The 144179-nt window shown below is 45.2% G+C and overlaps 7 protein-coding genes across 14 annotated transcripts; all 7 read left to right on the forward strand.

Moving 5' to 3' along the window:
* Positions 1-14369: 14369 nt before the first annotated feature.
* On the forward strand, positions 14370-18930 carry LOC543441 (fructan 1-exohydrolase w2-like). The gene is made up of 7 exons (NM_001427988.1): positions 14370-14804; positions 16413-16421; positions 16513-17369; positions 17476-17634; positions 17852-18093; positions 18185-18278; positions 18370-18930. Exons 1-7 carry the CDS (start codon positions 14582-14584, stop codon positions 18574-18576), a joined length of 1791 nt encoding a protein of 596 aa, NP_001414917.1. The 5' UTR covers positions 14370-14581; the 3' UTR covers positions 18577-18930.
* Positions 18931-49378: 30448 nt separating this feature from the next.
* LOC123143324 (fructan 1-exohydrolase) lies at positions 49379-54057 on the forward strand. Of its 3 annotated transcripts, XM_044562198.1 has the most exons (9): positions 49379-49718; positions 49874-49950; positions 50033-50067; positions 51643-51651; positions 51738-52615; positions 52727-52885; positions 53108-53349; positions 53442-53535; positions 53623-54057. In XM_044562198.1, exons 5-9 carry the CDS (start codon positions 51743-51745, stop codon positions 53827-53829), a joined length of 1575 nt encoding a protein of 524 aa, XP_044418133.1. In that variant the 5' UTR covers positions 49379-49718; positions 49874-49950; positions 50033-50067; positions 51643-51651; positions 51738-51742; the 3' UTR covers positions 53830-54057. The 3 variants fall into 3 exon arrangements, with proteins under 3 accessions (XP_044418133.1, XP_044418134.1, XP_044418132.1); XM_044562199.1 differs by having other exon boundaries at positions 49874-50067; XM_044562197.1 differs by lacking the exons at positions 49379-49718; positions 49874-49950; positions 50033-50067 and adding an exon at positions 50101-50946.
* Positions 54058-57950: 3893 nt separating this feature from the next.
* Positions 57951-62782, forward strand: LOC123143325 (fructan 1-exohydrolase). Of its 6 annotated transcripts, none has more exons than XM_044562202.1 (8): positions 57951-58269; positions 58590-59699; positions 60408-60416; positions 60501-61363; positions 61475-61633; positions 61856-62097; positions 62189-62282; positions 62370-62782. In XM_044562202.1, the coding sequence occupies exons 2-8, from the start codon at positions 59441-59443 to the stop codon at positions 62574-62576; spliced, it is 1833 nt and encodes a 610-aa protein (XP_044418137.1). In that variant the 5' UTR covers positions 57951-58269; positions 58590-59440; the 3' UTR covers positions 62577-62782. The 6 variants fall into 6 exon arrangements, with proteins under 6 accessions (XP_044418137.1, XP_044418138.1, XP_044418139.1 ...); XM_044562203.1 differs by having other exon boundaries at positions 58590-58814; XM_044562204.1 differs by having other exon boundaries at positions 58749-58814.
* Positions 62783-70194: 7412 nt separating this feature from the next.
* On the forward strand, positions 70195-71795 carry LOC123143326 (beta-fructofuranosidase, insoluble isoenzyme 4-like). Its single transcript, XM_044562206.1, has 4 exons — positions 70195-70342; positions 70424-70476; positions 71174-71182; positions 71269-71795. The coding sequence occupies exons 1-4, from the start codon at positions 70245-70247 to the stop codon at positions 71700-71702; spliced, it is 594 nt and encodes a 197-aa protein (XP_044418141.1). The 5' UTR covers positions 70195-70244; the 3' UTR covers positions 71703-71795.
* Positions 71796-72790: 995 nt separating this feature from the next.
* On the forward strand, positions 72791-74306 carry LOC123142391 (fructan 1-exohydrolase-like; the record flags this gene model as incomplete). The annotated part of the gene is made up of 4 exons (XM_044561325.1): positions 72791-72918; positions 73092-73530; positions 73641-73799; positions 74016-74306. Coding segments are annotated over 4 exons (1017 nt in total), but the record flags the coding sequence as incomplete, so codon positions are not given.
* A 12132-nt stretch (positions 74307-86438) lies between these two features.
* Positions 86439-86827, forward strand: LOC123143327 (fructan 1-exohydrolase-like). The gene is made up of 2 exons (XM_044562207.1): positions 86439-86528; positions 86620-86827. Exons 1-2 carry the CDS (start codon positions 86442-86444, stop codon positions 86812-86814), a joined length of 282 nt encoding a protein of 93 aa, XP_044418142.1. The 5' UTR covers positions 86439-86441; the 3' UTR covers positions 86815-86827.
* Positions 86828-108362: 21535 nt separating this feature from the next.
* LOC123142392 (uncharacterized) lies at positions 108363-117448 on the forward strand. Its single transcript, XM_044561326.1, has 5 exons — positions 108363-108486; positions 109570-109805; positions 110755-111319; positions 111788-111870; positions 116936-117448. The coding sequence occupies exons 1-5, from the start codon at positions 108363-108365 to the stop codon at positions 117446-117448; spliced, it is 1521 nt and encodes a 506-aa protein (XP_044417261.1).
* Positions 117449-144179: the final 26731 nt, after the last annotated feature.

A 144179-nucleotide genomic window follows, 5' to 3' on the forward strand; every position in this document is an offset into this window, starting at 1 on the left:
GTGCCATCCTCTTATGCTCGTGTAATCAAAGTGATGCATCGTGGTTGCTGCTGTGGCGGCGCGGGTGGTTGTGCCTAGACGGGAACTTGGATGGCAGGGCGGATGTAGATGGATGGTGTGCGGTGCCCGTGCAACCCATTGCATCCAAAGATCCAACCACCACCATCGCTCGTCTTCCACTACACCGACGTACGCCCACGGGATCTTCTACTTTGTTTTCTGTGCAAGCCGTGCCATAGTGCTTAATTCTCTAGAGCTGAATAGACACGCATGATATATAAATCTCAGTTGTAAAATATATATTACTGTGGTTGTTGCCATGCTTATGGTATCATGCAAAATTTGGACCTATTCCCACGGGAAATGGCGCATTCATCTTTTCTTCACATGAAGTGATAGACATATATATAAATTGTAAAAAAATTAAGTGATCCACGTGTCCCCCGGCCAACCCTTTGTTTCGTGGAATTTCCTAAACATCCCACTTCAATCATTAACTAATACTCCAAGTGGGGAATTTCAAATTTCGTTTCATGTCTATGTGGGGATATATCTACGCCCTACATTCCTATCACTCTGGAAAAAACAGATGGACGAGGTTCCGACAACACTCGTTCCTGCCCAAATAACTCTGCTCGTCTTATACTTTTGCCCTTTGACCGTTTGATCGTCACATTGAAAAAATCATAACAAATTCATACTAACTCAAAAAAATGTGAATAAGATATCAAAATGTTCAAAAAAAATCACCTATATGTGCATGTCATTTGCATTCATGACAAAGGTGTTGGAAGGTCCTCATCTCAGTTTGAGCTCATCTGATCTTAGCATGAATAATAAAATCTGAAAAAAGATGAAAAAATTCTAAACTTTTTTGGTGGCAAACATTGACCAATATTTTGAATTCTTGCCAAGTTCATAAGGGAATGACATTCGTGGAAGCCATTCCAAAAAAAAAAACCACCATTTACGGGCACATTACTGACAACTCTGCAATGATGTGCAAGTTGGTGAACCTCCTTTTGCAGGGGAGCAACATTCCATGTTGGAATTGGCTTCATGCTTCATATGATCATCCTTTCAACCCTGCTAAGCATAGAATGGATACTGCTACTTGGAGGACTCTCGAGTCGGTGATTCCGCTGGTCATGGATACACGTTGTGCACCAGGTGACGGCTCTAACATACTCCCATAGTTTCATTAGTTATCTCTGATTTAGTACAAAGTTATACTAAATTAGCGATAACTAATATGAAACGGAGGAAGTATCATTCTGGCTCGACCGTTGGTGTTCTGCTCAGCGCCTGAAGGATGTTTCTCCGGTGCTCTTCTCATTCGCCATGCATAAATAGTGCCCAGCGAAGGCTCATTTTGCTGAGAACTCCTGCTCCATTAAGCTTAGGCCAGTGCTTTTGGCAACTGCTGCAACAATGGCGTTAGCGCTGCTGCTCTTGATTCTGGACAATCATCGGCGAAGCCTAGGCTTGGACTCTAGATAGGCGTGGTGTTTGGACGCTGCACAAGCGCAAAGCTTTGGATGTGCAGGTCAAAGAAAGATTCTGAGAAGGTCGCGCTGCTTGCTTGGGCACAAAAGATTAGGACCGAACAGCGCCCATTCTATTACTTTCTGTTTGTTTTTTCTATTGAAGCTTTGTTTCTCGCCAAATCTTTATCACCTTTCAGCCTCCTTTGCTGTCAGCTCGTAGGCAAATTTATCCTAAAGGTAATTTATCCCTAATGAATATTCTGTCCGTGTAATCCTCATTGGTCATGACTAAGCTTCGTCTTCCGGTATTGCTATCCTCCTTTCGATTTGGTTATGATGATCAGAACTAATGTTGCCCATCTTGCTCTGAGGGGCCACAGAGAAGACATAACAGGCTACCTGAGATTGAAAATGGCCCTTCGCAATTTCTTTGATCCTATTGTATTGATGGATCTGCATGTGCTCTTCACACTGTCGATAGTAGCTATAAATTGGTGGTTTTGATCGCTCTTGAGTTTATCTTGATCAAGCTCTAGTTGTGAGTATTTTCGACCAATTCATTATCTGAATTTTTGGCCTGGTAGGGAACAATGGAAGTCTGAAACTTGGACCAGGTCTGCCATAAGCCTACTCATGCTATTGTTCCGGTTCAAAATTTCTCTCATGCTCGCGTGACCAGAGCCATGGCGGTTACGGCGGCGGCGGCGACGACCATATGGTGCCATCCTCTTCAGATCGCGTAATCGGAGTGATGCATCGCGGTTCCTGGTCTGGCGGCGTGGGTGGCGGGGGCACGGTGCCTAGATGGCAACTGGCCTGGCAGAGCTGACTCAGATGGATGGCGTGCCACGCATTGCATCCAAGATCCAACCACCACCATCGCTCGTCTTCCACTACACCAACGCCCCCATGGGATCTTCTACTTTGTTTTCTGTGTGTACATCATGCAAACCGTGTCATGGTGTTTCTACAGCTGAATTGATTGAATTGTTATGTTCATGAATGGACATCCTATATTAGTTGTTGCCATGCTTATGGTATCATGCAAAATTTGGACATGTTCCCTTGGGAAATGGTGCATTCATTTTTGCATCTTTCCTCACATGTCGTGATAGGGATAATAATGTGTAAACAATTTGAAGTGATTTTTTTTCGAAAGAAACAATTTGAAGTGATACACCCCGGCTCATGGCTACCCTTCTGTTTTGTATATTTTTACTAAATTTCTCATTGCAATCATTAACCAATACTCCAAGTGGGGAATTTACTCGTATTAGTCTACTGAGGGAGTAAAATCTTATCCAGTGACTTTTTTTAAAAGGGGAATATATTAATATCAAGCAGATGCCAATTACACTCAGCCTCTGCAACAACAAGATGTATAAAAACATCCAGGATGCACATAGCCAAAAAATAAAGTAAAAAGAGGAAAAGGAGAAAAAAGACCCTGCGACGGTGATCAATCACCCGTAGTAGTAGCACTCTAACCACCACCAAAGACAACACCCGGACTATAAATAAAGGTTCTTCAAAAGCAACGTCTCTAAGAAGGAAACAATGCACAAGCGTTGTCGTTGCCCGATAAAAAATCGTAGGTTTTCACCCTGGAGAAAGACCGTGTTCACGAAAACAATGCCTCAATAAGGCCACTGCCAGGCACGGCCGATTTTTGTTTTTTGACCCTTTTGCAAGAGTTTAGCCAGATCTGACCTTTATTCAAAAATATTTTAGGATTTGACCCTTTTCCTACCGCCATAGTCTGTGGCGGTAGGGTTTAACTACCTACCGCCAGGGTCAATAGCGGTAGAAATTGGTCAACGTTTGGACGGCGTTTATACATAGCAGAAGCCTACCGCCAAAGATGACGGCGGTAGCCTTCAGTACCTTCCCGCCATAGCATCTGGCGGTAGCTACTTTCCACTACACACGGCCGGCCGCTGCGCTAATGCATGTGCTAATCACCCCAGCATATGGATCAGCATGTGCACTAGCTAGCATGCTATTGAAGACTAGTACTCTGATCCTGCACTCGACTGACAACAATCCTGCACTAGCACACTATGCGATAAAATGGTAGTACATGCAATGCATTAGTCAAATACATGCACGTACGTAAAGCTAATCAAAGGACCAACTGTTTCCCTCCCTATATATCATGCACTTAAGAAAAAGTCTTCTACAATAAAAATTAATTCTATAGGTTAGTCATGATATGAAAGAAAGAAATTAAGTTATTGTGCACTTTGCACTTGAGAGTGACAAGTTAAGTACATTTCATATTTTCTTGGCTTGAAAGCTATCATATTTCAAAATATTTTAAGATATTCTATATGGCTAATGTCATATATTGTTTGATTTTAATATGATGGTTGCTAGAAACAAAATATTAAGAATTTTAATATGATGGGTTAGTCATGATTTTAATATAAGAGTTTTAATATGATGGTTGCTAGAAACAAAATATTAAAATTTGGATTTAAATTGGCTCCAGCTGCGGCGAGTGGCATTTGCAGCGTGGTGGAGTCTCCCACAACTTTAGCTCATGGTTGCGCAAGATGATCCCGGCCGTCTGGTAGCCGGCGCCGTGGCGCCCCCCACGTCGCTGCTATGGCTGGTCCTCCTCGTCACTGGAGGAGATTACTATGTCCTCCTTGTGGGAGGAGCCCGCCGCCGTGGATGCGGATGATCCAGGTGAGCGAGGGCGGTGACGCCATGATCCGCCTGACGACGAACTGCCACCGTGGCCGCCGGACGGCACGGAGAACTAGGACTTCGTCATCGTCACTCGGAGAGGAGGAGGAAGGGCTCGACAAGGGGGAGGAGGACAATGTGGTTCTGGATGGTGCACACTCTTCTTCTTCTTCCTTTGGCCGCCTTCAAGCCCAGGTCGAACCGCCTGCATCCGCCGCCAGTGGCCGCCTCACCGCCCTGCCCTCCCTCGACCTCCTCCCACCGCCGAGCTTGCCCCCGCCCTCGGCCATCCCTCTAAAGCCGGCGAACTACCCAACTTCTTCGGTGAACTTGCACCCTCGGGCACCCCTAAGATAGACCCAGAGGTTTCAGCTCCCCGGCGAGCACCTGCACCCGCGGCATCCCTAAGATAGACCTAGAGACTGCTGGTTCCTGGCAAGCCGACGGCTGCTGCACCTCTGCGTGCCTATTTCTTCCCAAACAGAAATCAACTCACCCTTATATATTCAGGCGACTGACGTGCAGCTAAACTGTAAACTAACACCGGGCCGCGTCGTGTTGGTCTCCAACTAAATTACGTGTTGAACACAGCAAGTCCATGTTCCCCTATATATACTAGAAAAAAAATATCAATAAAAACATGCAAGTTGCACCCGTCGTAAAAAAATTCATCTGTTCTATTTTGTTTGCTAAGTTACGAGAGTGCTGGAGAGAGGGAGAGCTCTTCCGTTCCGTGAAGATAGAATCGATCAAGGTTCACATAGGTATCGTACTCTACGCGGCTACACATACGTATACGTACTTGGTCCATTAAAATCAATCAAGCACTTTGCTTGCTTGCTTAGCTTTCACATACGCATGATGCTTTCGGAGGATTCAAGTTCAAATCCAACATGGTCGACCGTAATACCGTTTCCTATAGCTGCGTAGCACATGCATTAGTACATGACTGTGGGTGATTAACACATGCATTAGCGCCAGCGGCCGGCCGTGTGTAATGGAAAAGGAGTTACCGCCGGATGCCATGGCGGGATGGTATTGAAGACTACCGCCATCGTCTTTGGCGGTAGGCTTCTGCCACGTATAAACGCCGTCTGAATGTTAGACCAATTTCTACCGCTATTGACCCTGGCGATAGATAGTTAAACCCTACCGCCACAGACAATGGCGGTAGAAAAAAGGGTCATATCCCGAAATATTTTCAACTGGGATCAGATCCGGTTAAACTTTAGGAAAATGGTCAAAACACGAAAATCGACCGCCAGGCACAATCAATAAAGGCCAGACTTTGGGTTTTCATCCAGTTACATATGTATGCACTTCCTCCTATCCATATCAGTAGTCGTTGTTTTAGTACAATTTTAAATACACGTAATATGAATCAAAGGGAGTAGTATATTCATATCGATATATCATCACTCTAGAGAAACAGATGGACGAGGTTCCGAGAACATGCGGGCCGACGTCGGTTTCAGTGCGCGCCTAACCTTTGTCGGATGCTACTGGAATGACCTGGCTCACGCGGGTGGACATGCTCGACACGCCACTTGCTTGCTTGGCTCCGTGGGGCCGGCAGCAGCACGTGCTTGTTGCGTTGCTCACTCTTTCTGTTCAGGCAGTTGCGTTAGTTTATGCAAACGGCTGTACGAGTGTATATATACACTTGCAGCGGAAAGTTAGAAATCGTCATGCTGGAAACGGAAAGCCCTTGGATGAAGTAGCAGTTTAATTTCAATGCGAGAATGAGCCACCGAAGAGTAGCAGTAGTGCCCTTTCAGAAAACTGGAACGACAACTCGGAAAAAAAGAAGCTGGAACGATAATCACGTACGTGAACCTGCTATCGATCAAACAAAGGAGCGAAGACAAGATAAAAAAGATTCCGTGACCGAGGGAAAAGGACAGCGGAGGAATAGGGAAATGCGGCTCGATCGCGAGGCCCACGACTAGACTAGAAACGGGAAGCTCCGACCTTGTTGGATCTACCGCGGCTCGCGAGGCCCACGGCGATGATTGGTCGCCCGCCAATTAGCCTCTGCGTTAGTACAGCACAATCTGTCAAAGTGAGCATTTTTGCTCTCTGACAAGCACAGTTTCGCTTGCAGGTCGGCACACGGCGCGGTCGAAACGTACAAAGCGCAGGCGAGATTCTGGCTCAAGCAGTAACTAGACTCCGAGGAGAGGAGTGGCCAAGCCACTTGCTGAAGAACGGCAAACAGTACAGTACCACCTTGTGCTGGTGGGCATGTGCAGCTGCATGCTTTGTTCCCGGGACCGGCCCCATATAGACCCACGTAATCCGCAACGGCCACATGAACCAATGGTTGTCACAATTCCACGGAATGTCATGCCGTCGTTGCAATCAATCACCGGGCTGATCGAGCCCAAATTGCCAAGTTGATGTGGTCTTTTTCTTGTTGAGGTGCCACGTTGATGTGAGCTTCCGTATACGTAACCTTTTTCTCTGTGCCATGATGGTTGATGGCCTTTATCTGCTTCGGAAGCTTTGGTGACCCCAGCATCTACCCTTTTTTTCTCATCCGCAGTTTAATTAGAACCCACTGGATTTTGGTCAATTATAGACCGGGCGTCAATAAAACGTGACTCTTGTCTAAAGAAATAAAGACATAGGAAAAGTGTACTTTTCAAGTGATACAAATATGTAATATGCATTGGATGTCATATGCTACAAAGGAAAGGCAGCAATAAAAGGTGTCTTTTGTCTAAAGAAATAGGAAGGCATATGAAAGTTTAATTCAAAAATCAGACTATATTTTTCTTCAGTTTTTTATATTCAAAAATCAAAATTGTATTCAGTGATACACCATAATAGTCTCCAATATTTGTGTATATTCCTATCGTTTGGTATAAAATTGGATGGACGCGGCAACCCACCCCATGGTGGTCTAGTAGTACATGCTAGAATCATACAGAGTAGTATCGCTTTTCGGACGCGTGTTATCTATGTCGGGTTCTGTTTGGAATCGCCTGGCTCACGGGTGGACAGACCCAACACACAACTCTTTTCTTAGGAAAAACATTCTACTTTGTACTAAAGTTATACTAAAGTATGACAATTTATCTGAATCGGAGAGAGTATTAATTATTCAAAGATTAGGATCTCGTCTGCTATTACATGCAAAACAGAATCCGATGGCGATGGCGTCATTCCTGACATATTTCATCTCCTACTACAAGCTTAGCTAAAATATGAGCAACTCGATTTGCTGAGCGTCTCTTCTCGCTGATTTTGCAATATTGTCAAGCAAGCGTCAATCCCTTAATATCTTCCATGATTGGCCCTGCAGCAGAGAGGTTTTTTACTTGGGTCCTTAAGCATACACACCACCACCCTGCAGTCAAATTCGACGTGGAGTTTTTGAACCCCAAGGTCGCCGGTGACCAGCAACTCGACGATCGCTGGCTTCATGATTTGCTTATGATTTCCCAACTCGAACAAGGTTGGCGACATTCTTATGAATCATGCAAAATTTGGACCTATTCCATTTGGGAATGGCACACTGTTTTTGATTTTCCTGGCATGACGTGGTTGACATATACAATTTGTAAAAAAAAAATGAAGCGAATCACGTGGCTCCCCGCCACCCTTTGTTTTGTATAGAATTTATACTAAATATCCCACTTCAATCATTCACCAATACTCCAAGTGGGGAATCGACACGGATAAGGAGTAAAATTTCATTTTCATGTCCATTCGGTGATGCATTTACGTAACATTCCTACTACTGTAGAAGAATAGACGGATGAGGTTCCGACAACTTGCGGGTCCACGTCGGTTCCAGTATGCACGTATTCTTTCCCGGATTCCATCAGAATGACCTGTCACGCGTAGACATGCTCAACATGCCACTTGCTTTGTTCCGTGGGGCAGCGGCGTTCGTGAAAACAGAAGCTGGCAAGGGAAGTGTTTTTTTCTTCTTGTTCAGGCAGTTGAGTTAGTTTATGAAAATGGTTGTATGCACACTCGCAGCGGTAAGGCCATGTTCGAAACGGAAAGCTATTTAATTCGAGATGAAAATCACATGAGCCACCAAAGAGTGGCAGCGCCCTTTCAAAAGATTGGAACGACGACTGGAAAAAAAAACTTGGAACAAAAACCACGTGAACCTACTATCAAATCTAATCAAACGAAGTAAAAAGGATTCCGTGACAGAGGGGAAAGACACGCCGTAATAATAAACCTGATGAGCCGCGAGACGCAAAAGCGATGCTGCGACATCGGAGAAAGGGAAAGGCGGCTCGCGAGGGCCACGGTTAGAAATAGGAAACTCCGACCTTGTTGGATCCATGGGTTGGTTTACCACAATCTGTCAAAATGAGCACAGTTTTGCTTGCGTGGAGGCACGCAGACGCAGGTCGGCAAACGGCGCGGTCGAAACAAACAGTAACTAAACTTCAAACTAGAGTATCATACAGTACCCTTTCCTAAAAAAATATAAGATCATTTGGATCACTAAAGAACGATCTTATATTTCTTTACGGAGGAAGTATCTACTAGCGAAGCTGACTTGCTGAAGAACAGCAAACGGCATCACCGGCTGAAGAACGGCAAATGGTCGCCACAATTCGCACAGCATGTCACGTTATCGTTGCGCCGGTCAGGAACCAACGGGGCGGCGGTGGCCACTTGCATCCTGAGTTCCTGACCGGTGCTGATCAGTCCCAAATCGTCAAGTTTGAAGTCGGGTGGACGACGACACCACACACGCGGGATTGTGATGCAGCCTAGGCCAGTTGTGATCCGAGCTAAGCTCTGTTGTGCCTTTCTCTCTCCCTCCGTGCCCATGATGGCCTTTACCTGTTTTGAGTGTGCCCCGTCAGCCAGTGACCCCATCACTTGTTCTTTTCCGTTTTGAACTCGCCGCACTTTGGTCTGTTGTAGACCGGGCATCAATAAAAGGTTTACTTCATCAGTGCAAAAAGAAAGAGAAGGTTTTGCTTTGTCTCAAACAAAGCAAGACAAACGGAAAGTGTAATTCAGATTCGGACTCCATTTTAAATAACGTTTTTGCTAAAGCATATCTATAAGTCTGTTCTTTTACTTGCTCTAAATGTTGCACATTAACTCTTATGTAGTTGATTTACGCGGAGATTCATGCAAACATTTTCTTTGTCTTTTTCTTTTACTTTCTAGTTAGATTGAGTCACTTAGATGTGCAGTAATTAAGACATATCTAGACAGACCCTTAGGCCTCTCCCAATGCCCCACCTTGTGTACAGGTGCTAAGGTTGCCAACTAAGCAAAAAAATCTAATATGACATGTTAATTAAGAAGAGAGAGAGAGTAATATGATGACCTCAGGAGGAAACAATACTAAGCGCGTGTACCTAGATGGAAACACAAATCTGAGTCTATACCTAATTAAATGAAGGGAGCTTAGCAACAAAAACTAAGCACCTATGCGCTGGAAGGTTTAGTTGCTAAGCCCTCTAATACACTTAGCACCTTATCTAAGCATCATGCATTGGAAGAGGTCTTATAAAATAATGAAGAGAAACAAATCCATCGGTGGACAAATCAAGGTGGTCAGTGTTGTCAAAGTTAATTAGCATTTAGTATTGTACTCCCTTTGGTCATTTTTACTATGCATATTAGATTTCTCAGAAGTCAAATTTCGTAAACTTTAACCGAATTCATATTAAAAATTATCAACATTTACTATGCCAAATAAATATAATATGAAAATATATACTATGACGGATCTAATTATATTGATTTTGTATTATGAATGTTAATAATTTCTTGTATAAACATGGTCAAACTCCAAGGACCTTGACTTCAGACAAATCTAATAGGCAGATTAAAAAGAACCAGAGGGAGTACTTTTTTTTTGCCATATACTCTCTCCGTCCCGAATTACTTGTCGCGAAAATGGATAGAAATTGATGTATCTAGAACAAAAGATACGCCTAGATATATTCATTTCCGCGACAAGTAATTTGGGACAGAGGGGGTAGTATATAGCAGATATGGTTGCTTTGCTCTTCTTTTTCGGTCACATTTAGCATGGTGCTAAAACATTAGATTTTTTGCTGGTATTGATCCAGATTTGGATGCTCATGTGGAATTTGGAATATTCTAAAAAGTGGGAGATCCAACTACAAGGAAACAAGTAGTCTGATACACATTGTTATTTAAAAATAATAATTTAGATCTATTATCAAAGTTCTCTGAAAGTACAAAGCACCTCAAACATAATAAAAATTACATCGAGATACCGAAATCAATGAACGATCACTACTGCCGCCAGAGCCGCTCCCCTATAGGAGCCGGCTTGACCTTGTAGATGACAGCCAGGAGGTCTTCGTGCACGTTGAAAGGACATGCGATGCCCCCATGTGTGGTTTTGGTAATTGATGACATTCTCTATGGACTAATGGTTGCATTGAGTTATATTTGAAGGATTTGTCCATAGGCATTTCTTGAAGTACATGTGTTGGTTTCAAGGAGTTTATGAGTTGACCAAGGTGGTATGAAGGAATTATCCAAGGATTGGTCATAGAGTTGGAAAGAGTCAAGGTTGATCAAGACTAAGTACAGAGAGTGATTCAAGTTTATCATCACGCAAAGCGTAGAAGATACACCGAGTGGGATCAAGTGATCTCATGGTATGGTAAGCATTGTCCATTGTGCTTTGTGTACTAACCCATGGTCTATGTGAGAGTTCTATGTGGGGTTAGGTACGTGTTCATGGGCTTGCGTCAAGAGGAAGATATCACTCAACCAATGGAGAGGATGACATCAAGTGGTGATCGTCATCAAGAATTCCGTGCGCAAGTTCAAGTGGAGCATCACGAAGAGATCAAGTGCTTGATGTTTGCCGTCCATTGTGGTGTCAATGGACTTGTGAAGATGTGCCGAAGAGTGGCTCACCCATAGTGGAGTATGGGGGAGCAATCATCTAGTCTTCATCGACCCAACGCAATCAAGAAAGGTGGTCCAACTTGAGGGAGTCAAGATCGTCATCATCTAGCTCAAGTGGACTTCATGCAAGGCAAAGGTTTGCCCTTGATAGGTTTTATATTTTACCGGTCTCATGGTGATAGTTTGGAGACCGGGTTATAGGATCGATAGCCGTACTATCAAGGGGGGCTCTCAAGTGAGTAGCGTGATTGTATCGTTTGTCGAGAGCTCAAACCATTGCATCCTTGCATCATCTTTATTGATTCTTATTTGTATTTTATTTTGAGGTTTTAGAGCTTGTGGTTATCTTCGTGACAAGCTCTATTTCATCGAAAACGGATTTCATATGCTTCTTCTATCGCGTTTTCGGTGTCGGAGGTTTTACCGGTCTTTTTCGAGGAAGGGTTCTCACCATTTTCTCTTGGGCCTTTTCTAATTTCCTTCTTATTGTTAGTTCTATCAAGATTGTGCTAGCCCTTGTCGCTAGCTTTCCAACAAACTTGGTTTCGTTGAATTCGGAGTCCGTTTGCAGAAGTTGTGACAGTTTTGGTGTTCTGAAAAGGCTGCAGCGGTACTACCGCGAACAGGAGCGTATGTAATTTTTTACTACCGCTCCAGAGCGGTACTACCGCGGCTACTACAGCGGTAGTACCGCTCCGGACCAAAAACTCGTCACAAGTTCAGCGGTGGTAGGCACGAATGTATTTTTTTAGTACCGCTCGCAAACAGTAGTACCGCTACCCTTTGAGGAATTACCGCTACTCCTTGCGGTAGTACCGTGAGGTCGAGCGGTAGTACCGCTCTGTGCGGGCTGTGAGCATAACGGTTGGATTTTTTCCCCCACCTATAAAAGGGGGTCTTCTTCCCCAATGAACTTTATCTCTTGAGCTCGTGTTCTTCCCCCATTGTTGACCTTCTTCGAGCTTGCTAACTCTCAATCCCTCCATGGATTCTTGCTAGTTTTTGAGGAAAAAGAAAGAGGAGATCTAGATCCACATTTCCACCAATCACTTTCTCCTCTATGTGAGGGGAACCCCTTGGATCTAGTTCTTGGAGTTCTTGGTGTTCTCCTTCTTGTTCTTCCTCTCATTTTCCACCCTAGCATTAGTTGCTTCGGTAGGATTTGAGAGAGAAGGACTTGGGCACTCTGTGTGCCCTTGCCATTGCATTTGGTGCATCGGTTTGAGTTCTCCACGGTGATACGTGGAAGTTACAAGTTGAGAAGCTTATTACTCTTGGGTGCTTGGTACCCTTGAGCTTGTTCCTCTTGGGTGCTTGGGCGCCCTAGACGGTTGGTGGTGTTCGGAGCTCAATCATTGTGGTGTAAAGTTTCGGGAAAGCGTCGGGGTCTCCAATTAGGTTGTGGAGATCGCCCCGGGCAATTTGACGGGTTTCGGTGACCGTCCCCAAGGGTTGCCAAAGTGTACGGGTTCGGTGACCGCCCCCAAGGGTTGCCATTTGTACGGGTTCGGTGACCGCCCTCAAGGGTCCCTTAGTAGAATCACGGCATCTTGCATTGTGCGAGGGCGTGAGGAGATTACGGTGGCCCTAGTGGCTTCTTGGGGAGCATTTTGCCACCACACCGCTCCAAACGGAGATTAGCATCCGCAAGGGTGTGAACTTCTTGGGGAGCTCTTTACTTATGCACTTTACTTTGTGATAGCCATATTGTTTCTTGTCATATATCTTGCTATCACCTAGTAGTAGGTTTTGTGCTTGACAAATTAACCGCTAGGTTTATTCCGCATTTGTTCAAGCCTAAACCGTAATTATTTTAAAGCGCCTATTCACCCCCCCTCTAGGCGACATCCATGATCTTTCACACGTGCCCCAAAGGACTAGCGCCCTGGAGCCACAGTCGTCGTCGTTGAACCCTTGAATAGATCTGAACACCTGACACCAAATCTCACCACACGGCGAGAAACCCTAACATCACCAACCAAGGAGACGGCAGGAATCTATGCCAGACCTCTGTCGACTACGTCCGGATGGACAAACTCAAGGAGGATCGGAGCCTGGAAGACAAACTTGAGATGGAAGGCGGGAATCTATGCCACTTTGATACACATTGTTATGTTTCACCTCTCTTTTTTTGACACGGGAAACATCTCACATCCTTTCATTAACTCTTTTTATTTCTTTATATTATCCCAAGTGATCATGGGGGTGAGAGAGGCTAGTGGCACTTGTACCCCACATGATGATTGCAAATCTTTTTTTCTTTTCCGATGATGTTTGCAAATCTGAGCATTGACAAACATAATAAAGACTACAAAATGGATATTGTATTTGTTTTTAGTATGATGTATATGCTTTTTATTACTACATCTTCAATGATACTACATCCAGGCTAATGGACCCTACAACATTAATAGAGTAAATATGACTTCAGCTCGTGTTGGCCCTAGCTCATAGTTAAAGAGTGGCACAACTTCTTCCTCCTTTTACTTCACATATTAGCATTGTCTTAACTCAAACTTCAAGAAGTTTGACCAACTTTATACCCAAAACTATTGATCTATATACTACCAAATAAATATAATATGCAAATATATTCAATGCTAGATATAATGATATTTATTCAATATCGTAAATGTTAATATTGGTTTTTCTATAAACTTGAAAAGTTTGACTTAAGATAACCCTAATATACGATGTTAATAACAACGAAGGGAGGATGTTTATCTTAATTTCCAGAAAAAAGAGAGGTAAATGACACCAAAATGTACTTAATTTCATTTATTAGGTGTCGAGACCGTTGATGAATCAATCACGAAACAAGTATGCACCAATTCACCGGCTAAAGAAAAATACTATGCATTTCTTAAGATTTCAAACTGTACTACTAAATTTTAAGCTCTCATATTTATTTCCTGGAACTTAAATTAGAAACTTCCTGTATGTAAACAAAAAAATTTAAGTTTACCATTAATTCACAGATCATGATATTGCCACAGAGCAAAAGGATCAGAGTGTAAAATGGAGACCAAGTGGGCACAAAAACCCATCCCAATCTAACCAGAATATATCTGCGAGAGGGACTCTTGAGCAACCTTTGTCATGCCATGCCCACCGCTGTCACCTAATTAAACAATGGAGTTTAATAAATTTAATAAGGCCTCCGCATCTCACCACAGATCCCCATACATCCATCGCAGAAAAATGGCAATCCCCACTATACATCCAATCCCTCCTTCCTTCTGTCCCCAAGGCCCAAAGCTCGGGCCGTCTTCCTCCTCCTCCTCCTCATCTTCTTCTACAGGAGCGGCGGATCTACAGTCTCCAGAGCTCCCGGGAAGGAAAATATCCGTGAAAGAAAGAGACTGATGAGCCAAAGCGTGACGACTGCACGCCTCCGCTCACCTAACCAAACCCCTCCTTAAACAAAGCCTCTTCGTCTCTCACATCACCCCCTCTCCCTTCTTATCGCCTCCTACCTCACTCCCTCTCCTCTCCTCTCTCCCCCCACATCTGCCGCCATGGCCCAAGCTTGGGCCTTCCTCCTCCCGGTCCTCGTCCTCGGCTCCTACGTAACCAGCCTCTTCTTCCCCAGCTATATATCCAACCCCCTCTGCGGCGGCGATGGGGGCAGATCCTTGTTCCTCTGCGCGCAGGCTCCCAAGGACCAGGACCCGTCTCCTGCTGTCAGCACCATGTACAAGACCGCCTTCCACTTCCAGCCCGCCAAGAACTGGATGAACGGTATACTAATTTCCTCTCTGATTTCCTTTTTGAGCTTCCTCTGTAATTTGTTTTCCTTTTTAAGCTTCTTCTCTGCTTTGGGCCATCTGTTGTTGACTCTTGCCCGTGGCAAGGGCCAATCAGAGAGCCCCTCTGATCTGGTGCGCTTCGCTTCTTCGTGGTCCAAGGAAAAGCAGGCGATCTGATTGGTTCAGCATAGTAACCGATCTCGATTTCGCCTGCCAATAACAAATACGTACTACCACTATGCTCCACGTGTTAAAATATGTACTTGGTACTACATGCTGTTTTTGGCAGTAGTGCTGTCATTACAGAACTGTTTTCTTTTTGTGTGTGTCAAAAATGGGTTTTGGTTGGTGGCTAGCTCACTGTTGCCAAGAGGAAGTGACCAAGTATCCATTGCAGAAATGGTGAATGAACTGATGCCAAGAGAAAGTATTATGTACCTTCTCACCAAACCAAAGTGTATCCCATTTCCATGACAGTGTTGTCTGAGAATGCCCGTATTTGCTTCACTGTTAGTGTCTTTACTTTTGGTCAGAAATCATTCAGTTAGGCAACACACAAGCATCCATTGCAAAAGATGGTGAATTAGTGTCAGAAGAGAAAGTGCTATGCACCTCCTCACCAAGGTGTATGGCATCTCCATCGCAGCCTTGTCTGAAGATGTTCATGTTTGCTCCACTGTCAGCGTTACTTTTGGTCAGAAAACATTCACTTAGGCAAATTAGACAAATTACACAGATCTGTTGTACCCATAGGAAAGTAGTAGTGCAGTACTGATCGTTTGACTCCTTGTTTGTGGGCAGGCCAATCAGAGAGTCCCTCTGGTTTGGTCTGCTTTTCTTCTTCTTGCTCCAAGAAAGAGGAAGTGGTCTGTCTGATTGGTCAGTGTTTTCCCCAGCTGGAGAAGCTAAGTCAGATCTAGTAGCTGATGTTAATTTTGCGTGCTAATTTTAAATAGTGTACCCCACGTGTTAATAATATATACATAATGTTTTTTGGCAGTAGTACCAGTGCAAAACTGTTTTTGTGTCAAAATAATTGTAGGGAAGGAAAAGGTTGGTAGCCAGCTCATTGCTGGTGCAGGTCTGTTGCTGAATGCTGCACAAGTAGGTGCTCAGCGTAACGCGATGCAGTTAGATCTGCCATAATACGATGATAGCCATATTCTTTAGATGCTTGCATAAAACAGGATTATTCATTGCAGAAATAGTGAATTAATTCCATAGAAAGTGTTGTGTGCCTTCTCACCAAGGTGCATGCCACTTCCATAGTTGTGTTCCCTGAATATGTCCATATTCGCTCCACTGTTAAAGTGTTATTTTTGGTCAGAAAGCATTCAGTTGGGCAAAGCATGGCGCTTTTATCTTCCATAGAAGGCCTAATTACAACACCATGTGTGATGTGTCGGTCAAAAAATTGGCATATCTGTTATACCAGTACAAAAGTAATGAAGTACTGGCCTGTTTCGAAACAATGAATATCTTTGGTCCTGTTTTACCAATTATCACATCCTATTAATTGTGCATCTGTTGCAAGTCACTGACATTCTCTTGCTTTTTTCAAACATCTGATGGATTGGCGAAATCTACGACAACACAAAAGATCCATCTGGTATGAATATCTCAGGCACAAAAACTTCCAAATGAAAAGGAGAAGAAATCAAAGCATTCTACAACTCATACTGCCTTTGTAAAACTTTCAGGACCAATGTACTTCAATGGCATCTACCATGAATTCTACCAGTATAATCTCAACGGTCCCATTTTTGGTGACATAGTTTGGGGCCATTCGGTTTCAACAGACCTTGTCAACTGGATCGGGCTTGAACCCGCGTTAGTACGGGATACCCCAAGTGACATAGACGGTTGCTGGACCGGCTCAGTCACCATTCTGCCTGGTGGTAAACCGATCATCATATACACTGGTGGCGACATAGATCAACATCAGGCACAAAACATCGCGTTTCCCAAAAACCGGTCTGACCCGTACCTGAGGGAATGGATCAAAGCACCCAATAACCCGGTGCTCCGACCGGACGAACCAGGGATGAACTCCATCGAGTTCAGGGATCCGACAACCGGTTGGATCGGACCGGACGGACTGTGGAGGATGGCAGTTGGTGGTGAGCTGAACGGCTACAGTGCTGCGCTTTTGTACAAGAGTGAAGACTTTCTGAATTGGACAAAAGTTGATCACCCACTGTATTCACATAATGGATCCAATATGTGGGAGTGTCCGGATTTCTTTGCGGTATTGCCGGGCAATAACGCTGGACTGGATCTGTCCGCAGCGATCCCACAAGGCGCCAAGCATGCCCTCAAAATGAGCGTGGATTCAGTTGACAAGTACATGATCGGGGTGTATGATCTCCAACGTGATGCCTTTGTGCCAGATAATGTCGTAGATGACCGTCGGTTGTGGCTGAGAATAGATTATGGCACTTTCTATGCTTCAAAATCATTCTTTGACTCGAACAAGAACAGGAGGATCATATGGGGTTGGTCTAGGGAGACAGATAGTCCTTCAGATGACCTTGAAAAAGGTTGGGCAGGACTCCATGTAAGAAAATCTCCCCCTAATTGGCCGTGCTTCATATGGAAATAATGATTTAACTGATTTAGTAAATGAGTGTAGCATTTTTAACCTCAGTTTTTATTACATTTAGACAATCCCCAGGACCATTTGGTTAGCCGGCGATGGCAAGCAGTTGTTACAATGGCCAGTTGAGGAGATTGAGTCCCTTCGAACAAATGAAATCAGCCATCAAGGAATAGAGCTCAACAAGGGAGATCTATTTGAGATCAAGGAAGTTGACGCTTTTCAGGTAGTTTCCTTTTCACAGACATGCTTGCTTAGTCTTCCGAATAACCCTTTTTACTTCAAAAAAGTGTAATGCCAGTAAAAGCTGTACGGTCTTCTGATAATAACTAAATATGGATATTGGATAGTACTACCTCTGTAACTAAATATAAGAAGCTTTGGTGTGTTTTGTATTTTTTAGAGAAGCTGTAGCTAATTAGGCACACATTTTCTTGAAACAGGCTGATGTAGAGATAGATTTTGAGCTGGCGTCCATCGATGACGCCGATCCTTTTGATCCTTCCTGGCTTTTGGACCCCGAGAAGCATTGTGGAGAAGCGGGTGCATCAGTTCCTGGTGGTATAGGTCCATTTGGACTTGTCATTCTGGCCTCCGACAACATGGACGAGCACACTGAGGTGTATTTCAGAGTCTACAAGTCACAGGAAAAGTACATGGTACTCATGTGCTCTGATCTAAGAAGGTCAGTGATTATGTTGTTTGCCTTAATTTTGATTAGTCTTCTCCATAAACGTCTGAAAACTAAATTGAAATAACTTCTTTTGTTTGCACAGGTCTTCCCTGAGACCAGATCTGGAGAAACCAGCCTATGGAGGCTTCTTTGAATTTGATCTTGAAAAGGAAAGGAAGATATCACTCAGAACTCTGGTAAGCTGAGCTGGGAGGCTCTGCCATTTCCCCTGTTATTCATTTCCTACATGTCAGAACTGAAAATGGATGGACGGATGCTGCCTTGCAGATTGACCGGTCGGCAGTGGAGAGCTTCGGTGGCGGTGGCAGGGTTTGCATCACATCCAGAGTTTATCCGGCGGTGCTCGCCGACGTCGGCAGGGCCCACATTTACGCATTCAACAATGGAAGTGCCACGGTCAGGGTGCCACAGCTCAGCGCATGGACCATGAGGAAGGCACAAGTGAATGTGGAGAAGGGTTGGAGTGCTATTTAAAAGAGAGGATCAAATTGATTTTCTCGATTCTTTTACTGTCATTCATGAGCATTGCCTGGCAGAAATAAGGACATTCAGCTGGAAAAAATAGCCTATCATTTCTTTGGTCTCTAGTATTCATATATTGTAGTTACTACTTAGTATGCCCTTCCCATCTCAGTTACTTGTATCAATTTTTATAGAAACGCACACTAGTCATGAAATTCACGGGATGAGTACTTCAGTCACACATAAGAATCTCTTGAAATGTTTTAAAGTGGTTACAAGACTCAGTGAACAAACATGTCATATGCTCCTTCACGGTGTTGAGATGTCCTGCTGACTTGTCTTTCTTGTTGCAAAAAGTACACTGGCTCTATTTATGGTGGGAAGTTCAATGGAAAAAAATGCCTGGCTCTCGCATCGTCCCCACGCGGGCGATTCGAGGGTGACTAGGTTACCCCCCCCCCCCCTCCCTTCCCCTATTTTCCTCACCACCGTTGGAGGCAGCCACTGAGATTGCCTGTGCGGCCGCTGATGAGGGTGGTGGTGATGTCTCTGCTACGCCCTTGCTCGGGTGGAGGGACATTGGGTGCCGAGGTGGCGGCCTCGGGTGGAGAGGCGACATTGTTTGAGCGGCAAGGGTGTCTATTGATGCGGGCCGACGAGGCGACGCCGAGTGGTGGATGGTTCATGGGTTGTGGCGGTGGTCTCTGGCATCAGATTTAATGGTCGGTGCCTCACCTTCCCTCTGGCTCACTTCTCGGCAAATCTAGTCGCTGGTCACCGGTTGGGTTGTATGACGGACTATGTGGTATCAGTATCGGGGCCAAGAGAGGCTCCCTGCTTGGCTTGCTGACCACGATGGTCGCAACGCCCGTAAGAGTTGCGCTCCTCCTATGAGGCACCGCCGAGGTTCCCTTTCTCCTTTGATCCTAGGTGAAAGCCTGCAATCCCATTCGCATAAGGCAGTGGCGTCATGACCTCCCTAGGGGAGGGGGTGCGTCTAGCATGGGGTGCATGTGAGCGGTGCTATGTGTGAAAGGTGACAGCTTTGTTTGAGAAGCAGCTTTCGTGTCGAGACGGCGAGTTCTGATCTGGTATACTTTGTTTTAGTGCTCGGTCATGGACGTCCTCCTATTGCGTGGTGGTTCGTCACCCTCGATCCTGCATGGGATCCCTTCCTCAACATCAGCCTCGCGATGGTTCATCAAGTCCCCGAGCCTTCTTAGTGGTTGTAACACTTGCTCGGATGCTTGTCGTTTTCCTTGAGCCATATGTTCCTTTGGTTTCAGTATGTTTCCCCTGCAGCTTATCCTCTTCTGGTTTGGTCATGGGCGGGCGGCAACATTGTAGTTGTCGAGGCCTGGCCGCTGTGGCAAGGGGGTCATGTGCAGTTGTTCTGCCTTGGTGGCCTCAAGACAACACATTTCGTAGGTCTAGGGTGAACGACTCCTTTGCCCGACGGTGTGGCGTCCTTGAAGCCCAAACGAGGGGGTAGGGTCCCTCTTCGGTGAGGGAGAAAGAAGGTGGACGATCTCCATGGTCCTTAATCATGCATCAGTGGTACCGTTCTTTAGGTGGTTGGCTGCTCTTTTGTAGTGCATTTGTCTTCTGCTTCGGTGACCAGGTGCAAAGGGCTACCCCTTCTTCAAGCAACGCTTCATTACTTTTAGTTTGAGTGCTTGTCGAGTGGGTTGTGTTGTAAGCTGTTTTATTTATATCCTTGTTTCTTTCAGTTTTCGGCTTTTCTTTTTTCCTTGCTCTCTGTTGATGGCGTTCTTGTTGGTTGTAATCTTGATCAGTTGATGGATTTGTTAATTTAAAGCTGGGCTCTTGGATCTTCATTCTAAACTAGGCCCGTGTGTTGCAATGGGAGAAAAAAAAATCATCATCTCCAATGGTCATGATCACATTTTGCGGCATCACCGAGATACACTATCACTCTCAATTTCGTGAAATCATGAACATTTCATGAAACTCATGAACATATTTGAAACCGTGAATTTTTTTAAAATTCATTAACATTTTTACAAATTTTCGAACATTTTCTAAAATCCAGAACATTAAATAATTTTTGTAAACACTTTTTAAAATTGTGAACAATCTTTTAACAATTTTCTTGAATCAGCGAAAATTTCTAGAATGGACGAACATAGTTTTGGAAATTGGTGGAACAATTTTTGAAATTCATGCTCATTTTTTTTGACTTAACGAACATTTTTTAAAATGCGTGATCATTTTTTGAATCAGCGAACATTTTATGAGAGAATAAACTATTTTAAGTCACAAACAGTTGTCGAATTTTTATGATATTTTTCCATTCATGAACATTTCGTGAATTGGCAGGTTTTTTTTTCAGTTTCATTAACATTATTTAATACACGAACTTTTTAGAAAATCATGATTTTTTCATTTCCCGAACATTTGTTTTCAAAATTTTGAACATTTTTTGAATAAGCAAACATTTTTTTATAAAATCAAGAACATTTTTTTCAATCCACAAACATTTTATGATTTATTAAATATTTTTTGCAAAATTCTAATTTTTTGAAGTTTGGGATTTTTTTAAGTCCAAAATTATTTAAAGTGGAAAAAGACGAAAAATGGGAAAAACAAAAATAATTAAAAACCAAATTTAAAAGACAGGCCGCGCGGACATGCGCCGGCCCAAACTAACGCGCTGCATTTTCTCCCAACACGCAAAGCGCAGTATAAGAGGTCCCTACTGCATGGGGCAGCCCAGGCGGGTATTCCCATGTGTGAGACTTTTTTTATAGTTATAGGTGGCATTGGTGGGTGATATTTTACAATTTTTGTGATAATTTCTATGACGTACCGCAACAAGCAATAACCCCTTTATTATTACTAGCAAACATGCCCGTGCGTTGCAATGGGAGAAAAAAATCACCCCTTATACACACTGGACGATATCAGCAAATTGCTTGAAATCTTAAATCTTCACACAACAAACAACATGATAAGTGGTGTTGCGCAAAAACGTAATGATTGGATGATTTTTGAAGTGTACTCAAGGTGTTTCCAAAAATCTATATGGGCACAATTTCAAAAAAAGTTGGAGATCAACATTAAGCCACTTGTTTACATAAAAGCTCGCACAAACAGTTTAGTTTGTATCAGCGTATATTGGTTGGTTATTGACTTATTGTGCGCATGTGATGCCCGGATAATCAAGCTACAGTAAACCTCTGCTAATGATGCCACGTCACCTCGATTACTGTTGCTAATCTCGTGTTAGTTCGAAACCGGTTCGAATTCAAATTCAAAATCAAGCAAACAATAAAAGTTTTCAAATGTTAAAACTAAATGTTAATCATGTGGAAAATATTATTTTGTTAATGCTGGTGGTGAACCAACATTTTTGAAAAGTGTTTAAATGCCCTAAACTATTTAAAATAGTGGCTAAAACAATTATTTAAATGCTTGTTACTTTATAAAAATACTAAACTACTTTAGTTTGGTGCCAAGTTAATTATAGCAGTGCCCTATGTTATAATTATAGTTTAGGTGCATGCTTAGTATATTATACAACTATTTTGCTTTTGAAAATAAAAAAAAAACATAAAAGTTTTAAAAGAAAAGAAAAGACAAAAGCCCCCTCTACCTGGGCCTAAGCAGCTGGGCAGGTCCAGTCGGCCCAGCCGGCCCACTCAAACCCCTTGCCCCTCTTCACTGTTCCTCGGGCGCGTCCGACCGAGCGCCCGCACGCGCTCGTCGCCGCCCAACCCCCTCGTCGGCGTTCGCCAGGAGGATAAGGCCGCCACCGAGCCCCCCCCCCACCCGCAGATATTTCTCACGCACTCTCTCATCCTCCCTCTCCACCTCGCTCGCCCCATCAGATCTGCCTCGCCCGAGACCGCGGCCGCCGCGCTCACCGTCGTCCTAACGCAGTCGCGGCCGGTCGCCTCCCCGACGCCTAGGACTGCACCGGAGAGCTCGCCTTCTTCGTCCTCATCTTCCCAGTGCAAGATTGCTCTGGGTCGTCGCCGGCGCTCGCGATCGACTCCATCTTCATCATCGCTGGCCGCCACTGCTTCTCTTCGGTCTACATTGCTCCGGCCGTCCTCGGCTTCGCCACGGGTCCAAACTAGTTAGGTCTAATTTAATTAGCTAGATTAGTTCTAGGATTAATTCTGCTATTTAGTTAGTATCAGTTTAGTGCTAGATTAGCCTAATAGCCTATGACATGTGGCCCCATTCTAATCTAGACACTAATTTAATTTAGATGCCTATGACATGTGGGACATACCTCACCTTTTGACCAGTCAAAGTAAAATGGTTGACCAGCCCCACGGGTCCCACTGTCATACACATAGGCTAGGGTAACACTAGCTAACAAATGCACATTCTGCATTCAATTCGATTTAAACAATTCCAGGAATTCTAGAAAATATTTAAAAACTTCGAAAAATCGTAGAAAAATAATCGTAACTCGGATGAAAATACTTTGTACATGAAAGTTGCTCAGAACGACGAGACGAATCCGGATACACACCCCGTTCGTCCGCCACACATCCCTAGCATAGCAAACACGCAACTTTCCCCCTCCGGTTCATTTGTCCAAAAACGCGAAACACCGGGGATACTTTCCCGGATGGTTCCCCCTTCACCGGTATCACCTCCTACCGCGTTAGGGCACACCTAGCACCGCTCGTAGTCATGTCATGCATCGTCATGCTTATGTTTGCATTATATTTATTGTTTCTTCCCCCTCTTTTCTCCGGTAGACTACGAGACTGACGCTGCTGCTGGTACCCCAATTGACTACGGTGTTGACGACCCTCCTTCTTGCCAGGGCAACCAGGCAAGCCCCCCTGATCACCAGATATCGCCTATTCCTTCTCTCTAGTGCTTGCATTAGAGTAGTGTAGCATGTTACTATTTTCGTTTAATCGTATTCTGCTGCATAGACTGTCATTGTTGCTACAGTTGTTAGCCTTAACTACAATCCTAAATGCTTAGTATAGCATGCTAGTATTCCATCAGTGGCCCTACACTCTTGTCCGTCTGCCATGCTATACTACTGGGCCGTGATCACTTCGGGAGGTGATCACGGGCATATGCTATATACTTTATACTGTTACATTACTTATGATAATATTCGGAGATGGGGGCTGAAGGGGCAGGTGGCTCCAGCCCGGTAGAGGTGGACCTGGGTTCCCGACGGCCCCCGACTGTTACTTTGTGGCGGAGCGACAAGGCAGGTTGAGACCACCTAGGAGAGAGGTGGGCCTGGCCCTGGTCGGCGTCCGCGGTTACTTCATAATAACACGCTTAACGAGATCTTGGTATTTGATCTGAGTTGGGTCGTTGACCTTATACGCACTAACCGCCACGTGGGACAAGATATGGGCAACCGGCGTCGTGGTATCAGCCGAAGCTCTTTTTGACGTCAGCGACTGAGCGGCGCGCGCCGCATTGGACCGTAAGCTCGCACTTGTATTAAGGGGGCTAGGTCTGCTTCCGGCCGCGTTCGCAACGTGCAGGTGTGCAATGGGCGATGGGCCCAGACCCCTGCGCGCATAGGATTTAGACCGGCGTGCTGACCTCTCTGTTGAGCCTAGGTAGGGCTGCGACGTGTTGATCTCCCGAGGCCGGACTTGACCCAGGAAAGTGTGCCCGGCCAGAGGGATCGAGCGTGTCGGGTAATGTGGTGCACCCCTGCAGGGAAGTTGATCTATTCGAATAGCCGTGTCCTCGGTAACAGGCGACCCGGAGTTGTACCTTGACCTTATCACAACTAGAACCGGATACTTAATAAAACACACCATTTCAAGTGCCAAATACAAGCCGGTGATCACTCTCTCACAGGGCGACGAGGAGGGGATCGCCGGGTAGGATTATGCTATACGGTGCTACTTGGTGAACTTACCATCTACTCTCTTCTACATGCTGCAAGATGGAGGCTGCCAGAAGTGTAGTCTTCGACTGGACTAGCTACCTCCTCTTATTCTGGCATTCTGCAGTTCAGTCCACCGATATTGCCCCTTTACACAGATACCCATGCATATGTAGTGTAGATCCTTGCTTGCGAGTACTTTGGATGAGTACTCACGGTTGCTTTTCCCCCTTCCTTTCCTCTCGGTTGTCGCAACCAGATGCTGGAGCCCAGGAGCCAGACGCCACCATCAACGACGACTCCTACTACACTGGAGGTGCCTACTACTACGTGCAGGCCACTGACGACGACCAGGAGTAGTTTAGGAGGATCCCAGGCAGGAGGTCTGCGCCTCTTTCGATCTGTATCCCAGTTTGTGCTAGCCTTCTTAAGGCAAACTTGTTTAACTTATGTCTGTACTCAGATATTGTTGCTTCCGCTGACTCGTCTATGATCAAGCACTTGTATTCAAGCCCTCGAGGCCCCTGGCTTGTATTATGATGCTTGTATGACTTATTTATGTTTTTAGAGTTGTGTTGTGATATCTTCCCGTGAGTCCCTGATCTTGATCGTACACGTTTGCGTGCATGATTAGTGTACGATTGAATCGGGGGCGTCACAAGTTGGTATCTGAGCCGACTGCCTGTAGGAATCCCCCTTGCAACTCCTTGGCCGAAGTTGAGTCTAGTCATTGCTAAAACTTTTACTAACATGGCTGTGTGGCTTACGGGCCCACGTCACCATTGGATGGTAGTAGGATCTTTTATTCCTCCACCTATACTCTGGGACACTGACATCTCTTCTATTCGGGTTAAACGATTTTTACTAACTCTGACTCTAGGTTCTCGATAATATTTTCTCCCGGAGAGCCCCTTCAGTCCAGATGATCGCCAACTACACTAGAAGATTCGGAAGATACTCTCCAGTGTTCACTCGAGACCTTGTTCCCGTTGCTTTTGCAATTCCCTACAACCGTTATCCCTATGGAGGATTACATGCACCTGTCATCTTACTTTCATTCCCAGTTGCTCTTGTTATTACAAGATGCATCGAATTATTCTCCAAACTTTTTAAGAATCCTTGAGCTTACTGCCTTGCAGTTCTTTGCCACATGAATACCCCCTACGGATAATTCCTCACACTTACCGAGTATCCGTTCCTCCCTCGTTGTTCATATGATTCACAAGATACATTGAGAGGTTATCGGATCTTTTGGTAATCCTCTGCCCGCTATTGCTCTGCAATTGTGTGCTTGCATTTTGGTTGCGTTCCTTAAGACCAGCAATATTCATTTACTATCCTTTGTCACTATCATTTTGAGTCCATTGATTCAACATGTGTGTGAATGCACACAATCATAAGTTATTCCCTGAAAATTATCCTTCCGGCTCAGACGTCATTTTAAACGTGAGCTGGTTCTCAACCAATCCAATTGCCGTTGATTGTACCCTAAGCCTACTCAACGTATCCATCCTTAATCAGAGTGTTTGCCTCTGATCCCTTGATTTGGAAATTATGATTCTTTGCCTTTGAGTTTTGAATTAGCCAGTTGTTTCTATGATCTAATGCCTTTGCATTGATTCTTCCTATGGTTGTGCGCCGATGCACACATCAGCTCCGTTATGGACCATCGGGTCCTTTGTTGAATTATCATCTGACAGTGTCCTTCGTATCCAAAAATCTTGAGAAGTTCTTTCCCTGATACATAATGCCATTGATAAATCATATTATCTGTTTTGGCCAACCATACTCTGCTCTCGAGCTGGTGATGTTTACTATGAAGTTGTTGGTATATGTTCCTAAGATGCCCCGATGGGTTGAACCAACGCCTTCCCTAATCTTTGTGAACCCGAAAGATTTCATGGGTCAGACTTATCTGGTATTGCACCAGGTAAAACTTTCCACAACTAATGTCATTTTCGAAATACGAGAAGTGAATGAAAGGTTATGCATTGGAGAAGTGGGAGTCGACCTTGAACTTGGTGTTCATGCCCATGGATACGATGTAGATCTTATCATTAAAGCTTCTCTTAAATTAATTATTCCTTTGGTATAAGTTCATCTTATATCTGGGATCTGGTCTTTTGCAATCGTGGTTTCGACCATGTTCTCCTTTAAATACCATTTCTCGTGCAAGTTTAAGCACTTGTCTTCTGCAGAGCAATACCCCAGTCCAACCTCTACTTTGATCTGTCGTCGAGTATTACCCCCGGTATCTCGAGAATATCAAAGAACTGTGTTGCTCCCTATGAGTCTTCATCTAGTATTGCTTCTCACCGATTTCAGATTTCCCCCGGGTTCTGGGTTGTCATCAACCGAGAACACTGATAAGTGAATCGATTCCGCACTCCGATTCAATAAATCTAAGTAATTTTCGTTGCTTACGAGTTTAATAATCCTTCAAGTCATTCCTAGCATGATCGGCTATATCATTATCGTGCCAAATTTTAACTGTGCTACCTGGTTCTTCTTCCCGAAGCACAATTTTCGACGATGAGCTAAGCTTACGTCGATCTTTCTTGTCATATCTTTTCGCCTTGAATAACAGGCTTGATTTCAAGTTTGTGACGTACCCATGGTTCCAATAACCTTTCGCTTCATCATTCCTTTGACTTGATGTCATCGTCGATCGATTACATCTTCATGAAATCTCATGACAAATGTGTCGTGATCATCATCAACATTCTGAGCTCTTCCAGGATATCAATCAAATTCATGATGAGAAAATACCATCCTTGCCCCTTGATGGTTTGTGTTATCATCGACAACATTCTTGCCTCCCCCAACACAAACTTGTTTAGATAATGTTGTAAATACATCCTTTTTGACATGTCAATGGATTGCTGCCGGACCCATCGGCCACGTCCTCATCTTTTTCCTGATAAAATTGCATGATATGTTCTAGAAATTCCTGATGGATCCTTTGTGGTCCCAAAGTCTGATCTTCACCTGATGACCATGTCAATGCTATCTCGAAGCATGCCTATGGTACTCCGATTTTCAACAAGAACATTTGAAGCCCAATGCAAAATGTTTCTTGCTCAATTATCCAAACACCGTTGCATGGGTAATGTCATGAAATTTCTCTCGCCTTACCTAAAGAGTTTTCTACATTATGTCCTACCACGTATATCATGCTCTGCTTGTCCTTGGGAAGGATATACCCCTGAAATATGTGTTTAAACACATTTTCCTTTCCATTGTTCTGTTTAATCTAATAATCACATTTTCCTTTCCATTGTCTTGTTTAACTTTTCTTGTGATCAATATGATCTAAGCAGTAATATTTTCTGCTTATGCAAACACCTCAGTGTACAACTCTGTCAGTAAGACCCTGTTACTATTGTTGATGATATTCCGGTAACCACCGATGGACGAGAACTTTGCCTATTGGTCCACCTTGTTCAACGAGCAGGAAATTGGTTCTCTTCATCCCTCGCCCTTGGTACCGATATTGTTGCCAACATAACTGATAGTCTCTTCTCTGACATGCCTTGCTCTCATGATCGTGCAAGATGACAACGCCCTCCCTGCTTTTAACCCGCATGGTGGGCCCATAACCCACAGCTCCACAGGATCGAAACCTGACTCTCCTGGACACCCCCTGTTCCCGAAGTTATTCCTCGCGTGTGGCCTCGTATGTAATTCACGAGCCGCCGTCTAAGAGATCATCAATTCTGATATCAGACACAATACTTATTCCCATTGCTTTGAACCCCTTTCACGCGCTGTTTCAGGCATCGAACGATTGCCTGCCCGCTCGAAACTTCCCATGAATACCTCCTCACTTTGCTCTCGATATTTTCTTAAGTTTCAATTCGAGAGTACTTTTCGCCACCTTCCCCGATGTTATCGACCAGATAGTCAACCTTGCAGAGGTCCGTTCTCTCGGAATACCCACCCTCTATTCTTTCGTAAGTACGATGGAGTTCCCAAAAAAAAAGGATGTCGACTTCATCTTGATGACCTAAAATAGAGAAATGAAGACATCAATGCGAGGGATCAACTCCTTCGAGAAGAGCAACCAAAGACGGGAAGATCCGTTAGAATTTCGTAACCAGAACTTTCCCCTTACTCCCCTCTTAAATCTTGGGATGAGATTTCTTGTAGTGGAGGAGAATTGTGACGCCCGGATAATCAAGCTATAGTAAACCTCTGCTAATGATGCCACGTCACCTCGATTACTGTTGCTAATCTCGCGTTAGTTCGAAACTGGTTCGAATTCAAATTCAAAATCAAGCAAACAATAAAAGTTTTCAAATGTTAAAACTAAATGTTAATCATGTGGAAAATAGTATTTTGTTAATGCTGGTGGTGAATCAACATTTTTGAAAAGTGTTTAAATGCCCTAAACTATTTAAAATAGTGGCTAAAACAATTATTTAAATGCTTGTTACTTTATAAAAATACTAAACTACTTTAGTTTGGTGCCAAGTTAATTATAGAAGTGCCCTAAGTTATAATTATAGTTTAGGTGCATGCTTAATATTTTATACAACTATTTTGCTTTTTGAAAATAAAATAAAACATAAAAGTTTTAAAAGAAAAGAAAAGACAAAAGCCCCCTCTACCTGGGCCTAAGCAGCTGGGCAGGTCCAGTCGGCCCAGCTGGCCCACTCAAACCCCTTGCTCCTCTTCACTGTTCCTCGGGCGCGTCCGACCGAGCGCCCGCACGCGCTCATCGCCGCCCAACCCCCTCGTCGGCGTTCACCAGGAGGATAAGGCCGCCACCGAGCCCCCCCCCCCACTCGCAGATATTTCTCACGCACTCTCTCATCCCCCCTCTCCACCTCACTCGCCCCATCAGATCTACCTCGCCCGAGACCGCGGCCGCCGCGCTCACCGTTGTCCTGACGCAGTCGCGGCCGGTCGCCTCCCTGACGCCCAGGACTGCACCGGAGAGCTCGCCTTCTTCGTCCTCATCTTCCCGGTGCAAGATTGCTCTGGGTCGTCGCCAGCGCTCGCGATCGACTCCATCTTCATCATCGCTGGCCGCCACTGCTTCTCTTCGGTCTACATTGCTCCGGCCGTCCTCGGCTTCGCCACGGGCATCAGAAGACTCCGCGGTGAGCTCCTGCAGCTCCTCCCCCTCACAGTTGACTCTGGCGCGTCCCATAGACTCGATCCCCTCGAGCTCTTGCTCCGGCCACCGCTCGGCCATCGCCGTTGTCGTCGTTCCGGCCATCCCCAACAACTGTCGCTTGCGTAGTTAGGATCGGCGCATCGTGCTCGCCCGTTTGATGCTCGCGGCCGGCCATTTGGTCGCCAGAACAGCGAGTTTCGCACGCCGCCGCCATTCTGTTGGGCGCCGCTGTAGACCACCGGCGCGCACCGTCGTGCTTCCACCTGCGCTCACCACATCGTAGCGGCGCCTCTCCCCGTGCGCAGTTCGTGCCCGTCCACGCCTCTGCACGCCCGATGCCCCTGTGCCGCGCGCCGCTCACGGCTCACAGCCTGCGCCCGCGCAGCCCCGCACCCTTGTCCAGCCACCCGCTTTGCTGTACTGCTGCTGCTGCTAACTACTGTGGATGCAGCTAGCTTTACTGATATTACATTGAGTAACCCCCTGGACTGCCCCTAAACAACGACTAAACAACTACTAACAAGAGCAAAATTATTATGTAAAGGTAGTATATTTGACAAACTGCATTTTGTACCACTGGACCAAATCCATTTGATGCATGGTTTAAGTCCTATAAAATCACAAAATGCTATCTTCTGTTAACAGAAAACAGATTTAACCTCTAGCATTGTGTGTAGTGTGCTGTGTGAGTGCACGTGTGTGTGAGTGTGTGTGCGGCCGGCCCAAACTAGTTAGGTCTAATTTAATTAGCTAGATTAGTTCTAGGACTAATTCTGCTGTTTAGTTAGTATCAGTTTAGTGCTAGATTAGCCTAATAGCCTATGACATGTGGCCCCATTCTAATCTAGACACTAATTTAATTTAGATGCCTATGACATGTGGGACATACCTCACCTTTTGACCAGTCAAAGTAAAATGGTTGACCAGCCCCACGGGTCCCAGTGTCATACACATAGGCTAGGGTAACACTAGGTAACAAATGCACATTCTGCCTTAAATTCGATTTAAACAATTCCAGGAATTCTAGAAAATATTTAAAAACTTCGAAAAATCATAGAAAAATAATCGTAACTCGGATGAAAATACTTTGTACATGAAAGTTGCTCAGAACGACAAGACAAATCCTGATACGCACCCCGTTCGTCCGCCATACATCCCTAGCGTAGCAAACACGCAACTTTCCCCCTCCAGTTCATTTGTCCAAAAACGCGAAACACCGGGGATACTTTCCCGGATGTTTCCCCCTTCACCGGTATCACCTCCTACCATGTTAGGGCACACCTAGCACCGCTCGTAGTCATGTCATGCATTGTCATGCTTATGTTTGCATTATATTTATTGTTTCTTCCCCCTCTTCTCTCCGGTAGACTACGAGACTGACGCTGATGCTGGTACCCCGATCGACTACGGTGTTGACGACCCCTCCTTCTTGCCAGGGCAACCAGGCAAGCCCCCTCCTTGATCACCAGATATCGCCTATTCCTTCTCTCTACTGCTTGCATTAGAGTAGTGTAGCATGTTACTATTTTCGGTTAATCCTATTCTGCTGCATAGCCTGTCATTGTTGCTACAGTTGTTACCCTTACCTGCAATCTTAAATGCTTAATATAGGATGCTAGTATTCCATCAGTGGCCCTACACTCTTGTCCGTCTGCCATGCTATACTACTAGGCCGTGATCACTTCGGGAGGTGATCACGGGCATATGCTATATACTTTATACTGTTACATTACTTATGATACTGTTCGGAGATGGGGGCTGAAGGGGCAGGTGGCTCCATCCCGGTAGAGGTCGGCCTGGGTTCCCGACGACCCCCGACTGTTACTTTGTGGCGGAGCGACACGGAAGGTTGAGACCACCTAGGAGAGTGGTGGGCCTGGCCCTGGTCGGCGTCCGCGGTTACTTCATAATAACACGCTTAACGAGATCTTGGTATTTGATCTGAGTTGGGTCGTTGACCTTATACGCACTGACCGCCACGTGGGACAAGATATGGGCAAACTGACATCATGGTATTAGCCGAAGCTCTTTTTGACGTCAGTGACTGAGCGGCGCGCGCCGCATTGGACCGTAAGCTCGCGCTTGTATTAAGGGGGCTGCTACCTCTTGAGCACTGCATTGGTTTTTCCTTGAAGAGGAAAGGGTGATGCAGCAAAGTAGCGTAAGTATTTCCCTCAGTTTTTGAGAACCATGGTATCAATCCAGTAGGAGGCTACGCGCGAGTCCCTCGTACCTACACAAAACAAATAAATCCTTGCAACCAACGCGATAAGGGGTTGTCAATCCCTTCACGGTCACTTACGAGAGTGAGATCTGATAGATATGATAGGATAATATTTTTGGTATTTTTATGATAAGATGCAAAGTAAAATAAAAGCAAAGTAAAAAAGCAAAGGAAATAAATAAGTGTTGGGAGATTAATATGATGAAGATAGACCCGGGGGCCATAGGTTTCACTAGTGGCTTCTCTCAAGAGCATAAGTATTTTACGGTGGGTGAACGAATTACTGTTGAGCAATTGACAGAATTGAGCATAGTTATGAGAATATCTAGGTATGATCATGTATATAGGCATCACGTCCGAGCTAAGTAGACCGACTCCTGCCTGCATCTACTACTATTACTCCACTCATCGACCGCTATCCAGCATGCATCTAGAGTATTAAGTTCATGAAAACAGAGTAACGCCTTAAGCAAGATGACATGATGTAGAGGGATAAATTCATGCAATATGATAAAAAAACCCATCTTGTTATCCTCGATGGCAACAATACAATACGTGCCTTGCTGCCCCTACTGTCACTGGGAAAGGACACCGCAAGATTGAACCCAAAGCTAAGCACTTCTCCCATTGCAAGAAAGATCAATCTAGTAGGCCAAACCAAACTGATAATTCGAAGAGACTTGCAAAGATAACCAATCATACATAAAAGAATTCAGAGAAGATTCAAATATTGTTCATAGATAATCTTGATCATAAACCCACAATTCATCGGTCTCAACAAACACACCGCAAAAAGAAGATTACATCGAATAGATCTCCACGAGAGAGGGGGAGAACATTGTATTGAGATCCAAAAAGAGAGAAGAAGCCATCTAGCTACTAACTATGGACCCGAAGGTCTGAGGTAAACTACTCACACTTCATCGGAGAGGCTATGGTGTTGATGTAGAAGCCCTCCGTGATGGATGCCCCCTCCGGCGGAGCTCCGGAACAGGCCCCAAGATGGGATCTCGTGGGTACAGAAGGTTGCGGCGGTGGAATTAGGTTTTTGGCTCCTGTTCTGATCGTTTGGGGGTACGTAGGTATATATAGGAGGAAGGAGTACGTCGGTGGAGCAACAGGGGGCCCACGAGGGTGGAGGGCGCGCCCTGGGGGGTAGGCGCGCCCCCTACCTCGTGGCATCCTGGAAGCTTCTCTTACGTAGGGTCCAAGTCTCCTGGATCTTGTTCGTTCCAAAAATCACGCTCCCGAAGGTTTCATTCCGTTTGGACTCCGTTTGATATTCTTTTTCTGCGAAACTCTGAAATAGGCAAAAAAACAGCAATTCTGGGCTGGGCCTCCGGTTAATAGGTTAGTCCCAAAAATAATATAAAAGTGAATAATAAAGCCCAATAATGTCCAAAACAGAAGATAATATAGCATGGAGCAATCAAAAATTATAGATACGTTGGAGACGTATCAAGCATCCCCAAGCTTAATTCCTGCTCGTCCTCGAGTAGGTAAATGATAAAAACAGAATTTTTGATGCGGAGTGCTACTAGGCATAATTTCAATGTAATTCTTCTTAATTGTGGTATGAATATTCAGATCCGAAAGATTCAAGATAAAAGTTCATATTGACATAAAAATAATAATACTACAAGCATACTAACTAAGCAATTATGTCTTCTCAAAATAACATGGCCAAAGAAAGTTCATCCCTACAAAATCATATAGTTTAGTCATGCTCCATTTTCGTCACACAAGAATGCTCTCATCATGCACAACCCCGATGACAAGCCAAGCAATTGTTTCATACTTTAGTAATCTCAAACTTATAAACCTTCACGCAATATATGAGCGCGAGCCATGGACATAGCACTATGGGTGGAATAGAATATGATGATGGGGGTTATGTGGAGAAGACAAAAAGGAGAAAGTCTCACATCAACGAGGCTAATCAATGAGCTATGGAGATGCCCATGGACTGATGTTAATGCAAGGAGTAGGGATTTCCATGCAACGGATGCACTAGAGCTATAAATGTATGAAAGCTCAACAAAAGAAACTAAGTGGGTGTGCATCCAACTTGCTTGCGCACGAAGACCTAGGGCACTTGAGGAGGCCCATTGTTGGAATATACAAGCCAAGTTCTATAATGAAAAATTCCCACTAGTATATGAAAGTGACAAAACAAGAGACTCTCTATCATGAAGATTATGGTGCTACTTTGAAGCAAAAGTGTGGCAAAGGATAGTAACATTGTCCCTTCTCTCTTTTTCTCTCTTTTTTTTGGGCCTTCTCTTTTTTTTATGGCCTTTCTCTTTTTTTATTCCTCACTTGGGACAATGCTCTAGAAAATGATGATCATCACACTTCTATTTATTTACAACTCAATGATTACAACTTGATACTAGAACAAAGTATGACTCTATATGAATGCCTCCGGCGGTCTACCGGGATATGCAATGAACCAAGAGTGACATGTATGAAAGAATTATGAATGGTGGCTTTGCCACAAATACTATATCAACTACATGATCATGCTAAGCAATATGACAATGATGGATGTGTCATGATAAACGGAATGGTGGAAAGTTGCATGGCAACATATCTCGGAATGGCTATGGAAATGCCATAATAGGTAGGTATGGTGGCTGTTTTGAGGAAGATATAAGGAGGTTTATGTGTGAAAGAGCGTATCATATCACGGGGTTTGGATGCACCGGCGAAGTTTGCACCAACTCTCAATGTGAGAAAGGGCAATGCACGGTACCGAAGAGGCTAGCAATGATGGAAGGGTGAGAGTGCGTATAATCCATGGACTCAACATTAGTCATAAAGAACTCACATACTTATTGCAAAAATCTACAAGTCATCGAAAACCAAGCACTACACGCATGCTCCTAGGGGGATAGATTGGTAGAAAAAGACCATCGCTCGTCCCCGACCGCCACTCATAAGGAGGACAATCAAAAAACACCTCATGTTTCAAATTTGTTACATAACGTTTACCATACGTGCATGCTACGGGACTTGCAAACTTCAACACAAGCATTTCTCAAATTCACAACTACTCAACTAGCACTACTTTGATATTATTACCTCCATATCTCAAAACAATCATCAAGCATCAAACTTCCCTTAGTATTCAACACACTCATAAGAAAGTTTTTACTAAACTTGAATACCTAGCATATTAGGATTATTTAAGCAAATTACCATGCTATTTAAGACTCTCAAAATAATCTAAGTGAAGCATGAGAGATCAATAGTTTCTATAAAACAAATCCACCACCGTGCTCTAAAAGATATAAGTGAAGTACTAGAGCAAAACTATATAACTCAAAAGATATAAGTGAAGCACATAGAGTATTCTAATAATTTCCAAATCATGTATGGCTCTCTCAAAAGGTGTGTACATCAAGGATGATTGTGGTAAACTAAAAAGCAAAGACTCAAATCATACAAGACGCTCCAAGCAAAACACATATCATGTGGTGAATAAAAATATAGCTCCAAGTAAAGTTACCGATGAAAGTAGAGGAAAGAGGGGATGCCTTCCGGGGCATCCCCAAGCTTTGGCTTTTTGGTGTCCTTAGAATATCTTGGGGGTGCCATGGGAATCCCCAAGCTTAGGCTCTTTCCACTCCTTGTTCCATAATCCATCAAATCTTTCACCCAAAACTTGAAAACTTCACAACACAAAACTTAACAGAAAATCTCGTGAGCTCCGTTAGCGAAAGAAAACAAAAGACCACTTCAAGGTACTGTAATGAACTCATTCTTTATTTATATTGGTGTTAAACCTACTGTATTCCAACTTCTCTATGGTTTATAAACTATTTTACTAGCCATAGATTCATCAAAATAAGCAAACAACACACGAAAAACAGAATCTGTCAAAAACAGAACAGTCTGTAGTAATCTGTAACTAATGAAAACTTCTGGAACTCCAAAACATCAGCAAAAATAGGACGACCTAGACAATTTGTTTATTGATCAGCAGCAATTGGAATCAGTATTTTATCACGTTCTGGTGATGTTTAACAATTTTTTTCGTGAACAGAAAGTTTCTGGAAATTTCTGCAAGATCAAATAAATATCATCCAAGAAGATCCTATAGGTTTAACTTGGCACAAACACTAATTAAAACATAAAAACACATCTAATCAGAGGCTAGAACAAATATTTATTCCTAAACAGAAGCAAAAGAAAAAAAACTAAAAAATAAAATTGGGTTGCCTCCCAAAAAGCGCTATCGTTTAACGCCCCTAGCTAGGCATAAAAGCAAGGATAGATCTTAGGTATTGCCATCTTTGGTAGGCAATTCTTCAATGAGGCATCTCCCATCTTTAGGAATTTCTTTCTTTTTATTGATTATCAAACTTTTAGGCACAAGATCGAAAAATTCATTTGCAATAAATGGTTCCTTAATGATAGCAAAAAGATTGGGATGAATACTTATAGATTTGAGATCCGCAGTTTCCTTGCTAGAGGATTCACCCTTATTTTTAGGAACATACATAAGCTTGGCAATTTTAGTAGGAGGACTTGGAGTATTCTTAACGGAAGAAAAAGCGGTTCCCAAGTTGGTAATGATATCCTCAAGTTTATCGATCCTAGTGGAATCCTGATTTATTTTCTCATTAACTATGGGTTCCTTTTCTTTAATATTTTTCAAGGTGACTCCTACTTTAGATCCATATTGAGTGATTCGGTTGTGGATCTTTTTATCCAAATTTTCAATTAACTCTATGGTAGCAACCTTATTTTCAATAATTTCAAGTCTTTGCATTACATGCTCCAAAGTTAACATAGTTCCATTAACCAAAAGGGGCGGTGAGCCAAACAAATCTATCATAGCATTATAAGAATCAGAAGTATGGCTACCCAAGAAATTCCCTCCGGTAATGGTATCAAGGATATATCTATACCAATGATTAGCACCTACATAAAAATTGCGGAGAAGAACGGAAGTAGATTGCTTCCTGGTAGATCTATTTTGAGCATTGCAAATTCTATACCAAGCGTCTTTTAGATTTTCTCCCTCCCTTTGCTTAAAATTTAGAACTTCATTCTCGGGAGACAACGGAGAAGATAGAAGACTAGCCATAACGGCAAGCAAACGAGAAAAAGGCAAAAGGAAAAGAGAGGGCGAATAAAACGGCAAGGGTGAAGTGGGGGAGAGGAAAACGAGAGGCAAATGGCAAATAATGTAATGCGGGAGATAAGGGATTGTGATGGGTACTTGGTATGTTGACTTTTGCGTAGACCTCCCCGGCAACGGCGCCAGAAATCCTTCTTGCTACCTCTTGAGCACTACGTAGGTTTTCCCTTGAAGAGGAAAGGGTGATGCAGCAAAGTAGCGTAAGTATTTCCCTCAGTTTTTGAGAACCAAGGTATCAATCCAGTAGGAGGCTACACGCGAGTCCCTCGTACCTACACAAAACAAATAAATCCTCGCAACCAACGCGATAAGGGGTTGTCAGTCCCTTCACGGTCACTTACGAGAGTGAGATCTGATAGATATGATAGGATAATATTTTTGGTATTTTTATGATAAGATGCAAAGTAAAATAAAAGCAAAGGAAATAAATAAGTGTTGGGAGATTAATATGATGAAGATAGACCCGAGGGCCATAGGATTCACTAGTGGCTTCTCTCAAGAGCATAAGTATTTTATGGTGGGTGAACGAATTACTGTTGAGCAATTGACAGAATTGAGCATAGTTATGAGAATATCTAGGTATGATCATGTATATAGGCATCACGTCCGAGCCAAGTAGACCGACTCCTGCCTGCATCTACTACTATTACTCCACTCATCGACCGCTATCCAGCATGCATCTAGAGTATTAAGTTCATGAAAACAGAGTAACGCCTTAAGCAAGATGACATGATGTAGAGGGATAAATTCATGCAATATGATAAAAAACCCCATCTTGTTATCCTCGATGGCAACAATACAATACGTGCCTTGCTGCCCCTACTGTCACTGGGAAAGGACACCGCAAGATTGAACCCAAAGCTAAGCACTTCTCCCATTGCAAGAAAGATCAATCTAGTAGGCCAAACCAAACTGATAATTCGAAGAGACTTGCAAAGATAACCAATCATACATAAAAGAATTCAGAGAAGATTCAAATATTGTTCATAGATAATCTTGATCATAAACCCACAATTCATCGGTCTCAACAAACACACCGCAAAAAGAAGATTACATCGAATAGATCTCCACGAGAGAGGGGGAGAACATTGTATTGAGATCCAAAAAGAGAGAAGAAGCCATCTAGCTACTAACTATGGACCCGAAGGTCTGAGGTAAACTACTCACACTTCATCAGAGAGGCCATGGTGTTGATGTAGAAGCCCTCCGTGATGGATGCCCCCTCCGGCGGAGCTCCGGAACAGGCCCCAAGATGGGATCTCGTGGGTACAGAAGGTTGCGGCAGTGGAATTAGGTTTTTGGCTCCTGTTCTGATCGTTTGGGGGTACGTAGGTATATATAGGAGGAAGGAGTACGTCGGTGGAGCAACAGGGGGCCCACGAGGGTGGAGGGCGCGCCCTGGGGGGTAGGCGCGCCCCCTACCTCGTGGCCTCCTGGAAGCTTCTCTTACGTAGGGTCCAAGTCTCCTGGATCTTGTTCGTTCCAAAAATCACGCTCCCGAAGGTTTCATTCCGTTTGGACTCCGTTTGATATCCTTTTTCTGCAAAACTCTGAAATAGGCAAAAAACAACAATTCTGGGCTGGGCCTCCGATTAATAGGTTAGTCCCAAAAATAATATAAAAGTGAATAATAAAGCCCAATAATGTCCAAAACAGAAGATAATATAGCATGGAGCAATCAAAAATTATAGATACGTTGGAGACGTATCAGGGGCTAGGTCTGCTTCCGGCCGTGTTCGCAACATGCAGGTGTGCAATGGGCGATGGGCCCAGACCCCTGCGCGCATGGGATTTAGACCAGCGTGCTGACCTCTCTGTTGAGCCTAGGTAGGGCTGCGACGTGTTGATCTCCCGAGGCCAGACATGACCCAGGAAAGTGTGCCCGGCCAGAGGGATCGAGCGTGTCGGGTAATGTGGTGCACCCTGTTGGAAATATGCCCTAGAGGCAATAATAAAATGGTTATTATTATATTTCCTTGTTCATGATAATTGTCTATTGTTCATGCTATAATTGTATTAACTGGAAACCGTAATACATGTGTGAATACATAGACCACAACATGTCCCTAGTAAGCCTCTAGTTGACTAGCTCGTTGATCAATAGATGGTTATGGTTTCCTGACCATGGACATTGGATGTCATTGATAACTGGATCACATCATTAGGAGAATGATGTGATGGACAAGACCCAATCCTAAGCATAGCACAAGATCGTGTAGTTCGTTTGCTAAGAGCTTTTCTAATGTCAAGTATCGTTTCCTTAGACCATGAGATTGTGCAACTCCCGGATACCGTAGGAATGCTTTGGGTGTACCAAACGTCACAACGTAACTGGGTGGCTATAAAGGTGCATTACAGGTATCTCCGAAAGTGTCTGTTGGGTTGGCACGAATCGAGACTGGGATTTGTCACTCCGTATGACGGAGAGGTATCTCTGGGCCCACTCGGTAATGCATCATCATAATGAGCTCAATGTGACTAATGAGTTAGCCACGGGATCATGCATTACGGAACGAGTAAAGAGACTTGCCGGTAACGAGATTGAACGAGGTATTGGGATACCGACGGTCGAATCTCGGGCAAGTAACATACCGATGGACAAAGGGAATTGTATACGGGATTGATTGAATCCCCGACATCGTGGTTCATCCGATGAGATCATCGTGGAACATGTGGGAGCCCATATGGGTATCCAGATCCCACTATTGGTTATTGGCCGGAGAGGTGTCTCGGTCATGTCTGCATGGTTCCCGAACCCGTAGGGTCTACACACTTAAGGTTCGGTGACGCTAGAGTTGTTATGGGAAATAGTATGTGGTTACCGAAGGTTGTTCGGAGTCCCGGATGAGATCTCGGACGTCACGAGGAGTTTCGGAATGGTCCGGAGACGAAGATTTATATATGGGAAGTCCTTATTCGGTCGCGGGAAGTGTTCGGGGGTATATATCGGTATTGTACCGGGACCACCGAAAGGGTTCCGGGGGTCCACCGGGAGGGTCCACCTGCCCTGGAGGGCCCTATGGGCTGAATATAGAGGGGAACCAGCCCCTAGGTGGGCTGGGCGCCAAACCCCCCTAGGGCGCATGCGCCTAGGGTTGGGGGGGGGGGGGAAACCCTAAAGGGGGCGCCCCGTTGGCTTGGGGGGCAAGCCTCCCACCCTTGGCCGCCCCCCCTCTAGATCCATCTGGAGGGGGCCGGCGCCCCTCTCCCTTGCCCCTATAAATAGAGGGGGTGGGAGGGCAGCCGCACCCCCTGGCCTGGCGCAGCCCTCTCCTCCTCCAACTCCTCCTTCTCCTCCGTAGTGCTTAGCGAAGCTCTGCCGGAGAACCACGAGCTCCATTACCACCACGCCGTCGTGCTGCTGGAGTTCTCCCTCAACTTCACCTCTCCCCTTGCTGGATCAAGAAGGAGGAGACGTCCCCGGGCTGTACGTGTGTTGAACGCGGAGGCGTCGTCCGTTCGGCGCTAGATCGGATCTTCCGCGATTTGAATCGCCGCGAGTACGACTCCATCAATAGCGTTCTTGTAACGCTTCCGTTTAGCGATCTTCAAGGGTATGAAGATGCACTCCCTCTCTCTCATTGCTAGCATCTCCTAGATTGATCTTGGTGACACGTAGGAAAATTTTGAATTATTGCTACGTTCCCCAACAGTGGCATCATGAGCTGTGGGCGATGATTTGTTCAATTTGCTTACCGTTACTAGATTATTATCTCCAACAATTTTGAATTATTATCTCCTAGATTGGTCTATGCGTAGATTCTATGCACGAGTAGAACACAAAGTAGTTGTGGGCGATGATTTGTTCAATTTGCTTACCGTTACTAGTCTTATCTTGATTCGGCGGCATTGTGGGATGAAGCGGCCCGGACCGACCTTACACGTACTCTTACGTGAGACAGGTTCCACCGACTGACATGCACTTGATGCATAAGGTGGCTAGCGGGTGTCTGTCTCTCCCACTTTAGTCAGATCGGATTCGATGAAGAGGGTCCTTATGAAGGGTAAATAGCAATTGGCATATCACCGTTGTGGCTTTTGCGTAGGTAAGAAACGTTCTTTCTAGAAACCCATAGCAGCCACGTAAAACATGCAACAACAATTAGAGGATGTCTAACTTGTTTTTGCAGGGTATGCTATGTGATGTGATATGGCCAAAAGGATGTGATGAATTATATATATGTGATGTATGAGATTGATCATGTTCTTGTAATAGGAATCACGACTTGTATGTCAATGAGTATGACAACCGGCAGGAGCCATAGGAGTTGTCTTAATTTATTGTATGACCTGCGTGTCAATGAAAAACGCCATGTAATTACTTTACTTTATTGCTAACCGTTAGCCATAGTAGTAGAAGTAATAGTGGGCGAGACAACTTCATGAAGACACGATGATGGAGATTGTGGTGTCATGCCGGTGACGAAGGTGATCATGCCGCGCCTTGAAGATGGAGATCAAAAGGCGCAAGATGATACTGGCCATATCATGTCACTTTATGATTTGCATGTGATGTTTGTCATGTTTACATCTTATTTGCTTAGAATGACGGTAGCATAAATTAGATGATCTCTCAATAAAATTTCAAGAGATGTGTTCCCCCTAACTGTGCACCGTTGCGAAGGTTCGTTGTTTCGAAGCACCACGTGATGATCGGGTGTGATAGATTCTAACGTTCGCATACAACGGGTGTATGCCAGATTTACACATGCGAAACACTTAGGTTGACTTGACGAGCCTAGCATGTACAGACATGGCCTCGGAACACAAGAGACCGAAAGGTCGAACATGAGTCGTATAGTAGATACGATCAACATGGAGATGTTCACCGTTGATGACTAGTCCGTCTCACGTGATGATCGGACACGGTCTAGTCGATTCGGATCATGTATCACTTAGATGACTAGAGGGATGTCTATCTAAGTGAGAGTTCATTAAATAATCACATGAACTTAATTATCATGAACATAGTCAAAATGTCTTTGCAAATTATGTCATAGCTTACGCTTTAGTTCTACTGTTTAAGATATGTTCCTAGAGAAAATTTAGTTGAAAGTTGACAGTAGCAATTATGCGGACTGGGTCCGTATATTGAGGATTGTCCTCATTGCTGCACAGAAGGCTTATGTCCATAATGCACCGCTCGGTGTGCTGAACCTCGGGCGTCGTCTGTAGATGTTGCGAAACATCTGACATACACGTTTTGATGACTACGTGATAGTTCAGTGCGTAATGCTAACGGTTTAAAATTGTGGCACCAAAGACGGTTTTGAAATGTCACAGAACATATGAGATGTTCCAAAGATTGAAATTGGGATTTCAGACTAGTGCCCACGTCAAGAGGTATGAGACCTCTGACAAGTTTCTTAAGCCTGCAAACTAAGGGAGAAAAGCTCAATCGTTGAGCATGTGCTCAGATTGTTTGAGTACTACAATCGCTTGAATCGAATGGGAGTAAATCTTCCAGATGAGATAGTGATGGTTCTCCATAGTCACTGACACCAAGCTATTAGAGCTTCGTGATGAACTATAACATATCAGGGATAGACATGATGATCCTTGAGCAACTCGCGATGTTTGACACCGCGAAAGTAGAAATCAAGTAGGAGCATCAATTGTTGATGGTTAGTAAAACCACTAGTTTCAAGGCAAGGGAAAGAAGGGATACTTCATGAAACGGCAAATCAGTTGTTGCTCTAGTGAAGAAACCCAAGGTAGAACCCAAACCCGAGACTAAGTGCTTCTGTAATGAGGGGAACGGTCACTGAAGCAGAACTACCCTAGATACTTGGTAGATGAGAAGGCAGGCAAGGTCGACAGAAGTATATTGGATATACATTATATTAATGTGTACTTTACTAGTACTCCTAGTAGCACCAGGGTATTAGATACCGGTTCGGTTGCTAAGTGTTGGTAACTCGAAATAAAAGGCTACGGAATAAACGGAGACTAGCTAAAGGTGAGATGACGATATGTGTTGGAAGTGTTTCCAAGGTTGATGTGATCAAGCATCGCATGCTCCCTCTACCATCGAGATTGGTGTTAAACCTAAATAATTGTTATTTGGTGTTTGCGTTGAGCATAGACATGATTGGATTATGTTTATCGCAATACGGTTATTCATTTAAGGAGAATAATGGTTACTCTGTCTATTTGAATAATACCTTCAATGGTCTTGCACCTAAAATGAATGGTTTATTGAATCTCGATCGTAGTGATACACATGTTCATGCCAAAAGATATAAGATAGTAATGATAGTACCACATACTTGTGGCACTGCCACTTGAGTCATATTGGTATAAAACGCATGAAGAAGCTCCATGTTGATGGATCTTTGGACTCACTCGTTTTTTGAAAAGATTGAGACATGCGAACCATGTCTATTGGTATATATGCATGAAGAAACTCCATACAGATGGATCGTTTGGACTCACTTGATTTTGAATCACTTGAGACATGCAAATCATACCACATGGGCAAGATGACTGAAAGGCCTCGTTTTCAGTAAGATGGAACAAGAAAGCAACTTGTTGGAAGTAATACATTTTGATGTGTGCAGTCCAATGAGTGCTGAGGCATGCAGTGGATATCGTTATGTTCTTACTTCACAGATGATTTGAGTAGATGCTGAGTATATTTACTTGATGAAACACAAGTCTGAATTATTGAAAGGTTCAAGTAATTTCAGAGTGAAGTTGAAGATCGTCGTGACAAGAGGATAAAATGTCTGTGATATGATCATAGAGATGAATATCTGAGTTACGAGTTTGGCACACAATTAAGACATTGTGGAAATTGTTTCACAACTAATACCGCCTGGAACACCATAGTGTGATGGTGTGTCCGAACATCATAACTGCACCCTATTGGATATGGTGCATACCATGATGTCTCTTATCGAATTACCACTATCGTTTATGGGCTAGGCATTAGAGACAACCGCATTCACTTTAAATAGGGCACCACGCAATTCCGTTGAGACGACACCGTATGAACTATGGTTTAGAGAAACCTAAGCTGTCGTTTCTTAAAAGTTTGGGGCTGCGACGCTTATGTGAAAAAGTTTCAGGCTGATAAGCTCGAACCCAAAGCGGATAAATGCATCTTCATAGAATATCCAAAACAGTTGGGTATACCTCCTATTTCAGATCTGGAAGGAAAAGTGATTGTTTCTAGAAACGGGTCCTTTCTCGAGGAAAAGTTTCTCTCGAAAGAATTGAGTGGGAGGATGGTGGAGACTTGATGAGGTTATTGAACCGTCACTTCAACTAGTGTGTAGCAGGGCACAGGAAGTTGTTCCTGTGGCACCTACACCAATTAAAGTGGAAGCTTATGATAGTGATCATGAAACTTCAGATCAAGTGACTACCAAACCTCGTAGGTCGACAAGGATGCGTACTACTTCAGAGTGGTACGTAATCCTGTCTTGGAAGTCATGTTGCTAGACAACAATGAACCTACGAGCTATGGAGAAGCGATGGTGGGCCCAGATTCCGACGAATGGCTCGAGGCCATAAAATCCGAGAGAGGATCCATGTATAAAAACAAAGTATAGACTTTGGAAGAACTACTTGATGGTCGTAAGGCTATTGGGTGCAGATGGATTTTAAGAGGAAGACGGACAATGATGGTAAGTGTCACCATTAAGAAAGCTCGACTTGTCGTTAAGATGTTTTCCGACAAGTTCAAGGAGTTGACTACGATGAGACTTTCTCACTCGTAGCGATGCTAAGAGTCTGTTGGAATTATATTAGCAGTTACTGCATTATTTATGAAATCTTGCAGATGGGATGTCAAAACATTGTTTCCTCGACGATTTTCTTGAGGAAAGGTTGTATGTGATACAACCAGAAGGTTTTGTCAATCCTGAAAGATGCTAACAAGTATGCAAAGCTCCAGCAATCCTTCTAAGGACTGGAGTAAGCATCTCGGAGTTGGAATGTACGCTTTGATGAGATGATCAAAGATTTTGGGTTTATACAAAGTTTATGAGAAACTTGTATTTCCAAAGAAGTGAGTGGGAGCACTATAGAATTTTTGATGAGTATATGTTGTTAACATATTGTTGATCAGAAATGATGTAGAATTTCTGGAAAGCATACAGGGTTATTTGAAAAGTGTTTTTCAATGGAAAACCTGGATTAAGCTACTTGAACATTGAGCATCAAGATCTATAAGGATAGATCAAAAACGCTTAATAGTACTTTCAAATGAATACATACCGTGACAAGATTTTGAAGGAGTTCAAAATAGACAGCAAAGAAGGAGTTCTTGGCTGTGTTACAAGGTGTGAGTATTGAGTAAGACTCAAGACCTGACCACGGCAGAAGAGAGAGAAAGGACGAAGGTCGTCCCCTATGCTTTAGACGTAGGCTCTACAATATGCTATGCTATGTACCGCACCTGAAGTGTGCCTTGCCATGAGTTAGTCAAGGGGTACAATAGTGATCCAGGAATGGATCACATGACAGCGGTCGAACTTATCCTTAGTAACTAGTGGACTAAGGAATTTTCTCGATTATGGAGGTGATAAAAGAGTTCGTCGTAAAGGGTTACGTCGATACAAACTTTGACACTAATCCGGATGACTCTGAGTAGTAAACCGGATTCGTATAGTAGAGCAGTTATTTGGAATAGCTCCAAGTAGCGTGTGGTAGCTGCATCTACAAGATGACATAGAGATTTGTAAAGCACACACGGATCTGAAAGGTTCAGACCCGTTGACTAATAACCTCTCTCACAAGCGAGATATGAACAAACCCCATGGGTGTTGGATTCATTACAATCACATAGTGATGTGAACTAGATTATTGACTCTAGTGCAAGTGGGAGACTGTTGGAAATATGCCCTAGAGGCAATAATAAAATGGTTATTATTATATTTCCTTGTTCATGATAATTGTCTATTGTTCATGCTATAATTGTATTAACTGGAAACCGTAATACATGTGTGAATACATAGACCACAACATGTCCCTAGTAAGCCTCTAGTTGACTAGCTCGTTGATCAATAGATGGTTATGGTTTCCTGACCATGGACATTGGATGTCATTGATAACGGGATCACATCATCAGGAGAATGATGTGATGGACAAGACCCAATCCTAAGCATAGCACAAGATCGTGTAGTTCGTTTGCTAAGTGCTTTTCTAATGTCAAGTATCGTTTCCTTAGACCATGGGATTGTGCAACTCCCGGATACCGTAGGAATGCTTTGGGTGTACCAAATGTCACAACGTAACTGGGTGGCTATAAAGGTGCATTACAGGTATCTCCGAAAGTGTCTGTTGGGTTGGCACGAATCGAGATTGGGATTTGTCACTCCGTATGACGGAGAGGTATCTCTGGGCCCACTCGGTAATGCATCATCATAATGAGCTCAATGTGACTAATGAGTTAGCCACGGGATCATGCGTTACGGAACGAGTAAAGAGACTTGCCGGTAACGAGATTGAACGAGGTATTGGGATACCGACGATCGAATCTCGGGCAAGTAACATACCGATGGACAAAGGGAATTGTATACGGGATTGATTGAATCCCCGACATCGTGGTTCATCCGATGAGATCATCGTGGGACATGTGGGAGCCAATATGGCTATTGGCCGGAGAGGTGTCTCGGTCATGTCTGCATGGTTCCCGAACCCGTAGGGTCTACACACTTAAGGTTCGGTGACGCTAGAGTTGTTATGGGAAATAGTATGTGGTTACCGAAGGTTGTTCAGAGTCCCGGATGAGATCCCGGACGTCACGAGGAGTTCCGGAATGGTCCGGAGATGAAGATTTATATATGGGAAGTCCTTATTCGGTCGCCGGAAGTGTTCGGGGGTATATCGGTATTGTACCGGGACCACCGAAAGGGTTCCGGGGGTCCACCAGGAGGGTCCAGCTGCCCCGGAGGGCCCTATGGGCTGAATATAGAGGGGAACCAGCCCCTAGGTGGGCTGGGCACCAAACCCCCCTAGGGTCCATGCGCCTAGGGTTGGGGGAAACCCTAAAGGGGGCGCCCCCCTTGGCTTGGGGGGCAAGCCTCCCCCCTTGGCCGCCGCCCCCTCTAGATCCATCTGGAGGGGGCCGGCCCCCCTCTCCCTTGCCCCTATAAATAGAGGGGGGTGGGAGGGCACCGCACCCCCTGGCCTGGCGCAGCCCTCTCCTCCTCCAACTCCTCCTGCTCCTCCGTAGTGCTTAGCGAAGCTCTGCCGGAGAACCACGAGCTCCATTGCCACCACGCCGTCGTGCTGCTGGAGTTCTCCCTCAACTTCTCATCTCCCCTTGCTGGATCAAGAAGGAGGAGACGTCCCCGGGCTGTACGTGTGTTGAACGCGGAGGCGCCGTCCGTTCGGCGCTAGATCGGATCTTCCGCGATTTGAATCGCCGCGAGTACGACTCCATCAACCGCGTTCTTGTAACGCTTCCGCTTAGCGATCTTCAAGGGTATGAAGATGCACTTCCTCTCTCTCGTTGCTAGCATCTCCTAGATTGATCTTGGTGACACGTAGGAAAATTTTGAATTATTGCTACGTTCCCCAACACACCCCTGCAGGGAAGTTGATCTATTCGAATAGCCGTGTCACAGTAACAGGCGACCCGGAGTTGTACCTTGACCTTATGACAACTAGAACCGGATACTTAATAAAACACACCCTTTCAAGTGCCAGATACAACCCGGTGGTCACTCTCTCATAGGGCGACGAGGAGGGGATGCCGGGTAGGATTATGCTATACGATGCTACTTGGTGAACTTACCATCTACTCTCTTCTACATGCTGCAAGATGGAGGCTGCCAGAAGCGTAGTCTTTGACTGGACTAGGTACCCCCTCTTATTCTGGCATTCTGCAGTTCAGTCCACCGATATTGCCCCTTTACGCAGATACCCATGCATATGTAGTGTAGATCCTTGCTTGCGAGTACTTTGGATGAGTACTCACGGTTGCTTTTCCCCCTTTCTTTTCCTCTCGGTTGTCGCAACCAGATGCTGGAGCCCAGGAGCCAGACGCCACCATCGACGACGACTCCTACTACACTGGAGGTGCCTACTACTACGTGCAGGCCGCTGACGACGACCAGGAGTAGTTTAGGAGGATCCCAGGCAGGAGGTCTGCGCCTCTTTTGATCTGTATCCCAGTTTGTGCTAGCCTTCTTAAGGCAAACTTGTTTAACTTATGTTTGTACTCAGATATTGTTGCTTCCGCTGACTCGTCTATGATCAGCACTTGTATTCAAGCTCTCGAGGCCCCTGGCTTGTATTATGATGCTTGTATGACTTATTTATGTTTTTAGAGTTGTGTTGTGATATCTTCCCGTGAGTCCCTGATCTTGATCGTACACGTTTGCGTGCATGATTAGTGTACGATTAAATCGCGGGCGTCACAACGCGATAGGAAATCGAATGACTATGTACCAATTGTAAGCTTTAGCATATGGTAGCTAGTAGGAATCAACACCCCTTATAGTGCCAATACTATCTTTTGTGAGAGCATTAAACAATCATATCTACTCAAGTTAAATGGGATAGGATACATATGTAATAGGCATTTCTAAAATACCCTATATAGAGAAGTAATTAAGGTTGCATCATAAGCTTTATTCTAGAAATGAGTAACATGCAAGATAATAGCATATTCGAAATCTACATATTTTTCTGAGCGATTTTCACATACAACATGTTAGATTTGGAGTTAGGGTTAAAAAGATATAAATATTTTTAAAAGTATTTGAATTTAAATAAAGGAGAAGTGAAAAAGAAAAAGAAGAGGGGCTACGGTTGAAATCAGGTCATCTGGGTGGTGGAGTAAGGATCTGGCTAGTGGGCTGGTTGTGTTGTTGTGTTTAGTTAGGGATCACACAGTATATAAACCCAAAAAAGGTCCATGTAGCGGAGCGGATTGCTTTTCCACTTATAGGTGGCATAGTGGATAATTTGTGTCAACTTCAGAGGTAATTTTAAGACGGATGAACGGAAGTAGTAGTTTTTTATTATTAGGTGGAGATGGAATTATGTATAGATATAGATTTTTTTTTATGATGATATATTTTGCGATATGCCGGGTCAAGTGGGAATACTTTTTTTTAGGGTCAAGTGGGAATACCTTAGTGCGGCATTCCGTCGAACATCTTCAGGTCAGTCTCCCCACTCCAGGCCGCCAAAGCTCTCGACGCGCTCGCCGCCAGGCACGCAGTGCCGCTCATGGTGCTCCACCTCGGCTCCATTCTGCCGACGCGGTACGGCGTCGCGTTCAACCACGGCTACGGCGCTAAGCAACGGTGGAGCTGGGCCCAGGCAATGGCCTGATCCGTCAGAAATTTTCCCAGCCCTATATCTTTTTTTTCTTGAGTCTGCCCAGCCCTATATCTAGAAAACAGGAATTCGGCCTGGGGCGCAGCCCACTTCTAATCCTAGCTGGACCTGAGACTCAGCCCAATAATACACAGTGATCAAAAAAAGGAAAGCAGTGCGACCGTGCGGCTGCGCCTGCGCGAGTACTCTGACGAGAAAGAAAATAACCCTACCCTGCCTGGGCTACCGCCTGCCTGCCGCCACACGCTCGCCGCCGGCCGCCGTGCCCCGCCGCGGCCTACCCATTATCCGTTCGCCATGCCCAGCCGGCCAGCCCCGTGCGGCTGAGGGCAGTCCAGTCCTCCCCTTCTCCTTCCTGGAATCTTGGTTGACAGCTTCCTCTGCAGGCTGCTGCCCCGGCGAGGCGGCGATCACCCTGTTCGTCCAGTCCAGGTCTCGAGGAGAGGAGCAACCCCGGCGCCCGGCGCCCAGTCCAATTCCGCCACGGCAGCTCGCACGCAAAGCCAAGGTATCCCTGCTGCTCATCTCAATCCCGCTAGCAAATGCCACTGTTTGGTAACTTGGTTGAAATTCGATGTTGTTTCCTTCCCTTAGTCTTGTAATTCTGCAGTTTTGTAAATGTTGAAACCGATTTAGCACTTTTGTTTCTATGTAATTTTACAGGAAGGCTAAATGAGTAAGAGAAACAAGACAGTGACATTCTGTTTTTCAAGTTCAGACCTCGGGAGCCACGGGAACAGGTCCTTTAACTCAGACAATTGATAAACTTCCTCGTATTATGTCTATTGAAGATGTACTGATTTGCATTTCAAATCATTGAAGGCTTATCTTTTTCTACAATTGAAGATGTACTCATGGTAAGCTCAGATCAATATATCATTTTTTATATGTTTTACTATATGAGTTGAACCATCATTGAACAAATACTGCCATGAATATTGTGTTTCAGATCTGGTTTGTCATGCAACATAGTTTGACTTTTGTATGCCTTAAAATTGGGTTGTAGGTGTTTTTTGACCATTAGTTTCTCGCCTGGGGCGGCGGCCAATCCTGGCTCCCCCACTGGCGCTAAGTCCAGCCGACCGGGCACTTTATGCCCCCGTGTGCCGCCCACACGCACCGCACCCGTCTCGGTGTGGTCATTCTCTGCCATGGCGTTTCCTCCATCTCCTCTCTAAACCGGGGCACCGCCTCTTCCAGCATGGCGATGAATACCTTGAGCCCACGCCGGCCCCGCTGCTCTCCTCCTCCTCCTGCAGCCTCTTCCTCTGCAGCAGCAAAGAGGGAGATTCCTCCTCTGTCCAGACTGTCCACACTCTCCGGAGGCCCCCCCAGAAAAATCTATCTGAAAGAGACTCTTGAGTGTCACCTAACTAAACAGCTCCTTAAACGACGCCGCCTTCACATGTCACAACACCCCCGCATAAATCCTTGATCTCTTCTCCTCTCTCCTCACTCTCTCATTCCTTTTGTCACCATGGCGCTACCTTGGGTCTTCGTCCTCCTCCCTGCCCTCTTCTTCCTCTCCTCCTCTGTACCCAACCTCTTCTTCTCCAACAGCAGCAGCAATGGGAGTGGAGGGAGATGCTCCCTCTGTCCACAGTCTCCAGAGGTCTCCTTCTGTCCACTGTCTCCAGAGATCTCCCCCTGTCCCCAGTCTCCAGAGGTCCCCTATATTGTCAGCACGAGGTACAGGACTGCCTACCACTTCCAGCCTCCCAGGAACTGGATCAATGGTATGTTCATGTGATCATGTCTCTGGTTTGGTTTCCTCTCTATTTATTTCCTTTAGGCTTCATTCATCTCTGCTTTCTGGATCATCTGTTGGTGTATGCCACTCTGCTTTCGTGTGTTTTTTCTTGTTCTTGGTCCATGAAAAATCATGTGACCTCATTGTTTAGTGGCTTGCCCACGTGGAGAAGCCAAGTTGAACACACTACTCAATCTTAATTTTGTGTGCCAGTATTAAATAATATGCTTGTTAAAGTACATAATATTTTTGGCAGTATTATCATTACAGAACTGCCGTTTTTGTGTCAAAAATGAATGGAGACGATGGAGAAGTTTGGTGGCCAGCTCATTGCTTGTGCAAGTCTCTTGCTGAATGCTGCTGTTAGACTTTGAGTAATACTGCCATAAGATGATGATAGCCATAGATGCTTGCGCAAAATAAATAGAAGTATTCGTTGCAGAAATAGTGCTATGTACCTTCTCGCCAAGATTTATGCCACTTCCATATTGTCCATATTTGCTCCACCGTCAGTGTTACTTTTGGCCAGACCAAATTCAGTCAGGCAAAGTATGACGCTTTTCCCTTCCATAACTGGCCACATGGATCATTCTATATCTGTTGCATGAAACTGACATTCTCTCACTTTTTTCCAAATATCTGATGGATTGGCGATACTTGGAAATCTACGACGACACGGAAGATCCATGTGGTATGAGTATCTCAGGCACAAACACCTCTAAACAAAAAAGGAGTTGCAGTATTCTACAACTTATACTTCCTTTATAAATATTTCAGGACTAATGTACTACAAAGGCATCTACCATAATTTCTACCAGTATAACCCCCACTGCGCCCTCTGGTGTTGGGGTGACATAACTTGGGGCCATTCGGTTTCGACAGACCTTGTCAACTGGATCCAGCTTGAACCCGTGATAGAACCGGATAACCCCAGTGACATAGATGGCTGCTGGACCGGTTCAGCCACAATTCTGTCTGGTGGTCAACCGGTCATCTTATACACCGGTGGCAGCAGAGACAAGTGTCAGGTCCAAAACCTTGTGCATCCCAAGAACCCGTCTGACCCATACCTAAGAGAATGGACCAAAACCGGCAATAACCCAGTGATCCAACCGGTAGTACCAGGTTTGAACAGAAGCCAATTCAGGGATCCGACGACCGGTTGGATCGGACCAGATGGACTGTGGAGAATAGCAGTTGGTGCTGAGCTGAAAAGCTACACTGCTGCACTTTTGTACAAGAGTGAAGACTTTCTTAGTTGGACAAGAGTTGATCACCCACTGTATTCACAGAACTTATCCAATATTGTGGAGTGCAATATGTGGGAGTGCCTTGATTTCTTTGCGGTATTGCCAGGCAATAACACTGGACTGGACATGTCCGCAGCAATCTTAAGAGGAACCAAGCATGCCCTCAAAATGAGCGTGGGTTACTTTGATAAGTACTTGATTGGGGTGTATGATCTCAAACGTGATGCCTTTGTGCCAGATACTATCGTAGATGACTGTCGGCTGTGGTTGAAGATCGATTACGGCAATTTCTATGCTTCGAAGTCATTCTTCGACTCGAAAAAGGGCAGGAGGATCATATGGGGTTGGTCTAAGGAAGCAGATTGTCGTTCAGACGATGTTGCAAAAGGTTGGGCAGGAATCCATGTAAGCAAATCCGCCCCTAATTGGCTGTGCTTCAAATCATATTGGAATAATGATTTAATTGATTTAGCAAATCAATGTAACATATTTAAGCTCAATTTCTATTATGTTTAGACAATCCCCAGGACGATTTGGCTAGACAGCAATGGCAAGCAGTTGCTGCAATGGCCAGTTGATGAGATTGAGTCCCTTCGAACAAATGAAATCAACCATCAAGGACTTGAGCTCAACAAGGGAGATATGTTTGAGATCAATGGAGTTGACACTTTTCAGGTAGTTTCCTTTTCACAGACAGGCTTACTTGGTCTTCAGGAGAATTTATGTTATTTCGACAAGTGTCATGCCAGTAAGAACTGTAGGGCCTTCTGATAATTACTAATTATTTGTATAGTGCATTTTTCAGGAGAAGGATAGGTATATATTCTGAAGCTTTGGTGTGTCAGTGTATTTTTAAGAACAACTGTAGCTAATCAGGCACAAGTTTTCTTGAAACAGGCTGATGTGGAGATATATTTTGAGCTGACGTCCATCAATGCCGCCGAACCTTTTAATCCTTCCTGGCTTTTGGACCCTGAGAAGCATTGCTGTGAAGCCGGTGCATCGGTTCATGGTGGTATAGGGCCATTTGGACTTGTTATTCTGGCCTCCAACAACATGGATGAGCACACTGTCGTGCACTTCAGAGTCTACAAGTCACAGCAAAAGTACATGATACTCATGTGCTCTGATTTAAGAAGGTCAGTGCTTATGTTTTTTTACCTTAATTTTGCCTAGTCTTCTCCATAAAAGTCCGAAAACTGAATTGATTTTTTTTCTTTTCTTTGCACAGGTCTTCCATCAGACCATCACGGTACACACCAGCCTATGGAGGCTTCTTTGAACTTGATCTTGCAAAGGAGAGGAAGATATCTCTCAGAACTCTGGTAAGCTAAGGAGGCTCTGCTATTTCTCCTTTTATTCACTTCCTATATGTCAGAGTTGAAAATGGATGGATGGATGCTGCCTTGCAGATTGATCGGTCGGCGGTGGAGAGCTTCGGTGGTGGTGGTAGGGTTTGCATCACGTCCAGAGTTTATCCAGCGGTGCTCGCCGATGTTGGCAGGGCCCACATGTATGCCTTCAACAATGGAAGTGCCACGGTGAGGGTGCCACAGCTCAGCGCATGGACCATGAGGAAGGCACAAGTGAATGTGGAGAAGGGTTGGAGTGCTATTTAAAACAGAGCAATTTGATTTCCTCGATTCTTTTACCATCATTCATGAGCATTGCCTGGCAAAAATAAGGACATTCGGCAGGAAAAAAATAGCCTATCATTTCTTTGATCTCAGTATTCATATATTGTACGTAGTTACTACTTAGTATGCCCATCCCATCTCAGTTACTTGTATCAATTTTTATAGAAACACACACTAGTCATGAAATTCACGGGATGAGTACTTCAGTCACACATAAGAATCTCTTGAAACGTTTTAAAGTGGTTACAAGACTCGGTGAGCAAACATGTCTTATGCCCCTTCACGGTGTTGAGATGTCCCGCTGACTCGTCTTTATTGTTGCAAAAAGTACACTGCCTCTATTTATGGTGGGAAGTTCAATGGAAAAAATGTCTGGCTCTCGCATCGTCCCCACGCGGGCGATTCGAGGGTGACTAGGGTACCCGCCCTCCCTTCCTCTCTTTTCCTCGCCACTGTCGGAGGCAGCCACTGAGATTGCCTGCGCGGACGCCGATGAGGGTGATGGTGAGGTCTCTGCTCCTCCCTTGCTCGGTCGGAGGGACTTTGGGTGCCGAGGCGGCGACCTTGGGTGGAGAGGCGATATCGTTCGAGCGGCAAGGGTGTGGTGGGTGGTTCATGGGTTGTGGCTGTGGTCTCTGGCATCAGATCTAAAGGTTGGTGCCTCATCTTCTCTCTGACTCACTTCCGGGCGAATCTAGTCGTTGGTCACCGGTTGGGTTGTATGACGGGCAAGGTGGTATGAGTATGCGGGCCAAGAGAGGTCCCTATTTGGGTTGGTCGATCACGATGGTCACAACGCCCGCAAGAGTTGCGCTCCTATGAGGCACCACCGAGGTTCCATTCGGATAAGCCAGTGGCGTCATGACCTTCTTGGGGAGGGTGGTGTCTAGCATGGGGGAGGCATGTGAGTGGTGCTATGTGTGAAGGGTGCCAGCTTTGTTTGAGAGGCGGCTTTGTTGTCGAGACGACGAGTTCTGATATGCTATACTCTGTTTTAGTGCTCGCCCGTGGACGTCCTTCTATTGCACGGTGGTTCGTCACCCTCGATCCCGCATGGGATCCCTTCCCCGACATCAGCGTCGCGGTGGTTCATCAAGTCACCGAGCCTTCTTAGTGGCTATAACACTTGCTCGGGATGTTTGTCGTTTTCATTGAGCTCTTTGTTCCTTTGGTTTCAATATGTTTCCCCTACGGCTTATCCTCTTCTGGCTTGGTCATTGGCGGGCAGCAACATTGTAGTTGTCATGGTCTGCCCGCGGTGGCAAGGGGGGCATATGCAGTCGTTCTACCTACGTGGCCTCAAGACAACACATTTCGTAGGTCTAGGGTGAACAACTCCTTCGCCCGACGGCGTGGCATCCTTAAAGCCCAGACGAGGGGGTAGGGTCCCTCTTCGGGGAGGGAGATAGAAGGTGGGGATCTCCATGGTTCTTAATGATGCGTCGGTGGTAGCGTTCTTTGGGTGGCTAGCTGCTCCTTTTATGGTGTATTTGTCTTATGCTTGGGCAACCCCTTCTTCAAGCGACACTTCATTACTTTCGGTTTGAGTGCTTGTCGAGTGGGTTGGGTTGTAAGTTGTTTTAGTACATCCTTGTATATTTTGGCTTTTGGCTTTTCTTTTTTCTTGCTCTCTGATGATTGCCTTTCTTGTTGGTTGTAATCTTGATCAGTTGATGGATTTGTTAATATAAAGCCAGGCTCTTGAATCTTTGTTCTAAAAAATGTATCATGGTGTTTTTTACGATACGCCGGGTCAAGTAGGAATACCTTGGTGCAAGTGGGAATACTTTAGTGCAGCATTTCGTCGAACACTCAATCTCCCCATGCCCGGCCGCCACAGCTCTCGATGCGCTCGAACACTTAATCAGAAAATGTTCGGGAATTTCAAAAAATGTTTGTGCTTTAAAAAAATTATTCAACAATTCAAAAATATTCGAGTTTTAAAATTTTTAGGGTAAATTATTCAACAATTCATTTTTTTCTTAAAAATTATGTTTGCAGCTTCCAAAAAAATTCATTATCAATTTTTTGTTCAGGTTTCAGCAAATGTTCAGGAATTTCAAAAATTGTTTATGTCGAAAAATGTTCAAGTTTTTTATTTTTTGAAATTGGAAAATGTGTCCGAGTTGTTCAAAAAATTGTCGGATTTTCAAACATTGCTCGTCGTTAATACAAATTCACAATTTCCAAGGAATGTTTGAAGAAATTCATTTTTTTTGGATTCTGCCATGGAATTAGCTCTTATACCAGCACGCTCACCCTTTTGCACCAACGCTTGTTTGGTCTACTAGTTAGCTGCTCTCCTACATAAGATGGAGGTCTAGATTTTGAATCCTAGCAAGACTTCCCGTGCTTTTTTTAACATCGCTGCGCTACTGCAAACAGACGCGCTCGCTACAACGCCCACTATTAGGCCGGCCCAGTCAGGGGGTCCGTGCGCGTGCGTCAGGTGGCTATTTCACGCAAAATGCGTCGAATAGGAGCTCCCTCGTGTTACTGCGCTAAGCAACGATGGAGCTGGCCCCAGGCAGCCCAGCCAATGGGTGATCCTATGCGGCAGTGCGCATCCCTCGCTCCACAGCGCGCCCGTTTGGGCCGGCCCATGTCCGAGCTCTCGGTTTATTAATTTTGATTTTTTCCTTTTTTTTATTTTTTGTTTTATTTGCTGTTTTTCTTGTTTTTTCTATTTAGATAATTCGGATTACAAAAGTTCGGATTTTCTTTTGCAATTTTAATAAATAAAAATAAAGCAATAAAAAATGCTTGCGATTCATTATTTTTTTAGTGATTTCCAAAATATTCGTTAATTAAAAAAATCATGTTTTCAACAAAATGTTCAGAAATTCAAAAAATGTTCATGGTTTAAAATAATGTGCACGAATTTGTAAAAATTGTTTAAGAAATTTTAAAAATATGTACTATTTAAAAATTAGTTTTAAATTGAAAAAATGTTTACAGTTGGATAGAATGGTCACGAATTTTAATTAAATGCCCTATTTCGCAAAATTATTCATGCATTTCGAAAAATGTTCACATATTTGTAAAAAATGTGTTCATGATTTTAAAATATATATATGATTTAGACAATATTCACGAATTTAGTTTCTCAAATTTTTTAAAAAGAAAATACGAAAAGAAATAAAAAGGAAAAAAACAAAACTAAAAAATAAAAGTAAAAAAAGAAGAGAAAATATAAAAAGAAAAAAAATTGGGTCCTCGCGTAGAGATCTGCAAAAATAGATCCAATGTTGATAGGTTTTGACGAACTTTTTTTCACGAAAAAACCGGACGAAAAAACCACACCGGGAGCTCGTTTTTTCCTTTCCGAGAGGCACGACCGTGCCTCTCGTGGAAGCAAAAAAAAGAAACATTTGTTCCATTTTTGAAAAGGACGGCCGTGCCTCTCGCGGAAGGAAAAAAGATGAAAATATATTTTTTTCGTTTCCGAGAGGCATGGCCGTGGCTCTTGTGGAAGCAAATCCGTTCCTCTCGCGAAAGCAAAACTGTGCCTCTCACGGGAGAAAATAAATGCTTTTTTTTTTCATTTCCGAGAGGCACCGCCATGCCTCTCGGAAATTGAAAAAGAAACTTCTCGTGGAATAAAAAAAAGAAAACACATTTTTTTCCGTTTCCGAAAGGCACGGCCGCGCCTCTCGTGGAGAAAAAAAACATGTTTTTCTTGTATTTTTTTTGTCGAGAAGTTAAGAAAAACCGATGAAAAGCCGAAAAGCCGACCCCCTCGCCCCCCCCCCCCCTCCTCCCAAACATCTAAAAGGCCGAAAACGTGTGCGGAAAAATAAAAAAACGGAGGAAACGCCCAGAGCGCGACATTGTGGTGGCGGCCGAGTGGCGCGCTCTTAGCCCATCCCAAGTGACCCTTTGGGAGGCTTCCGAAGAAACGCTCCTCAATTTGTTGCTCTCTAGCGCGCTATATATAGGATCTGCCGGAGGCAATGGCCTGGGGCGTCAGAAAATTTCCCAGCCCTATCTAGAAAAAAGAATTGGGCCTGGGGCGTAGCCCACTTCTAATCCTAGCTAGGCCTGAGACTAAGCCCAATAATACACAGTGATAAAAAAAAAAAGAGAAGCAGTGCGACCGTGCGGCTGCGCGAGCACTCTGACGAGAAAGAAAAGAACCCTACCCTGCCTGGGCTGCCGCCTGCCTGCCGCCACACGCTCGCCGCCGGCCGACCCATTATTCGTTCGCCATGCCCAGCCGGGAGCCGGCCAGCCCTGTGCGGCAGAGGGCAGTCCAGTCCTCCCCTTCTTCTGCTCCTTGGAATCTTGGTTGACGGCTTCCTCTGCAGCCCCGGCGAGGCGGCGATCGCCCTGTTCGCCCAGTCCAGGTCTCGAGGAGAGGTGCAACCCCGGAGGCCGGCGCCCAGTTCAATTCTGCCACAGCAGCTCGCACGCAAAGCACAGGTATCCCTGCTGCTCATCTCAACCCTGTTAGCAAATGCCACTGTTTGATAACTTGATTGAAATTCAGTGTTGTTTCCTTCCCTTAGTCTTGTAAGTCTACAGTTTTGTAAAATGTTGAAATCGATTTAGTATTTTTTGTTTCTATGTAATTTTACAGGAAGGCAAAACGAATAAGAGAAAAAAGACAATGATATTTTGTTTTTGCACGGTTGTTCCTTTATCAATCGTGTTGTAGGTGTGTGTGCATGTGTTTGTATCTGGTTTTCAACCAGCTATCCCTAATTAACCGGGCAATTCTCTCTTTTTTTAATGAAATTCAGGAACCTCTTGCCCCTCTCGAGCTGTTCTTGAAAAATATTTTTTTTTCAAGTTCAAACCGCGGGATCTACGGGAACTGGTCCTTTAACTCAAACAATTGATAACTTTCCTCGTATTATATCTATTGAAGATGTACGGATTTGCATTTCAAATCATTGCAGGCTTACCTTCTTCTACAATTGAAGATGTATTCATGGGAAGCTCAGATCAATAAATCATTTGATTTGGTACCATCTTTTGTACTATTATTTCTGCTATATATCATTTTTGCTATGTTTTACTTTATGAGTTGACCATCATTGAAAAAATACTGCCATTGAATATTGTGTTTGGGATCTGGTTAGTTATGCAACATAGTTTGACTTTTGTATGCCTTAAAGTTGGGGTTTTAGGTGTTTTTTGACCATTAGTTTCTTCCCTGGGGCGTCAGCCAATCGTGGGTCCGTCACTGGCGCTAAGTCCAGCCGACCAGGCGTTGTATGCCCCCGTGCCGCCCACACACACCACAGCCGCCTCGGTGCTCATTCTCTGCCACGACATTTCCTACATCTCCTCTCTAAACCGGCACTGCCTCTTCCAGCATGGCGATGAATACCTTGAGCCCACGCCGGCGCCGCTGCCCTCCTCCTCCTGCAGCCTCTTCCCCTGCAGCAGCAAAGAGGGAGATTCCTCCTCTGTCCAGACTGTCCACACTCTCCGGAGGCCCCCCAGAAAAATCTATCTGAAAGAGACTCTTGAGTGTCACCTAACCAAACAGCTCCATAAACGACGGCGCCTTCACATGTCACAACACACCCCCATAAATCGTTGATCTCTTCTCCCCACTCCTCACTCTCTCATTCCTTCTGTCGCCATGGCGCTACCTTGGGCCTTCGTCCTTCTCCCTGCTCTCTTCTTCCTCTCCTCCTCTGTAACCAACCTCTTCTTCTCCAACAGCAGCAGCAATGGGAGTGGAGGGAGATGCTCCCTCTGTCCACAGTCTCCAGAGGTCTCCTTCTGTCCACTGTCTCCAGAGGTCTCCCCCTGTTCACAGTCTCCAGAGGTCCCCTATATTGTCAGCACGACGTATAGGACTGCCTACCACTTCCAGCCTCCCAGGAACTGGATCAATGGTATGTTCATCTGATCATGTCTCTGGTTTGGTTTCCTTTCTTTTTATTTCCTTTAGGCTTCATCTCTGCTTTCTGGATCATCTGTTGGTGTATGCCACTCTGCTTTCATGTGTGTTTTCTTGTTCTTGCCTCTTGGTCCATGAAAAATCATGTGATCTGATTGTTTAGTGGCTTGCCCACGTGGAGAAGCCAAGTTGAACACACTACTCAATCTTAATTTTGTGTGCCAGTATTAAATAATATGCTTGTTAAAATGTACATAATATTTTTGGCAGTACTATCATTACAGAACTGTCTTTTTCGTGTAAAAAAATGAATAGAGACGATGGAAAAAGTTTGGTGGCCAGCTCATTGCTTGTGCAAGTCTCTTGCTGAATGCTGTAGTTAGATTTTGAGTAATACTGCCATAAGATGATGATAGCCATAGATGCTTGCGCAAAATAAAATAGAAGTATTCATTGCAGAAATAGTGCTATGTACCTTCTCGCCAAGATTTATGCCATTTCCATATTGTCCATATTTGCTCCACCGTTAGTGTTACTTTTGGCCAGATCAAATTCAGTTAGGCAAAGTATGGCGCTTTTCCCTTCCATAACTGGCCACATGGATCATTCTACATCTGTTGCATGAAACTGACATGCATTCTCTCACTTTTTTCCAAATATCCGATGGATTGGCGATCCTTGGGAATCTATGACGACACAAAAGATCCATGTGGTATGAATATCTCAGCACAAACACCTCTAAATAAAAAGGAGTTGCAGTATTCTACAACTTATACTTCCTTTATAAATATTTCAGGACTAATGTACTACAAAGGCATCTACCATAATTTCTACCAGTATAACCCCCACTGCGCCCTCTGGTGTTGGGGTGACATAGCTTGGGGCCATTCAGTTTCGACAGACCTCGTCAACTGGATCCAGCTTGAACCCGTGATAGAACCGGATAATCCGAGTGACATAGATGGCTGCTGGACCGGTTCAGCCACAATTCTGTCTGGTGGTCAACCGGTCATCCTATACACCGGTGTCAGCAGAGACAACTGTCAGGTCCAAAACCTTTTGTTTCCCAAGAATCCGTCTGACCCGTACCTGCGAGAATGGACGAAAGCAGGCAATAACCCAGTGATCCAACCGGTAGTACCGGGTTTGAACAGAAGCTGCTTCAGGGATCCGACGACCGGTTGGATCGGACCAGATGGACTATGGAGGATAGCAGTTGGTGCTCAGCTGTACAGCTACAACGCTGCACTTTTGTACAAGAGTGAAGACTTTCTGAGTTGGACAAGAGTTGATCACCCACTGTATTCTCATAATTTGTCCAATATGTGGGAGTGCCCGGATTTCTTTGCGGTATTGCCGGGCAATAACAGTGGACTGGACATGTCCGTATCAATCCCAAGAGGCGCCAAGCATGCCCTCAAAATGAGCGTGGGTTACTTTGACAAGTACTTGATTGGGGTTTATGATCTCAAACGTGATGCCTTTGTGCCAGATACTATCGTAGATGACTGTCGGCTGTGGCTGAGGATCGATTATGGCGATTTCTATGCTTCAAAGTCATTCTTTGACTCGAAAAAGGGCAGGAGGATCATATGGGGTTGGTCTCAGGAGGCAGATTGTCGCTCAGATGATGTTGCAAAAGGTTGGGCAGGAATCCATGTAAGAAAATCCGCCCCTAATTGGCCGTGTTTCATATCATATTGGAATAACGATTTAACTGATTTAGCAAATCAATGTAGCATATTTAAGCTCAATTTTTATTATGTTTAGACAATCCCCAGGACGATTTGGTTAGATAGTGATGGCAAGCAGTTGTTGCAATGGCCAGTTGATGAGATTGAGTCCCTTCGAACAAATGAAATCAACCATCAAGGACTAGAGCTCAACAAGGGAGATATGTTTGAGATCAATGGAGTTGATACTTTTCAGGTAGTTTCCTTTTCACAGTCAGGCTTACTTGGTCTTTGGGAGAATTTATGTTATTTCAAAATGTGTCATGCCAGTAAGAACTGTAGGGCCTTCTGATAATTACTAATTATTTGTATAGTGCATTTTTCAGGAGAAGGATAGGTATATATTCTGAAGCTTTGGTGTGTCAGTGTATTTTTAAGAACAACTGTAGCTAATCAGGCACAAGTTTTCTTGAAACAGGCTGATGTGGAGATATATTTTGAGCTGACGTCCATCAATGCCGCCGAACCTTTTAATCCTTCCTGGCTTTTGGACCCTGAGAAGCATTGCTGTGAAGCCGGTGCATCGGTTCATGGTGGTATAGGGCCATTTGGACTTGTTATTCTGGCCTCCAACAACATGGATGAGCACACTGTCGTGCACTTCAGAGTCTACAAGTCACAGCAAAAGTACATGATACTCATGTGCTCTGATTTAAGAAGGTCAGTGCTTATGTTTTTTTACTTAATTTTGCCTAGTCTTCTCCATAAAAGTCCGAAAACTGAATTGATTTTTTTTCTTTTCTTTGCACAGGTCTTCCATCAGACCATCACGGTACACACCAGCCTATGGAGGCTTCTTTGAACTTGATCTTGCAAAGGAGAGGAAGATATCTCTCAGAACTCTGGTAAGCTAAGGAGGCTCTGCTATTTCTCCTTTTATTCACTTCCTATATGTCAGAGTTGAAAATGGATGGATGGATGCTGCCTTGCAGATTGATCGGTCGGCGGTGGAGAGCTTCGGTGGTGGTGGTAGGGTTTGCATCACGTCCAGAGTTTATCCAGCGGTGCTCGCCGATGTTGGCAGGGCCCACATGTATGCCTTCAACAATGGAAGTGCCACGGTGAGGGTGCCACAGCTCAGCGCATGGACCATGAGGAACGCACATGTGAATGTGGAGAATGGTAGGAGTGCTATTTAAACAGAGGAGCAATTTGATTTTCTCGATTCTTTTATCATTCATGAGCACTGCCTGGCAGAAATAAGGACAGTTAACAGGAGATAATAGGGACATGGAGTGTGTGAGCTCGAGCTCACGTGCACCCGTTGCTACAGTAAAATCGAAAAAATATGTAAAAATTTCAAAAAATTCTGTTTTTTTTTCAACAAACATTGATGTGTGTTTCACATGCATGCCAATTTTCGCGATGAAATGAGATTTGTGGAGGTCTTGGGAAAAAAAGCAAAATCCATGTGGGCGATTTGAGGGTAACTAGGGTACCTCCTCCCTTCCCCACTTCTTGCCACCGCCGGAGGCAGACACTGGGATAACCTGCGCGGCCGCTGATGATGGTGACGGTGAGGTCTCGACTGCTCCCTTGCTTGGGTGAAGGGACTGTGGGTACCAAGGCAAGAACCACGAGTGGAGAGGCGGCATTGTCTGAGCGGCAAGGGCGTCTATTGATGCGGTCCGGCGAGGCGACGCCGAGTGCGGTGCGTGGTTCGTGGGCTGCAGGGTCGCCTCTGGCATCCGATTCAAAGGTCAGTGCCACATCTTCCCCTCTACTTCCCGGCGGATCTAGCCGTTGGCACTAATGGTCGTTGGTCACCAGTTGAGTTGTATGACAGGCTAGGTGGTATGAGTATCGAGACCAAGAGAGGTCCCTGTTTGGCCTGGCCGATCACTATGGTGGCAACCCTCGCTGGTGTTGTGCTCCTTGTAGGAGGCATCACCGAGGTTTCCTCTCCCCCCTCGATCCAAGGTGAAAACCTACAATCCCATTCGGGTTCAGCGGTGGCGTTGTGACCTCCCTAGGGGCGTCGTCTAGCATGTGTGTGATTGGTGCCAACTTTGTTTGAGAGGTGGCTTTGGTGTTGAGCCGACGAGTTCTGGTCTACTATACTCTGTTTGGTGCTCGCCTGTGGGTGTCGTCCTATTGTGTGGTAGTTCGTCACCCTCGATTCTCTGTGGGATCCCCTCCCCGACATCAGCGTTGCTGCGATTCGTCAAGTCCCTGAGCCTTCCTAGTGCCTGCAACACTTGGTCTGGATGCTTGTCGTCCCCCCTAGCTTTATGTTCCTTTGCTTTCAATATGTTTCCCATGCAACTTATCCTCTTTTGGCTTGGTCATCAGCGGGCAGCAACATTGTGTTGTCGAGGTCTGCCCGCCGCGGCGAGACGGTCACATGCAATTGTTCTGCCTTGGTAACCTAAGACAACACATTTCCTAGGTCTAGGGTGAACGACTACTTCGCCCAACAGGTGCAGCGTCCTTGAATCCCTGAAAAGGGGGTAGGGTACCTCTTCACTGAGGGAGAAAGAGTGTGTGGGATCTCCGTGGTTCTTAACGCATGTGTCGGTCATAGCGTTATTTAGGCAGTCGGCTGCTCCTTTTGTGGTGTATTCGTCTTCTGCTTCAGTGACCAGGTGTCAAGGGCTACCCCTTCTTCAAGGGACGCTTCATTACTTTCGGTTTGAGTGCTTGTTGAGTGGGTTGTGTTGTAAGATGTTCTATTAACATCCTTGTATCATTCGGTTCATGGCTTTTCCTTTTCCTAGCTCTCCGGTTGTCGTTCTTGTTGGTTGCAATCTTGGTCGGTCGATGGCTTTATTAATTTAAAGCCGGGCTCTTAAGTCTTTGTTTTAAAAAAATTATCATGGTGTTTTTTGCAATATGCCGGGTCAACTAGGAATACCTTAGTGTGGCATTCCGTCGAACATTTTAAGTTTTGTCTCCCCACGCGCAGCCGCCACAGCTCTAGACGCACTTGCCGCCGGGAACGCGATGACAGTCATGCTGCTCTGCATTGGCTCCGTTCCGTCAACGCGGTGCGGCGCCGTGTTCAACCACGGTGACTGCGTTAAGCCCAGCCAACCGGGCGCCGTATGCCCCCTTGTCGCCGATGCGTAACATAGCTGCCTCGGTGCTCATTCTCTGCCATGGCATTTCCTCTATCTCCTCTCTAAAGGCACCACCTCTTCCAACACGAACACCTTGAGCCCATGCCGGCGCCGCTGCCCTCCTCCTTCTCCTCCTCCCCCTCCTCCTCCTCCTCCTGCAACCTCTTCCTCTGCAGCAGTAAAGAGGGAGATTCCTCCTTTTTTCAGACTATCCACACTTTTCGGAGGTCCCCCAGAAAAATCTATCTGAAAGAGACTCTTGAGTGTGAGCTAACTAAACAACTCCTTAATTAAATGACAATGCCTTCACATGTCACAACACACCCCCATAAATATTTGATCTCTTCACCTCACTCCCCACTCTCTCATTCCTTCTGTCGTCATGGCGCTACCATGGGCCTTCGTCCTCCTCCCTTCCCTATTCTTCCTCCCCTCATGTGTATCAAACTTCTCCTCCAGCAGCATCAACAATGGGAGTGGAGGGAGATGCTCCCTCTGTCCACAGTCTCCAGAGGTCTCCTTTTGTCCACTGCCTCCAGAGGTCTCCCGCTGTCCACAGTCTCCAGAGTGTTAGGATGATCTCCACCGTGTGGGCCCAACGGCCCTTAGATCCGCGCCCTGATCGGGGGCGCTCAACCCACTATGGTTGACGGGCCCCTGTCACCTGCACTATATATAAAGAGGTGGGGTCGGCGGCTCGCGATACGAGGTTCGTTGCAACGCCGTACACCCCACCTAATCCCCTACCGATCTAGGGTTAGTGCAGTGCTGATGGGAAGCGCCGCCACCACTTCGCCCACTACTCTTTGCCATCACCGGCCACCGTCACCATGGCCGGCACCGGTGGCTCCTCGAGCCACAAGGAGAAGGTAATGCCTACCACCACTGTTGCCGGAATCCTAGCCTACACGATCTAGAGCATCTATCAATGGTATCAGCCAGAGATTGGTTTAGGATTTTCGGTACAGAAAAGAAAAGGAAATCCCCTCCCGAGAGAAACCCTAACCCCAAAACAAAAAGAAAGAGGGGAGAAGGGCAAAGTGCGCTGCCGGAAGGCCGCGCCGTTCCTCTCGATCCGGACGCGCATCGGCAAGCCGAGGCGTCGGACGAAGAACCTACCCCGAAACGGGGCAAAGAGCACCGGACGGCCACGCGGTCACCGGCAAAGGGCGCCACCACTGAACCGCTTGACGGCGGTGCGCCCACCTACGGGTGCACGCACTCGCCGGCAAGGGGGACAGGGAGGGCGCCGCCGCATCGCCACAACGCCGTCGGGCGCGAGGGGAAGAGAAGGCCGTCGAGCTTCTCTTTTTCTCTCTGCTAGGTGGCGGTGGAAGGTGAAATAGAAAGGGAAAGGATGCGCGGGGTAGCGCGGTGCCTTTCGGCGTCGTCGCCGGCCGCCGGGGCATTGCCGTAGACGTCTACAGAAAGGGAGAACGGCGCGAGGGATGCAGAGGAGGCGCAGCTGCGTCTCCCTCTCTTTCTGCAACAGATGGGGGAAAGGAAAGAGGAGCCCAGCGCAGCGCGGTGGCGCTCAACGGCGTCGCCGGCGGCCGGCGAGGCCAGGACCCGCGGCTACGAACGGAGACGCGGGGGCGAGGAGGGGAAATGGATGAGGCTTAGGGTTTCAGGCTCAGCGGCGCTGGCATTTTTGTTCTCTCGATAGGCGCGGTCGACCGTCCGATCCCGCTGGACGGCCGCGATAAAACCCTAGCCTGTCGGCGCGGGCTTTTGGGCCGGAAAGGGAGCAGGCTCACTCTGGCCTGAGGCCGGTTGAGCTGCTGGGCCGGCAGAGCCGGCGGCCCAGGCCGGCAGCCGTGCGCGAGCCAACTGGACCCTGAGTGGCTGGGCCGTTTTCGGCCAGGGCAGGCGCACACGGCGCGGGAGCAGGCCGTGGGCCAGGAAACGGAAAGCACAGGCCGTGTTTTATTTTTTTGTCCAATTTTTGGATTAATGCATCCAGTTTTCTGTTTTATTTTCTATTCAAATTTAATCCAAAATTTTTTTTTTGTTTATAAAATAGAAAAGTAAAAGTAATGCCTCTGAAAAGAAAAAATTCATGAATTTTTAATTCATGTTTTTCCGCTACAAATAAATAAAAGTGCTCTTTAAAAAAAGTGAATAGAATTAAAGTAAAAGATTAAAATGTTGCTTCTCGAATGCATTTTTGAACCAACCAGTTAAAATTGCTTAGAGAGTAAAAGAGTACAGAATTGTTTCTGAATAGAATATTGTAAAGTTTTCGCTGCATGGTAAAAGTTTTATCCTCCAATTAAATTGGAACCAATGGGAAAATTTAATTGGAAGAACTGTTTTTAGCATTGTTTTTCCCTTGTGGGTGAAATAAGATGCAGATAGTTTCCGCTATGACAAAAGAAAGATATTTGTTTTAAAGTTAAAATATGGTATTGTTATTTTCTGACTAACGTTGATGATAACAATACTATAATTCTATGAGTCTTATGTTCAAAGCTTAAACTCTGATAAATTTTGTATCAAAGTGATCAATTTTCAGAGAACAGTTAAAGATGAAGAAATGCTCTTGAACTAGAGAAATGCATATTTCTTGTTTCCGCTGCAATGAAGTTGATGATGATGATTATTTCTTAGCAAAGTTGTTTAATAGAAATACTATCATCACATTGTTTATGAGTTATATGCATTATTTCCATTTCCGCCCAACGGTGATATGGAATTAATGTAGAAGAACGAGTTTTATTCTAATTCTACCACAACGGTGATTTAGAGTATAAAAATAAAGTTTTAAAAAGTTTAATGTGCATATTTTTTAACCAGACCAACGTAGGGTTATTTTTTATGCTCATTATTGTTGATTATTGGCTAAGTTTTCTCAGACTAAAAGTTTTCCATGCTTTCATTCGTGAAAGTGAATGGCTGGGTACTTGTTACCCGAAAGATGACCAAGAAAGGTCATAACGTGAGGGAGTATGTTCTCTCTAAAGAATGGCTTCAAAAGAAAAGAATTCTTGGATATTAATCCAAGAAAAGAAAACAAATAGATCATTGAGAGTCTTGGTTGACGAATGTCTTTATGTATTCTATATGAAGAAGATTTTTCAGTCAACACGATTTGAGATGAAACAAGCAACATGCGTGTTTAATTTGACCAACGTCGGATTAAGCATGTGTGTCAAAGAGCGTTCGGATTTATTTCTGGATTTCATGATTGCATATGCAGTCAAAAGAGCCAATTCTGGCATTTATGTTCCTTACAGGGAATTACCCGCATAGCGGGAAAAGAGGATTATGATAAAACCCGCATGGCAGGGAAAGTCTGGGAAAATACCTGCGTAACTGTGTAAAATTGACATAGTATTATGTCAAAAATCCTATACGTCAGGAGAAATTTTGGCTAAGACTTATCCTGTGTGACAGGAGAAAGATATGATGACTCATGTGCGTTTAAGGTGTCCCACTCTGGGAGAAAAGTATGGAGTAGCTATTATGCTTTCCTAGTATCGACCGTACACCTTATGTGCAACGGTCATTAAGCACTCAATAAATCCAAAGAGAATAAAAGTTACAGACGAACCTAAAGATAAGAATGATATGCAAGTGTGACTTGCAAAAGTACTAATGATAAAGAACTATTTTGAGTTTCCGAAATGGAATGAGGAATAAGGAAAAAGTACTCCCATACCGTTAACAGATAACTTCATTACATATGAAGTAATCAGATACATGAAGTAGATACTCAAAGTTTCCTCAATTCACAAGAGTTGTGAATGGTTTTTCGAAATTGTGGCAGAAAAGTTCTTGCCACATTTCGAGGGGGAGAAAGAAATATGAGATATCCATTAATGAAGAATGTGATCATCTGGGGGAGTACGACGATCATAATAATACCCCTAAAGAAAAGAAATAGATGTATTCCTGGATCTTTTACAGTTCCGAAAGCAGACTAAGGAATACTAAGACGGTGCTTAAAGTGCCATAAAGAAGAAAGTTTTAACAGAATAAACCCAAATAATAAAGTTTAAAGATACGCCATTTTTAGTAAAGATGGAGTAATCTGGGGGAGCATGGTATGAAAATACCTAAGACTCGAATAGATTGTATCTGGGGGAGCATGTTGTATGACTTATACAACACCTGTTGTTAGCTCCATAAAGGAGGAATGAGTAAACATGGATCTTGTGATACAGGTCCTGTAATACCTATTGCTTCTTGGAGATGAAAGACTATAGGATCAATTTGCCTGTTAGTGGCACATCATGATCGACATCATGATCTGAGTTACATCAGATGAAAGTAAAGAACACAAGGGATACTTCTTCAAGAAGTCTTTTGTGGACTAGAGCAAGTCTCTAGACAGTGGCATTTAAAGTTAGAAGAATCAGATGTTTTTTGGGTTAAAGAAAATGAGAAGACAATTGTATTCATGCAAAGTTATAGAACGGGAAATTTATTTCCTAATCCTGTGCATGTGCATGACGTCCTACTTGCTAATGGTGATGTCAATCTACTGCAGCAGGAGAAAAGAAGTTCTTGTTCTCAAAGTTCAAAAGAATGTTCTCAGTAGAGTGACTCTCGTTATAATTATTGAGATTCACCAAGAAAAGAAAAAAGGGGGTATTAGGAGTGTCGCATGAGCATACTTTGAAAAGTCTCTAAAGTATGCATGTGAGAAAACCTACGCCTGTTCTTATAGTAAAGGGTAATGATTTTGGGAACTTTAGTGTTCCAAGAGTCAATGTGAAATAGACCAAATGAATATGGTACCATATGCTTCAGCTGTTGGAAGCTTTATGAATGCAAAAGTGTAACATTACCGTGACATAGTTCACATATCCGGGTTGTTTTGGCAATGTCCAGTACATATTTAAATTGATGGAATGGAGTCAAAGATATCGGCCTCATGCTGAAAGAAACAAGTGCTCTCAAAAGGTTGTGAGTACAAAGATAAAAACTTGTGAAATGTACAGCGAAATCCACAATTGTCGTTGACCTTCACATTAGGAGTTTTTGTGTGGAAGAACTCTATAGAATGAATCATTTATCATCAATGTGATGCAAATATAAAGTATAGCATGATATGAGGCTGAGGGACAGGCAAAATCGTTATGGAAACCTGTACCCGGAGTTGATAATGGTTGACAGCAGCGATAACCATTTAAGTAATTCACTCCTATGACAACGAGTCAAGTGTGGTGCCAAACACATTGACACAAAGTTGTAAGTTGTTAAGGAGAAAAGTCCGGAATTATGTTGAAATGCTTGGAGCATAAAAGCAACAAACAAGTTTTTGCAGATCTGCTTATTAAAGGCTTACCGCCCAGTGTGTTTGGAGAACACACAGTCGACATGGGTTTTATGGTATAGTCTAAAATTTTCGGACGATAAAAGGGCCCAAGGTTAAAGAATTTGTTTCAAAACTGAGAGGTACGTTGTGGCTGTCTGATTCTATCGGCAATTGAGCTGTGACGATGAAACATGTTCTATGCACTGATCTGTTATGAAACGAGTAAAGTAAAAGTATAAGGTCAAAAGTAAAAGTTGAGATCAAGGGGGAGAATGTTAGGATGATCTCCACCGTGTGGGCCCAACGGCCCACCAGGCCCTTAGATCCGCGCCCTGATCGGGGGCGCTCAACCAACTATGGTTGACGGGCCCCTGTCACCTGCACTATATATAAAAAGGTGGGGTCGGCGGCTCGCGATACGAGGTTCGTCGCAACGCCGTACACCCCACCTAATCCCCTACCGATCTAGGGTTAGTGCAGTGCTGATGGGAAGCGCCGCCACCACTTCGCCCACTACTCTTTGCCATCACCGGCCACCGTCACCATGGCCGGCACCGGTGGCTCCTCGAGCCACAAGGAGAAGGTAATGCCTACCACCACTGTTGCCGGAATCCTAGCCTACACGATCTAGAGCATCTATCACAGAGGTCCCCTCCATTTTCAGCACGAGGTACAAGACTGCCTACCACTTCCGGCCTCCCAGGAACTGGATCAATGGTATGTTCATGTGATCTTGTCGATGCTTTGGTTTCATCTCTGCTTATTTCCTTTGGGCTTCATCTCTGCTTTTTGGATCATCCGTTGGTCTATGCCACTCTGCTTTCCTGTGCCTTTTCTTGTTCTTGATCCATGAAAAATCATGCGATCTGATCGTTTAGTGGCTTCCCCACGTGGAGAAGCCGAGCTGAATACACTACTCAATGTAATTTTGTGTGCCAATATTAAAAAATATATGCTTGTTAAAACGTACTACAGTACATAATATTTTTGGCAGTAGTATCATTACAGAACTGCCTTTTGTGTCATAGATAATCATCAAAGAGGGAAAAGTTTAGTGGCCAGCTCATTGCTTGTGCAAGTCTCTTGCTGAATGCCGCAATTAGATTTTGAGTAATACTGCCATAAGATGATGATAGCCACAGATTCTTGGGCAAAATAGAAGTATTCATTACAGAAATAGTGCTATGTACCTTCTCGCCAAGATTTATGCCACTTCCACATTGTCCATATTTGCGTGCATGTTACTTTTGGCCAGATCAAATTCTGTTAGGCAAAGTATGACGCTTTTCCTTCCAGAACTAGAACTGGCCACATGGATCATTCTATATCTGTTGCATGAAACTGACATTCTCTCACTTTTTTTCCAAATATCCGATGGATTGGCGATACTTGGAAATCTACGACGACACGAAAGATCCATGTGGTATGAATATCTCAGGCACAAACACCTGTAAACAAAAAAGGAGTTGCAGTATTCTACAACTTATACTTACTTTATAAATATTTCAGGACTAATGTACTACAAAGGCATCTACCATAATTTCTACCAGTATAACTCCCACTGCGCCCTCTGGTGTTGGGGTGACATAACTTGGGGCCATTCGGTTTCGACAGACCTTGTCAACTGGATCCAGCTTGAACCCGTGATAGAACCGGATAACCCTAGTGACATAGACGGCTGCTGGACCGGTTCAGCCACAATTCTATCTGGTGGTCAACCGGTCATCTTATACACCGGTGGTAGCAGAGACAAGTGTCAGGTCCCAAACCTTGTGCTTCCCAAGAACCCGTCTGACCCGTACCTGAGAGAATGGACCAAAACCGGCAATAACCCAGTGATCCAGCCGGTAGTACCGGGTTTGAACAGAAGCCAATTCAGGGATCCGACGACCGGTTGGATCGGACCAGATGGACTGTGGAGAATAGCAGTAGGTGCCTGTTAGAATTAATGGGCTAGGCCCATAGCAATTTCTGAAATCTCAAAGCCCATGTGTAAAATGGCAAGTGGTGGTGCTAAGTTTAGTCCCACCTTGGAAGTTGAAAAAGTGTTGAACCTCTTTATATAGTGGGTTCTCTCCACCACTCTAAGTGGTGTGTGAGAAGAGAAAGGGAAAACCACATGTGCGTGTGGTGGAGAGAACCCACTATATAAAGAGGCGAGCGAGCGCGCGCGTGTGGTTTCCCCCGGTTGGTAGGCTTGTTGAAAACAGGTTTGTTCTTCCCTTTGTTCTTGTTTTGTGGGTACCTCTGCACCATGTTAGCAGTAGGCTGAACCTCACCTCCTTTTTCAGTGGTGTCTTTAGCCCGAGCACATCAAGAGATGCAATCAGATTTTCAACTGATATCTCCTGTCTCTTATGCTTCAGAGTTGTGGCGAAATTCCTCCATGAAGGAGGCAACTTTGCAATCATGCACCCAGCCACGAATTTGTCGGGTAGAACACATTTAAGGAGTTCAAGTTCCTTCACAATGCACTGTATCTCATGAGCTTGTTCAACCACAGAACGGTTATTCACCATCTTGTAGTCATGAAAACTCTCCATGATGTACAGTTCACTGCCTGCATCTGTTGCACCGAATTTTGCATTCAGTGCATCCCACAGAATTTTTCCGCCGTTTATGTGCATGTACACATCACACAGACGGTTAGCAAGAACACTCAGAATGCATCCCACAAACATAGTATTGGCTTTCTGGAATTTTCTCCGATCTTCGTCGGTCATTCCCTCTGGAGCACCAACACTAGCGTGGAAAACTTTCAGAGCAGTAAGCCAGAGCGTGGTCGCGACACAATACCACCTCTGGTCCTAATATATATACAGCTACCGGCTGCGGCCAGAGACACACCAAAAAACACCTAGGGTTTTGCCTCATCTCACAACTTGCGCCGCCATCGTAGTCTACTCCATCCCAAACGCCGGCGTGCATCGGCGCGTGGGAGAGCAGGTCTCCGGAACCGTTCGTCTTTGCGATCCTGCACCGGGAGAGGACGAATTAGGTTTTTGGGAAGCGCTGTGCGCGACTGCTCAAATTCGTCATCACCGGTCGTCTTCTGTCCAAGTCGGGCGGTGCTACTCATCGTCGTATTCATCGCCGTCAGCAGCAGATCGTCGCCAACATCGTCATCAACACTGTCGCACCCATAATAGCTAACGATCAGTACGTCCAACATCCTCTGTTCATGTCTGTTTCTACAACTATTGTTACGTGTTTGCTGCTGTTATGCATGTCTTGCTGTTCTTCTAGTTTGCTAGATTATTGCATACTAGTATCTCTTCTAGTCATGAATTATTTACTGGAATTAATCATGAACTTGCCTAATATTCCAACAGTGCCGAGGTAAAAAGCTACACTGCTGCACTTTTGTACAAGAGTGAAGACTTTCTGAGTTGGACAAGCGTTGATCACCCACTGTATTCTCATAATTTGTCCAATATGTGGGAGTGCCTGGATTTCTTTGCGGTATTGCCGGGCAATAACAGTGGACTGGACATGTCCGTAGCGATCCCAAGAGGCGCCAAGCATGCCCTCAAAATGAGCATGGGTTACTTTGACAAGTACTTGATTGGGGTGTATGATCTCAAACGTGATGCCTTTGTGCCAGATACTATCGTAGATGACTGTCGGCTGTGGTTGAAGATTGATTACGGCAATTTCTATGCTTCGAAGTCATTCTTCGACTCGAAAAAGGGCAGGAGGATCATATGGGGTTGGTCTAAGGAAGCAGATTGTCGTTCAGATGATGTTGCAACAGGTTGGGCAGGAATCCATGTAAGCAAATCCGCCCCTAATTGGCTGTGCTTCATATCATCTGAAATAAAAATTTAACTTATTTAGCAAATCAGTGTAACATCTTTAAGTTAAATTTTTATTATGTTTAGACAATCCCGAGGACGATTTGGTTAGACAGTGATGGCAAGCAGTTGCTGCAATGGCCAGTTGATGAGATTGAATCCCTTCGAACAAATGAAATCAACCATCAAGGACTAGAGTTCAACAAGGGAGATCTGTTTGAGATCAATGGAGTTGACAATTTTCAGGTAGTTTCCTTTTCACAGACAGGCTTACTTGGTCTTCGAGAGAATTTATTTTATTTAAAAAAGTGTCATGCCATTAAGAACTGTAGGGCCTTCTGATAATTTCTAATTATATAATAATGCATTTTTGCAGCAAAAGGATAGGTATACATTCTGTAGGTGTGTTGTGTATTTTTCAGAGCAACTGCAACTAATCAGACACACGTTTTCTTGAAATAGGCGGATGTGGAGATAGATTTTGAGCTGACGTCCATCGATGACGCCGATCCTTTTGATCCTTCATGGCTTTTGGACGCCGAGAAGCATTGTTGTGAAGCAGGTGCATCGGTTCATGGTGGTATAGGGCCATTTGGACTTGTTATTCTGGCCTCCAACAACATGGAGGAGCACACTACCGTGCACTTCAGAGTCTACAAGTCACTGCAAAAGTACATGATACTCATTTGCTCTGATCTAAGAAGGCCAGTAGTGCTTATGGTTTTTGTCTTTATTTTGGTTAGTATTCACTAGTAGAAAAGAGGGCTTTGGTTCAGGCCGGGTCAGCCCATTAGTCCCGGTTCAGTCCAGAACCGGGACCCATGGGGCACTGGTCCCGGTTCGTGAGGCCAGGGGCCTGCCGGGACTCGTGGGGGCATTGGTCCCGGTTGGTGGGACGAACCGGGACCAATGGGCCTCGCTCCTGGCCCACCATCATTGGTCCCGGTTGGTGGCTTGAACCGGGACCACAGGCTGCCCTTTAGTCCTGGTTCATGCCACGAACTGGGACCAATGAGGTGCCTATATATACCCCTCGCCCGCGAGCAGAGCACTCCAGTGCTCTGTTTTTCTCTAGCCGGCGAGGGGAGGGCTTTGTGGTGCTCTACCTCACCTCCTATGCACATGAGGTGTTCGATGAAATGCCCGAGCCACACTAGTTAAGCTTTCTCGTCTCGAAGCTCGACCTCAAAGCTCCATTTTCCTCGAGATTTGTCTAGGTTTAGCGGCCCGTCACGTCCCATTCCCGTCTTCACCGCCGTCGATCGCCCGCGCCGATCTCGTCGCCGGCACCACCGTGGTGAGCCTCTTGTTCTTATCTTCTTTCTGAAAGAAAAAAAATTCTTACTTTAGATAGATACTTGTCTAATTTTCTTACTATTTTATTGCTTGTTATTATATAGTGCGATGGTTTTGGTATCCGCCCCCGTCGGCCCTCGTCCTGTCTATGATTCGGATGTGGTATATATTATCTTTATAACTATTGGTTCATTTATTGTTTATGAAAATTATGCCGACCAACGTGACATAGATTTTATTTATCTAGGAGGTATGTGAACCGGAAATTCCAACCGGCCCTATTGTTGAGAGGTTAAATTTAGTTGAAGAAGAAAACAATTTCTTGAAGGAAAAAATAAAAAAAATTGAGGAGGAGAAGATGATATTGGAGTTGCATGTTGCGGATGTCGTCGATGATCACAAGATCAAGATGAATGCAATGCGTCTGAAGATTAGAAAGATTAGAAAATATGCCATTCATACCGAGGCTTGGTATCATTATGCCGTTGGATCAATTGTTACCTTGGTTGCGATTATGATCGCATTTGTTTTCGCATTGAAATGTTTTACATAGTTTCAATGTATGGTTTAATTAATTAGATGCTCTAGAGAGGTATATGTTGTTAGATGATAACTATGTATGTACTTTGGTTTTAATGTGATGATGAAGTTCTATTAATTTGGTCACTTAATTATCTATTCATGATGTTCTGTAATGGTTTTTGACACACTTAATTATATATAATGCACGCAGATGAATCGACAATGGATGTACGGTGACAGACACACCTCCGAGTACATTAAGGGCGTGCATGATTTTCTCGAAGTGGCTGAGGCAAACAAGCAGAATGGTTTTATGTGTTGTCCATGCCCTAAATATGGGAATACGAAGTCTTACTCTGACCGGAAAATCCTTCACACCCACCTGCTTTACAAGGGTTTCATGCCACACTATAATGTTTGGACGAGGCACAGAGAAATAGGGGTTATGATGGAAGACGGCGAAGAAGAAGAGGACGATGACAACTATGTGCCCCCTGAATACGGTGATGCTGCAACGGGGGAAGCTGCTGAAGATCAAGAGGAACCAGACGATGTGCCCAATGATGCTGCAACGGGGGAAGCTGCTGAAGATCAAGAGGAACCAGTGCCCGATGATGATGATCTCCGCCGGGTCATTGTCGATGCAAGGATGCAATGCGAAAGTCAAAAGGAGAAGCTGAAGTTCGATCGCATGTTAGAGGATCACAAAAAAGGGTTGTACCCCAATTGCGAAGATGGCAACACAAAGCTCGGTACCGTACTGGAATTGCTGCAGTGGAAGGCAGAGAATGATGTGCCTGACAAAGGATTTGAGAAGCTATTGAAAATATTGAAGAAGAAGCTTCCAAAGGATAACGAATTGCCCGACAGTACATACGCAGCAAAGAAGGTCGTATGCCCTCTAGGATTGGAGGTGCAGAAGATACATGCATGCCCTAATGACTGCATCCTCTACCGCGGTGCGTACAAGGATCTGAACGCATGCCCGGTATGCGGTGCATTGCGGTATAAGATCAGACGAGATGACCCTGGTGATGTTGACGGCGAGCCCCCCAGGAAGAGGGTTCCTGCGAAGGTGATGTGGTATGCTCCTATAATACCACGGTTGAAACGTCTGTTCAGAAACGAAGAGCATGCCAAGTTGATGCGATGGCACAGTGAGGACCGTAAGAAAGACGGGAAGTTGAGAGCACCCGCTGACGGGTCGCAGTGGAGAAAAATCGAGAGAAAGTACTGGGCTGAGTTTGCAGGTGACCCAAGGAACGTATGGTTTGGTTTAAGCGCGGATGGCATTAATCCTTTCGGGGAGCAGAGCAGCAATCACAGCACCTGGCCCGTGACTCTATGTATGTATAACCTTCCTCCTTGGATGTGCATGAAGCGGAAGTTCATTATGATGCCAGTTCTCATCCAAGGCCCTAAGCAACCCGGCAACGACATTGATGTGTACCTAAGGCCATTAGTTGAAGAACTTTTACAGCTGTGGAATGGAAACGGTGTACGTACGTGGGATGAGCACAAACAGGAGGAATTTAACCTGCACGCGTTGCTGTTTGTAACCATCAACGATTGGCCCGCTCTCAGTAACCTTTCAGGACAGACAAACAAGGGATACCACGCATGCACGCACTGTTTAGATGACACTGAAAGTATATACCTGGACAAATGCAGGAAGAATGTGTACCTGGGCCATCGTCGATTTCTTCCGACCAACCATCAATGTCGAAAGAAAGGCAAGCATTTCAAAGGCGAGGCAGATCACCGGAAGAAGCCCGCCATGCGTACCGGTGATCACGTACTTGCTATGGTCAATGATTTACACGTAATCTTTGGAAAGGGTCCCGGCGGACTAGCTGTTCCGAATGACGCTGAGGGACACGCACCCATGTGGAAGAAGAAATCTATATTTTGGGACCTACCCTACTGGAAAGACCTAGAGGTCCGCTCTTCAATCGATGTGATGCACGTGACGAAGAACCTTTGCGTGAACCTGCTAGGCTTCTTGGGCGTGTATGGGAAGACAAAAGATACACCTGAGGCACGGGAGGACCTGCAACGTTTGCACGAAAAAGACGGCATGCCTCCGAAGCAGTATGAAGGTCCTGCCAGCTACGCTCTTACGAAAGAAGAGAAAGAAATCTTCTTTGAATGCCTGCTCAGTATGAAGGTCCCGACTGGCTTCTCGTCGAATATAAAGGGAATAATAAATATGCCAGAGAAAAAGTTCCAGAACCTAAAGTCTCATGACTGCCACGTGATTATGACGCAACTGCTTCCGGTTGCATTGAGGGGGCTTCTACCGGAAAACGTCCGATTAGCCATTGTGAAGCTATGTGCATTCCTCAATGCAATCTCTCAGAAGGTGATCGATCCAGAAATCATACCAAGGCTAAGGAGTGATGTGGCGCAATGTCTTGTCAGTTTCGAGCTGGTGTTCCCACCATCCTTCTTCAATATCATGACGCACGTCCTAGTTCATCTAGTCGACGAGATTGTCATTCTGGGGCCCGTATTTCTACACAATATGTTCCCCTTTGAGAGGTTCATGGGAGTCCTAAAGAAATATGTCCGTAACCGCGCTAGGCCAGAAGGAAGCATCTCCATGGGCCATCAAACAGAGGATGTCATTGGGTTTTGTGTTGACTTCATTCCTGGCCTTAAGAAGATAGGTCTCCCTAAATCGCGGTATGAGGGGAGACTGACTGGAAAAGGCACGCTAGGAGCGGACTCAATAATATGCAGGGACGGGCATTCTTGGTCTCAAGCACACTACACAGTTCTACAGAACTCTACCTTGGTGACCCCGTATGTCGATGAACACAAGAACAGTCTGCGCTCCAAACACCCGGAGCAGTGCGACGACTGGATTACATGTGAACACATCAGGACTTTCAGCAGTTGGTTGGAAACACGTCTCAGAGGTGACAACACTGTTTGTGATGAGCTGTACTCGTTGTTCAGGGGACCATCTTTGACTGTATTGACTTACAAAGGATACGAGATAAATGGGAATACATTTTACACGATCGCCCAAGATCAAAAGAGCACCAACCAAAACAGCGGTGTCCGCTTTGATGCAGCAACCGAGAGGGGAAAGGACACATATTATGGTTACATAGTGGACATATGGGAACTTGACTACGGACATGATTTTAAGGTCCCTTTGTTTAAGTGCAAATGGGTCAATCTGTCAGGAGGCGGGGTACAGGTAGACCCACAGTATGGAATGACAACAGTGGATCTGAAAAATCTTGGGTACACTGACGAACCGTTCGTCCTAGCCAATGATGTGGCATAGGTTATCTATCTGAAGGACATGTCTACCAAACCGAGAAAAAGAAAAGATAACGAAGCGAATACATCATACGATGAGCCAAAACGCCACATAGTTCTTTCAGAAAAAAGGGACATCGTGGGAGTGGAGGGCAAGCCAGACATGTCTGAAGATTATGAAAAGTTTCATGAAATTCCTCCCTTCAAAGTCAAGGCTGACCCAAGCATCCTGATAAACGATGAAGATTATCCATGGTTACGGCGCAATAAGCAAATGACGCAAGCGAAGAAAAAGTGAAGACTTTCTCCCGCAACTATTATGATGATACCATGCCAACTTTATAACAGACGAGTATGATACCATTGTCCGTTTTATACACGAAGTGCATCCAGTTTTTGCCGTAACCCTCTCAACTTTCTTGCACATGCTATGTGGATGAAATGATGATACCATGCCAACTTTCAACCTTTTCATAGTTCATTTGAAATGGTTTTCAATTTCAGGGTCTTATAGCTCAAAATAATAAAAAATGCATGAAAAATAACAAATAAAGTCAGAAAGGGTTGAAAATTGATGATGTGGCTTTGAATGGTGCATTTTGAACACACAAAAAGTCAGGAGTTCAAATAAGTTTTAAAAAATGAAATTCCTTTGTAACAGACGAGTTTTCGTATGAAAACATTATAAGCAACCTCTAGTATTATTGAAACTAAAATTATATAAAATTGTTGCAACTAAAATTATCGAAGTATTTTCTGTTCAAAATCATTGAAAGCAAAAAGAATTTTCATAAAGAACTTTTTTTGTTAGAAACTTTAATAGCAAAAAGAATTATCATAAAGTAAAATAAATAAGTAATTAGAAACAAAATAAAATAAAATAAATAAGTTTTTTGTTGTAAGTAGAAACAAAACAAAATAAATAAAGCAAAAAAGAAAACAAAAACAGGCAAAAAAAATATGCCACCTACTGGGCCACCACGGCCTGAATACGACTAGAAACCCATCGATGGGCCAGGATTCAGGCCCGCAGAAGACCCAGTAGGCCTATCAGGCATAGCAGTGAAAATTCAGCCCGTAAGCCTGCAATGGAGAGGAGCTTGAGAGGGGAGCGGCAGTGGGGCTTATAAACCACTGCGCGCCCCTCTCAACTAGCGAGGTGGGACTAAACTTTCGACGCGGGCGCAGCAGCACAAGGCCTTTGGTCCCGGTTGGTGCCACCAACCGGGACCAAAGGCCGCCGCTTCCCGCCCTTTGGGCTGCTGAAAAGAGGCCTTTGGTCCCGGTTGGTGACACCAACCGGGACTAAAGGTGGCATTGGTAACGGTTTGTGCCACCAACCGGTACCAATGGGTTTGCTATATAAGCCAGCACTTGTGAAAATTTCGTCAGTTCTTTGATCCCTCCGACGCCGCCGCCAGGCTGCCCGAGCTCGCCCACGCCCTCGCCCTCGCTGCGCCCTCGCCGTCGCCCGCGCCCTCGCCGTCGCCGCGCCCTCGCCCGACATCGTCGCCGCGCGCCGTCCCTGCCCCGTCACCGTCGCCCGCGCCCGTCGTCGCCGTCGCCCGCGCCCTCGCCGTCGCCGCGCCCTCGCCCGACGTCGTCGCCGTCGCCCTCGCCGTCGCCGCGCCCTTGCCCGACGTCGTCACCGCGCGCCGCTCCTGCCCCGACGCCGTCTCCGCGCCACTCCCCGCGCCCCTGCTTGCCCCGACACCGCCCGCCGCGCGCTCCTCCCTCTGTGAGCACCGCGCCTCTGCCGGCCCCGCCGCCGTGCTATTTTTTTTACATGTTTTTAGATTTTCATATATGTATGTATGTATTTTTTTGATATATGTATTTTTTGATGTATGTTCATATATGTATGTATGTATTTTTTACATGTTTTTTGTATGTATGTATGTATGTATTTTTCAATTGTAATGGTGTTTTAAAAATACATATATGAAAAAGTTAGATTTTTAGAAATTTTTTATCTATATATGTTCTCTGATTTAGTACATTTTAGGTTAGTTTCATTTTTAGAAAAGTTTTATATATTTAGGAAGAAGGAATAGAAGGAAGAAGAAGGAAGAAGAAAAAGTTTTATATATGCAAAAGTTATATTTTTAGAAAAGTTTTATATATCTAGCTAGGAAAGGAAGAAGAAGAAAAAGAATGAGAGGAAAAAGGAAAATAAGAAGAAGAAGAAGAAAGGAGAAGAAGAGGAGAGGAAGAAGATGAGAAATAAATAAGAAGAAGAAAAAAGAAGAGGAGAAGAAGAAAACTATTTTCTCTTCTTCTCCTCTATTCCTTTCTTCTCTTCTTCTCCTCTATTCCTTTCTTCTTCTCCTCTTTTTTTTCTTCTTTTTTTCTTCAATCTTCTCCACTATTAATATCTTCTTCTCCTATTTTTATTTCTTCTTCGTCTTCTTATTTTTTATCGGATATGTCGTTGTCGATATACCCCGTGTCCCGATAACTTCAACACGAGGGGGGGGGGGGTTCGACCTACCCCCTCCCCGATAACATTATTTTCCCATGTATGTATGTCGTCGTTGTCGATATAACCCCCTCCCGGATAACTTCGACCGTGATAACTTATACCACGGGAGCACCCCCCTGCCCTCTCGCTCGACCAAAACTCTCGAGGACACCCAAACCCTAGAAAAAAACGATGTCGGTCTCCTACCCCCTCCCGCCGCGCGCCTACCCTTGAAGCGTTGCCGAGGCCACCCCAAACCCGGAATAAGCTAGGTCTACGTTTGCACTAATATATCCACCTGCTGTCATGTTTGTGTAATAATTGCCATGTTGTAATATTTGCAGAAACAATGGAGCACGGACGGGACGAGGAAGCAGAAGAGGTGTTGGGGGACATAATCTTAGTCGGAGGTGATGTCTTGTCGTATCTTAACGACAATGACGATCTGGAAGAACAGGGTGAAGAAGCAGGCTACGGTGATCGAAGAGTGGAGGAGGAAAGACATGATTATGATGGCTCCGGTGACCCAATGCTGGTGCAAGAAGGAGCCCGTGGTGACGGCTCCGGTGACAGAGAGTTCGGCCAGGTAAATATATTAGTTAAGCCTGTGCTGACTAGCTAATTGATGCATTCATTGTTTTGGTATGTACACATATTAATTAACTCTTGTCTTTCTTCTTTTTTCTAGCCCTCCGGATCGAGCACAACTTCGGTAAAGAGACGAGGCACGAAGAGAAAGTTGTGCTCGGATGAAAGGTTTGAGATCACAACAATCGCGCGCGACGGCCAACCAATTGAACCCATCCGGACAAAGGAAGCATTTGCTGCTCAGTGCGGGGTTCTTGTTAGGGACAAGATCCTGATCAGCATCCACCAATGGTATAAGCCTAAGAAGGAAGACCCTGAGGTGTCTTATGTCAATGATATGCAGAAAGATGATCTTTGGACTGAGCTGAAGGCAAATATCACCCTACCGCCAGAGGAGGATCTGGAGAAGCCAGTTAAAGAGCAATTAATCAAGTCTCATGCTCTTAAGAAGATGGCAGACCTATTCAGAGGTGGAAGAATGAGATGAAAACGTTTGTCGACAATGACGAGACACCAGAATTCATCGGCAAATATGAGAAGATCAGAGATCACTGGCCCGCATTTGTGGCCCACAAGACATCGGAAAAGAGTAAGAAGTTGTCAGCGACAAAGAAGAAAAATTCTGCGAAGAAGAAGCTTCACCATCACACGGGGTCAGGTGGCTACCTCAAAGCCCGGCCTAAGTGGGCCAAGGCTGAGAATGATCTGCTTGATAAAGGGATCGAACCAGAGACAATGAACTGGTCAGACCGTTGCCGGACTTGGTTCTTCGGGGCTGGCGGAACCTTGGACCCTGTATCAGGGAAGTGCGTTTGGACGGACGAGCAAATGAGAATACCAGTCAAGAGGCTTCAGCACTATATCGATGCAGTGCACCAAGGGACGTTCGTTCCAGACAGAGAGAACGACGAGCTCACAATGGCCCTCGGGAATCCTGAGCACCCTGGACGGACACGAGGCACGCCAGGCTCCGTTCCGTGGAAGGTTGGTTTTCCGGATGCAGGCGGTTACAAATGCCAGGAGAGGAGGACAAAAGTGGAGCAGACCCAAATTCAGAAGCTGCACGAAAGGGTTCAAGCGCTAGAGGAACGAGACGTAGCTCGCAGCAATCGACCTGCCGAAACTACCCCCGAAGCTACCCCGCCATCTCAGCGGAGAAGCAGCGTGGCTTCCACCGAGTTGCTTCAGCCGGAGCATGTCTTGACGGCCCCTGCTAGCTACTCCGTGATGCTATCACGGAGTCTCAACATTGCCACCTTATGACGCAATGGGAGAACTTCAAAGTCAAGGCGGCTGTCGGCTTTGTTCGACCTCCTGAACCCTGTGTAAATTTTCACTGTCGTCCGATTCCAGAAGGATATGCTAGGGTGACGGTGGACGAAATAACGGAGGGATTTGGGGACCTCCAGCTTGACCACCCTACCGGTGAAGGGGAGACTCGGCTGGGTTCTGCTCTGAAGAATCCATGCCTATGGCGGAAGGAGCTCATCAACCTTCCGAACTGGATGCCTCCGGCGAGTAAGGGCACTCCGCCTCCTCCTCCGCCTCCTCCTCCGCCGAGTGATCAGGGCACTCAGCCTCCTTCTCCGGCGCGTGGCGGCACTCCGCCTCCTCCTCCGGCGAGTGATCAGGGCACTCAGCCTCCTTCTCCGGCGCGTGGCGGCACTCCGCCTCCTTCTCCACCTGCGCCGGCGCGCCCGAGCAGCCAGCCTCCTTCTCCGCCTCGTCAGCAAGGGCGGAAGAGACCCGCCGCCGCTCCGGCTGCTCCGGCGCGTCGTAGTCCTTCTCCTCCGCCTCATAAGCAAGGAAAGAAGACAGCCGCAACCGCTCCGTCTGCTCTGCCGGCGTCTAGCAGTACAACCAGAGGCGGGAGGCAATACAGATTCGGTCCTTCTCTGAAGACTCTAGAGAAGTTACCATACGAGAGGACCGAGGAGGAAACCACGGAGATCGTGCGAGCCGAAGTGACGAACTTCTTTGAAGGGGTGAAAGCAAAGAAACATCCACCTCCGGAGAAGAAGGTAGATCCGGTGAAAGCGAAGCGCGCTCTGGCTGCCCTGACAAAACCACCAAAGTCTCCGCCGAAAGGCAACTATGAGCGCATTATTGCAAAGACATTTGTCGAAGCGGAGCGGTCGGGAAGTACTGTCAGTGATCAAAGGTTAAAAGAATGACGAGCTGGGAAAAAAATTGCCCAGCTCGGCGAACAAGCGAACCAATCGTGCCCCCTCGCTCAAGGTGTCTAGCGACATCGTCGCTAATGATCCGAGGATGGTGCCCGGTTATAGCAATCTTGGAGATTAGCTGCCCGACGATGTACATTATGATTTCTTGGAGGTAGACGAACACAAATACCATTACGGGAAGCCTCTCGTCAAAGATGAAAGATCTCTAACAACGATGATGCGAAGATTACATGATTGGTACATGAAAACCTGAAGAGAGTCTGGGGGGAGGGATACTTTGACGCTGAGAGTTAAAGAGGAGCATGACCTCGTTGGAATTGAACTGTTGAATGTTCCATTTGAGGAGTTCTTCCAGTTTTTCAATCAAAGGGCCCTCGATAAATCAACGGTCACTTGCTACTGTCTGTAAGTAGTACTACTTCTGTCATTAAGTCTCTCTATATAGGTCAGCTCTTTCATTGCATGTATTTATAATTATCCTCACTATATTATGCAGATTGAAGATCGCCGAATTGAAGAAAAGACAAATCGGTGATATTGGATTCATTAACACAAATCTCATAGATGCAACTGAGGTTAAATGTCATGCCGAAAATACCGAGGCCAACTTGCTACGATAGTTGGTAATAAATAAAAACAAAGATATAATACTCTTTCCTTACAACTTCAAGTGAGTGTTACTGTCTTGTGCGTATTCGGTTTCCCTTATTAGTCCAGGTTATAGTAATGTAATTGATGACTTATGCATGTGTGCGCAGCTTCCACTATATTCTCCTAGAGATTAAGCTTGAGCAGGGAGTAGTAACCGTCTTAGACTCGAGACGAAAAGATCCCCAGGACTATGCGGACATGACTCAAATGCTCGAGAAGTAAGTTAAATCGATAATTATCCACCATATCAGCAACTTTGTTCATTTCCTGATATCAAGTAATTGTTTTCTTTGTCTGGCAGGGTTTGGAGAAAATTCACCAAAAAAGCTCCGGGACTGACGAAGAAGCTGCAATTTAGACACCCGAAAGTAAGTACTATAGTAGCATGTTCCGCGCATCTCCTAGTGATTCAAGCGCTAGTTTCATCAATACCATTTAGCATGCTTGCTTATCAGTTTAATTGACCTCTATTTCTTGTAAAGTGGTTGTGGCAGGAACAAGGGAATGATTTCTGTGGATACTACGTTTGCTAGTCCATCCGCCACACGACCTGTGAGCGGGGCTACTCTGACGAACAATATGAAGTGCGTAAGCAATAATATTCACAATTTTATTTTATTACCATCATTTGTGTTGAGTTTCATTTATTCATATATATATATATATATATATATATATATATATATATATATATATATATATTGTTACTATTCATCACCCAGGGTGCAGAATAAGTTATTCTTCACCTGAGCTAATCTTACGACCATTTCATAAATAAATTACATTTGAAATACAAATAGTTACATTCATATTGATTTACTGTATAAAATTTGGCATTAACAAAAAAATATAGGTCAAAAAATGTATTTTATGTACATTTTACACTATGTTTTTACATTTGTAATTTTACGTAACATAATTTTTTTTTACGACGGTTATAGGTTTTCTTACGTTCTCTTTTTATCTCTAAAATAAGACAAAAATTACGAAACGTAAAATTACGGTGCATAGATGTTAAAATAGAGGTGGGTGAAGAATAACTATTCCTCACCTAGGGTGACGAATAGTCTATCCATATATATATATATATATATATATATATATATATATATGTATTGACCCCCTTCTTCAAATTAGATCTTTCGGATGCGGGATGAACTCCTAGCACCAGATCGTATGCGAGCAATTCAAGAGGAATTGGCGGCATTCTTCCTTGACCACGTAATCGCTGAAAACGGAGAATACTATGTGGACCCTGTGTTCATATATAATTAGGAGATTATATTGTAAGAGATAATTATTGTATATATGTAGCCGGTAGTGTCGGATAGATATACGAGAACTTGTTGTTCGACCAATCTCTCGAAGAAGGAGAGGTGGTTGATATCACTTCTCTCTGTATGCATATGTTCATGACGATCTTCTGTTTCCTTCATTTGCTTACTAGCTAGCGTGTCTAGTCCTCTCTATACGTATATAGTACGTAGCGTCGACCAAGCACGGAGGTAAGAGAGGACACTTCTCTCTATTAATTAGCTAGCTAACACAATATATGAAACACCTAAATTAACCCCCAAAACCCCCACACCCCCCTTTAAAAAAAACAAAAAACCCTAGCCCCTGAAACGCTGACGCGTGGATGCCTATTGGTCCCGGTTAGTGCCACTAACCGGGACCAAAGGCCCTCCTGCCTGGGCTCGCCGCACCGGCCACGTGGAGGCCCATCTGTCCCGGTTCGTGTAAGAACCGGGACTAAATGGCTAGGGCATTAGTAACGATTTTTTAGTCCCGGTTCAAAAACCGGGACAAAAGGCCCTTACCAACCGGGACAGATGACCCTTTTTCTACTAGTGCTTCTCCATAAACGTCTGGAGCAAATTGAAATATTTTCTTTTCTTGCACAGGTCTTCCATGAGACCAGGACTCTGCACACCAGCCTATGGACGCTTCTTTGAATTTGATCTTGAAAAGGAAAGGAAAATATCTTTGAGAACTCTGGTAAGCTGGGAGGCTATGCCATTTCTCATGTTATTCATTTCATGCACTTGATACCAGAATTGAGAATGGATGGCTGGATGTTGCCGTGCAGATTGATCGATCTGCGGTGGAGAGCTTTGGTGGTGGTGGCAGTGTCTGCATCACGGCTAGAGTTTATCCGGTGTCGCTTGTCGATGACGGCGGGGCCCATATGTATGTCTTCAACAATGGAAGTACCATGGCCAGGGTGCCGCAGCTCAGGGCATGGAGCATGAGGAAAGCACAAGTGAATGTGGAGAAGGGTTGAAGTGATTGTTAGCAAATAAGAGCAATTTCATTTTCTTGAATTTTTTTAACCCTGATTCATGAGCACTCCTGGGTAGAAATAAGGAAATTGAACAGGAAAAGGTTGCTGATCACTTCCTTTTGATCTCTATTATTGATTTATCACAGTACTACTCCTTAGTATTGCCTCCGTTTTATAATGTAGTGCATACATATTATTATTTTCAAAAGTCAACCTTTATAAACTTTGATCAAGTTGAGAGTGAAAATATGTCTCACGATGTATCTAATGATATGTATTCGATATTCTAGATGTGAATATTTTATGTATAACTTGGTCCTAGTTTGCAAAGTTTGACTTTAAAAAGAAAATCTATATGCACTGCGTTATGCGATGGGGATAGGAGGGTGTTGTTTTCAAGAAACGAGAAGACGACACACAGATACATGGGTGGACATGGTACCATGCGAGGCTGGTATCACACCCTGCATCGTGATGCATGTCGTATTCATATCATTTGTTGGGTATACGCATTTCTCGAGATGAAGTATTCCTATATAAATGATTTATTTCCAACATCAATTAGTGACCATGGCTCGCCAGTCTGACAAAAATCGCCCATTTATTAGTAGGAGGTGGCTAACGGCGAACTGGCTCCTCTACCGTGCCCAGGCACATGTGTCGTGCATCCTTTCGGAGCTAGCGGACGCACGGATATGGGGCCAAAATTTGCCAAAACCCAATCTAGCTGCCCAGCCCAGCCGTCCAATGCATCACACACCTGTGAAACCTGAATACTCCTAGAAAAACCTGAATAGATTAATAAATTAACTATAATTAAAACTACTATGAAACAAAAATGAAATCATTTTAAAAATGTTTTGCTAAATCTCAGTTTAGTTTTACGTGGAGTGGAATTTAACCTTTTCCTATTTTTTATTTATTATTTCAACCAGTTTGATTGGTATTTTCTTTTATTTTTGTGTTTTTTATTTTACCACGCACAACTATAGTTTCATACCAACCAATCGTGCGCAACTGTAGTCGCAAGCCCGTGCACCAGCATGCAACTACAATTACACATGTCATTTAACTCAAGTTAAAGATCGTCGCGCTAAATCCATCCGTCCGCCGTCGGCTTTAGGAACACCGTCCCTAAGCACCGTCTGATGCAAATCACTTGAACACGTATCTCCTTCATCTTCTAACAGCAGCCCTCCAAACCTCTATAGTGAGTATTTAACAAAAGATTACCACATTTCGTGGAAACGTGCCAAAAAACTACCACTTTCTAAATTTGTGTCGAAAATTACCATTTTTTTCCTAAACCGTGACAAAAAAACTACCATGTCAGAGAACCGCCCGCTTCGCCCACTCTAAGCACGAATCAGACCGGTTGGGCCAACAAATCAGGTGCCAGCATGGCCAACCGTTCACGTTAACGGCCGTTAACCGCCCGCTCCTTTTATTACATTTTTTAATACATGATTAACACTTTTCTAATATATGGTTTGATGTCTACTTTCTTTCATACACGTCGCACAATTTTTGTATACATATTAACATTTGTTTATAGTTATCTCACATTGCTAACATATTTTTTCAATACATGTTAAACATTTTTTAAATATATGTTAGAACATTTTTTAAATGATTTTTTTGCTAAACTAAGCAAATTTTTTTACATTGTACAAACATCTGCTTGAAAATGTCCCAAACAAAAAAAAAATTGATACTTGTTAACATTTTTTTAACTTAAGAATCAGTTTTTCTGAATTACACGAACATTTTTTTACACTGTATAAACATTTTATGTACACATGATTAACATTTTCTACTTTTTTATCAACATTGTACATTTTGCTTATACATCAAAAACATTTTTCTATCCATGTTTAACGTTTTTCGAATGTAAGATTTACATTTTTCTAACTTTTATGTATTTTTATAATATATATTTAAAATATTTCGAAATGTAAACAAAGTAAAAAAAATAAAGCTGAAAACGAAAACAAAAATGTGAATAAAAGAGGGAAGGAAAAACATAACAAAATGTAACATGATGTTAGCAAACGGACCGTGGCTACCAGCCAGCCCAATACGTGTTCCACTGCAGGCGGAGGCTATTCCCCCGGCGGCGCCGCCCGCTCAGACACATACCGGAATCCTCCGCTTGATCGGCAATCCTTCGTCTCTCCCGCACCCTGACGCTGCCATCGTCTCTTCTGTTGGAAATATGAGCAATTTACCAAATGATTTTATTATCAGAGATACTAGATAAAGCACGACTAGTATAGCAGTGATAAAACAAGTCATGCGATTTGATAAAGAGAAGGTAAATAACATCTTCATATATGAACTGTAACTAAACACATCTAGAACAAATAGTATAGCAAGTTTCATATATGAAACAGAGTCTAACATATCTAGGACAAACACTAGAACAAGGAACTGTAGCAGGGTCTCTAACAGAAAGAGGAAGAACACGTATGGGACGGCAGCAGCAGAAGCACTGGACTTGGGGTCGACATCCTCTCCAGCCATGTCGTTGATGAGGTTGTCGACGTCGGGGAAGTAGTCTTCGGAGTCCGTGATGGAAAAGTCAGTAGTCGCGCGGAGCGCTCCCCAAAAACCTTATCACCCTTCTCCCATACAGGACTCTAAGTGGTGCGGTTTCGGAGGCCTACTGTCCCGACTCGCGGTGCACGCCGCAAGCCGGGATGAAGTAGACAGCAGCAGCTCAGAGATTGGAACCGGTGGCGAGAGGAAGAAGAAGTTATGGTGCACCTCTCTGAGAGGAGCGACCTCCCTTTTATAGGCGCAAGAGAAGGAGGCGAGAGGGCAGCGATGGGAGGCGAAACAAAGAGACGGAGATGAAGCGAACAACCAGCAGCCGAAGGGCTGCACCGTTCGCATTCGAACTCCACTTTCGCAAAAAATCTTTTCGGCTTCCGTGTGACCTTTCGTATACCCGTAGTGCGTGGCAAAAATTTAGACATTGGCTCATTCGCGCAATCGGCGGCGCGTCGTGACGAGGCGTGTCGTGGCGAGGCGGGCGGCGGAGGAGGAGCGCGCGTGGATGTCCCTCTTGTTCTCATGCTCATACAAGTGGGGAAAGAACCTTCCTTATAAAGAGGTTCAACTCCCTCTAAACTAGCAATGTGGGACTAAACTTTAGTTCCACCTCTTGCCTTGCACGAATGGGCTGCGTGGGCCTCTAGGATTTATTAGGAATTTCTAAAACTGCTTATTGGGCTAGGCCCAAAATAGATAAAATTCCAGCAATCCCCCATCAGATCCCAGAGGCACACAAAATTTGCCTTTGGTTCCAAAACACTGTTTTATATACCGGTACTGCAGTGGAGACTGTTAAGTTGAACTTCCACCTAGAACTCTATGCTACACTAGTAAGCAACTTGAACAGTGGACTGTGCCTTGAACTGCAAGTTTTCTGCGAATCTAGCTTCACATAAAGCCTTGACCGATACGTGGCTACCGTGGGTCTTCCCCGCGGGTGGAGTTTATGCGTCATACTCCGAGACCTTTCATGAGTTTATTAGAGAGAACCCTACTCTCATAGATTGCGACGTTTAACAATCAGACTCATATAGGTGCGTTCTTCAAAAGATGTTCTGCAGGACGACATCTCTGCTTCAATGAGCTACTTAGAACACATTAAGATATACATCAATCTACCATGCAAATTAGGAGAGTATTGCATCTTCATGGAGTTGTATTGTTAATAGTAAGGATACTCTCCTCTCAGTTGATAAACAGCTTGTCTTCCACATCTAATTCACGGGATCTCCGATCACAAAGAATAGGTTACCAATGTGAACAACTCATATTGTGGGTCTCATACCCATCTCCCTCGATGCATTATCTATCACATTACGTGATAGACCCTTTGTAAAAGGATCTGCCAGATTTTTAGACGTTTGGATATAATCCAATGCAATAACTCCGGAGTTTCTCATTTTTCTGACAGACTTTAACCTTCTCTGAACGTGTCTTGATGACTTCATGTTATCCTTTGAGCTGCTCACTTTCATGATAACAGTTTGATTGTCTGTGACGCCCCCGATTTGATCGTACACTAATCATACACACAAACGTGTACGATCAAGATCAGGGACTCATGGGAAGATATCAAACACAACTCTAAAAATAAAATAAGTCATACAAGCATCATAATACAACCAGGGGCCTCGAGGGCTCGAATACAAGTGCTCGATCATAGACGAGTCAGGGGAAGCAACAATATCTGAGTACAGACATAAGTTAAACAAGATTGCCTTAAGAAGGCTAGCATAAACTGGGATACAGATCGAAAGAGGCGCAGGCCTCCTGCCTGGGATCCTCCTAAACTACTCCTAGTCGTCGTCGGTGGCCTGCAAGTAGTAGTAGGCACCCGCGGTGTAGTAGGAGTTGTCGTCGATGGTGGCGTCTGCCTCCTGGGCTCCAGCATCTGGTTGCGACAACCAGGTAGAAGGGAAAGGGGGAAAGAGGAAGAAAAGCAACCGTGAGTACTCATCCAAAGTACTCGCAAGCAAGGAGCTACACTACATATGCATGGGTATATGTGTAAAGGGCCATATCGGTGGACTGAACTGCAGAATGCCAGAATAAGAGGGGGATAGCTAATCCTGTCGAAGACTACGCTTCAGGACACCTCCATCTTGCAGCATGTAGAAGAGAGTAGATGGTAAGTTCACCAAGTAGCATGGCATAACATAATCCTACCCGGTGATCCCCTCCTCGTCGCCCTGTTAGAGAGCGATCACCGGGTTGTATCTGGCACTTGGAAGGGTGTGTTTTATTAAGTATCCGGTTCTAGTTGTCATAAGGTCAAGGTACAACTCCGGGTCGTCCTTTTACCGAGGGACACGGCTATTCGAATAGATAAACTTCCCTGCAGGGGTGCACCACATAACCCAACATGCTCGATCCCATTTGGCCGGACACACTTTCCTGGGTCATGCCCGGCCTCGGAAGATCAACACGTCGCAGCCCCACCTAGGCACAACAGAGAGGTCAGCACGCCGGTCTAAATCCTATGGCGCAGGGGTCTGGGCCCATCGCCCATTGCACACCTGCACGTTGCGAACGCGGCCGGAAGCAGACCTAGCCTAGCAGGCGTTCCAGTCCAATCCGGCGCGCGCCGCTCAGTCGCTGACATCACGAAGGCTTCGGCTGATACCACGACGTCGAGTGCCCATAACTGTTCCCGCGTAGTTGGTTAGTGCGTACAGACCAAATGGCCAGACTCAGATCAAATACCAAGATCTCGTTAAGCGTGTTATTTTTTAAGTATCCGCGGACGCCGACCAGGGCCAGGCCCACCTCTCTCCTAGGTGGTCTCTGTTGGGAATCGTAGCATAATTTTAAAATTTTCCTACGCTCACCAAGATGCATCTATGGAGTATACTAGCAACGAGGGGAAAGGAGTGCATCTACATACCCTTGTAGATCGCGAGCGGAAGCGTTCCAATGAACGTGGATGACGGAGTCGTACTCGCCGTGATCCAAATCACCGATGACCGAGTGCCGAACGGACGACACCTCCGCCTTCAACACACGTACGGTGCAGCGATGTCTCCTCCTTCTTGATCCAGCAAGGGGGAAGGAGAGGTTGATGGAGATCCAGCAGCACGACGGCGTGGTGGTGGATGTAGCGGGATGCCGGCAGGGCTTCGCCGAACTTCTACGAGAGAGAGGTGTAGTAGGGGAGGAGGGAGGCGCCCAAGGCTGTGTGTTTGCTGCCCTCCCTCCCCCCTTTATATAGGCCCCCTAGGAGGGGGGGGGGGGCGCCGGCCAGGGATCCCATCTGGATGGGGGGCGGCGGCCAGGGGGGTGCCTTGCCCCCCAAGGCAAGTGGGGCGCCCCCACCCTAGGGTTTCCAACCCTAGGCGCAAGGGGGAGGCCCATGGGGGGGGGCGCCCAGCCCACTAGGGGCTGGTTCCCTTCCCACTTCAGCCCACGGGGCCCTCCGGGATAGGTGGCCCCACCCGGTGGACCCCCGGGACCCTTCCGGTGGTCCCGGTACAATACCGGTAACCCCCGAAACTTTCCCGGTGGCCGAAACTTGACTTCCTATATATAATTCTTTACCTCCGGACCATTCCGGAACTCCTCGTGACGTCCGGGATCTCATCCGGGACTCCGAACAACTCTCGGGTTTCCGCATACTCATATCTCTTCAACCCTAGCGTCACCGAACCTTAAGTGTGTAGACCCTACGGGTTCGGGAGACATGCAGACATGACCGAGACGCCTCTCCAGTCAATAACCAACAGCGGGATCTGGATACCCATGTTGGCTCCCACATGTTCCACGATGATCTCATCGGATGAACCACGATGTCGAGGAATCAATCCCGTATACAATTCCCTTTGTTAATCGGTATGTTACTTGCCCGAGATTCGATCGTCGGTATCCCAATACCTTGTTCAATCTCGTTACCGGCAAGTCTCTTTACTCGTACCGCAATGCATGATCCCGTGACTAACGCCTTAGTCACATTGAGCTCATTATGATGATGCATTACCGAGTGGGCCCAGAGATACCTCTCCGTCACACGGAGTGACAAATCCCAGTCTCGATCCGTGCCAACCCAACAGACACTTTCGGAGATGCCCGTAGTGCACCTTTATAGTCACCCAGTTACGTTGTGACGTTTGGCACACCCAAAGTACTCCTACAGTATCCGGGAGTTTGCACGATCTCATGGTCTAAGGAAAAGATACTTGACATTGGAAAAGCTCTAGCAAATGAAACTACACGATCTTTTATGCTATGCTTAGGATTGGGTCTTGTCCATCACATCATTCTCCTAATGATGTGATCCCGTTATCAATGACATCCAATGTCCATAGTCAGGAAACCATGACTATCTGTTGATCAACGAGCTATTCAACTAGAGGCTTACTAGGGACACGTTGTGGTCTATGTATTCACACATGTATTACGATTTCCGGACAATACAATTACAGCATGAACAATAGACAATTACCATGAACAAAGAAATATAATAATAACCATTTATTATTGCCTCTAGGGCATATTTCCAACAGTCTCCCACTTGCACTAGAGTCAATAATCTAGTTACATTGTGATGAATCGAACACCCATTGCGTCCTGGTGTTGATCATGTTTGCTCTAGGGAGAGGTTTAGTCAACGGATCTGCTACATTCAGGTCCGTATGTACTTTACAAATATCTATGTCTCCATTTTGAACCCTTTCACGAATGGAGTTGAAGCGTCGCTTGATATGCCTGGTCTTCCTGTGAAACCTGGGCTCCTTCGCAAGGGCAATAGCTCCAGTGTTGTCACAGAAGAGAGTCATCGGGCCCGACGCATTGGGAATCACCCCTAGGTCGGTAATGAACTCCTTCATCCAGACTGCTTCCTGTGCTGCCTCCGAGGCTGCCATGTACTCCGCTTCACATGTAGATCCCGCCACGACGCTTTGCTTGCAACTGCACCAGCTTACTGCTCCTCCATTCAAAATATACACGTATCCGGTTTGTGACTTCGAGTCATCCAGATCTGTGTCGAAGCTAGCGTCGACGTAACCCTTTACGACGAGCTCTTCGTCACCTCCATAAACGAGAAACATATCCTTAGTCCTCTTCAGGTACTTTAGGATATTCTTGACCGCTGTCCAGTGTTCCATGCCGGGATTACTTTGGTACCTTCCTACCAAACTTACGGCAAGGTTTACATCAGGTCTGGTACACAGCATGGCATACATAATAGACCCTATGGCCGAGGCATAGGGGATGACACTCATCTTTTCTCTATCTTCTGCCGTGGTCGGGCATTGAGCCGTGCTCAATTGCACACCTTGCAATACAGGCAAGAACCCCTTCTTGGACTGATCCATATTGAACTTCTTCAATATCTTGTCAAGGTATGTACTCTGTGAAAGACCAATGAGGCGTCTTGATCTATCTCTATAGATCTTGATGCCTAATATATAAGCAGCTTCTCCAAGGTCCTTCATTGAAAAACACTTATTCAAATAGGCCTTTATACTTTCCAAGAATTCTATATCATTTCCCATCAATAGTATGTCATCCACATATAATATGAGAAATGCTACAGAGCTCCCACTCACTTTCTTGTAAACACAGGCTTCTCCATAAGTCTGTGTAAACCCAAACGCTTTGATCATCTCATCAAAGCGAATGTTCCAACTCCGAGATGCTTGCACCAGCCCATAGATTGAGCGCTGGAGCTTGCATACTTTGTTAGCATTCTTAGGATCGACAAAACCTTCCGGCTGCATCATATACAACTCTTCCTTAAGGAAGCCGTTAAGGAATGCCGTTTTGACGTCCATCTGCCATATCTCATAATCATAGTATGCGGCAATTGCTAACATGATTCGGACGGACTTCAGCTTCGCTACGGGTGAGAAAGTCTCATCGTAGTCAACCCCTTGAACTTGTCGATAACCCTTAGCGACAAGTCGAGCTTTGTAGATGGTCACATTACCATCCGCGTCCGTCTTCTTCTTAAAGATCCATTTGTTTTCTATGGCTCGCCGATCATCGGGCAAGTCAGTCAAAGTCCATACTTCGTTTTCATACATGGATCCTATCTCGGATTTCATGGCTTCTAGCCATTTGTCGGAATCCGGGCCCGCCATCGCTTCTTCATAGTTCGAAGGTTCACCGTTGTCTAACAACATGATTTCCAGGACAGGGTTGCCGTACCACTCTGGTGCGGAACGTGTCCTTGTGGACCTACGAAGTTCAGTAGTAACTTGATCCGAAGCTTCATGATCATCATCATTAACTTCCTCCCCAGTCGGTGTAGGCACCACAGGAACATTTTCCCGCGCTGCGCTACTTTCCGGCACGGAAGGGGTGACTATCACCTCATCAAGTTCCACTTTCCTCCCACTCAATTCTTTCGAGAGAAACTCCTTCTCCAGAAAGGACCCGTTCTTGGCAACGAAGATCTTGCCTTCGGATCTGAGGTAGAAGGTATACCCAATAGTTTCCTTAGGGTATCCTATGAAGACGCATTTTTCCGACTTGGGTTCGAGCTTTTCAGGTTGAAGTTTCTTGACATAAGCATCGCATCCCCAAACTTTTAGAAACGACAGCTTAGGTTTCTTCCCAAACCATAATTCATACGGTGTCGTCTCAACGGATTTCGACGGAGCCCTATTTAAAGTGAATGCGGCAGTCTCTAAAGCATAGCCCCAAAATGAGAGCGGTAAATCGGTAAGAGACATCATAGATCGCACCATATCCAATAGAGTGCGATTACGACGTTCGGACACACCATTTCTCTGAGGTGTTCCAGGCGGCGTGAGTTGTGAAACTATTCCACATTTCCTTAAGTGTGTACCAAATTCGTGACTTAAATATTCTCCACCACGATCTGATCGTAAGAATTTTATTTTCCTGTCACGTTGATTCTCAACTTCACTCTGAAATTCCTTGAACTTTTCAAAGGTTTCAGACTTGTGTTTCATTAGGTAGACATACCCATATCTACTTAAATCATCAGTGAGAGTGAGAACATAACGATATCCTCCGCGAGCCTCAACACTCATTGGACCGCACACATCGGTATGTATGATTTCCAATAAGTTGGTTGCTCGCTCCATTGTTCCGGAGAACGGAGTCTTGGTCATCTTACCCATGAGGCATGGTTCGCACGTGTCAAATGATTCGTAATCAAGAGACTCCAAAAGTCCATCTGCATGGAGCTTCTTCATGCGCTTGACACCAATGTGACCAAGGCGGCAGTGCCACAGATATGTGGGACTATCGTTATCAACTTTACATCTTTTGGTATTCACACTATGAACATGTGTAACATCACGTTCGAGATTCATCAAGAATAAACCATTGACCAGCGGGGCATGACCATAAAACATATCTCTCAAATAAATAGAACAACCATTATTCTCGGATTTAAATGAGTAGCCATCTCGAATTAAACGAGATCCAGATACAATGTTCATGCTCAAAGCTGGCACTAAATAACAATTATTGAGGTTTAAAACTAATCCCGTGGGTAGATGCAGAGGTAGCGTGCCGACGGCGATCACATCGACCTTGGAACCATTCCCGACGCGCATCGTCACCTCGTCCTTCGCCAGTCTCCGTTTATTCCGTAGTTCCTGTTTTGAGTTACAAATATGAGCAACCGCACCGGTATCAAATACCCAGGAGCTACTACGAGTACTGGTAAGGTACACATCAATTACATGTATATCACATATACCTTTGGTGTTGCCGGCCTTCTTTTCTGCTAAGTATTTGGGGCAGTTCCGCTTCCAGTGACCACTTCCCTTGCAATAAAAGCACTCAGTTTCAGGCTTGGGTCCATTCTTTGACTTCTTCCCAGTAACTGGTTTACCGGGCGCGGCAACTCCCTTGCTGTCCTTCTTGAAGTTCTTCTTACCCTTGCCCTTCTTGAACTTAGTGGTTTTATTCACCATCAACACTTGATGTTCTTTTCTGATCTCCACCTCCATTGATTTCAGCATTGAATATATCTCAGGAATGGTCTTTTCCATCCCCTGCATATTGAAGTTCATCACAAAGCTCTTGTAGCTTGGTGGAAGCGACTGAAGGATTCTGTCAATGACCGCGTCATCCGGGAGATTAACTCCCAGCTGAGTCAAGCGGTTGTGCAACCCAGACATTCTGAGTATGTGCTCACTTACAGAACTATTTTCCTCCATTTTACAGCTGAAGAACTTGTCGGAGACTTCATATCTCTCGAACCGGGCATGAGCTTGGAAAACCAATTTCAGCTCCTCGAACATCTCATATGCTCCATGTTTCTCAAAACGCTTTTGGAGACCCGGTTCTAAGCTGTAAAGCATGCCGCACTGAACGAGGGAGTAATCATCAGCACGCTGCTGCCAAGCGTTCATAACGTCTTGGTTTTCTGGGATTGGTGCTTCACCTAGCGGTGCTTCTAGGACATAATCTTTCTTGGCTACTATGAGGATGATCCTCAGGTTCCGGACCCAGTCCGTATAGTTGCTGCCATCATCTTTCAGCTTGGTTTTCTCTAGGAACGTGTTGAAATTGAGGACAACGTTGGCCATTTGATCTACAAGACATAGTGTAAAGATTTTGGACTAAGTTCATGATAATTAAGTTCATCTAATCAAATTATTTAATGAACTCCCACTCAGATAGACATCCCTCTAGTCATCTAAGTGAAACATGATCCGAGTTAACTAGGCCGTGTCCGATCATCACGTGAGACAGACTAGTCAAGATCGGTGAACATCTCCATGTTGATCGTATCTTCTATACGACTCATGCTCGACCTTTCGGCCCTCCGTGTTCCGAGGCCATGTCTGTACATGCTAGGCTCGTCAAGTCAACCTAAGTGTATTGCGTGTGTTCCGAGGCCATGTCTGTACATGCTAGGCTCGTCAACACCCGTTGTATTCGAACGTTAGAATCTATCACACCCGATCATCACGTGGTGCTTCGAAACAACGAACCTTCGCAACGGTGCACAGTTAGGGGAACACTATTCTTGAAATTATCATAAGGGATCATCTTACTTACTACCGTCGTTCTAAGCAAATAAGATGCAAAAACATGATAAACATCACATGCAATCAAATAGTGACATGATATGGCCAATATCATTATGCTCCTTTGATCTCCATCTTCGGGGCACCATGATCATCTTCGTCACCGGCATGACACCATGATCTCCATCATCATGATCTCCATCATTGTGTCTTCATGAAGTCGTCACGCGAACGATTACTTCTACTTCTATGGCTAACGCGTTTAGCAACAAAGTAAAGTAATTTACATGGCGTTATTCAATGACACGCAGGTCATACAAAATAATAAAGACAACTCCTATGGCTCCTGCCGGTTGTCATACTCATCGACATGCAAGTCGTGATTCCTATTACAAGAATATGATCAATCTCATACATCACATATATCATTCATCACATCTTCTGGCCATATCACATCACATAGCAAATGCTGCAAAAGCAAGTTAGACGTCCTCTAATTGTTGTTGCAAGTTTTACGTGGTTTGTAGGTTTCTAGCAAGAAAGTTTCTTACCTACGTATGACCACAACGTGATTTGCCAATTTCTATTTACCCTTCATAAGGACCCTTTTCATCGAATCCGTTCCGACTAAAGTAGGAGAGACAGACACCCGCTAGCCACATTATGCAACTAGTGCATGTCAGTCGGTGGAACCCGTCTCACGTAAGCGTACGTGTAAGGTCGGTCCGGGCCGCTTCATCCTACAATACCGCCGAAACAAGATATGACTAGTAGTGGCAAGAAGAATTGGCAACATCAACGCCCACAACTGCTTTGTGTTCTACTCGTGCATAGTAACTACGCATAGGCCTGGCTCATGATGCCACTATTGGGAATCGTAGCATAATTTTAAAATTTTCCTACACTCACCAAGATGCATCTATGGAGTATACTAGCAACGAGGGGAAAGGAGTGCATCTACATACCCTTGTAGATCGCGAGCGGAAGCGTTCCAATGAACGTGGATGACGGAGTCGTACTCGCCGTGATCCAAATCACCGATGACCGAGTGCCGAACGGACGGCACCTCCGTGTTCAACACACGTACGGTGCAGCGACGTCTCCTCCTTCTTGATCCAGCAAGGGGGAAAGAGAGGTTGATGGAGATCCAGCAGCACGACGGCGTGGTGGTGGATGTAGCGGGATGCCGGCAGGGCTTCGCCGAACTTCTACGAGAGAGAGGTGTAGCAGGGGAGGAGGGAGGCGCCCAAGGCTATGTGTTTGCTGCCCTCCCTCCCCCCTTTATATAGGCCCCCTGGGAGGGGGGGCGCCGGCCAGGGATCCCATCTGGATGGGGGGCGGCGGCCAGGGGGGTGCCTTGCCCCCCAAGGCAAGTGGGGCGCCCCCCATCCTAGGGTTTCCAACCCTAGGCGCAAGGGGGAGGCCCATGGGGGGGCGCCCAGCCCACTAGGGGCTGGTTCCCTTCCCACTTCAGCCCACGGTGCCCTCCGGGATAGGTGGCCCCACCCGGTGGACCCCCGGGACCCTTCCGGTGGTCCCGGTACAATACCGGTAACCCCCGAAACTTTCCCAGTGGCCGAAACTTGACTTCCTATATATAATTCTTTACCTCCGGACCATTCTGGAACTCCTCGTGACGTCCGGGATCTCATCCGGGACTCCGAACAACTTTCGGGTTTCCGCATACTCATATCTCTTCAACCCTAGCGTCACCGAACCTTAAGTGTGTAGACCCTACGGGTTCGGGAGACATGCAGACATGACCGAGATGCCTCTCCGGTCAATAACCAACAGCGGGATCTGGATACCCATGTTGGCTCCCACATGTTCCACGATGATCTCATCGGATGAACCACGATGTCGAGGAATCAATCCCGTATACAATTCCCTTTGTTAATCGGTATGTTACTTGCCCGAGATTTGATCGTCGGTATCCCAATACCTTGTTCAATATCGTTACCGGCAAGTCTCTTTACTCGTACCGCAATGCATGATCCCGTGACTAACGCCTTAGTCACATTGAGCTCATTATGATGATGCATTACTGAGTGGGCCCAGAGATACCTCTCCGTCACACGGAGTGACAAATCCCAGTCTCGATCCGTGCCAACCCAACAGACACTTTCGGAGATGCCCGTAGTGCACCTTTATAGTCACCCAGTTACGTTGTGACGTTTGGCACACCCAAAGCACTCCTACGGTATCCGGGAGTTGCACGATCTCATGGTCTAAGGAAAAGATACTTGACATTGGAAAAGCTCTAGCAAACGAAACTACACGATCTTTTATGCTATGCTTAGGATTGGGTCCTGTCCATCACATCATTCTCCTAATGATGTGATCCCGTTATCAATGACATCCAATGTCCATAGTTAGGAAACCATGACTATCTGTTGATCAACGAGCTAGTCAACTAGAGGCTTACTAGGGACACGTTGTGGTCTATGTATTCACACATGTATTACGATTTCCGGACAATACAATTACAGCATGAACAATAGACAATTACCATGAACAAAGAAATATAATAATAACCATTTATTATTGCCTCTAGGGCATATTTCCAACAGTCTCAACCTGCCCTGTCGCTCCGCCACAAAGTATTAGTCGGGGGCCGTCAGGAACCCAGGCCCACCTCTACCGGGATGGAGCCACCTGTCCTTTTAGCCCCCTCATCAGAATCACTTGCGGGTACTCAACGAGCTGACCCGACTTTAGTCACCACATGTGTCATGTATATAAAGTATATAGTATATACCCGTGATCACCTCCCGAAGTGATCATGGCCCAGTAGTATAGCATGGCAGACGGACAAGAGTGTAGGGCCACTGATGGAACACTAGCATCCTATACTAAGCAGTAGGATAGCAGGTAAGGGTAACAACTGTAGCAACAATGACAGGCTATGCAGCAGAATAGGATTAACCGAAAGTAGTAACATGCTACACTACTCTAATGCAAGCAGTATAAAGAAGAATAGGCGATATCTGGTGATCAAGGGGAGGGGGGCTTGCCTGGAACCTCAGCCGAGAAGGAGGGGTCGTCAACACCGTAGTCGTACTGGGTAGCAGCGGCGTCGGTCTCGGGGTCTACCGGAGAAGAAGAGGGGGAAGAAACAGTAAATACGGAGCAAACAAAGCATCACACAAAATATAACAAGGCAATATGCGGTGCCAGGGGTAATCTAACGCGGGGATAGGTGATACCAGCAAAGGGGGAAAACATTCGTGAAAGTATCCCCGGTGTTTCGCGTTTTCGGACAGATGAACCAGAGGGGGAAAGTTGTGTGTTCGCTATGCTAGGGATGTGTGGTGGACGAACGGGCTGCGTATCCGGATTCGCCTCGTCGTTCTGAGCAACTTTCATGTACAAAGTATTTTCGTCCGAGCTACGGATTATTTTATAATAATTTTCAAAGATTTAATCAATTTCTGGAATTTATTAAATTCATTTAATTAAAAGAATAGTTTATTGCATCAGCGTGATGTCAGCATGACGTCAGCGGTCAACTCTGACCGTTGACCGGTCAACTAACGGTGGGGCCCGATTGTCATTGACTCAGTTTACCTAATCAGAACTAGTTATTCTAATTAAGTGATTAGGTTGATTAAATAGTGTTAATTAAGTTAATTAATTAATTAAGTAAATTTATTTATTTAATTCCTTTTCTTTTAAACGTTTCACAGGGGCGGGCCCCACTTGTCATACACCCCAGGGGCCTAGCGGGCACACGGGCACAAGCGAGCGGGCGCGGCTGCGGGCGAAGCCGCAGCCCGCCCCGAAGCGCGGCGTAGCTGGAGCGAGGCCGAGCGGTGCGGCCGGTGCAGCCGCGGTAGGCGAAGCAGGGGCAGTGGGAGGCGGCAGGGTGGAGCGGGCGGCGACATGCGAGGCCAAGCAGCAGGGCGCCGCCGGATGGCGCGGGCCATGCGCGCGGGGACGCACGAGAGCGCATGGGCAAAAGGGGTAAACGGGGCGCGGGCGTGGTGGCTGCGCGAGGCTGCAGCGGGAGCGCACGGGGGCATGGCCAGGGCGCGGCCCGGCCATGGTGAGTGCGGGACCGGAGCGCGAGAGGCGGGACAGTCAGATGCAGCGACGGAAGCAGAGGGGGAGAGGAGACGGGTGAGGCTCACGGGCGGTGCAGGGGAATGGCAGCGTGCTCGAGGAGGAGGACGAGGAGGAGACGACGACGGTGGGCGGCTTCGACGAAGCAGTAGCGGGACGAGGCGGCGACGGTGTGCGGCGGCGGCGTGCGTGGACGGCGTCCGGCGAAGAGGGGGGCGAGGACGAGCGACGGAGACGGGGAGGCGGCACCGACAACGGCAGGTGGCGGGGCGGCTACGACGAGGGTTCTGGGTGGCGGCGGCGAACGCCCCTGATCCGATCTGGAACGGGGAGGGGCAGAGGGGGAGTGGAACGAGTCGGGGGGGGGGAGTGGAGCAACTGGGGGAGGGGGTTAGGGTTTCGGGGTGAGGAGCCATATAGGCCAAGGCTGGGCCGGCCTGCCCAGGGTGGCTGTGGCCAGCAGGCTGAGCCGAGGCCCAGTTGACCACCGGGGGGGGGGGTTCTTTTTTATTTTTTTGTTGGTCTTGTTTTTTTCCTTTTCCTTTTATTTATTTTTCCTACTCTGTTTTAATTCAACTTAAACTATTTATGCATTTGTAAAAGTGTGGTACCTTCACCTTAAATACCTAGGCATTATTTGGCACACTCCGAACATTTTTGTTTTAATGTTTGAAAACTTTTATTGTTTGACTTTATTTCAAATTTGAATTTGAACGGGTTTTGAATCAACGCGAGGTTATCAACAGTAACTGAGGTGATGTCGCATCATTAGCAGGGAATTACTGTAGCTTAATTATCCGGGCGTCACATTGTCGCAGTTCATAAGGATACCCGGTACAGGTTTCTCAACAACCGGCAAGTCATTCAAGAGTCGGCGAAGCCAATCTGCTTCGACCGTAGCTGTATCTAGTGCTGTGAGTTCTGCTTCCATTGTTGACCTCGTTAAGATGGTCTGCTTGCAAGACTTCCAAGAAACAGCGCCACCTCCATGAGTGAATACATAACCGCTCGTGGCCTTTATCTCATCAGCATCTGAGATCCAGTTTGAGTCACTATACCCTTCAAGCACCTTTGGGTGCCCGGTGTAGTGAATTCCATAATTCGCAGTGCCTTTCAAATAACGCAAAACTCTCTCTAGAGCTTTTCAATGCACATCTCCTGGTTTTGAGACAAACCGACTCAGTTTGCTAACAGCAAAAGAGATGTCAGGTCTTGTAGCACTGGCTAAGTACATAAGCGAGCCAATAATCTAAGAATACTTCAATTGGTCTCTAGCAATTCTTTGATTCTTTCGAAGCAACACACTAGCATCATATGGTGTTGGAGAGGGCTTGCAGTCACTGTAGCCGAAGCGACTCAAGATCTTTTCCACATTGTGAGATTGAAGCAATGTGATCCCACCATCAGCGTCTCTCAACAACTTGATGTTCAGAATGACATCAGCCACTCCTAAATCTTTCATCTCAAAACAGCGAGATAGAAAATCCTTGACCTCCTTAATAACATTCAGATTTGTTCCGAAAATCAGTATGTCGTCAACATACAAGCAAAGGATAACTCCCTCGCCCCCACCATGGCGATAGTACACACATTTGTCAGCTTCGTTTATAACAAAGCCTGCAGCTGTTAAAGTTCTTTCAAACTTCTCATGCCACTGTTTGGGTGCTTGCTTGAGTCCATACAAAGACTTCAGTAACTTGCACACTTTTCTTTCCTGACCATCTAGTACAAAACCATCTGGTTGTTCCATATAAATTTCCTCGTCCAACTCTCCATTTAGGAAAGCAGTCTTAACATTCATTTGATGAACGAGAAGACCATGTGAGGTAGCTAGTGAAAGTAGAACTCGAATATTGGTCAGTCGAGCCACAGGTGAGTAAGTATCAAAGAAGTCTTCACCTTCCTTTTGGGTATAACCCTTAGCCACGAGCCGAGCCTTGTACTTTTCAATAGTACCATCAGGCCTAAGCTTCTTCTTGAATACCCATTTGCATCCTATAGGTTTGCACCCATAAGGACGATCAGTTATCTCCCAAGTTTCATTCGTCAAGATGGAATCCATCTCGCTACGAACCGCTTCCTTTCAGTAGTCAGCATCTTCAGATGCATAGGCCTCCGAAATAGAATTGGGAGTGTCATCTATGAGATACACAAGAAAATCATCACCAAAGGACTTTGCAGTCCTCTGTCTCTTGCTCCTAATAGGAACTTCATTGTTCTCCTCCACAGGACTTTCAAAGTGTTCCATCGAAATGGTAGGTTCGGTAATTGTAACTGGTTCCTGATTCGATGAACTAGGCATCTCCTGATTAGATGAGGTATCCATATCCTTCATGGGAAAGATATCTTCAAAGAAAGTCGCATCATTCGACTCCATGATCGTACCGACATGCATGTCAGGTACCTCAGATTTTAAAACCAAGAATCTATAGCCAATGCTATGAAGAGCATATCCCAGGAAAACACAATCCACAGTCTTTGGTCCAAGCTTCCGCTTCTTTGGAATTGGAACATTGACTTTCGCCAAACAACCCCATGTTCGTAGATAAGAGAGTTTTAACCTTTTCTTCTCCCATTCCTCGAATGGAGTTATCTCTTTGTTCTTTGTGGGAACTCGGTTTAGGACATGACATGCCGTCAATATCGCCTCCCCCTACCATGCCTTGGAGAGACCCGATGTGTCTAACATGGCGTTAACCAAATCAGTTAGAGTACGGTTCTTTCTTTCGGCCACCCCATTTGACTGAGGTGAATAGGGAGGCGTCCTCTCATGGATTATACCATGTTCCGCACAAAAAGCATCAAATTCATTGGAAAAATACTCTCCACCACGGTCGGACCTAAGCCTCTTGATTTTTCGATCAAGTTGGTTTTCCACTTCAGCTTTATAGATCTTGAAAAAGGTCAAAGCCTCATCCTTAGATTTCAGAAGATACACACGACAGTATCTAGTGGAGTCATCAATTAACGTCATGAAATATTTCTTTCCACCTTTTGTCAAAACACCATTCATTTCACATAGATCTGAATGTATGAGCTCTAGTGGTGCAAGATTTCTCGTTTCCGCTGTCGTGTGAGACTTACGAGGTTGCTTAGCTTGCACACACACACACTTGACACTTAGATCCCTTGACAGTGGTGAAACTAGGGATTAAGTTCAACTTCGCTAGTCGCGGCATGCAACCAAAGTTAACATGAGAAAGACGTGAATGCCACACATTTGATTCACTATTATTGCAAATATGATTAACAACTTTATTGCAAACGTCTGATAAGGATAAACGAAACAGGCCTCCTGACTCATAACCTTTACCAACAAAGGTTCCATACTTGGATATTACAAATTTATTCGACTCAAAGACAAGCTTGTAGCCATCTCTACACAGAAGAGATCCGCTAACAAGATTTTTATTGACGGAGGGGACATAATGCACATTCTTCAGCCACACGATCTTCACCGAAGTAAACTTCAGATCGACCGTGCCAACACCACGAATAGAAGCAGTTGAACCGTTGCCCATCAGCACGGTTGAAGTCCCTGCGGTCTGATAAGACGAAAACATGGAAATATCACCGCATACATGCACATTAGCACCCGTGTCAATCAACCAATCAGGAGAATGACATAATGAAAGAATAGTGGGAAATATACCATACCCAACATCCTTCATGTCAGTGTCTCCAATGACAACATTAGCGGTCTTGCCGCCTTTCCCAGGATGACGCTTGTCATAGCGATTAGGGAAACTAGGAGCCCAATGATCAGGATCCCCACACACATGACAAGCACCTTTCTTCTTGTCATTCTTCTTCTTGAAGTTCGTGTGTTGCACAGCCTTGTTCTTCCCATCAAACTTTCCTTTACCATCGCCCTTGTTCTTGAACTTGTGGGGCTGGAAGTTCTTTTTCTGTACCAGATTGGCACTAGATCCTCCCTCAATACCTCGAGCACATGTGTCCTTTGCTCTCGCATTTTCTTCCACATCAAGAGTACCAATGAGATCCGGGACGGAAAACTCCTGTCTCTTATGCTTCAGTAAGGTAGCAAAGTTCCTCCATGAAGGAGGAAGCTTAGTGATAATACCTCCGGCAACAAACTTGTCCGGTAGCATACAATTAAAGTGCTCAAGTTCTCTAGCAAATGACTGTATCTCATGAGCTTGCTGAACCATGGAGCGCTCTTCAGTCATCCTGTAATCATAGAATTGCTCCATGATGTACAGTTCAGTGCCAGCATCCGAGACCCCAAACTTGGCCTCGAGTGCGTCCCACATATCTTTTCCATTATCAATTGACGCATAAGCATCAACTATGTTCTCACCAAGAACACTCAAGAGAGCAGCCTTAAACAGAGTATCCATTTTCTGAAAAGCTTGTGCCTGTTGAGCATCAAGCTCTCCTTCAGGTTTGCCAAGAGTGGCGTCATAGCAACTCATGGTTTGAAACCATAAGACTGCTCTCACGCGCCACCTCTTATAGTGGATACCCTCAAACATAGGAGGTTTCATGGAAGCAGCAAAACCACTCGGGATAAATTGCCTATAATAAGGTTTTTGGATTGTTGGAAATATGAGCAATTTACCAAATGATTTTATTATCAGAGATACGCACGACTAGTATAGCAGTGATAAAACAAGTCATGCGATTTGATAAAGAGAAGATAAACAACATCTTCATATATGAACTGTAACTAAACACATCTAGAGCAGATAGTATAGCAAGTTTCATATATGAAACAGAGTCTAACATATCTAGGGCAAACACTAGAACAAGGAACTGTAGCAGGGTCTCTAACAGAAAGAGGAAGAACACGTACGGGACAGCAGCAACAGAAGCACTGGACTTGGGGTCGACATCCTCTCCAGCCATGTCGTTGATGAGGTTGTCGACGTCGGGGAAGAAGTCGTTGTCGGGAAAGTAGTCGTCGGAGTCCGTGATGGAAAAGTCAGTAGTCGCGCGGAGCGCTCCCCAAAAACCTTATCACCCTTCTCCCGGACTCTAAGTGGTGCGGTTTCGGAGGCCTACTGTCCCGACTCGCAAAAAATCTTTTCGGTTTCCGTGTGACCTAGACATCAGCTCATTCCCGCGGCGGGCGGCGGAGGAGGAGCGCGCGTGGATGTCCCTCTTGTTCTCATGCTCATACAAGTGGGAAAGAACCTCCCTTATAAAGAGGTCCAACTCCCTCTAAACTAACAATGTGGGACTACACTTTAGTTCCACCTCTTGCCATTGCACGAATGGGCTGCGTGGGCTTCTAGGATTTATTAGGAATTTCTAAAACTGCTTATTGAGCTAGGCCCAAAATAGATAAAATTCCAGCATCTTCAACCCTAATGAACCGCCTCTGCTGGCGCTCGCGGCCACTCCTACCCTCCACGGCCTCTTCTCCGCCTCGCCGGTGGCCGCTAGTGCTCGTGCGACGGGTTTTCCCACCGACGGAGCCTCCGAGTCCACCCGCCCGTCGTGCTCACGGGTGTGTTTTCTTGCTCTGTTGAGTGTTGATGCTAAAGCTTGCGCCTCTAGTTGTTCTGTATGGTTTTGGATCTGTGATCTGGCGAAAATTGGGTTTTTAATCACCCTTATTGTGTTGATTTCTCAAGTCCCAAACATGGCCGAAAGAAAATAGATATTGATTTGATGCTGACATAATATCACATTGCGGTTTCAATCCGGACTGGTCGATGGTCCCATTTTACTTGTGTCGGTTACTGAGCTGGTTGCTTATGCTCTTTGGTGATAGGTTTTCTCAGGTGTCTCGGAACATGGCCAGCAGCAGTGGAGCAAAAACCAATGAAGCCTGCATGGATGTTGCACATGGCGATGAAGGTGCTTCTAGGGAAGCCATGAAAGTTACAGATGTTATAGGTGGCAAACGTGGTACACAGGGGAGAACTGTGTACGACATCTCTGGTAGTGAGGAGGGAAATGTGGTCAATACCGACGAGGAAGAATATCTTCGCTGGCTGATGGCTCGTGACGATGGTGTTCCGAGATATCCCCCTGAATATAATGCCGAAAACGGGCCACCGTGATGGTTCCATATACAAGTTCAACACCACACATCAGTGGAAGAAACAATACCGCATCACGGACCGTGATGAGAGTAAGTGATTGGTATCTATTCTCCAATTTTTTGTCTGTTACTACTCCAGTTTCCAAGTGCTTGACGTGCGTTTTGGACAAGGTTGTCGTCAAACTTTTACTACTTTGACCATTAGTAATTTCAGAAAGCATTTTCTTAGGATAAGAAAACATTCTGATTTGATGTAGTATGAATGTCAATGGATTTGTCTCAAGAAGTACTTGCATGATGTACAATGTTATTAGGATCTGAAATTATATTCTCATAGAAACTCGTAGTTAAATTTAATACCTGAGACGAGTGTCACAATATCCAAACCTTCAAGTACTGTGTAACTTAAGCATATTGGAGCTCACACCATTAGTCATCTGTCTTAATCATTGTTGTGATTCACTGAATAATGTATCTCCACCAAACTCTACCTATACTATTTTCGGTCCACTTTCCATCATCTTGCCCTTTTCCCTCCTCTCAAGTCCTGAGAAGAGTGCCCTTTTCCCTCCTCAAGTCCTGTATGGGTAGCATAGGGTTCAGAATGATCTGCACGCATGTGCGTATTCGAGAAAAAACAAAAATGGGTTCAGTTCACTCCATACTGATATTTATCTTTTCTGCTCCTCATATGGTTTACACCGTTTATGACTGCTTAAGCACCATTCCCTATGCTACCCAATATGTTCATAACTATCTAGGTGCTCCCATCCTCTGCAAATAGTCATGTAAACATTATGAAAATATTTTATAACACATCGTATGATGTATCTACCATTGGAAAAAAAATCAACTTAAAAGGGGTGAGATGACCTGTTTTAGTAGTTCTTGGGGGTAAAGTGAACATAAAATACAGGGAAATATGAAATATTTTTGGGATAGTAAAAGGGAATTTTACCTGCTCAGTTGATATATTACTTTCTTTTTCGTTGTGTTCTCCTTAGAGAAATTTTCCAGGAAGCAAACTTTCTAGTGAAAAGAACATAAGAGTGCTTCCACTAATATGAAAAATAAAATTTGCATAAGGCCCTGGAATCCTCAAGTGCATGTTTACTTTTTGTATGGCAAGTATTTTTTGACTGTAGAAATTCATATAATTTGTATTTTATGAAGCTTGTTTGGAGGCAATGATGTTAACAGAACCCACGGGTTGCTTCTTCCTCAATGGATATTGCTTGTCGCATGTACCTACTTGCATGTTCCAAATTTTCTCATTGAAATTGGCTGAAATTTCTGTTGATGATGGGCTAGTACAGTTGTATGGATACATAGCAGTGCGGGACGATCTGGATCCATTGCTTAATTATATTGCCAGTTTTACCAGGGATGATCCTATCATCGTGAAACAGGTACACACACGTACTTATCTGCAATTATTTCAAGGCATGAGTGTATCTAACTCCACCAAGTATTGATGTTCGTCTACTTAACTCCCTCAAGTATAAAACCAGATATTCGGCCCGTTAATGTATTAAATATTGTCTTAAACTCTTGTGCCGGCTTACGATGTGGTGTTTGCCAACATGGAAGTGCCGTTACGTGGATGCTGCCACATGGACAAAGTCACCTCCTAAACCGCCCCTAGAAAATGGTATAGACTCTACAAAATATGGTATATTTTGAGGCTCAAATACCCAATGCTATACCCGGGGGGGGGGGGGGGGGGGTAAAGCAGAGGAATCTCGATACTTGAGGGTTTTTTCGTACATTATAATTGAGCGAGTTAACTACACTTATTTGTTTTTAAGATTATTATTTTTTGTTTCACAATCTTACATGCATAGAACTGATGAGATAGGCCATACGTACTCTCAGTAGCCGACTACAACCACTTAATCTCTTTTACATCATTAAAGATGCTTTCATGTGATTAATCTGTCCAAGAGCAGCTGAATAATACTTTGGATTTTATAAACGACAACTATAACAATCTTATATTGTGAAAGATGATGTATTATGAAAGTTGTTCTAAATTATAAATATGTGGGTATCACTTGTTCTGAACAAAATCAAATAGAATAGATTTTGGACACTTTATGCTACTTTGTAGACAACAAATTTATGCAACTAAATATTTGGGATTTAATACAGAATCGGATAAATCTAGGGGGTGGGGGCAATTTATTTTCTCTACCACCATCATGAATTTTGTAATCATTTAGTTTGATGAGCGAAAAATATCTTGCTCCATCAGTTGCAAGACATTGTTACAAGTTAAATATGATGATGGAAATATTTAGCTTTAGATGTTATTACTTTATATGAAAAAACTACTAAATAATAATAACAATCTTCTAGGGTTCGCTCATCACCATGACTGGCCCTAAGCGAGGGATAGATTTTTGTGACAATATTGCAATTGAATATGACATGAGGATCAAGACAAGTGAACAAGAAAATCATGATCTACAACTGATTGATGGTGCATCTGCAATAGGCATCCCGGACTTAAGGAACTATCATGCACTCACAAAACGCATCCATGGTGATTGTGGCGCGATTGACATAACAATATCACGTGTTGAGCATGCCATTGAGGCGACTGTGGAAGTTGTCATATCGGAAGTGCAAAGGAGTTTCCAATTTTGTGTTGGTTGTTTTACTAGTGGGTTGGATGAAGAAATCCGACTCTTCGATGGTATCATTGGTGGGTCACGATGCTTAAAGAGGTCTGTAGTTGCTGTAGTGGTACGTTCTTGGATGGAGTTGAAGTTCAAGGTAAGCCCGGACTCATCAAATTCGGCTGAACATTGTTGTTCCTTCCGCGCGGACAGCCATGGGCTTACTACTCAAAAGATAAAGACTAATCATGCGTTAATCTTGGTAAAGGTGACTTGGTCGCCTTTGCCTCTAGCTTTCTCTGGTCCATATAAACTCTAATCAAATTAATTATTTCCTAGTCGTTGCTCCTGACGGCTGTGCATATATACTCAGCATAGGGATTCAAATTGTAACACCGTGAGAAAAGGGAAAAATAAATAAGGAAAAGAAAAGGCACAACACATGACATTGGCCAAAGTTTTTAGTTCGTGCATGCGTTTGTTGTCCTCTTTATGTAATCGATAATGTTGACGAATCCCAACAAGAGGCTTGCTCCGGTGCACCCCCTAACTCAATTTCCTAGGGGTATTCTTGACCCCCGCCATCTATTTTTTCTCCGGCCCGCCGCTGCCCATATCCAAGCCCCGTAGCCCATATCCAAGCCCCGTATAACCCGTATGACCCATACGTATGTATACGGTGACATCCCGAAAAAAAAGGATGACACGACCCCACGACGGCCGATCCATCAATCACGCAGCTCCTCCATCATTCTGGTGAGTTTCTGTAGGAATATCGGCGGCAGCGATCTTATCGCCGGCGATCTCGTCCGAGAGCGCGCGCGGCACCGTCGTCAACCTCCAGCGCTCGCAGGTACCGCATCCCGTTTCCCCACGTTTGTCTCGCTCGCGGCAGCATCAAACGAACTGCCGCTGTTTTCGTCGTAGTGGTTAACCTAGCGGGGCGGGCAACCTAGCTTTCTGGCGGTCCAGGCCATCGCAGATCTTGTTCTGGTAGTGCTGCTCGTCGTGATATACACAGTGATCACGCGGGCTAAAGTGGGTTTCTTCTTTCTAGGGTTAACCTAGCGTCGGTTGCCGTCGGTTGTGTGCACGACGGCTCCGTTATTTGATGCGGCGGCTTACCTAGGTATCCGGCGATCCAAAATAATCACGACTGGTGCCGTGGGCTAGGAATCCGGCGGTGCATGTTATCACGGGTAGCGCTGCTTCTCGTGATCCAAAGTGATCACGTACTGGATTCGTGGGACGTACCTTAACGCCGCTTGGTGTGGAGAGGGGGGAGGATCCATGGCCGATCAGAGGTCGTTGGCGTCGGTTGTGTGCACGATCTGAACGCCCTCGGTTGGGGCGCTCTCCGGTTGGTGTAGTTTATTTAACATCCGTGATCGTGCGCTAGGTGTTGTATATGTCAGCATTGATAATGTTTGCACATGTGATGATACATATTAATTGTTGTAGGAAATGGCGGACGATGAGTTAACTGATATGATGTATGACATGGAGTTTGGAGAACTGATGAAAGACTGGATAGAAGATTGGTCAGATGATGAAAATTCAGATCGTGGAGATAGGTCAGAGAATGGGAACGTATTGGAAGATCTTAATGTGAGTGGCATTATCATGTTGTAATTTTTTGGTGGCATCCGACAATATTATATTTTGAAAATTTATAGATGGATGAACATGATGATGGTCAGGAAAACAATGAGCATGATGATGGTGAGGAAAACAACTCGGAGATCTCGAATGAAGATTACATTAGTCAGGTATGGAAGTGGAATTTTTTGTTGGCATGCATGCAAATTGAATTAATCCTGGAATATTATATGATAAGTACTTATGTATTTGTGTTATATTTTTCAGCTCATTTCCGAATGTCATAATGCGTACGACTATTACGGTGAATCCGACGCGGAGACAGGCCTTGATGTCGAATCATTAGCTGCATCTGATTCTGGGGAGTCGCAATCGTCGGTCATCATGAGTGAGGTATGTATGTAATCAATGTTGTATGGAAGTAATGTTATACCATAGAAAACTGTTTTCATGGCTATGTTATGATTGTGTAGGTGACAGAAGTTGAGGGGAAAAAGAATGTCCAAGATACTGCTAGTGCAGATGATAAGAGGGATATGTTCATGCAGATAATACAAATGACTTTTACGTCTCACGAGGCTGCGTATGATTTCTACAACAGCTATGCTAGAGATAATGGTTTCAGCATTAGAAAGAATAGGGTCAGGTATAGCAAAACCGAGTCACGTCATATGCGTTATAGGCGGTTTGTTTGTTCCAGACAAGGAAAACGTGACAGCAGGTTGCTAACCGAGGAAGGACACAGCCGTAGGCTCAGACCCGAGACACGCTGCCACTGCGAAGCGCACCTGACCGTGAAGCTTGACCAAAAGCGTGGGGTTTGGTATGTTGATAGTTTTGAGGACAAGCATAGCCATATCTTGGCAGGACCGGACGAGGTACCTTTTCTTTGGTCCCACAGAAAAATCAAAGAGTACCAGAGAGCTGAGATACTGTCCATGGGAGCTGCAGGGATTAGAATTCACGACATGATGGATACCTTCATCAGCAAACATGTATGGTATGGCGGTGTTGGTTTTACCAGGCGTGAAATATACAACCTTTGCGCCAGGGAGAAGAGGAAGCTGCTTTCAAAAGGTGATGCTGCCACAGTCATAGGCATCATGGTCAGTAGGAAACAGAGGGATCCTAGCTTCTTTTTCGAGTACAAGCTAGACAAGGAAGGACATATGAATAGGATGTTCTGGTGTGACTCCCAGTCTCGTCATGACTATGAGGACTTCGGCGACGTGCTTGTATTTGACACACGTACAAGATGAACCGGTATGGTATGCCATTCATACCCTTTGTTGGTCTTAACAATCACCGGAAGACCACTGTTTTTGCTTGTGCCATAGTTTCGGACGAGACCGAAGAGACATATGTGTGGCTGCTGGAGACTTTTTTGAGGTCCATGTGTCAAAAGATGCCTATGAGTGTTATCACGGATGCCGACGCTGCGATGATCAAGGCAATTCGCCAAGTCTTGCCAGACGTGTGGCACCGTATATGTACGTGGCATATAGAAAAAATATGAAGATTCACCTCAGTCACAAGTCCTTGAAGGAGTTCCGAACTCTTCTGTACTACAGCACGTCCACGGCCACGTTTGAGGAGAGATGGCACGCGTTTTCCAAAAGATGGCAGTCGGAAAAAACAGTAACATGGTTGAGACGGATGTATAAGAAGAGGAGACTGTGGGCCGCGGCTTATCTGACAGAGGGTTTTTGGCTTGGCATGAAAAGCAACCAGAGGAGTGAAAGTCTAAACTCATGCCTTCACCTCCACCTAGACGGTGAAATGACCCTGGTGGATATGATTTTGCACTATGAGAACGCCGTTGTACGTATCCGTGAGAATGAGGCACGAGATGATTGCACGGCCTCACAGAGTTTACCGGTGCCAGTTACTAGCTCGAGGGAACTTGAGATAGCTGCTTCTCACGTCTTCACTCCAGCAAACTTCTATATGTTGCAAGCTGATCTTAGGAAAATTGGTGGCATGGAGATTGTAGAAATAAAGCTCGGAGACGGATCACAGCAGTACATCGTGGCCTGGAAGAATAACCGGAAGAGCCGTTTTTGGGTGGAGTACACTCCAGTAAATTCCGCAGAAACTATAAGGTGCAGCTGCAGAAGAATGATTCGAAAGGGTCTACCTTGCAAGCACATATTCCATGTACTGAAGTACTTGAATATATCTGAAATACCAAAGTGTTTAGTTCTTGTGCGGTTCACGAAAGACGCAAGGTTGGGACTGCCCGCCAGGCGCACAAGCGATCTGTTGGGATTTGGATGGACTGGAGCAGCTGAAAGAATGAAATATAGCCAGGTCAGTGTGTTGGCTTCAGAAGCTATGCATGCAGCATGCAAACACCCAACTTTGTGGGATTAGTTACAGGAGAGTTTGAAGGCCGTGATAGCTAAGAGCCATGAGTATGATCAGCTAAAGGAAAATTTGAGTAAGAAAACGGCTGATCTTAGTACTTGTGCAATTGAATATGTAGATGATGGTGAAGGCAACATAGTTGAAGTTCATGATCCTATTAAAGTATCAACGAAAGGTGCAACTAAGGTAGATGAGAACCGCCCTATTTCGAAAAATGGTAGGCCACTTTCGTACGACGAGATCAGAATCACGTGCAGCGCATGCAAATTGCTAGGGCACACTAAACGCAGCAAGAAATGCAAACTAAATAAGAAGTAAGTTTTTGTATGCATTGTAGGTTATAATTGTTTTTAACTTGTCATTCATTAAGTTTTCCTGTTATCGTGTGCAGAAGCGTGGTGGGCGAAGAAGAGTAGAACAGTTGCTAAAGTTATGTTAGGATGAATCCAGTGATCTAATAGTGAGGTGTTTACAATGTGTTACTGCATACATGATACATGATATATACTATTGCAAGAGGCCAGTACCTTGAGATAGTGCTTGGAGCATATATGGACTAAATAGGAGGCGGTCACTAGGGACTTTAATCATGGAAAATGGATAGCATTTTAGCCATTGTAATGATGGCATCTTTTGTGTTGTCCACTGTAGTTATATTATATTAGAAAACTAGACGATACCTGGCATGTTGTTGCGGGAATGTTTTGCAATATATTCATAGAGAAATGGTTACGTGTAACATGTATATGTTGTTGCGGGAATATTTTGTTTGCATGTTGTGGTGGACCTTTCTCCATACATGTTGAATGACGAGGTGGCAAACTTGCATGTTAAGAGAAATAGGTTAGTGGTGGCTAGTTGTTTAGATATAGAAGATGTAATTATGTGTGGTAATAATTAAAAATTTTCACTCCTTTGGTTCACCACCATTTAGATATAGAAGATACCAGCTCACTTTGGTCTATAGTATAGACTTCGTACCAAAAACCCACCATTTTCCCCTTATAAAGAAAAGAAAAACCCACCATTTTATGGCTTGTAGTGTAACTCGGGCCGCTTGTCGCGATGACGTGGAGGGGGGTGACGGATGCCGTAAGACGGCGCGACACACGGCCGCTCCCATTGCCGAGCCCATTTAACAATTTTTATTTTGATTACAGCCCGTTTAAATGGGCCGCGCTGGCCACCTGGTCGGGGCGGTTCTTCCCTCGCGATCTCCACGCGCGTTCTATCTATCCACTGCAACCGCCGCCGCCGCTGCCGCCACCAATCCACGTCTTGCCGCCGGTCACGTTACGCCATGGTTTCGTGGAGCGACGAGTCGAGCTCTTCTTCGGATGGCGAATCCGTGACTAGCCTGCAGGTACGCTCCTACTATATAATCTCCAAATAGTGCTAGGCTTAGGGTTAGAGTTCTTCATTTCCGGTATTTAACGCAGGGCGTTGATTTGTGCATTATCTCTGTTGTTTCGTTTAGCTTCCTACGACTATCCCTTGCTATGAATGGAGTGGGATTGCTCACGATCTGTCTTCTCGTTGTCTGCATCGAGAACCTTGCGTCAGGCTAGTTGCTTTTGATTCCTTGGACACTGGCAGACGTTTTCTTGCCTGTGGTCAGAAGGTATGTTGTTCCGTACTGTAAATATATGTTTAAATTACCTCGTGCTCGATTTACTTCGCGGTAATCCATTGTTCTGCCCAAAATTGCATACATTTCAATTAATTTGTGCATTTACAAAGTCCGTATTTATGTTGTTTTTTACGGTCTAATATTTGTTTTAGCACATAATAGCATATACTTGTAGTTAATTGATCCATATATATATATATATGTATATCATTGCATGCTACATTTTGTGTTTATATGATTGAGACCATATTTTTAGTGCATTGCATGTAATTGTATTGCATTTGTGCATATATGATTGAGACCATATTTTTTCATACTGTAGGAAGAAGTGAAATGTAACTATGTGGAATGGGTAGACCCGGAGTGGTCAGTGGCTACGAAGTTCTGCCTGAGAGAACTGTGGAGCATGTATGACGAGAAGCTGAGACAGAATATTAAGAATGCTGAAGAAAAATGCATGTTAATTGGAGAAAAGAGGAGGACGGAGGAAGAGCTGAGATTTTTCAAAATGGACTTTGCTAAACTGGTGGCTGATAAGGAGGATGCTCTCACGCAGTTGGGCAATGCAAGATTGTCACTTAGCGATCTCAAAGAGGAGCTGGAGAAGAATAAGATGGCAGATCATGGTTGTGCCAATCTACATCAGGTCCTGAGGGTAAAGGCTGAGAAAGACCGGGACCGGGTGGTGCTAGAGAGAGACCAAGTGATGAGAGAGAGGGACCAGCTGAAGCAAGAGAAGAAAAAACTTGAGTATATTATTGCAGATTTTCTCAAACAGAAACATGGGTACGTTGATAAGATCAAGAAGCTGAAGGAGATTTGTGATGAATTTTAAGTATGTTTTGTGGTTTATTGTTGAACAGAATGATCAAGTCCTATCTGCATTGTGGCCAGTTCATTTGTGTAAGGTCTAAGTATATTATATTAACCAATAAATTATATCACTTTCGAAATAGTTTGCCCTTGTTTGACCTGCATCCTAATGCGGGTTCTTGGCTAAGCACTGAAATTATTTTGCTTCCACCGGAGCTCTAAATCGTACTGATCAAGGGGGCGAAATAGTAGTTGATCATGTGATTGATGGTGCTACTGATCCTGATCTTCATGATGCAGAAAAGGAAAAGGCTAACAAAAATGCAGCAAAAAAACTGTGCAACGAGATTTGAAGCAACACATAACGCCAAGGGAGTCTGGCGCAAGACACGAGGAAGATCCACCTGTGGACGCCGATCCCGAGAGATCCAGCGGCAATCATGCGCACGGGATCCCAGGCGGATCTGCCTACTCCACCAACCGCAGGATCCACGGGTGGCCCGTCTGCGTCCGACACGCGGGCTGTCTCCACCGAGCGGTCGGGCGGGACCGGACCTGGCGCGTCCCCCCGCGCCAACTGGCGCTCGTCGACTGGGTCGCCCGCGCTGGGACCGGATATGTCATTGTCTCGGGCGCGGGATCCCACACCGGATGGCACGACAGCCGAGGTTGATTCTCAGGCAAACAAAAAGGAATTTATCAATTTTTTTTTCTTATTGTTGAATAATGCCAAATCAAATCAAAAAAATATGCAAAAGTAAAAAGGAAATGAATTACTCTTCCATGGAAGAAAAGAATGAACACAGCAGCAAAAAACATTAAGGTAGAACAAATGAAGGGAAGCAAAATTTATTGGTACGAAACGTATAGTCTGACTGCATTACACATACACAAGTATGTGTGAGCGACCAAAAATCCACACAAAATCCATGGTATCGTGCTTATTACATGAATGATAGAAAATCAAAGTTGTCCATGCCGGAAACGTGCTTCCAGACTTAAAACAAACGACTGAAACTAGAATCTTGAATCATGTATGATGTCTTCACGCCTTGCTTTTCTTTGCGATGTCGCGGATTTTGTTCTTCACACATTCGAGCGTGTTGGTAGGTGAGAGAACCAACTCGGCGATGAGACGCCTTCTCCTTGCATTAACCGTGCCCTGCAATTTTTAGAACAAGGTTTAATGAATAGAAGTTGGTATTATACGACAATTGTACAAGTGTACGAGCAGAGAGGACAAATTACCTGGGTAAAATCGGCGGTCCATCGATCCCCGTCCCAATGCTCCATAACTTCAATCACAAAAAGGCCACAAGAGTTCCTAATATATATGCAAACATTAGTCACCGTGCACACGAACATGTCTTTCGTAAGTAGAAAATGATGGACCATAACTCACCCGCCCTCTTGTAGTGGCATGTCGATCTGAGGTATGATAGGCCACTTAGTGACGTCTGGATATTTGCCAGGTGTAATACGGTTTGCCTCTTCCATATCAATTGCTATTGCTAGTCGCTATTTGAAAGAAAGTAGTAGTGAGAAACCATATGACATTTCATATGAAGAATGCTCAATATCGGGGAGAGTACCAGTGCTTTCACAGTGTCGAGAGAGAACTCGAGAGGATAGAGCGAATCAAAAACTCAGAATTCTTTCTTGCGGTTGTGCATCACCACGGTGATCCAGTGTGTATTGCCGACGTTCAACGGGATAAACGACTGAAATGTGGAACAGATTTGTAATCAGATGCAATTATGCTTGTTGAAATGAGTGTTAATGAACTAGTAAGAACATATCGTACCTTATCACGGACGGTATACTCGTCCAGAACCCTACGTACTGCTCCAGCTCTGCTCAGCGCACTATCCATGTTGTATTTCGACGGTTTAGGGTTGTCTCGTGCCTTAGCACGATCAACAAGGTATTTGGACCTCCAGGCTGGACAGAGGTGCCGATCATGACCAACGCACAGAGCCAAATGTGTCTGATAAGCATCGATAATCTGCGTAAAATAATAGAACATTTTATTTTCATAGGTGACACCTAGATTATGCACTTAAATAGCAGGACATGGTAATAGATCTTACGTCATCCGCCAGCCATGTATGCTCAAGTACCGGTCGTATACTCTCCACAGTCACACAGGTGCCACGTTCATTGTAGTAAACTCTTTTTGTCATATTCTTCTCAGACCGAGCAGCTGCCTCCACAAACGCAACAGCAGCATCAATGAGTTCCGGTGTCAAATCGTCCTTAATAGAGCCTTCCATGTCATTGTCACTAAACAGAGCTGCATGATAAATTACGAATGTCACCAACGGTGAGTAGATAAAATGGTAGTAAATTAAGCACTAAGATAGCTACTAACGGTACCTCTAGTTGCGGTAGTGTTGCCGGATGGCTTAGTACCGCGAGCGCTTCGCTTGCCGGGCTTGTCAAGTTTAAAGGGGGATTCAAATTTCTTGGGAACAGTCCGTCAGCGCTTCCCGGATATAACATCGTCTTCTTTTGCGGTTGCTGCAGACTTTTTCCCCTTGCTCTTACCCACCATCCTGTCGATAGAACTTGTAGAAATGTCAATGTCGGACGATTCTGCTCGAGGAGAATTACCTACAATCCAAGGGTTCTCCGGTGTTGCGCCACACTCATCAGTAGGCTTCGTTGTCTTGTCAACATTTAACTTGGCAGGTGTTTTCTAGTTAACAAAAAAATAATGTGATAGGTTCAGTTAACGAAAATGAAGATGCATAATTGAGATAAATGAAGACAAATAAATGAAAACATACTTCCTCATCATCGTTGTTCTGGTTTACAACAGGCTCGTCAGGTTGTGTCAAATCATTCACCGGCTCTAGACCGTCAGAGTCATCCTTGTACACGAATTCTTTTTTTCCTGGCAGACCATTCTCAAAGGAATCCACTTCTAGGTCGGCATCGTTGTTGCCGGAAGCCGCAGCAGCCGCTGGCTCGTACATCACACCATTTTGGTTCAACTTCTCTAACAATCTCTGCATTACATAAAAAATATTAATTAATGTCGGCACGGTTTTGCAACTTCAAAAATGTTGTAAACATAGAAGTAAGGGTGTGTCACCTCGGCTACTTGTTCTGGTATTTCCTTCATTTGGCTGCGTATGTAATCCATACGCCGCTTCATGATGAGGTTCATCATCTCGTCCGCGTTTGAGGCTAACTTGGACTTCTTTGCCGCACCAACGGCGGGCTTCATTTTTGGCTTTTCTGGTTCGGGTACTTTGCGCTCCTGCGCCCTATACTCCTTGGTTATGTTGTCTTCAATCTGCATGTGAAATACAAGTATATGTGATCAATAAAAATATTAATACAACTAATTATGTTATATAAAAGTTAAGAAGTACCCAACGTAATGAATTACCTTGATGTTACCACGGCCACGACCTTGGTCATAATCAAACTTGTCTCTCCTTGAGGCTGCAGCTTCAGTCCAATTCCTCATTAGAGGTTCCATGGACAAGCTAGGATTGAATGCGCATTCACCTTCCAGAGGCTGAACCTTCTCCCAGTACAGGTACTGCATGAATATGAAAAATTACAATTAGTACTATACAGCAGGTAAATTAGCAACCATATTTTTTTTGCAATGGTACAAGTCTGAAAGGTGTACCGGCAGGAGAGCTAAGTTCCCTCTCGGCCATTGGCGGAGGTGTTTGCCTATCCTCACGTTGCGAAGGCAGTCCAGCAGAACCCGGAGGGTGAATGCATTCCAATTAATCTTGGATATACGCTTCACATCGTCCACCAATGCGTAATATTGCTTTGGTACAGTCTTGCTCGACATGGGAGCAAGAACTGTTCCAAGCAACACGAGGACAACTCTCCGAAGGAAATCGTCATCGGCAGATTTATTTTTTGTGATGTCCACAATCAGATCATCGATGATTATGTTACCTGTGGTCTTGCTCAGGAATTGAGGCGGCACTCGATCTTTAACATCCTCACCTTCCTCACCGAGAATACCTTCTGCCGACAGTCCGTGGTTCTCCAAGGCCAAGATGCACTCAACATCCACGGCACCGAGAGACACTTCGTCAACCAAGTCTTGTACAATGAATCTGCCCTTGCTAGGATCAAATATCTCAACCATGTACCGGATCAACAGTGTACGCATCTTCAGCGAAGGTATCTGAAGCATGCTACGGAGTGGTGTTTCGGCCAGTGCGGCCTGTTGACCGGAAGATAGACCAGCAATAAGTTTGCACCATTTTGTTGGAAATATGCCCTAGAGGCAATAATAAATGTTTATTATTATATTTCTTTGTTCATGGTAATTGTCTATTGTTCATGCTATAATTGTATTGTTCGGAAATTGTAATACATGTGTGAATACATAGACCACAACGTGTCCCTAGTAAGCCTCTAGTTGACTAGCTCGTTGATCAACAGATAGTCATGGTTTCCTGACTATGGACATTGGATGTCATTGATAACGAGATCACATCATTAGGAGAATGATGTGATGGACAAGACCCAATCCTAAGCATAGCATAAAAGATCGTGTAGTTTCGTTTGCTAGAGCTTTTCCAATGTCAAGTATCTTTTCCTTAGACCATGAGATCGTGCAACTCCCGGATACCGTAGGAGTGCTTTGGGTGTGCCAAACGTCACAACGTAACTGGGTGACTATAAAGGTGCACTACGGGTATCTCCGAAAGTGTCTGTTGGGTTGGCACGGATCAAGACTGGGATTTGTCACTCCGTGTGACGGAGAGGTATCTCTGGGCCCACTCGGTAATGCATCATCATAATGAGCTCTATGTGACTAAGGCGTTAGTCACGGGATCATGCATTGCGGTACGAGTAAAGAGACTTGCCGGTAACGAGATTGAACAAGGTATTGGGATACCGACGATCGAATCTCGGGCAAGTAACATACCGATTGACAAAGGGAATTGCATACGGGATTGATTGAATCCTCGACACCGTGGTTCATCCGATGAGATCATCGTGGAACATGTGGGAGCCAACATGGGTATCCAGATCCCGGTGTTGGTTATTGACCGGAGAGGCGTCTCGGTCATGTCTGCATGTCTCCCGAACCCGTAGGGTCTACACACTTAAGGTTCGGTGACGCTAGGGTTGTAGAGATATGTGTATGCGGAAACCCAAAAGTTGTTCGGAGTCCCGGATGAGATCCCGGACGTCACGAGAGGTTCCGGAATGGTCCGGAGGTGAAGAATTATATATAGGAAGTCAAGTTTCGGCCACCGGGAAAGTTTCGGGGGTTACCGGTATTGTACCGGGACCACCGGAAGGGTCCCGGGGGTCCACCGGGTGGGGCCACCTATCCCGGAGGGCCCCGTGGGCTGAAAGTGGAAGGGAACCAGCCCTTAGTGGGCTGGGGCGCCCCCTTGGGCCTCCCCCCATGCGCCTAGGGTTGGGAACCCTAGGGTGGGGGGGGGGGTTCCCCCTTGCCTTGGGGGGCAAGGCAACCCCTTCCCCCCTTTTGGCCGCCGCCCCCCATGAGATCCCATCTCTAGGGCCGGTGCCCCCCCAGGGGGCCTATATAAAGGGGGGGGAGGGAGGGCAGCAACCTACAGCCTTGGGCGCCTCCCTCCTCCCCTGCTACACCTCTCCGTCTCGCAGAAGCTCGGCGAAGCCTTCCGAGATCCGCTACATCCACCACCACGCCGTCGTGCTTTTGGATCTCCATCAACCTCTCCTCCCCCCTTGCTGGATCAAGAAGGAGGAGACATCGCTGCACCGTACGTGTGTTGAACGCGGAGGTGCCGTCCGGTCGGCACTCGGTCATCGGTGATTTGGATCACGGCGAGTACGACTCCGTCATCCACGTTCATTGGAACGCTTCCGCTCGCGATCTACAAGGGTATGTAGATGCACTCCTTCCCCTCGTTGCTAGTATACACCATAGATGCATCTTGGTGAGCGTAGGAATTTTTTTAAAATTATGCTACGATTCCCAACTGTGGTATCAGAGCCAGGCCTATGTGTAGTTACTATGCACGAGTAGAACACAAAGCAGTTGTGGGCGTTGAGTTTGCCAATTCTTCTTGCCGCTACTAGTCGTTTCTTGTTTCGGCGCCATTGTAGGATGAAGCGGCCCGGACCGACCTTACACGTACGCTTACGTGAGACAGGTTCCACCGATTGACATGCACTAGTTGCATAAGGTGGCTAGCGGGTGTCTGTCTCTCCTACTTTAGTCGGAACGGATTTGATGAAAAGGGTCCTTATGAAGGGTAAATAGAAATTGGCAAATCACGTTGTGGTCATACGTAGGTAAGAAACGTTCTTGCTAGAAACCTATAAACCACGTAAAAACTTGCAATAACAATTAGAGGACGTCTAACTTGCTTTTGCAGCAAGTGCTATGTGATGTGATATGGCCAGAAGATGTGATGAATGATATATGTGATGTATGAGATTGATCATATTCTTGTAATAGGAATCACGACTTGCATGTCGATGAGTATGACAACCGGCAGGAGCCATAGGAGTTGTCTTTACTATTTTGCATGACCTGCGTGTCATTGAATAACGCCATGTAATTTACTTTACTTTGTTGCTAAACGCGTTAGCCATAGAAGTAGAAGTAATCGTTGGCGTGACGACTTCATGAAGACACAATGATGGAGATCATGATGATGGAGATCATGGTGTCATGCCGGTGACGAAGATGATCATGGTGCCCCGAAGATGGAGATCAAAGGAGCATAATGATATTGGCCATATCATGTCACTATTTGATTGCATGTGATGTTTATCATGTTTTTGCATCTTATTTGCTTAGAACGACGGTAGTAAGTAAGATGATCCCTTATGATAATTTCAAGAAAAGTGTTCACCCTAACTGTGCACCATTGCGAAGGTTCGTTGTTTCGAAGCACCACGTGATGATCGGGTGTGATAGATTCTAACGTTCGAATACAACGGGTGTTGACGAGCCTAGCATGTACAGACATGGCCTCGGAACACACGCAATACACTTAGGTTGACTTGACGAGCCTAGCATGTACAGACATGGCCTCGGAACACGGAGGACCGAAAGGTCGAGCATGAGTCGTATAGAAGATACGATCAACATGGAGATGTTCAACGATCTTGACTAGTCCGTCTCACGTGATGATCGGACACGGCCTAGTTAAACTCGGATCATGTTTCACTTAGATGACGAGAGGGATGTCTATCTGAGAGGGAGTTCATTAAATAATTTGATTATATGAACTTAATTATCATGAACTTAGTCTAAAATCTTTACACTATGTCTTGAAGATCTAATGGCCAACGTTGTCCTCAATTTCAACGCGTTCCTAGAGAAAACCAAGCTGAAAGATGATGGCAGCAACTCTATGGACTGGGTCCGGAACCTGAGGATCATCCTCATAGTAGCCAAGAAAGATTATGTCTTAGAAGCACCGCTAGGTGATGCACCAATCCCTGAGAACCAAGACGTTATGAACGCTTGGCAGCAGCGTGCTGATGATTACTCCCTCGTTCAGTGCGGCATGCTTTACAGCTTAGAACCGGGTCTCCAAAAGCGTTTTGAGAAACATGGAGCATATGAGATGTTCGAGGAGCTGAAATTGGTTTTCCAAGCTCATGCCCGGGTCGAGAGATATTATGTCTCCGACAAGTTCTTCAGCTGTAAAATGGAGGAGAATAGTTCTGTTAGTGAGCACATACTCAGAATGTCTGGGTTGCACAACCGCTTGTCTCAGCTGGGAGTTAATCTCCCGGATGACGCGGTCATTGACAGAATCCTCCAGTCGCTTCCACCAAGCTACAAGAGCTTTGTGGTGAACTACAATATGCTGGGGATGGAAAAGACCATTCCTGAGGTATATTCAATGCTGAAATCAGCGGAAGGGGAGATCAGAAAAGAACATCAAGTGTTGATGGTGAATAAAACCACTAAGTTCAAGAAGGGCAAGGGTAAGAAGAACTTCAAGAAGGACGGCAAGGGAGTTGCCGCGCCCGGTAAACCAGTTACTGGGAAGAAGTCAAAGAATGGACCCAAGCCCGAGACTGAGTGCTTTTATTGCAAGGGAAGTGGTCACTGGAAGCGGAACTGCCCCAAATACTTAGCGGACAAGAAGAAGGCCGGCAACACCAAAGGTATATGTGATATACATGTAATTGATGTGTACCTTACCAGTACTCGTAGTAGCTCCTGGGTATTTGATACCGGTGCGGTTGCGCATATTTGTAACTCAAAACAGGAACTACGGGATAAACGGAGACTGGCGAAGGACGAGGTGACGATGCGCGTCGGGAATGGTTCCAAGGTCGATGTGATCGCCGTCGGCACGCTACCTCTGCATCTACCCACGGGATTAGTTTTAAACCTCAATAATTATTATTTAGTGCCAGCTTTGAGCATGAACATTGTATCTGGATCTCGTTTAATTCGAGATGGCTACTCATTTAAATCCGAGAATAATGGTTGTTCTATTTATTTGAGAGATATGTTTTATGGTCATGCCCCGCTGGTCAATGGTTTATTTTTGATGAATCTCGAACGTGATGTTACACATGTTCATAGTGTGAATACCAAAAGATGTAAAGTTGATAACGATAGTCCCACATACTTGTGGCACTGCCGCCTTAGTCACATTGGTGTCAAGCGCATGAAGAAGCTCCATGCAGATGGACTTTTGGATTCTCTTGATTACGAATCATTTGACACGTGCGAACCATGCCTCATGGGTAAGATGACCAAGACTCCATTCTCCGGAACAATGGAGCGAGCAACCAACTTACTGGAAATCATACATACCGATGTGTGTGGTCCAATGAGTGTTGAGGCTCGCGGAGGATATCGTTATGTTCTCACTCTCACTGATGATTTAAGTAGATATGGGTATGTCTACCTAATGAAACACAAGTCTGAAACCTTTGAAAAGTTCAAGGAATTTCAGAGTGAAGTTGAGAATCAACGTGACAGGAAAATAAAATTCTTACGATCAGATCGTGGTGGAGAATATTTAAGTCACGAATTTGGTACACACTTAAGAAAATGTGGAATAGTTTCACAACTCACGCCGCCTGGAACACCTCAGAGAAATGGTGTGTCTGAACGTCATAATCGCACTCTATTGGATATGGTGCGATCTATGATGTCTCTTACCGATTTACCGCTCTCATTTTGGGGTTATGCTTTAGAGACTGCCGCATTCACTTTAAATAGGGCTCCGTCTAAATCCGTTGAGACGACACCGTATGAATTATGGTTTGGGAAGAAACCTAAGCTGTCGTTTCTAAAAGTTTGGGGATGCGATGCTTATGTCAAGAAACTTCAACCTGAAAAGCTCGAACCCAAGTCGGAAAAATGCGTCTTCATAGGATACCCCAAGGAAACTATTGGGTATACCTTCTACCTCAGATCCGAAGGCAAGATCTTCGTTGTCAAGAACGGGTCCTTTCTGGAGAAGGAGTTTCTCTCGAAAGAATTGAGTGGGAGGAAAGTGGAACTTGATGAGGTGATGGGCACCCCTTCCGAACCGGAAAGTAGCGCAGTGCGGGAAAATGTTCCTGTGGTGCCTACACCGACTGGGGAGGAAGTTAATGATGATGATCATGAAGGTTCGGATCAAGTTACTGAACTTCGTAGGTCCACAAGGACACGTTCCACACCAGAGTGGTACGGCAACCCTGTCCTGGAAATCATGTTGTTAGACAACGGTGAACCTTCGAACTATGAAGAAGCGATGGCGGGCCCGGATTCCGACAAATGGCTAGAAGCCATGAAATCCGAGATAGGATCCATGTATGAAAACGAAGTATGGACTTTGACTGACTTGCCCGATGATCGGCAAGCCATAGAAAATAAATGGATCTTTAAGAAGAAGACGGACGCAGATGGTAATGTGACCATCTACAAAGCTCGATTTGTCGCTAAGGGTTATCGACAAGTTCAAGGGGTTGACTACGATGAGACTTTCTCACCCGTAGCGAAGCTGAAATCCGTCCGAATCATGTTAGCAATTGCCGCATACTATGATTATGAGATATGGCAGATGGACGTCAAAACGACATTCCTTAACGGCTTCCTTAAGGAAGAGTTGTATATGATGCAGCCGGAAGGTTTTGTCGATCCTAAGAATGCTAACAAAGTATGCAAGCTCCAGCGCTCAATCTATGGGCTGGTGCAAGCATCTTGGAGTTGGAACATTCGCTTTGATGAGATGATCAAAGCCTTTGGGTTTACACAGACTTATGGAGAAGCCTGTGTTTACAAGAAAGTGAGTGGGAGCTCTGTAGCATTTCTCTTATTATATGTGGATGACATATTATTGATGGGAAATGATATAGAATTCTTGGAAAGTATAAAGGCCTATTTGAATAAGTGTTTTTCAATGAAGGACCTTGGAGAAGCTGCTTATATATTAGGCATCAAGATCTATAGAGATAGATCAAGATGCCTCATTGGTCTTTCACAGAGTACATACCTTGACAAGATATTGAAGAAGTTCAGTATGGATAAGTCCAAGAAGGGGTTCTTGCCTGTATTGCAAGGTGTGCAATTGAGCAAGGCTCAATGCCCGACCACGGCAGAAGATATAGAAAAGATGAGTGTCATCCCCTATGCCTCGGCCATAGGGTCTATTATGTATGCCATGCTGTAACAGACCTGATGTAAACCTTGCCGTAAGTTTGGTAGGAAGGTACCAAAGTAATCCCGGCATGGAACACTGGACAGCGGTCAAGAATATCCTGAAGTACCTGAAAAGGACTAAGGATATGTTTCTCGTTTATGGAGGTGACGAAGAGCTCGTCGTAAAGGGTTACGTCGACGCTAGCTTCGACACAGATCTGGATGACTCGAAGTCACAAACCGGATACGTGTATATTTTGAATGGAGGAGCAGTAAGCTGGTGCAGTTGCAAGCAAAGCGTCGTGGCGGGATCTACATGTGAAGCGGAGTACATGGAAGCCTCGGAGGCAGCACAGGAAGCAGTCTGGATGAAGGAGTTCATTACCAACCTAGGGGTGATTCTCAATGCGTCGGTCCCGATGACTCTCTTCTGTGACAACACTGGAGCCATTGCCCTTGCGAAGGAGCCCAGGTTTCACAAGAAGACCAGGCATATCAAGCGTCGCTTCAACTCCATTCGTGAAAGGGTTCAAAATGGAGACATAGATATTTGTAAAGTACATACGGACCCGAACGTAGCAGATCCGTTGACTAAACCTCTCCCTAGAGCAAAACATTATCAACACCAGGACGCAATGGGTGTTCGATTCATCACAATGTAACTAGATTATTGACTCTAGTGCAAGTGGGAGACTGTTGGAAATATGCCCTAGAGGGAATAATAAATGGTTATTATTATATTTCTTTGTTCATGGTAATTGTCTATTGTTCATGCTATAATTGTATTGTTCGGAAATCGTAATACATGTGTGAATACATAGACCACAACGTGTCACTAGTAAGCCTCTAGTTGACTAGCTCGTTGATCAACAGATAGTCATGGTTTCCTGACTATGGACATTGGATGTCATTGATAACAGGATCACATCATTAGGAGAATGATGTGATGGACAAGACCCAATCCTAAGCATAGCATAAAAGATCGTGTAGTTTCGTTTGCTAGAGCTTTTCCAATGTCAAGTATCTTTTCCTTAGACCATGAGATCGTGCAACTCCCAGATACCGTAGGAGTGCTTTGGGTGTGCCAAACGTCACAACGTAACTGGGTGACTATAAAGGTGCACTACGGGTATCTCCGAAAGTGTCTGTTGGGTTGGCACGGATCGAGACTGGGATTTGTCATTCCGTGTGACGGAGAGGTATCTCTGGGCCCACTCGGTAATGCATCATCATAATGAGCTCTATGTGACTAAGGCGTTAGTCACGGGATCATGCATTGCGGTTCAAGTAAAGAGACTTGCCGGTAACGAGATTGAACAAGGTATTGGGATACCGACGATCGAATCTCGGGCAAGTAACATACCGATTGACAAAGGGAATTGCATACGGGATTGATTGAATCCTCGACACCGTGGTTCATCCGATGAGATCATCGTGGAACATGTGGGAGCCAACATGGGTATCCAGATCCCGGTCTTGGTTATTGACCGGAGAGGCGCCTCGGTCATGTCTGCATGTCTCCCGAACCCGTAGGGTCTACACACTTAAGGTTCGGTGACGCTAGGGTTGTAGAGATATGTGTATGCGGAAACCCGAAAGTTGTTCAGAGTCCCGGATGAGATCCCGGACGTCACGAGAGGTTCCGGAATGGTCCGGAGGTGAAGAATTATATATAGGAAGTCAAGTTTCGGCCACCGGGAACGTTTCGGGGGTTACCGGTATTGTACCGGGACCACCGGAAGGGTCCCGGGGGTCCACCGGGTGGGGCCACCTATCCCGGAGGGCCCCGTGGGCTGAAAGTGTAAGGGAACCAGCCCTTAGTGGGCTGTGGCGCCCCCCTTGGGCCTCCCCCCATGCGCCTAGGGTTGGGAACCCTAGGGTGGGGGGGGGGGTTCCCCCTTGCCTTGGGGGGCAAGGCAACCCCTTCCCCCCTTTTGGCCGCCGCCCCCCCATGAGATCCCATCTCTAGGGCCGGCGCCCCCCAGGGGGCCTATATAAAGGGGGGGGGGGGGAGGGAGGGCAGCAACCTACAGCCTTGGGCGCCTCCCTCCTCCCCTGCTACACCTCTCCGTCTCGCAGAAGCTCGGCGAAGCCCTGCCGAGACCCGCTACATCCACCACCACGCCGTCGTGCTGCTGGATCTCCATCAACCTCTCCTCCCCCCTTGCTGGATCAAGAAGGAGGAGACGTCGCTGCACCGTACGTGTGTTGAACGCGGAGGTGCCGTCCGTTCGGCACTCGGTCATCGGTGATTTGGATCACGGCGAGTACGACTCCGTCATCCACGTTCATTGGAACGCTTCCGCTCGCGATCTACAAGGGTATGTAGATGCACTCCTTTCGTCGTTGCTAGTATACTCCATAGATGCATCTTGGTGAGCGTAGGATTTTTTTTTAAAATTATGCTACGATTCCCAACACATTTTTCTACGGCGCAAACAATTTCTCCGTTGAGTTCATCCATCCTGTTAAAAAACATACTTGGTTATAGTACCATAAATTATGTAATCAACTTTTTTCCTAACATATTGTTGCATAAAACATAATAATGGAATACACTATCCCACAGTAGATAGAAAACTATACAACATAATTTATTCATACTGAAACATTCAGCAGAGACACGTGCAGCACATAAAATGACAGTTTAACAAGTACTTATTTAACCAATTAGTTTCATAATAAAAAGCAACATAATTTATCTAATCATTTATTTTCATATGGTACTGTACAAATAGATATAAGAATCGGTGACAGTGCCTAATTAACAGTAAATTGAAAAGAAAAAAAACGAAATTATGCATACTGGAACATGCATCAAACAAACGTGCATCACATACAATATTAGTCGGCGTCTCATAGTTGCAACATGCATGTCTTAGGGCATTGCTATGACTTAAAGTGACTATGCTATAACTAACACTGATAAAAAATTGTTGTTTATTCATCAATCCAACCTACAAGTGAAAGACAACAAACAACATGCAGAAACTAATTTGCAATCGTAGGGCTATCTAATCAAATACACGCACAAACAAATCTAGTGTCATAGGCCTATCTAATCTAATACACGCACAAACAAAAAACATCTACTCCAACAGATGTAATGCGAAGATTATGCGCTAATTAATCTTAGTCCTATCGAATCTAACACACGCACAAAGAAAAGCATCATGGATGCGGTACGGTTGCCGACATACTGGATCGCTCGATGAAGATGGAAGTTGTCGGCGTTGTAACGTGGACGCAGTTCGTCCACGACGGCCAGCACGCGCTGACGACCTGGATGTTCTCGACGATCTTGCTGGGGTTGGGCCGATGCTAGGGACGCAGCTGTCGTCGACTCGGCGGTAGGAGCCGTCGTAGACGACATGAAAGACGATGCCGAGACTAAATAGGAGGAGGAGGATCTCCTAGGTCGTCGTAACCACCAGGGATAGAACGCCCGTGATCTTTGCCTTCCTTAGTTGAGGAGAGGCAGTACGTGCACCTAAATTAAAGGGATAGGCTTCCCACGCTCGAGTTTTTTTGTAGATTCCGATCCGGGAATTGTGTAACAAATCGCAGCTGCTCCTCTCTTTGAGCGATGAGGGGCTCGTTTCATGTACATTTTTTCTTTTCTTTTTCATATTAGAAAATTTTGATATCAAATAATTATTTCAACTCAACCAAATGGCCCCAAAAAATTTCACACAATGGGATGACCATGGACATCATGCATGCCAATTCTCATCGATTTCCGACACTCGATGCATTTACTAGGATTTTGCCGGCGAAAAGAACCCGAAACGCTGCCCGGACGTGACGCAACGTTCGTTCGGTGTCAGGAATGGCTCACATGTTGCATGGGGGCCTACATTGGGCATCCTCACATGGTGCCAAAGTTTGGTGTCATTTCATGCAGGCCAGCACATAGCACATGTGCAATCACCATCATTCGGGTCTGCCGTAGGGGGAGCCCGAAGGACGTTGTTTTTCTGGACTCAACCAAATGGCCCCAAATTTTTTTCACGCAATGGGATGACCATGGACATCATGCATGCCAATTCTCATCGATTTCCGACACTCGATGCATTTACTAGGATTTTGCCCGGCGAAAAGAACCCGAAACGCTGCCCGGACGTGACACAATGTTCGTTCGGTGTCAGGAATGGCTCAGATGTTGCATGGGGGCCTACATTGGGCATCCTCACATGGTGCCAAAGTTTGGTGTCATTTCATGCAGGCCAGCACATAGCACATGTGCAATCACCATCATTCGGGTCTGCCGTAGGGGGAGCCCGAAGGACGTTGTTTTTTGGACTCAACCAAATGGCCCCAAATTTTTTTCACGCAATGGGATGACCATGGACATCATGCATGCCAATTCTCATCGATTTCCGACACTCGATGCATTTACTAGGATTTTGCCGGCGAAAAGAACCCGAAACGCTGCCCGGACGTGACGCAATGTTCGTTCGGTGTCAGGAATGGCTCAGATGTTGCATGGGGGCCTACACTGGGCATCCTCACATGGTGCCAAAGTTTGGTGTCATTTCATGTAGGCCAGCAGATAGCACATGTGCAATCACCATCATTCGGGTCTGCCGTAGGGGGAGCCCGAAGGACGTTGTTTTTCTGGACTCAACCAAATGGCCCCAATTTTTTTTCACACAACGGGATGACCATGGACATCATGCATGCCAATTCTCATCGATTTCCGACACTCGATGCATTACTAGGATTTTAAAAAACAATTCAAATGTAAAAAAGATAAGATCTATTAGAATGAAGAAGTGAAATAAAAGATAACATATTATCTTACATTTTGAAAATATTTCAAATATAAAGAAGAGAGCAAATATTAGAATGAAGAAGTGAAATAAAACAGAACATTTTATTTTACAAACTAAATACATTTCAAATATAATAAAGATAAGAAATATTAGAATGAATAATTGAAATAAAACACACCATTTTAGTTTATATTTCGTAAATATTATCAATATAAAAACGAGAACGAACAAATGAAATAAAACACAACAAAATTTGGCATATTTTTTTAATTTTAGTAAACACTGTTAGAAATAATATAGAAAAGAGAGATTTGATTTTAAATATTAGAAATATAAACAAGAAAATAAATTTTGGAGTTAAGAAGTGAAAAACAAAGAGAATATAAAACAGATCAGTGCGCGGGTAAGGCTGCCCTGGGCCAGCTTGCCCGAATTGGGCCCAAGGCAGAGCCGCGCAAGGCACAGCGCAGCGCACAGCCGTGGGGTGGTGGGAGTTTAGTCCCACCTCGCCAAGCGAGAGAGCGCCGCACCGGTTTATATACCCGGCTGCGACTCCCCTCCCAAGCTCCTATCATATGCAGGCAGTACATTGCCTAACTCTCGGCCCCTCTGCCCCGTGGGGCCTACTAGCAGCAGAGATATTCTGCACCACGGGCCCGCATCCTGGCCCATGAACGGCTGGGTTCCTAGTCGTATGCAGGTCGTGGTGTATGAATTCTCCTGCTCTGGTAGGTGGGCACTTTTTTTTGGCATATTGCCATGTGTTTTGATCTTCAAATCACACACTAAATTATACACATGCTCACTTGCATTCAATACACATTTTTTTTGCATATATGACAAGTTAATGTTTTGACCTTCAAATCACCTAATAAATTTTACACATGCTCACTTACATGTAATACACATGGCTATTAATGGGATTTCAACAAAAATGAGGCCGTGGTGTATGAATTCTGCTCCCACATGCATGCCATGGTCATGGTAGGGTGTGCATAAAGTTTGGGATCATTTGGTGGGACCCGCAAGGAAAACCTCTTTCAAACTTGCCCTTCGGCAAACCCGAATGGTCCGGCTTGTACATGGTTCATGTGGAGGCATGCATGAGATGACCCCAACTTTTTCGGAGCATGTGGGCATGGCCAATGTGGTCCCCCAGGCAAGGTGTGCACGAATTCGGACACAATACACACGTTGCGTCATGTCGGGGCACTGTTCTAGGGTTTTATCGCTAACCTTGCAGGGTTAAGCTATGTATTTGAATCTAGAACCAAATTAACGCAACCTTAGAGTTGAAGAACTGGCTGATCCATATATCATTAATAATGCTCTATTTCGACTTCAAGCCAGCATAAACCTATATAACCAAAAGCCAGCATGGTCTGCAGTCTGCCTAACCCATCATCCTAGGCTTACATAGTTCATGAGCACCGCAAAATAACAACAACAACTACTAAAACATCGCAACAAAGTAAAGGCCACATCTTCAGCAGGAAGTAGAGTCTTCTTTTTTATCCTTCCAGTCTTGCCACGTTGATTCTCCACCCCTGCTTCGCTGTGTACACTTCACTTGCTACTCGCTCTAGCAGTCTTGCTCCCACCTCCAGCACCTTTTTTGTGGCTCCTTTGTCTGCAAAATAGATCAATCAACAATCCTATTAGGGGCTACATTTTTCATGCAGAGAAATAACTATAGTTTTCCCAATACTGCAGTACTAAAATCACATTTATTAGGGGCAACCAAACAGCTCACTGTAAATAAAACTAACATAATCTCAAATACTGAAGTATTCTCAAAGAACTTAGAACATAGTATGCTATCAAACGGGTCCAAACTGACTCACACAGATAGACTAACTGAAGACACTGACATGCCATCACTCTGTTTTCTTGTCCTTCAACTTGCTGATGCGCTCTGAGTGACGAATGCCCATACGGATGTAGGTCTCCGCTTCAATCGGCATGGTCCTGTCTCCGAGCTGCGGGATCCCTGGACCCACAATCTGCACGTCCGCCGGCTGCTCCTGGACAACATCATCCTGCTCCTCCTCTCCAGCACTGTCGTCCAGCAGCAGAACAACCTCCTCTTCCCCACTCTCATCCTAGCTCTGCTCCACATCTTCGCTATCACTCTCATCCTCGCTATGCTCCACATCTTCACTATCATTGTCATCCTTTCTTTGCTCCACATCACTGTCAGAGTGAACACTGGACTGATCAACCGGAGCAGGCACCGCGAGCAACACTCCGACAAGATCTGGCACTGGAATAGGAGGGGCGCGGCGGCGGGAGCGGTACATGTACCACCTCGCACGCTGACGCGGATCCGGGGAGTTCTCCGCTTCGTTCATAGCCCAGAGGAAAACCTGGACTGGAACAACTCCTCGAGCAGGACCAAACAACGATTTCTTCTCATTGCCCGTAAGCACTTTGATGAGACCCCTACCATGGTCGATGAACATCTGCAAGCTGGGAAACCAGCTGCAGATCTCCTCCACATTCGCCCTCTTCTCCAGATCGCCCTGACAGAACTTCCCAACTGCCTCCTCCCACTTTTCTTGAGCGCGGCGGCAATCACTTGCCGACCGCGACCTCCTTCCCTTCTTGTCCCCCATCGCCGGCGACGCCAGATGTGAGATTTGAGCACACGGAGTGAATGGGGAACAAAAGCAAAGACCTAGGGTTCGTATCTGCCAGATGAAATGGGGAATTTTCCCCCTCTCCAGCTGATAACCGCGTGTGAGGCCGGCCTGGAACGGCCCACCCAAATTAGGCCCAAATCAAAGCCGCGGCAGGCACTGTCTCGGGGTGGTGGGAGTTTAGTCCCACCTCGCCAACGGAGAGGAGCTCGCACCGGTTTATAAACCCACCTGAGCTAATCATCTCAAGTTCCTATCTAAAGCAGGCAGCTCATTGCCTAACCAGTCTCTCTCTGCCCCGTTGGGCCTACCGGCAACTTATATACATTCACCGCGGGCCTGCATCCTGGCCCAATGGGTTACTAGTCGTATGCAGGCCGTGGGGTTTCATATAAATGCTGTTGGTAGGCTGGCATTTTTTTATTATTTATTTAATTTTTTTGCATATGTCACATGTCTAATTTTTTGCATATGTCACATGTCAAATTTTGCAAACAAGTTGGCAATTTTTATTATTTATTTAATTTTTTGCATATGTCACATGTCTAATTTTTTGCATATGTCACATGTCAAATTTTGCAAACAAGTTTGAATCATTAAATTTTCAAATTATAAATTAAATTTAAAATTTAAAAATATTAAAAATATTTGGACCAAACATTTCCACCATGTGAGGATACCCAAAGTAATTTTTTTAATTTGTATTCAATTTTTTGCATATGTCAAATGTCTAATTTTGCACACAAGTTTGAAACAAAATATGTCCTCTAGACTGACTGGTCAAAACATCGGTCTATACCTCAATGGGGCATTGTAAAGTATTATTTTTCCAATTTTTTTTCATAGCCATGTTTGGCACATGTGGGTCACCATGTACAAGAAAATTTGGGTGATTTGGAGGTGGTGGAAAAAATCACGTATGTTCAAAAACTGGCTTAAGTTTAGACCAAATGGCCCCTCCGGACTGCGATGATTTTTTCGACCACCTCCAAATCACCTCAGTTTTGGCACACATGATCTCTTGCACAAACAAAGCTAGTTTTATAAGGTTTTACATTTTTTTGAATTTTTTATTAATTTATAATGCCCTCTAGACTGACTGGTCAAAACATCGGTCTATACCTCAAGGGGGCATTGTAAAGTATTATTTTTCCAAAATTTCTTTCATAGCCACGTTTGGAACATGTGGGTCACCATGTACAAGAAAATTTGGGTGATTTGGAGGTGGTGGAAAAAATCACGTATGTTCAAAAACTGGCTTAAGTTAAGACCAAATGGCCCCTCCGGAATGCGATGATTTTTTCGACCACCTCCAAATCACCTCAGTTTTGGCACACATGATCTCTTGAACAAAAAAAGCTAGTTTTCCAAGGTTTTACATTTTTTTGAATTTTTTATTAATTTATAATGCCCTCTAGACTGACTGGTCAAAACATCGGTCTATACCTCAAGGGGCATTGTAAACTATTATTTTACCAAATTTTCTTTCATAGCCATGTTTGGCACATGTGGGTCACCATGTACAAGAAAATTTGGGTGATTTGGAGGTGGTGGAAAAAATCACGTATGTTCAAAAACTGGCTTAAGTTAAGACCAAATAGCCCCTCTGGAATGCGGTCATTTTCTCGACCAATTCCAAATCACCTCAATTTTGGCACACATGATATCTTGCACAAACAAAGCTAGGTTTCCTAGGTTTTATATTTTTTTGAATTTTTTTAATTAATTTATAGTGCCCTCTAGACTGGCTGGTCAAAACATCGGTCTATACCTCAAGGGGGCATTGTAAAGTAATATTTTTCCAATTTTTGTTTCATAGCCATGTTTGGCACATGTGGGTCACCATGTACAAGAAAATTTGGGTGATTTGGAGGTGGTGGAAAAAATCACGTATGTTCAAAAACTGGCTTAAGTTACGACCAAATGGCCCCTCCGGAATGCGGTCATTTTCTCGACCAATTCCAAATCACCTCAATTTTGGCACACATGATATCTTGCACAAACAAAGCAAGGTTTCCAAGGTTTTATATTTTTTTGAATTTTTTATTAATTTATAGTGCCCTCTAGACTGGCTGGTCAAAACATCGGTCTATACCTCAAGGGGCATTGTAAAGTAATATTTTTCCAATTTTTGTTTCATAGCCATGTTTGGCACATGTGGGTCACCATGTACAAGAAAAGTTGTGTGATTTGGAGGTGGTGGAAAAAATCACGTATGTTCAAAAACTGGCTTAAATTAGACCAAATGGCCCCTCCGGAATGCGATGATTTTTTCGACCACCTCCAAATCACCTCAGTTTTGGCACACATGATCTCTTGCACAAACAAAGCTAGTTTTCCAAGGTTTTAATTTTTTTTATAATTTTTTATTAATTTATAATGCCCTCTAGACTGACTGGTCAAAACATCGGTCTATACCTCAAGGGGGCATTGTAAAGTATTATTTTTCCAAATTTTCTTTCATAACCATGTTTGGCACATGTGGGTCACCATGTACAAGAAGATTTGGGTGATTTGGAGGTGGTGGAAAAAATCACGTATGAAAAAATTGGTTGAAAAAATCACGTATTTTTAACTAGTTTTACATTACTCTTGTAAATTTAGATTTAATTCCTTCACACTTTGATGATGGAATATTTGCTCTATTATTGCAACATTGGTTCAAATGATGGAACATTTGATCTTTTTGCTTATTCAAATTACGCATTGATGGAATGTGTGAGGATGAACAATTATCAGTAACTTTACGAAACCCCTTGTAATATAATTCATGACAGCCAATTTGGAACATTGCCAGATTCAATATTTGGTATAATTGGCACATGTGCGCGGCATGTTGCACTTGCGCACAGCATAGACATTGAAGCGCCATTTGTGATCATTGCACCATCGAAACAACAAGTAAACATGAAGGAAGCATTCACCACCAATAAAGTTAAGGCCAGACATATATAGATAGCATTAGGTACCAGGCAGTTCACAACAGATCCAGTTAAGACACACAATACATTACATTACATTAATAGAGGTAGTTTTTAACCAGTTCAGACCCAGATGCAGCTTTCCAAAAGTAAAACATCATCAAATATACTGATGATGAGTACGGCTTCCAGCTTCTGATGATCAGCATGATGTAGGACTAGAGGTTAGGGTTTCTCAGGACCTTCAGGAGGGCAGAATGCTCAGCCCTGATCTTGTACTCATCACTGGAGATCGATGTAGCCCGGCAATGTTCCATCAGATGCTCCAATAACCCAGACCTGGGCTTGGGCTTGCTGCAGAAGGGGCAGCGGTACTTTTCCGTCCTCCAGTTGTGGTACATACCAGGTCCTTGGGTCCTGATCTTCAACACCACCTTCTCTTCAAACGACTCGACGTTCCCCTCGTCCACATCATCTCCAGATTCATACTGCACACATTAATGACTGACATTAATACATTATGCATTCAAATACTATAAACACACTAACTCAATGCACAAATAACATTTCAACTAGGCCTTACCTCATACGGCTCATCTTCATCAGAGTCATATGGGTAGAACCCAGTCTTGTCCCACTTCCTCTTGTTGCCCACAACCACAAGATCCTCCTCCTCCTGCTATATTGTCAAACAAGCACATCAATTACAATGAATTGAATTGCAGTTCAAAGAATGTCATTACACACAAAATTGTGAATGTGAACCACATTGGTATGTTGCAAGTGACCAAATGCTTTCCTTATAAATACAGAATCTAAGCAATCAATCAACAGACAAATGCTTTCCTTCATAAATGCTAATGAAAATCCAAGCTGGATTCTTGACATTCCCTGGATTAACCCAACACTTTTCTTTTGAAGGAATCCCCCCCCCACACTACTTAATGGAAACATATAGTATATTTTGTTGCTAGGATCCTGCCTTGGAATGTTTACTTCATAGTTATACAATGCTGACATCCTAGCTGCATATTTTTGTAATTCATCATAAGTATTTGCAAAAGAGGAAAATCTCTGGCCAGGTTAATTTTATGAGGCTCGACAATAGGCCTGCCTACAACATTTGATTTATAAAATTTTGGGCAAGGACAATATTTCAAGGCCATCTTACTGTTTTTGAGGCCACCCTTCTGCAATTGTAAAGTGAGTTATCTCTTAGCCCTCTAAATATAAAATTACATCCATTGCTACTAATTACACAAGCCAACTACAATTTTTAATATGCACAAATTACTGTTTTTGGGATAATGCAGCAAAGCTCCTACACATATTAACATAATGCAGTAGTTAATTAGGTACAACTTCAACTATAAATGCATACATCTCCAACAAACATCTAAAATTTCATTACTTACCTAAACAACAACAAATTATACTATAGATGAATCTTGTATCATCTAAATCAATTCATTGGCACATCAAAATTAATGCATTCCAAATCAAATATGTTTCCATCCAGTATCATTGAACCACAGATCAAATCAAATAATCATATATGTCTGCAGCATTGAACTACAGATCTAATAATCATATGACGTCTATCTGACCTTAAATTCCCCCTTAAATAAGGTATTAAACCTCATACTAATTAAAATCTAACAAGCAAAAATTCCACTACTAACCACTGAAAAAATCCCAAGGTGCTTTTATCTCTGAAGCAACGGCATTGGAGAGGATGTTCAATGCTGTAAATATCTCTGAAGCAACCGCAAAATTCCACTACTAACCCAAACTAAATAAGCTTAGACTGCCCCTTCCCCTCTCCTTCAGAAGCCCCAATCCAACACAAACAAATCCAGCCCTTGAGAAGCTCTTTTTGATTAACATGACAACACCCATTACATGAGCACATCCTTCACTATATTTACAACCAAACTAATGCACCATCTAATCACCTCAGGTAGACATTTTCCAAAAACACAAGGACATGCACAACCCATCTCATAGCCTCTGCCTGACAGGCATCAATCAAGCATCAAAGAACTGCAACTATGACAACATGCATCAATCAAGCATCTAAGAATTGCAACTATGACAGTCATAATCCCTAGAACTGCAAAAATTCCACTACTAATCTAATAAGCATCTAAGAACTGCAAAAATTCCACTACTAATCTAATAAGCATCTGAAAAAACCCCATCCCTCAATCCGGCTACTTCTAACCTAATCTAATAATCATATGAGGTCCACCATTCTTGCACGAATCAAATACTCGAAAACCCTAATGCAGAGAAAACCCTACATCCAAAAAATCTAACCAAAAAACCTTCTGGCCACAAACCCTACAATCTAAAAACTACCCCATTAAAGTGATAAGCAGATACCTTCTGCTCAGCCTGCTCCTCGCCAGAGCCGGCCTCCACCTTCTCCACCTTCTCCACCTTGTGCGCCTCGCCAGAGCCCGCCTCCACCTTGTGCGCCTCGCCACAGCCCGCCTCCACCTTCTGCGCCTCGCCGGAGATCGCCAGAGCGGGCGCATCTGGCTGGACTGCGCCGCTGCAACCCGCCCCCTTCTTCTCCAGATCTGCAGCGGGGGGGGGGGGGGGGGGCACCGCGCTGGACGCCAGCACGTCCCCTCACAAAGGTGCCCGCAGCGACCTGCCGCGCCTGCTCCACCAGATCTGCGCCCCAATCTGGGCGCTCGCCTCCTGCGTCCGCCATGACGATGGAGAGGATGCGGTGAGGGCAACGAGGAGGTTGGAGAGGAGAGGGAGTGGGGAGAGGGAGACGATGTGGCGGGGGGAAATGGTGGGCGATGCGGCCGGAGGTGGTTGCCGTCCACATTTATATGATGGGACGGTTTTGGAATCTACCTGTGACACGTGCTGCCCCATGCGCGGGCGGTTTCACGCACGCACGAAACGCCGCCATATACAAATACGTATACGGCCGGGCATATGATCTAACCGGACCCGTACGGGCCTCCCAGGGCTCCTCGACGGCTGTACGCGGGGGCAACAAAGACGATCGTGCCCCTCGTTATGAACCGTTTTTGGTTCATCCTGACCGTCAATGTGTTTTTCCACCTCGCGTTCAGCCGGGGGGAGCACCGGAGCAGAAACGTCCCAACAATTGGTATCAGAGAAAGGTGCTTAGATTTTAAGCCGGGCTTGACGGGGTGGCGACCCTCTACTAGAACCTTGGGGCGGGCCATATAGTCGTCAAGTAATGCAGTGATGAGTAGGATCGGCGATCATCATTTTAAGGAGCGACATAGAGCAAGGCGACAAGCTGTTGTCGGCAAGGTAATGGAAGCTGATCGTTGATGGCTGCGGTGAGAAGTCAAGATTAAAAGAAGATTGTCGGCAATAATTGCGTTCTAATACAAATAGTTTTAAGCTAATTGTGATCAACGGAGCCGGTGATTACCTTAGGTGTATTAGTTGTACAAGGCATGCATGCCCCGTGGTACTAGTTGAGTCCATTTAGCTGTCTGCCTGTTAGAGCATCTCTAGTAGACCCCGTATAATTCCTTGACCCGCAAAATAACTATCAAAATACGGGTCCGCGCGAAAAATGCAGCCTGAGTAGACCCCGGCAAAAGTTCGCCTTCTACATTTAGATTCACGGGGTGGGAGGCCAACCTGAGCTCGCCCCCTATCCGCAGCGAGATTTGGCGCGAGGGAAATTTTTGCGCGGCCGTTCCCGCTTCCCACCCCCTTCGCCGCCATTGCTCGGCCTCCGCCCGCTCCGGTCCATTTTCCCTGGTCATTCTCGGCCGCCATGGAAGCCTCCCAGCCGTCCCCCGTCACTGTGGATGTCGCGCACGCGCAATCCCCTCCGGCAGATCTCGTCACCGGCCATGTCGCCCCCGCCGTTGCTCAAGGCAAGCTGCAGGGCAACATGGTCGTGCAGGGCGGAAATCCGACTGGCCCCACCGGGAAGGCACGCGCCCGGTGCCGCCGCCGCAGCGCGATCTGCCCGGCCACCGCCGAATAAGATGGGCAAGGTTTCGGGCATGAAGCGCAAGAAGGTTCCTACGAAAAGGACGGCACCTTCATCCTCTCCCTCCGTCCCGGCAAGAGGTAGCCCGAAGATGCTGTTCGACGGTGCTGCTTCCACCGCAGGCGAGGTGTTCGATGAAATGTCCGGAAGGCATGCATGCTTCTTCGATTCCTTCTACTTGCTTCGCTTTTCACCATTGTGCTAGCTCGTGACTTGATGTCACTTACTATAGCGGTGCTTCGAACGATGCCACTGCCGAGTTCCTCAACTTGTTGGACACCAACACCATCGACATCGATCAAGCCCCGTTCGCTGATTTCGACTACAATGAAATGGAGGGTGGCATGGATGAATACGGTGGTGAAGATGAAGTGGAGGAGATAGGCGAGGGGGTGTATGAGCAAGTGCAAGCAAAAAAGGTGCGAGATCGAAGAACTACACGATGTTGGAAGACCAAATCTTGATCAAGGCTTGGAGTGCGGTGTCTCTCGATGCTTGCACTGTACATCTCAAACCGCCAAGAGGTATTGGCAAAGGATCGAAGATTTTCGCATGATGAGAAAGTATCCCAATAGGACTTCATGCACCTTTCGGTCACTCCAAGGTCGTTGGGACCGTTGGGCTGCTTGCTTGGAACAAGTTGGCAATGCACCTTCAAGTGGAACCGTGGAATCCGACTATGTGAGTTCTTTTCACGTCTCAAGTTGTGCAAATCATTTGTATCATTTGAAGTGATTGCACCATTTGACATTGTTTTAATTGTGTAGGAGGAAATTGCCCAACAAAGATACAAAGACATGGAAGCTTCCGGCGGCAACCTTGCCCTGGCGATTAGGGTTTAGTTTACTCCGGCGGCAACCTTGCCGTCGTCGAGTCTTTACCTACCCTCTACTGATCCCATCTTCACCGCTCTCCCAGCACAAGCTCTTGGGTTGACCATGGGAACGATGGCATGTCCGCCCGGCCTTGGAGTTTCACTGCGAAGGAGACGTTGAGGTTTAGATTGCATCGGAGGTTTTTTTTTATCTCGGTGGCAGTGCCGCCGTTGAGTCCTACTCGCCTGCCGGACTTCCTCTGTTGCGCACCACTCGGTGGGACCTGCAGCGGGGTCTCGGGTCTAGGGCTCATATAACAGTTCTTCCTCCACGTCGGACTAGGGTATCAAGCATGATGCCGCTCGGCCCGAAGCGGTTGGAGGTGTATGGGGGTGACCTCGTCCAGAATCTGGTGGTAGCATATGAGGAGCGTTTCGTTCAGATGCTTCACGAGGAGGCGATGCCCACTCAAGATCAAGTACCATGGGGGTCGTTCGAGAATGTGCAGATCGGTTCTGAATTGGAAGTACGTCTTCCAGTCCGCAACAAGGCTGATCCTACTAGGAAAAAGCCTCCTGATGATGTAGAGGGTGTGTACCCCTCTTAGGTGCACATCCCACAAAAGATTCAGGACCCAAAGAAGCAGCGAACGGCAGAGGAGCAGCAGGTGGGACACGATTCAAAGAATAGAAATGTAAACATGATTTCGGCGACCTCCACGTTGGAGGATCGCCGGGAGCAATGAAGCTCCTAAGCTGGAATTGTCGGGGCCTTCTTGGTGCCCCGGCGGTTCGATCGCTTCTGGATGTCCAGAGGCGGTATAACCCGGATGCGCTGTTTCTGTCTGAGACGCATTTGAATGAGGCTAGAGCAGAAGATTTGATGAGGAAAATGAAGATGGATCATAGATTGGTTGCCCCATGTTTGGATGGAAGGAAAAGTGGGCTCCTATTAGTCTGGAAGAAGGAGGTTAGGATTTACTCCCGGACTATCACCTTGGAGT

Source organism: Triticum aestivum, chromosome 6D (assembly GCF_018294505.1).
Source record: "Triticum aestivum cultivar Chinese Spring chromosome 6D, IWGSC CS RefSeq v2.1, whole genome shotgun sequence".
Classification (NCBI taxonomy): Eukaryota; Viridiplantae; Streptophyta; class Magnoliopsida; order Poales; family Poaceae; genus Triticum; species Triticum aestivum.

What these genes read in the sequence shown, in the direction of transcription:
- LOC543441 (NM_001427988.1), top strand. Translation starts at nt 14,582, where the DNA reads ATGGCCCAAGCTTGGGCCTTCCTCCTCCCGGTCCTCGTCCTCGGCTCC. An exon ending in AAGGTTGGGCAGGACTCCAT is followed by an intron (nt 17,370 to 17,475) that starts GTAAGAAAATCT and finishes TATTACATTTAG; the next exon opens with ACAATCCCCAGGACCATTTG. An exon ending in AGATATCACTCAGAACTCTG is followed by an intron (nt 18,279 to 18,369) that starts GTAAGCTGAGCT and finishes GCTGCCTTGCAG; the next exon opens with ATTGACCGGTCGGCAGTGGA.
- LOC123143324 (XM_044562197.1), top strand. Translation starts at nt 50,688, where the DNA reads ATGGCGCTACCTTGGGTCTTCGTCCTCCTCCCTGCCCTCTTCTTCCTC. An exon ending in ATGTGCTCTGATTTAAGAAG is followed by an intron (nt 53,350 to 53,441) that starts GTCAGTGCTTAT and finishes TTCTTTGCACAG; the next exon opens with GTCTTCCATCAGACCATCAC. An exon ending in AGATATCTCTCAGAACTCTG is followed by an intron (nt 53,536 to 53,622) that starts GTAAGCTAAGGA and finishes GCTGCCTTGCAG; the next exon opens with ATTGATCGGTCGGCGGTGGA.
- LOC123143325 (XM_044562200.1), top strand. Translation starts at nt 59,441, where the DNA reads ATGGCGCTACCTTGGGCCTTCGTCCTTCTCCCTGCTCTCTTCTTCCTC. An exon ending in ATGGAGTTGATACTTTTCAG is followed by an intron (nt 61,634 to 61,855) that starts GTAGTTTCCTTT and finishes TTCTTGAAACAG; the next exon opens with GCTGATGTGGAGATATATTT. An exon ending in AGATATCTCTCAGAACTCTG is followed by an intron (nt 62,283 to 62,369) that starts GTAAGCTAAGGA and finishes GCTGCCTTGCAG; the next exon opens with ATTGATCGGTCGGCGGTGGA.
- LOC123143326 (XM_044562206.1), top strand. Translation starts at nt 70,245, where the DNA reads ATGGGAAGCGCCGCCACCACTTCGCCCACTACTCTTTGCCATCACCGG. An exon ending in CCTCGAGCCACAAGGAGAAG is followed by an intron (nt 70,343 to 70,423) that starts GTAATGCCTACC and finishes CTCCATTTTCAG; the next exon opens with CACGAGGTACAAGACTGCCT.
- LOC123143327 (XM_044562207.1), top strand. Translation starts at nt 86,442, where the DNA reads ATGAGACCAGGACTCTGCACACCAGCCTATGGACGCTTCTTTGAATTT. An exon ending in AAATATCTTTGAGAACTCTG is followed by an intron (nt 86,529 to 86,619) that starts GTAAGCTGGGAG and finishes GTTGCCGTGCAG; the next exon opens with ATTGATCGATCTGCGGTGGA.
- LOC123142392 (XM_044561326.1), top strand. Translation starts at nt 108,363, where the DNA reads ATGGTGTTCCGAGATATCCCCCTGAATATAATGCCGAAAACGGGCCAC. An exon ending in TTTGCCTCTAGCTTTCTCTG is followed by an intron (nt 111,320 to 111,787) that starts GTCCATATAAAC and finishes GAGTTTCTGTAG; the next exon opens with GAATATCGGCGGCAGCGATC. An exon ending in TCAACCTCCAGCGCTCGCAG is followed by an intron (nt 111,871 to 116,935) that starts GTACCGCATCCC and finishes TTCATACTGTAG; the next exon opens with GAAGAAGTGAAATGTAACTA.